Below are 144,179 nucleotides of genomic sequence, written 5' to 3' on the forward strand. Positions count from 1 at the left end.
GTTCTCCATCTAATTGAAGAAAATTTTCTTGAGGGTTTGGCAATCTAATGACACATGTACTATTATTCCCTCGATTAGAGATAAGAAGTTGAAAATAACTTATTACCGACAAACAATGTTAAGTGAATTCTTAACCGGCATGCAATTAATGTGGTAGATAGTGAAAAAAACTTTATAAAATAAGGTTTTGGCTCCATTTCATTTCACCGTGATTTCAAACTTTCAGAGAGCGCGAAGATTCCGAGCTAAGGAATTTCGAGCAAGAAGCAAGAACACTCCAAGAAATCATCCATCCAAGACAAAAAAAGGTATTTAATCATGGCATCCACCTCTGCAATTGAATACATAGCGAACCCTACTATTGTGGAAGTAATTAAAAGACCTAGGCCATATTTCAGTTGGTCCCTGAAATAGCAAAGAAGGATGATACCTTAGGTGCATTTTCTCAAATCCCTAAAGGTTTTGTATATGCTGAAGACCCTAGAATGTATATTCACTGCAATATTGAAGAGTTAGGAGATGACGAAATCAAAACCATGCATAAAACTGAGATATGTGATGATACCGGCAATGTTAAAACTGAACACAAGGTTATTGAAACCTTAGGATTCATAGAAATCCTTAGCATTCCTAAATTTCCTAAGGATGTGATTAGGATAGTGTTAAGCAGAGTTCATGGAGAATTTTTCTAGTTAGATGCAATTCATAAGATCACCAAGGAAGCGGTAAAGGCTATCACAGGGTTACCGGCCACCGGTAGAAGACTAGACAAAAACAAGAAAGTTTCAAATGATTTAGTCATAGACCTAATAGGTGCAACATTTGATAAAAGATCTCTAAGGGTTAACGATGTAAAGGTTACAAATGTGAGATTCTTAAGTATGATATTAGGTTACAAAGCCACTCTTGCCAATAGAATTAACTCAATTTCAAGTTTATGCATTAAGAGTGCTTATGATATGGTAATAGACAATGCAAAAATTGACATCTGTGAATGGTTAAAGGATGAACTGATAGACAACCTTGGAAAGATAAAGAAGGATAAGAAAGGAACTTTCAGATTTGGAAATCTGTTAGTATGTCTAATGCTTCATATAACAAAACAAGTTCCTGGTATAGGATATAAAGAAATAGGATATGACATACCGGTAGGAAAGCAACTGACAGAACTGCTCAATACCATGGGTGAGAACAAGGAAAACAACATTCATGACTTTTTCCAAGCACTAAAGACAAAAATGAAGAAAAGGACAAGGTTATCTCATAAAATTGTAGATAAATACAAAGATGATATATGCTTTGTTATTAAAAAGGATGAAATATGGATGGAAGCAATCATCCCAAGGACAATCTGGTTAACACAAATGGGCTATGAGACAGATGACCACATAGTTGAAACTTATGCCAAAGCACTTCTGGAAGCCCCCAATGAACCTAAGGAGGAAGTATTTGGTAGTGTTGAAACAATAGAAAAACAAATATAGTCCAAGAAAAGAGTGAAGAAGGTAGAGGCATTTGTGAGAAAAGGATCCAGACAAGCAAAAGATATTAAGGAAGATGTATTAAAGAAAACCGGCATAACTGAAGATGAGTTAGCAGCCCCACAACCTGAAGCTCATCTATCACCGGTAGGTACTTCTTCGGAAGGAGACATGCCAGCAAACTTTAAAAGAGTTGTTAGGAAAAGAGATCCATAACTGGCAACCACTCCTTCACCTAGAAGGACAAGGTAGAAGCAACAAGCTATGAGATCTCCAATCAAAAAGGTCACACCTAAAAAGAAGCTGACTCCTAAGAAAAAGAAAAAGACAAAAACCAACTTGGCACCTCTAGACATTTTGCTAAATGAGATCACAGAGGAAGGAAAACTGAAAAACATAGGGAAAATTGATGACACCTTATCTGCTGATGAGAAAGGGCAAGTTGAGGAGAGTGTAATACTGCATATGGACATGTTCAAAAAGTTTTTGATGGAAGTCATAAATGAAATTTCTAATGATTTATACAAAAGACTTGAGGCCAGAAGGCAAGGAGTAATTGAATTAGACAAGAAAATAAAAATAGAAAAACTACTTGTTGTATATCTGGTAAACTCCCCAAAGGAAATTGATGATTTGATAGCTCAAGCAAACCGAACAGTTTTCTCCACTGCACACCGGCATATTTCACTAATGGCAGGAAGAGTTACAGAAGTTTCAGAGGAAATAGAAGATGGTTGGGACATATTTTTGGTTGAAAAAGAAAAACAAGAAGAATATAGGAATCCCAAGCCTATTAAGGTATATCAGAAGGATAAGGACAAAGGGAAAGGCAAAATTGGTGGACCTCCAAGCATAAAGGTTAAAGACAACCTACCTCCACCTATAAAAATTACAACCCCTGAAAACCAACCAGCAGCTAAAAGCATGGATGTAGAGGATAGCAATCCAAATCATGAAGTCCTATAAACTGTAAATGTTGATACCCAAAAGATCAACATAACAGTTGATAAAGATACAACTGAAAAATCAGATATGGCTAAAGAGCCTTTGGTAACAGGAGATACAGAGCAACCGGCAGAGGATACAAGGAAAAAGATGGAATCTGAGGCACAAACAGAGAAACCGACAGAGCTAAAGGCTCCGGAACAGGCTCACAAGGAAACAATGCCACCAGTAAGCAATGAAGTAGGAAAACCAGTGCTAAAGGAAATGCAGACATAAACTGACCTGCCAAAGGTCAATACAAGCATGGTCACTTCCACCAGTACTTAGTTTGTTGGGTCATCATCAAAGTCAACAAATGTGACTGAGGTATTACTTGAATCCATTAAGAAAATAACTGACTACAGTTCACAAGCTTACAAAGCAATAGATTCAATACCAATTTTGAAGTTAATTGCTCCTGATTGTAATATAGATAATAAAGATTCTTTAGGACAGTTGGATAGATTATGTAAATACATTTCTGGAAATATTGAGAAAATAAAGGAAGAACCTGTAAAGGACATGGTAGAAAAGGAGAAACAAAAATTATTTGAAGAAGAAATAAAGAAGTGTAATAGAGACTTTGACACACTTCTACCGGAACTATGTAGTTTGTTAAAAGAGTATAAAAACCTGTATAAAGACACATGCAAAACAAACTTCCTGACTGTAGATATTGACAAGAAAATAAGCAAGACACAGGAAGAGATAAACAAGCTTGCAGACAATTTTGTCAACTCACCAGACTCACTATCTATTTTTGAAGATAAGTTAGCAAATTTTGAGGAAGAATTGCTTAAATAGGAAAGAGAGAAAGAGACAATAATAAACAAGGCAAAACACTTGAGATCTAAACTGAGTCCAAGATTGGACTATCTAGCATCTCTATGGAAGGAAATCTCAGAGGCATTAGCACACGGAAGTAAAACACTGGCAGAACAATTGCAGCATCTCACCAGTACTGTGAAGAGGACTGAAACAACAATAAAAGATAGCAAAAAGTTTATGGATAGTATAAACTTAATTTTGGGTGATATTTTTAAAATAATAACTACCCAGCTACAAGGTTGAGGATATGGACAGGTATAACTACAAACTCTGCTAACATCTTGACAACCTTTGTCATTGATGCCAAAGGGGGAGTAGTAGGATGAGAAAGTTCAAAAATAGGAATCATATGCTCAGGGGGAGCCCTTCATATTTTTGGTAAACATATTTTTGGTAAATTTCTTTTGGACTACACATTTTGGACACTTTTTGAAATTTCTCATGAGTGTTGCCATCAATGCCAAAGGGGGAGATTGTTGGCATATGGACACTCCAATGAGACATTGTGTGTGATTGAAGGTTTTTTCATTGATGGCAACCTTGCAATCCTATGGCACTGACAAGACATCATACCGGCAAAGCATTACACAAGCAAGATAGAGCACCAGCATCAACAAGATCACTCTACACCGGCACTAGCACAGAAGAAAAGTTGTATACCGGCATAGAGGCCGACAGGATTTTTGATATGTAATATTTTGATTATTATTGTAAGCCGACTTAGCAAATTGTAAAATGACTCTTGTATATAAAAGAGATCATTGTAGACATTTAGAAGAGAGAGGAAGCAAGCATAAAGAAAATTATTAGGCAGACCTAATGTGCGAATTATAGGTCAAGGGTATATGTAAAGAACAGAGTTAGAATCGGTACTGAATCTGGCATTGGAGATGCTATTGTAAAGCAGTACAAGTCTTTGGATTAGTATAATCCTCATTGTAAGTCAGTGTGACTTCTCATTGAGTAGTGAGCTCTAGGCAGTTGGCCTTCCTGCATGTGCAGGCCCCTATTGTAAGTAATATTCTCTTGTTGGTCAGTAAGTGAATATTGTGGGTAACAAATCCCACCGAGGTTTTTCCCACACCGGGTTTCCTCATTAAACATCTTGTGTTATGGTGTTCTTTTCATGTGGATGTTTCTGATTCTATTTATTGCATTAATTCGTGCATACCGATGTACTGCTATTTTATGTTTTGCATGTTTTAACTTAAGAAATACTACTCACCGGTTAGATACTGATTCACCCCCCCTCTCAATATCTTTGGAAATCCTAACAAGGACACTATATGACTTGTAAGGAAGTTAAATAGATAAAAAACTTCCTACACTAATCTTGAGAGGAGGGTAATACAAAAAAATTTAATAGTTACAGAAAATAGAAATAGATATAATAACATTCAAACCATAACACACTAATTTGTACATGGGGAAAACCCTTTCGGGAGAAAAAACTCATAATCTAAAAGACACCCAATATATTATTCGAAAATAAAAAATAGATTACAATATACTTGCAAAGCAAGCTATTCGCAGGAGTACCACTAATTAGAGATTCAGATGGAACTCAATAGTTATAAGACTCTTACACACAACCTCGATCTCACACACCTCATACATAGGAGATACAATGCAAGAAACCGTCAAATGGTATTACAAAACCATGGGCTAAAACCTCCCAATAAGGTGTAGCCGACCTTATCACATTTCTAGATTCCCTATGATGTGTCCCTCCCTTTTTACAACTCATTTATGTGTCTGATGTATTTTATATTTCCTATTTCAAGAGTACAAACTTCTGGAGGCCATAACTTGAGAACTGTGTGTCCTATTGACGAACCGTTTGAAGTGTCAGAAAGATCATGAAGTGTTGTATTACCTCATAAATGACTATGCCATTTACACCCACTTTTCAAGGCATTTTGAGGCCTCTAAAGTCCTCAAAATCAAATGTAAACCTTTCATTGGACCCCTCCAAAACTGAAAATTTAATATCTTCAAAACTAGTTGTGATCTTGATACGTAACTTTACCGGAATGCTCAAATAAAAAATTACTATAAATAGTAACCTTATGTAAATGCAAGGTTGAGACACCATTTACCCAACAATGACCCCTCATGACACAATATTACCCCTTCTAACATCCTAGTACACAACATGACCCCTTAGGACACCATATGAACCCTTAACATAATATGATGGATCCTAATGAGTCATATGGTATCCTGAGGGGTCATATCATGTTCTAACATATATGTGGCCCCTTTGGACCCAATATGACCCATAACGACATGATATGATCCCTTCGGACACCATATGATCCCTTAGAACACCATATGATCCCTTTTGACATCCTAGTAAATGACATGACCCCTTAGGACACCATATTGCCCTTTAGGACAATATGAACCCTTATAACAACATATGACCCCTTTTAACATCCTAGTACATGACATGACCCATTAGGATCTTAGGACAATATGATGGCCTAATGGGTCATATGGTGTTCTAAGGGGTCATATGGTGTTCTAACACATGTGTGGCCCCTTAGGACCCCATATAACCACTAACGACACCATATGACCCGTTACGACACTATATTACCCCTGAGAACACAATATGACCCCTTAGGATAGTACATGACCCATTAGGAAACCATATGAGCCCTTAGGACCCCTTAGGACAATACAATGTCCTAATGAGTCATATGGTGTGGGTCATATGATGCTCTAGCACATGTGTCACCCCTTAGGACCCCATATGACCCCTAACAACACCATATGACCTCTTAGGATACCATGTGACCGCTCAGGACACCATATGACCCCTTTTAAGATCCTAATACATGACATGACTCATTAGGACACCATATGACTCCTTAGGACAATATAATGGATTCTAATGGGTCATATGGTGTCCTAAGGAGATATATGGTGTTCTAACACATGTGTGGCCCCTTAGGACCCCATATGACCCCCAACAACACCATATGACCCCTTAGGAAACCATATGACCCCTTAGAAAACCATATGAATCCTTTTAATATCCTAGTATACAACGTGACTCCTTAGGAGACCATATGACCACTTAGGACAAATATGGTGTCCTAAGGGGTCATATGTCCTAGTACTCTCTCTCTCTCTCTCTCTCTCTCTCTCTCTCTCTCTCTCTCTCTCTCTCTCTCTCTCCCCTTAAGTCTTTTTAGGACCTCTCTCCCATTGTCCACTATTATTTTTTTTAATACTCTCTTTATCTCTCCTATGGTGTCCTAATGGTTCATATGGTGTTATAACACATGTGTGGCCCATTAGGAACCCATATGACTCCTAACGACATCATATGACCCTTTAGGATACCATATGACCCCTCACAACATGATATGACCCCTTTTAACATCCTAGTACATGACATGACTCCTTATCACACCATATTAACCCTTTTGACATCTTAGTACATGACACGACCCCTTAGGACACAGTATGACCCCTTAGGACAATATGATGTCCTTATGGGTTATATGGTGTCCAAAGGGGTCAAATGGTATTCTAACACTTGTGTCACCCCTTACGACCCCATATGACCCCTAACAATACCATATAACCCCTTAGGACACCATATGGCCAATCAAGACACCATACGACCTCTTTTAAAATCCTAGTACACAACATGACTACTTAGGACACCATATGATCCCTTAGTACAATATGATGGATCCTAATGGGTCATATGGTGTCCTAAGGGGTCATATGGTGCTCTAACATATGTGGGGCCCCTTAGGACCCCATATGAATCCTAATGACACCATAAGAGCCCTTAGGACACTATATGACCCCTTAGGACACCATATGACCCATTTAAACATCCTAGTACATTAAATGACCCCTTAGAAAACTATATGACCCATTTTAACATCCTAGTACATGACATAACCCCTTAGGACACCATTGATGGGGTTCACCTAGTTTGCTAACACTTCACCTAGTTGGTGTTGCTCAATTCCACCAACTCTCCAAGCCTAGTTGCACTCTAGACCTCAAAGTCCTTCTCAATCTCTTCTAGGTCTTTCTTTTTATCCATTTAAAGGTGTTTTCTTCAAGTGTTTTAGCTAGGAACCCTACCAATTCACAATGCTTTCCATGTGTTCATTATGGTTGTCTTGGCTTCAACTTGTCAAATTGACCTCCTACTATTTTGAGTTGATGTAGAGATGTGGAGGTGACTTCTAACATGTTTTGAATAGTCTTTGGGTCCATTTGAGGTTTGCAACCATTTCCCTTCTTACCGATTTCACCATTTTGCCTAGAAAAGGGCTACAAGGAATTAGCCCTATTAGGCCTCCAAAATCCGGGTTTCTAGGGCTTGAGAGAAAATGGTCCAAAAGACCCCATAGAAAGTTTGAATTTTATTCAAATAATCACCTAACGTCAAGTGATTTTTGTAGTTTTGGTTCCTTATCCCACCGTGCAATGCCCTAACCCAAAAATGAGGGTTTTTAAGGGTTTCTAGTCCTTCTAACTGGCAGTGATTGGTCTAGTTTGTGTTTGGGAAACAAATGGCCTTGTCAAGGATTCTCCTTACATAGGAAACTATGTATGGACACCTTTCACCCCTCCAAAAGGTTATTTTGTGATCTTGAATTCATCCCTGCACTTTACACTCAAAATTCACCCTGTCTCCACTAGCTGGGTTGCTCCTGGACTCGCCTAGAACAAGGTGACAGTCATATTAAAATCCATCTTTGTCACTTGTCCCTACATATATACACTATAAAAGTTGTTGCCTTCCATGTCCCAGCAGGTCATGATGGTAGCATAGAGGGAATTCATGGGGAAACCATTTTATACTAAACTGCTATATACAAGCAAAAACTGGCTATTTGCAAACCAAACAAGAAAACACCAATACAACTTATCTACAAAGATTGAAATGAAACCAAATACTCTATAAAACACCAAGGAAACTCAATCCATTTTTGGATCAATGGATTCAATCCATTTGTATTCACAAAATGAGCAAATAAAGCCAAAATGGTGTCAAACAGTCCGAAAATGAGTAGTTTCAGATTGTTGAACTTAAAAAACAAAAACTTTAACCTTGGTAGCCATGCAAGAGAGGGTTCTTATATTATTCCCCACATGTGGAGTCCCTATCTCCATCGCTAATCAATTTAGGACAAAATTTGTCATGACAACTTTTTGCAACTTTGCACTTTTTGCATTTTTGGCCTTCTCAACATATGCGACCTATTCTAAGTCATCACTCATGAAGTTTCAAGCATTTATAAGAAAAAATTAACCCTCCCTAATTCTTATACCAATTTTTGACACTTTTGACTAGGGTAAGTGCAAGGTAATGGGTCACAAATTGGCAGAAGTCCACGCGTTGGAAAATGCACTCTTAGAAATAGGGGCCCATTTTCAAAAAATGGGGACCCGTATTTGCTTTAGGCCCCCGAGGCAAAAATTAATGGGGGCCCGAAGTGACACTAAATGGGCCCTCATTTTGTTCACAAATAGGGGCCCGTTTGAAAATGAAACGGGCTCCCGTTTTTAAAAAACTGGCCCCCATTTTTAAATCTAATTTTACCCATTTTTTTGGGTGCTTTTTGTCATTTTTGGATAGTATTGGTAATTTAGGAACAGGCCCCTGTTTTGGAAATCGGCCCCCGTTTTCAAAACGTGGGCCTGTTTTGTGGAAGTTGGTTCCACAACCTACCACTTGCCTTGAGATTAGGTCCGAGATAGGCCTGGGATGGCCACACCTGAGACATGGACTAGCAAATTCAAATCTCCATGAATGAAAGCACAAATATGAACTTCTGAAATAGTTTACGTGCCTCTAATTAGAGAATTTTTATATGAAATTAAAACCCATTTCAGATTATACTGTTTAGATTCTAAATATGTAGATTTATTAAAAACTTGATTATTTTAACTATTTTTCATTTAATTTATACTAAACCAGGTCCATAAACTTGAAATATTAACTAATTTTGTTAATTTAATAACTTTTTTATTTTAATTAATTTTTTTTAAAAAATTATATGTCATCAATATACACAAAGTTATTTTCTATTTAAAAATAAAATAAAAAAATGTTAAGTTTACCTCAAATTATGTGGGCCGTACACGTCAAATTTTTAAAAAGATAATTATGGTCATTAAAAAATTAATTAAAAAAAAATATTTTGAAAAAAATACAAAAAAATATGCTCATCAATCTTTAGTGTTTTACAAACCATTTCCCAAAATAGTTTGAGAAAATAATTTTAATTGTGTCAAAAAGTGTGGGTCGTACACATCCATGGTATGGTCCTGAAACAGGCATTTTTAAAACATAGTTTTTAGAAATCCATTCAAAAAGTTATTTTTTATTATGTGGGTATTAAAATAAATTAGATATTTGGAAAGTGAACTCAGAGGGCTATCTTTTATATTATTGACTTTTTCTAAGATTCAATCTCCAAGTGTTTCAAAATTTAAGCTCAAATGAGACAAAACCTGAAAAATCAGGGAAAACACTTCCACTTTTTGGCCAAAAAGTCGACTCATCTTCTTGCACTGACCCACCATCAAGAAGGTCAACTACCTACTAAAACCACTAATTATGCACAAAATGCAAACCTAGGAAGAACTAACTCAATCTAGGCCTACATTTTACTCATCTTACTCACTCTTGGACCCTCCTAGAGTCCTTATTCACTACCTAACTTGGCTAGGGTCAGTAAAAGCCAAAATTGAGAAAAAACTAATAACCTAAGTCCTAGGTGCTCCTGCACCATTCTCCCAAACAAAATAAAATCATGTCACCTCCTTGGGAATCAGATTTTGATCAATGCCTAGCTTCTTAAACTCTATCTCAAGTACCTATGTAGCTTCAACATCATCGATACCCTGCCATTTGAGTAGGTGTTCCCAATAGGTTTGATGCCTTGTCTTCTTGGCGATCCTTGAACTCGACACCTTCTCGGACTTTGGATTTGGTTTGGATGGTAGTTGAAGGTTTTTCACATCATCTGATACCTCTGAGTGACTACAATATGAACCTTGAATTGTTCCCTTGTAGGCAACTAAGTCTCCTATGTTGAAAACTAGTGACAAATCCTATGTCACTAGGTAGGTCCACCTTGTATGCATTTTCTCCATACTTGGCTAGAATGGTACATGGACCCAACCTTCTCATTTGCAACTTGTTAGGCACTCCTTGTTGTAGCCTTTGTTTGTTTAGGTGCACCATGACAAGGTCTCCCACTAGAAATTGGAGGTTCTTCCTTCTTTCATCAACTTTTTGTTTGATTTTTCTTCTGTTCTCCATCAAGGCTTGCTTGACCAATTCATGTACCTCCTTCATTGACTTAGAAAAGTCTTCTGCATATCCACTTCTTGTTGCTGCACTACCTAAGTCTCGCAACTCCAAAATTCCTCTTGGGTGCACACCATAGACCACTTAAAAAGGGCTCTTGCCAGTAGTCTTATTTATGGTGTCATTGTATGCATATTCAGCTTATGAAAGTACTTGATCCTATGTCTGACCACACTCTTTGGTAAGGCACCTGAATAAGTTCCCTAAGATCCTATTCACCACTTTGGTCTGCCCATCTGTTTGAGGATGGTAGGCTGATCCAAAAGATAGGTTGGTGCCAAGATTTTGCCAAAGTTTCTTCCAAAACCGACTCATGAACTTTGAGTCCCTATCTAAAACAATGCTCATGGGTAAACCATGTATCCTTACTACTTCTTTGAAGAACAAATGAGCTATTTGGCATGCATCATGAGTAGTCTTGCAAGGCACAAAGTGGGCCATCTTACTAAATCTATCCACAATGACATAAATGTTGTCAAATCCTTGCTTTGTCCTTGGTAAACCTACTACAAAGTCCATACTAATGCACTCCCAAGGTCTATTTGGTATGGGAAGAGGTTGGTATAAATCGGCATTTGAAGAAGTACCTTTGGCCTTTTGGAAAACTATGAAAGTCTCCACATACTTTTTCACATCCTGATTCATCCTTGGCCAATAGTAGTACCTCTGAACCAACTCTTGAGTCTTATCTACTCCAAAATGTCCACTAAGGCTGCCATTATGCTTCTCTTGTATGAGGTTTTCTCTCATTGAGCCTCTAGGCACACAAAGTTGCCCACCTCTAAACAATAGTCCATTTTGCAAAGTAAGATCAGAATACTCACTATGGAAGTGATTTTGATACTCCTTACACACAAACCTAAGGTAAACCAGCTCCTGCTTAACAAATTCACACTTATCCAAGTTTATGGTTAGCTCTTCATCATACAATCTTTGTAGTACATCTTGCAAATGATTAATATGATCTGCCCTATCCTTACTGAAAATGAGAATATCATCTAGATATACCACCACAAATTTACCTATGAAGTCCTTCATCACCTCATTCATGAGTCTCATGAAAGTGCTTGGAGCATTGGATAATCCAAATGGCATTACAAGCCACTCATAAAGACCCTCTATAGTCTTGAATGTAGTTTTCCACTCATCACCCTCCTTAATCCTAATTTGGTGATATCCACTTTTAAGGTCAAATTTTGTAAAGTACTTGGCTTCTCCTAAATAATCCATTAGGTCTTCTATTCTAGTAATTGGAAACCTATATCTAATGGTGATCCTATTTATAGCTCTAGAATTAGTACACAATCTCCAAGTACCACCTTTGTTTGGGGCTAACATGATAGGGACAACACAAGGGCTAATGTTTTTTCTAATTAGGCCTTGGTCTAAGAGCTCTTGGATTTTCTTAGAAATCTCAACATTTTGTTGGGAAGTCATTTTATAAGCTGCCTTTTTAGGTAAGGATGCTCTGGGAATGAAGTCTATTTGATGGCTTATGGTTCTTTTTGGAGGTAAGGTGGCTGGTTGTCCATCACTCACTATTCCTTTAAACTTCTTCAACAAATCTTGCACCTCTATTGGCAAATCTGGCTGTTCTTTCTTGTCTTCCTCTTTACACTTCATTACTATCATAAACCCTATACCTTCACCTTCCTCAAGTGTCTTCAAGAACTGTTTCTCTCACCAAAAGAATATTTGGACCTGCTGCCCTCTTTTCACCTTCCTCAAGGATAGACTGAATCTTGAATGTGACTCCATCTTTCTTGAATGAGTATGCATTCTTGGCTACATCATGAATAGCTTGTCTATAAAATTGCCATGGTCTTCCCAATAGAAGATGGAATGCATCCATGGGTAGGACATCACATAACACCTTGTCCTTATACCTCCCAATGGTAAAATCCACCCATGCTTGCTCATTAACTAGGACATGTTGGCCTTTGTTCAACCAAGTGACTCTATAAGGGTTGTTGTGAGGTATCCTTTGCAATTTGAGTTTACTCACTACCTCTTCTGACACAATGTTGTCTGTTGACCCTAAATCAATGATCACTTTGCAAACTTTGTCCATAATCTTGCATTTGATCCTAAATAAGGACCTTCTTTGGCTTGGCTCTTCTCTGAATAGATATTTGATCAAAGTTCTCCTTATCATCAAGTTGTCACCTACCTCTGACTCTAAGGCAACCTCTAAAGTCTTGTTTCTTGAAGACTCTTCTTGAAGATAGTTCACTCTTCTTTCACCACCATGTGATGATGATCCCTTCTCTGGACACCTATATGTTGGATGACCAAGTTGGTTTCAATGGTAACACTTCATTTTTGCAAAGTATGAGGAACCTCTACCTTGGCCACTAGATCTTCCTCTATTGAATCCTCCTCTATTGGTCCCACTCTCTTTCTGCTTAGTGAGTTTAGACTCACCTTATGTCCTTTGTTTAGAACTTCTTCCTCCAAAGCCTCCCCTATGGCCTCTATTGTCTTTTCCTCTACCTCTACCCCTATTGCTGCTTGAGTCATGTCTTCTTTTCAGTTTTTCCTCCACCTTAAGGGCAAGTTGATAGGTTTGATGGACTATTTTTGGGCTCATTAGACTGACTTCTTCTTAGATGTTTCACCATAGACCATTTAGGTACCTAGCAACTTTGAGACTCTCTTCTTCTGCTGCATGAGATCTAAGGCTAAGTTTGTGAAACTCCTCCATATAACTACTGACATCAAGGTATTTTTGTCTTAAGTTTTGTCTTTTTCTATGGATTTTCACTTCATAGTCATCGGGGAGATAGACTTCTTTGATTTTGACTCACATCCCTTTCCAAGAAGAGATGGGTTCTTTTCCCATTTTCTTCCTCTCATCTTGCACAAATATCCACTATGTGAGAGCATCTCCTCTCATCCTTGACTTGGCTACCTTGACTCTTTGGGCTTCAATTATGCCTTCACATTCGAAATGGTTCTTCACGCCTTCTATCCATTCTAGGACCACTTCTGCCTCCATATTTCTAGAGAACAATGGCAATCCTTCTAGTGATTTACCACTTAAGGCCTTCAATGCCTTCAGGAAAGGTTCTTGGTCTAGGACAGGGTCAGGTTCAAGTAATTTTTCAATATTTGACACTTCTTTGCCCTTCCCTTTTGCTCCTTCAACCTTTACCAACACTTCATCTGCCTTGGTTTCAATCTCACCAAGCTTACTCTCCAATTCTAGCAACTTCTCCTTCAGGAATCTATTTTCTTCCTCCTGATCATCCTCTTTCTTTGCCAACTCTACATTTGTCACCATGTTCTTTTCTCCTACATATTCCATTGAGGACATCTACTCACCTAGCCCAAATCTTATAGGCTCTGATACCAATTTGATGGGGTTCACCTAGTTTGCTAACACTTCACCTAGTTGGTGTTGCTCAATTCCACCAACTCTCCAGGCCTAGTTGGACTCCAGACCTCCAAGTCCTTCTCAATGTCTTCTAGGTCTTGCTTCTTATCCATTTCAAGGTGTTTTCTTGAAGTGTTTTAGCTAGGAATGCTACCAACTGTTAATGCTTCCCATGTGCTCATTATGGCTGTCTTGGCTTCAACTTGTCAAATTGACCTCCTACTATTGTGAGTTGATGCAGAGGTGTGGAGGTGGCTTCTAACATGTTTTGAATAGTCTTTGGGTCTATTTAAGGTTTTCAACCATTTCCCTTCTTACTGATTACACCAGTTTACCTAAAAAAAGGGCTACAAGGAATTAGCCCTATTAGGCCTCCAAAATCCGGTTTTCTAGGGCTTGAGAGAAAATGGTCCAAAAGAACCCATAGAAAGTTTGGATTTTCTTCAAAGACTCACCTAACCTCAAGCAATTTTTGTGTTTTTGGTTCCTTATCCCACCGGACAATGCCCTAACCCAAAAATGAGGGTTTTTAAGGGTTTCTAGGCCTTCTAACTGGTAGTGTTTGGGAAACAAATGACATTGTCAAGGCTTCTCCTTGCACAGTAAACTCGGTATGGACACCTTGGACCCCTCCAAAAGGTTATTTTGTGATCTTGCATTCACCCCTGCACTTTACACTCCAAATTCACCTTGTCTCCTCTAGCCGGGTTGCTCCTAGACTCGCCTAGAACAAGGTGACAGACATATTAAACTACATCTCTAGAACTTGTCCCTGCATATATATATTATAAAAGTGGTTTTCTTCCATTTCCCAACAAGGTGTGATGGTAGCACGGAGGGAATTCATGGGGAAACCATTTTACACTAAACTACTATATACAAGCCAAATCTGGTTGTTTGCAAACCAAAACAAGAAAACACCAATACAACTTATCTGCAAAACTTGAAATGAAACCAAATACTCTATAACACACCAAGGAAACTCAATCCATTTATAGATCAATGGATTCAATCCATTTGTATTCACAAAATGAGCAAATAAAGCCAAAATGTTGTCAAATAGTCCGAAAATGAGTAGTTTTAGATTGTTGAACTTACAAAAATAAGACTCTAACCTTGGTAACCATGCAAGAGAGGGTTCTTATAGTATTCCCCACATGTGGAGTCATTCTATGGCATTGGGCAATCCCTATCTCCATCACTAATCAATTTAGGACAAAAGTTGTCATGAGAACTTTTTGCAACTTTGCACTTTTTGCATTTTTGGCCTTCTCAACCTATGAGACCTATTCTAAGTCATCACTAATGACTTTTCAAGCTTTTCTAAGACTAATTTAACCCTCCCTAATGCTTATACCAAGTTTTGACATTTTTGACCATCAAGAAGGTCAACTACCTACTCAAACCACTACTTATGCACAAAATGCAAACCTAGGAAGAACTAACTCAATCTAGGCCTACATTTTACTCATCTTACTCACTTTTGGACCCTCCTGGAGTCCTTATTTACTACCTGACTTGGATAGGGTCAGTACAAGCCAAAATTGAAAAAAAACTAATAGCCTAAGTCCTAGGTGCTTCGGCACCAACCATATGACCCTTGAGGACACAATATGACCCCTTAGGATAATATGATGTCTTAAGGGGTCATATGGTGTCCAAAGAGGTCATATGGTGTTATAACTATATGCGAGAAAAGCGGGTCGATAGAACTCAATATGTGAAAAATGGATCTCTATGGAGCCTTACTCACACACCCACAGGACTTCTTGGTGCAAGCTATAGAGTCATGAAGCATGGCTCAACTTCCCAAGGTTGTTTCCATGGTTCTCTATCTTGCACGGTCCCTCAAACCAATGTTTTTTCTCTCAAATCACTAAGCAATATGGTTTAAGGATAGAAAATGCAAGAATGAGGGATGCTTTTGCTGACTTTTAATATGAGATGCATACTAAGCTATGCATGATGATACAAATGCAATAAACTAGCTATAAGATGAAAAGGTTAGCAAACAAGACTATCCTAGCATACTATTTAGTTCATGATTTTAGCTAAATGATAAGGAACATACTCTTAAATTGCATATTTAGATTAATTCCTATTTAAAAAGAGGCTAAATGATGAGCATATAAAATATGAAAGCTTGAATGGATTTGAGTATAACTGAGATGCTAAAGTCTTGGATCTCTCCAAAATGGACGAATGAGAGCTCTATTTATAGTAAAAACAGGGCAACGGATGGCCAGGATTGAAAGAGATAATCAAGGGCCAAGTTTGAAAGTTGGGAATCCATGTTTGCAATTGGTACCAATGAAATGGTGACAATTGTCAACATAAGGTTGGTTGAGAGGAGGTGTAAGAAGCATTAAATTCTTGAGAAGACCTCATGGTTACCTTAAGGGTTAAGGGTTAAAGTTAGGTTAAGGTTATCCATTGGATGAAGCTTTTACCCAAAGGATAAACTCTTGTGCAAAGGTTTATGGATAACCATGGTCAAAGCAATAAATGCTTGATGAGACCCTTGGGTTAGATGGAGGTTGAGTTTATGGAAATTCTTTAACCATGTAAGAGGGTTTGAGTTAACCATTAATGGTTATGAATACTTTAGGGATAACTTTGTAAGAGTCCTTCCAAATTTGGGGGCATTCAACAAGTTAGCTTGTTGAATGAATAAAGACTTTAATTCATTTTGAAGACTTTACTCCAAATTTGAGAAGTGACCTCCTCAAATTTAGGGGAAAGGGATAATGGATGGGTTTGGGTTAATTAATTACGATTAGAAGAATCTAGAAGAGGTTAGAAAGAGGGTTATGTATGCAAGTGGGAGGTGTAGGATTTTGCAAGTGGGTGAGGGAAAATAGGTTTTAATTGAATTTAATTCAATTTGGTTGCAATTAAATAAATTAGATTTATTTAATTTAGGATAACTATTTTAATTAAATTTGAATTTAATTAAAAAGTGGACAGGGGCTTTAATTGAATAAAATGAATTATCCTATTAAATGGTATAGTGAATTTAATTGAGCAATTTACTTAATTAAATAGAGGAATGTGGGTAATTTAATTAAATTAGATTTAATTAAACAGAGAAATGAACATAAAATATTCATTTAGGAATATGGTCATTTTTATATGTCTACATTTTGCTTCTCTTTGAAGTGACGTGTGTGCACATGTTATTTCAAAGAAAATGATGTCGTTGCGATTTTACGATCGATGTTGTTTTTATGATTTTTATGATTTTTATGTCATGCCCCAGATTTGATGTGTGATGCCCCAGATTCAATAAATGATGGTGATAATGCCCCATCAGGAGATGAATCAATATTTTGAAAAATTTGATTTCATTTGATGATTTGTGTTTGCGGCACAAGATTTTGGCTAGGTGAAACTTTGAAATTGATTCATCTCCTGATAATTGACATTTTTTAGGGTAGGAGGGAGACCGCGAGCAAATTACGTGCTCATTGCCTTAACCGTAATTTCATTTTTCTCCTATAAAAGGGGAAAAGTGCTTTGATTTGTTTCATTTGTGCTTTGTTGACTTTTGAGAAAGAGATTTTGGAGAGAAGTCAAAATGTCTAGTCTTTATTCTACGCATCATTTTGAGTACGTTCGGAGGCATCGGAGGCCTACTGCGTATGGTCCATCAGTAGGTCAATGCTTTTGACCCATTTTTTAATTTTCATTTGATCATTTTTAGTCCATTTTTTATTTTTGAAATTCGGTTTTAACGTTTAGCACATAGGAGTCCTAGGTTAGCGCATACAAAAAATTAGGTAGCGCATAGGGTAGCTTTTTAGGGTAGCGTTCAAAAATAAATAGGGTAGCGCATATAAATTTTAGGCTAGCACATGGTCTCAGATTAGCGCATGATGAAAATAGGGTAGCGCGTCAGGATAAAAGGGTAGTGCATAGGTTAGACCTAGCGCATAGGGTACGCAGGGGGTTGCATGGGTAGGGGGATTTAACGTGTAGGTGAGACCTAGTGCATAGGGTCAAATAGGTAGCGCTAGCATGGGATAGGTTAGCGCATAAGTTAGTTTTAGCGCCTAGGGTAGGTTGGGTGGCGCATGGAGGAAAAAGAATAGCGCATAGAGCTAGTCTAGTGCATAAGGGAGACACAATAGCATGTGGAGAAAATAGCGTAGCGCATGGGTACATTTTAGTGCACAACCAAGTTTTTGTAGCACATGGGCCGGGTTTTGCAAGAGTTAGTAATTTTTGAATGTGAAAAATTACATAGGAAGAAGGTTAGTTTTGCCTAGGGGATGGATTTTTTTCACTTGCTCGATCTTTTGATCATTTTTTTTTTTTTAAATGTGTCCAATATGAGTGTTGATATAACTTGATTTAAGTTGTGATTTGTTTCAAGTTATTGATGTAGATATGAATGTGTTGTTTTGATCAAACCATGATTTGTTTTTGCACTGTGTTTCAAGTTCATTGTGTGGAGCCTGATTTGTGTTACAAGCTGATATGGGTTGGAAACTTGAGTTGTTTTACAAGCTGATATGGGTTGGAAACTTGAGTTCTTTTACAAGTTTTGATATGGGTGGGAAAATTGAGTTGTTTTACAAGTTTATGTGATGTGGAGACTTGAGTTGTTTTACAAGTTGATATGGAATGATATGATGTTGAACTTGATTTAGATGAGCAAATTGTTTCATGTTTTTTATGTGAATTTGATTTTGATATCTTTGTTTTGATGTGGAAACTAATATTGAACTCATTTTGTTTTTTGATAGGAGCGATTAGGAGTGGTACAGTCATGGGGCACTGATTCCACAGTTGGCATAGACTGACCTAGATGTGATTGATAGATGCGGGTTATTATCCTTGCTAGACATGCCACGGTTCACTATGAACTGGGGTCTACTGACAACGCTTGTTGAGAGGTGGCATAGTGACACAAACACCTGTCACTTTGCTACAGGTGAGATGATAGTCACTCTAGAGGACTGTTATAGGATCTTACGAATTCTAGTAGCAAGTGCTTTATTTCCCTATGAGCAGACAGAGGAGGGTGGTACTAAGGCACTGCGACACATTTTTCATGATGAGACGGTATGTGGGTATGAGATCCCGTGGCAGGAGTTCCTGGATTTAGATTATGCCCCCCTCCTGTCAGTACTAGCAGGGTTTATCGATGGATTCCTTTGTCCTGATCGTAGGTCAAAGGGATTTCCTATGGGTTGGGGATTGGTTCTGGAGGAGATGGTGACCCAAGGCTATAGGTTCACTTGGGGATTAGCCATGTTAGCCCACTTGTATAGGGACCTGCATGAGGTGGTGTATCTGGGTTACGATAGTTTGTCGGCTGGCATGACACTTTTATAGGTATGGTGCTGGGAGCACATTCTGGTAGCAAGACCACTGGTAGATAGAGATAGGCCTGCTAGGTGGGCATATACTTATGGTTATAGGGGTCTAGTTGTCTAGCGTAAACTGGGCAAACTAGAGCATTGGAGGAAGGTCTTGGATGACATAGATATGGTCGTCTGGCGACCGTATACAGATTGCGAGGTCTAGGCAGAGGATGGGCTGGAGATGCTGTTTGTATTTATGAGCCTGTTTTTGATAGGGTGAACGCTCTTTGTGATAGAGAGATTCTAGGTGGGTAGGGTACTGAGCCAGTATGGTCGGCAGCAGGGTATACCATAGGGGACCTACTTGTATGCATGGCATAGACAGGATGTACCTGATTAGGATCCCACTATTGATAGTGGGGTAGCTATAGAGGAGTTCTTAAGCTTAGCAGCTCAGATATGGGACTATGCTCCCGAGGTACTTGACACAGGGATGACCCATGAGTTTGTGGGTTTGTTCGTAGCACGTTCTATTGCCAGGATATTAGATCCTAAGGAGATGCGGCCAGCCTTTGACGATGATAAGGAGGATGTTGGGGGAGATGGCGATGATGGGGATGATGGAGGCAGAGATGGACGACGGGGGAGAGGATATCAGGGGACAAGAGGAGACAGGGGTAGGGATGAGAGAGGTCGAGTGGAGAGAGCAGTTCAGTGAGCTATGATGGACAGGGGGAGAGGAGGGCTGGCTATTGGAGCAAGGGAGGAGGGGAGAGTGGGAGAGGTGATGGAAGCGGTGGGAGGGACAGATGAGTGGAGGTGGCCAACACAAAGGAGGAGGACTGATGAGTTTCCTCCACCAGCACCTAGGACAAGTAGAGGGATAGAGGGTACCCCTTCACAGGTGCCCCTACGGGTCTGAGTCCTGACGCATGTGGAGGATCTACAGATTAGGACCCTACAGTTGATAGTTCAGCAGCTATAGGCATAGGTATTAGCATAGCAGCGTCTGATCACTCAGCTGATGCTAGAGCGAGACACGGAGATGCAGTAGCGCGGTCGGGCGGAGGAGCTGGTAGTGAGCATTCAGAGAGTGGTAGGAGGAGGCCCGATGAGAGATATCATGAGGGAGTTGTCCTTGAGAGTGAGGGTGGTGGAGTATTATAGATGCCATTATGAGGATGCCGTGCCCAGGGAGTGTAGAGTACAGAGCTTTATGCAGGTGAGATCGAGTCGATCTTGAGATACGGGGACACAGTCAGAGAGCAGAGGCATGACAAGGCCTTCGAGATAGGATCCTCCTGGAGATCTAGGAGCTGGGACATCAGCTGCGAGACCATCCCCCTCAGGAGATAGTCATACCTGAGAGACGATGCCTCTATTGTATTTTTAGATCATTGTTTTGCTTGTACTGGGCACAAACATGACAGATTTTGTACATTTTGATCATTTTTGAGATATATATATATATATATATATGGCACCATTGTCTTTGATCATGTGATGTGTTATATGGATGCAAGTTCTATGTGCTCTTTCTTTACTTTATGATGTATGCTTTGATATGCTGTGAGATGTATCTTGAAAATGAGATGTATGATAATGATAATGATGTGAGATCTATCTTGAAAATGAGATGTATGATAATGATAATGATGTGAGATGTATCTTGAAAATGAGATGTATGATTTGATAACGATGTGAGATGTATCTTGAAAATGAGATGTATGATAATGATAATGACGTGAGATGTATCTTGAAAATGAGATGTATGATGATGATAATGATGTGAGATGTATCTTGAAAATGAGATGTATGATATGATAATGATGTGAGGTGTATCTTGAAAATGAGATGTATGATGTGATAATGATGTGAGATGTATCTTGAAAATGAGATGTATGATAATGATAATGATGTGAGATGTATCCTGAAAATGAGATGTATGATGTGATATGCAAAATGATATGCAGCTACTTTTAAAATGATATGCACCCATGTTAAAATGATATGCAACTATGTTAAAATGATATGCAATTATGTTAAAATGATATGCAATTATGTTTTTGAAGCATCCTCATTCTGCATTTGTCATCCTAATATAACCATATGTTATTTGCTTTCGAGATAAGTATCATCATTGAGCATTGATTTGTTTGGGATATGTTGAAAATTTATACAAGCATAATGGTATAACTGAACCATAATGACCTGAGAAAAATTTACATGATGTTTAATTTTGCAAGATAGCACAAGCGTCAAGGTATAATTGAACCAGGATGACCAGAGTGCAGATTCCGTATAGACAGACAAGATTAAACCATTTGTATGCATAAAGTGGCATCATGTCTTCAATGATACTTGATGTATCACGTCTCGAGACAAGTATTTACACAGTACAAATGATCCCTTCCCAGACAGAAGACTAAGAAAATATTGGAGTTTCTCCATGATCTCTTGCTATGAAGTATTCAGTGAGAAAATGCAGAGAATCCAATAATTTAAAAAGTTTAAATGCAAAAATAGTCAAGATTTTATGCGATAATGCAACATTTAATACTTCAGAAAATCATCCATCTTTGGTATTTCTGTGATTCTTTGTTTTGTTTTGCGATGAAGTGTAGTTTTGGTCATTGGATGTGATGTTTCTGAGTTTTGTAAATAGTTTTGATGTCTTGAATATGTTGCAAGTTTTGACGATTTATTGCCCCTGGCTGAGTGCACCTTGTGATGTGGATACGTATAGTGATTTCTAAGCCATGGTGGAATGCAGTAAGAGGATATATGGATAGACCAGGATAGTGACTATGCTAAGTATGTCCTAAATGGATATTTGCTAAGTGTCAGGCGATGGCCGATAGTACTTTACTGCAAGTTTATAGATGTAGATGGAGGAGTTGTTCTTTCACAATAGCGCCTGTTACCAAGTTTTCACCAGTTGTTTTATTGTACCTTTTTATTTGCTTTTTCTGGATTTTTTTTTTTTTTTGCTTGTTTTTGCTTTTTCCATGCATTAGACTACTCAAGTGTAGTATTTCTTCAAATGAATGCTGTTAGTTGGTTCTTCGAGCACATCTCCTTTTGAGGTTGTGAGTTGATAGGCACCTAATCCATAGACTGATATGATGACATAGGGACCCAACCAGTTAGGTTCAAACTTCCCTTTCTTTTCTTGATCTTGTTGATTTCTTAGATTTTCTTTGAGGACTAGGTCACCAATCTTGAAATTGTGAGGGATGACCTTGTAATTGTAGCTTCTACACATGCATTGCTGATATGCTTTTAGATGAGTGTAAGCATGCTGACGTCTTTCATCTAATAGTTCCAGTTCTTGTAGTCGGCTAACCCAATACTCTTCATCTAGAATTAGGCCTTTTAGAGATACTCTGAGAGACAAAATTTATACCTCCAGTGGTAAAATAGCTTCTAATCCATAGACCAATGAGAAAGGTGTGGCTCCTATAGGTGTACAGATGCTAGTTCTATATGCCCAAAGTGCTAGATTGAGTTGGATATACCAATCTTTGCCTGCATCATTTACTATTTTCTTGAGAATCTTTAGTATTGTTTTGTTGGATGCTTCTGCTTGACCATTCCCTTAGGGGTAGTATGGTGTAGAGAACCGATGTTGTATTTTGAATTGTTCACATAGTTCTCAGACATCTTGGTTTTTGAATGGTCATCCATTATCGGTGATGATGGAATTTGGAATACCATATCTGTAGATCAGATAGTTTAGGATAAAGGATGCAATTTGCTTTCTAGTTATTATGGTCATGGGGACTGCTTCTATCCACTTTGTAAAGTATTATGTTGCAGTTATAATGAACTTGTGTCCATTTGAAGATGAAGGATGAATTTTTCCAACCAAGTCTAACCCCCATTGACAAAAGGGCCAGGATGTTGTAAATGGCTGCAGTTCCTGTGCTGGTGCATGTATTAGATTGCCATGGATTTGGCATTTAGGACACTTCTTGGCGAAGTGGTAAGAATCTTTCTCCATTGTAGGCCAGTAGTATCCCATCCTTAGAAGCTTTTTGGCAAGAGTAGTCCCACTTGAATGTGTTCCAAAAATACCTTCGTGAAGCTCGTGTAAAGCATAATCAAATTCATTTTGATCAAGGCAACGAAGAAGAGTACCACCTAGACCTCGATGGTACAAAGTATCAGTAGTAAGGGTATACCTAGAGTGGCTTGTTGGATAAAATTATGTTTTTGGTTACGAGATTGGTCAATGGGTAAGATGTTGTTCTTTAGATAATCATATATCAGTCCATATAAAGGAGAATCCGAACCAATTAAGGCATAGACGACATGGGATTCAGAGTGGTCATAGGCTAGGGAGAATAGTTGCTCGACTAGGAACTCGTAACGACTCTGTTGTTCTGGAATTTGTAGTAATGAAGTGATAGTAGCCATGGCATCAACTGCTTTGTTGTTCAAGCTTGGTATCTGCTTGAAGGTGATGTGTACAAAATATTGTTTGAAGTCATCCACCATTCATTTGTAGGGTAGTAGCTTGTCATCCTTTGTTTGATAGTCGTTGTTGATTTGATTGATGACTAGTTGTGAATATCCATAGACCATTAACTCTGTGATTTTCCATTCTACTGCCATTTTGATGCCTATAACCAATGCCTCATATTCACCCACATTATTTGTGCATGGGAACACAAGCTGATATGATCTTTGTATAGTTTGTCCTTCAGGAGTGATGAATAGAATGCTAGCACCTGAACCATGTTGAGTGTAGGATCCATCAAAGTATAGAGTCCATTATGTGGTAGAAATAGCAAGAACGTCCCTATCCGAAAATTCAATCTTCATAGTTTGTTTTCCTGGTAGCAATGCTTCAGCTAGTTGATCTATAATTGCTTGTCCCTTGATGGCCCTTCATTTTCTGTATTGGATGTCAAATTCACTGAGAATCATGACCCATTTAGCCAATCATCCAGTAAGAGTTGCCTTGCTGAGTAGATATTTGAGAGGATCAATTTTTGCTACTAGCTTAATTGTGTGTGCTAGCATATAATGTCGAAACTTTTGAGATGTGAAGACCACTGTTAGACAAGACTTCTCAATGGATGTATAGTTGAGTTCATAGCCATTCAATGTCCTGCTGATGTAGTATATGGCTCGTTCCTTTCCTTGTTGATCTTCTTGTGACAATAGTGCCCCCAGTGATATATCTATTGTTGAGATATATGAAAAAAGGGGCTTTCCTGTGACTAGTGGTACTAGAACTGGTGGATTCATCAGATACTGTTTGATTTGATAAAAAGATTCTACACACTTGGCCTCCCATCTGAAAGGTACATTCTTATGGAGCAAATGATTGAATGGTAGACTTTTATTAGCTAGTTGAGGAATGAATCGCCTAATTGATTAGAGTCATCCTTGTAGAGATCTAAGTTGACTGATATTCTTTGGTGGTGGCATTTCCATAATGGCTTGTACCTTTGCTGGATCCACTTCAATACCTTTAGCTGAGACAATGTAGCCCAATAACTTTCCTGATGTGACCCCAAAGACACACTTCTTAGGGTTGAGCTGAACTTGGAATTTCTCCAATCAATCAAAGATCTATGTTAGGATGCTGAGATGTTCTGCTCTGGTGAATGATTTAGCTAGAAGATCATCCACATAGTCTTCCATGAATGTGTGCATCATGTCATGAAAGATTGTTGTCATTGCTCTTTGATAAGTAGCCCCTACATTCTTTAAGCCAAAAGGCATAACATTCCAACAGTACATTCCCCAAGGACAGGTGAACGCTATTTTATCTTGATCTTCTAGGGCTATTTTTATCTGCTTATAGCCTGAAAAACCATCCATTAGTGAAAGCATTGCATGGCCTGCTGTGAGGTCTACAATTATGTTGATACTGGGTAGAGGAAAGTCATCTTTTGGGCAAGCTTTGTTGACATCTCTGAAATCAGTGCAGATTCTGATACTGCCATCTAGTTTTGATACTGGCACTATGTTGGAGATCCATTCTGCATAGTCGATTGGTCGGATGAATCCGACATCTAATAAGTTCTTTAGTTTAGCTTTGACCATGAGTGCCACCTGTGGATTCATCTTTCATAGCTTTTGTTTGACTAGCTTAACTCCTGGAGAGATGGACAAGTGATGCATGATTAAGTGTGGATCAACTCTGGGAATATCGGCATATGACCAAGAAAAGTTAATTTTCTTTTCTTTAAAAAACTGATAAATGTCAATCTTTCCTCCTCTATTATAGATTCTGCAAGGTGTATGTTTTTTATTGCTTCTATGGTACCAATGTTGATTGATTGAGTGGGCTCAATCAATATGGGTGATCGCTCATGAAAGTGTTCTGGAAGAGAATCAAGTCTCCCATATTTAGGTGCCTTGAAAAGGTTTTCACCCTCAAATCCGTCTTTTATTTTTACTTTTTTTTAATCTAGAGCTGCCATTGAGTAGTTTTCAACATCAGATCTTTTATTTGGTTCATTTTTGCAACTCAGAGACTTGGCACTCCTTGGTTTGTAGACATCATTACTTTGTTCACTGGTAGAGCCTGTTTCTAGGTTAACGATACATAGGTGATGGATAATAGATTCATCGTCTGGGAAAATTGGTATATCATGTATTTCGGGTTCGTCCCAATCAATGAGGTTAGGAAAGACAAGCGGTAAGGAATCATTTAGTGGATCAAGTTCTGCTACTGTAAGTGTCAAGATAGAGGTTTCATTGTGATTGGTTTTGGTAGAGAAGCCAAGGATTTCATTGAGGTCTTCGATGGTATTATCTTCCATATAGACTTGTTCATAATGTTTTTGTTCACTTTCTTTAGCGTCATAGATATTCTACAGTCCAAATTCAAGAGGTCTATCTTCTGGGTTATGCTCTTCCTAAGAAAGGGATATGGCACTAGTATTGTTAGTGATATCTACAGTAGAATTTGAGTAGGTACCCCATTCATACTCATTGGAATCAGTTTCTGAGGCATCATCCCAGATTCTATCAGTGTTGTAAATATGTATGTTGTATGGTGAAAATAGATCTTTGATGATGGATACCATTTTGATAGTCTTTGTTGATTCGGTGTCGGATCCTGCTTCTACCTTTTGTATTTGTTCATAGACTATGCCTCCTTGGGGAGGAACAATGGTATCAAGAGATGATATTATCAGTTCTTAAGATATTGGTGTTTGAATATGAGCTACTGCTATAGATATGGCCTTCTTGTGGCTAAGAAGCTTTTCCTGATGTAACTTCTATTCTTGACGTTCATGTGCCTTGCGAATTGTTTCTGCTGACTCAAATAGTGCTTCCTACCAGGATTCTTCTTTGTACTTCTTCTTTACTTTACATTGAGGTTTTGGAGTTATGCGTGGTGTCTTTCTTAATAGGAAAATGAGTTTACAACCCAATCCTATTTTGTCTCTACTGGGCTGTGAAGGAAGATCTATGGGTTTAGTGACTCCTTCTTTACATTTTCCAATAGGTCCTTTACCGTCATATCCCATTTGCTGCATGATTAAGTAGCCCTTTCCATATAGGTGTGTTGGTAGAACTATGTCCAGAGCAGCTACTCTATTATCTTCTTTCTCATCTTTGTATAACCAGCTAAGAATGTCCTTATCTTCTAATTCATGTGCTAGAGTGCCCAATTGGAGGAAGGTACCATCAAATTTGGTGATGGGTTGAGTTACTAGATGCGTTGATGTAGTAGGCAATCCATGAGATCTAGGTGATGTTGGTAATTTGGCCAAACACATGGGTTCCAAAGAGTACTCTCCCATACCTTGTTCTTTGATTTGCATTTTTTGTTTGAAATCTCCTGGTAATGATTCAGGCTTTGCTGTCTATAGATCTAATATTGAGGATCTCTATTTTTCCCTATTATGGGGAACCAAACTATCTTGGGCTGCCCCCATTGCATTACAATGTTGAAATGGATTGTGATCAGCAGATAGGGAGATCTCTTGCCCATTATAGGGAAATTTGACACACTGGTGATACATAGAAGGAACTGCTTGCATTTCATGTATCCAGGGTCAACCTAATAAAAAATTGTAGGTGAGGTCTATGTCTAAGACCTAACACATAGCATCTTTTTGTACTAGTCCAACTTGAATGGGTATCATCACGGTTCCTTTAGATGACCTTTCCTCATCATCATATGCCTTTATGGTAATCTTTTTACGAGGATCAATAGACTCTTCTGAGAAGCCTAATGCATGGATAAGCTTTAAAGTACATATATTAAGTCTAGCTCCTCCATCTATTAAGACTCTTTTTACTCAATGTTTATAAATGATGACTTCAATATGGAGAGGAGTTTTATGCAGATGACTCAAGGAAGTATTATCATGCTCTGAGAAGGTGAGATTATGAGGCCCTGTCATATGGGCGACCATGGCTTGAAATTTGTCTACATCCAGATCTTGAGGTACATTTGTTTCCAAGAGCGCTTGTTCCAATATGTTTTTGTTTTTGGGTGACAGTTTCAGCAATTCTAGTATAGATATCTGAGCCGGAGTTTTGCGTAGTTGGCTAACCAAATCATATTAGATCTTTGGTGTAGTGGTTGTAGGCGTGGTATGTCCTTTCAAGACATATTTTTGAGTTTTGGTTGTGACATTAACAGATTCATGATCATGTTGGTCTTGAATGGTGATGACATTTACCTGATGGTCTTCAGCTGATATGTGATTGATGGTGTTATTGTAGATGTGGTTGATACGAGCTCCACATGTATCATTCAAGGTTGAAGCTCCATCTTTGTTATAATTTGGAAGAGGATTTTTAAAGGCTCTGTGGTCACCATTTGTTTTGAGACCATCTACTGTTAAGTCACCTCGATCAATCATGTCTTGAACAATGTTTTTCAATCTCATGCAATCGTTTGTCCGATGACCCTTGTTATGATGAAAATCATAATAGTGTGAATCATTCCACCAAGGTGGTTTGATTTGGAGTTCATAGTTGTTGATTGCAGGCAAAGAGAGACTCTTGTTTGCCAGAAGCTCTTTGAGTGCTGATTCTAGTGATTGCCACAATGGTGTGAAGACACGCTTTTGGAAATTGTTAGTGATGTCGCGCAAATTGTTATTAGGTCCTTGATTCATGGTTTTGTTCTGAGTATCATTGGTGTTATTTGTGTTGGGTTGTCCTTGATTGGTGTTTGGTGCATATGTGTTATCATTTGGATTAGCACCTTTAGGATTTTTCATAGCCTAAGGATTTCCAAATAATGTGAGCACTGGTTGCTTAGATTTTGGATCATGTGATTCATTGTTTCCTTTGTTTTTGTTTCGAGTCCAGAATCGAGACTTGTCCAAGTTGCTGTTGTTTTGGTTATTGTAGTTTGATGAATTTTTTCCTTCTTTGAAGAATTTGAGCGTTCCCTTTTTGACACATGCTTCCTCTACTTGAATGCCATTTTCAATCAATTTAGCAAAAGATGGTATGCATTGGAGTTTGAACTTGTAACTCATCTCACCATTCAATTTGTCAATGAAGATTTCCATTTTCTCCTTTTCAGGAATATCTCGAGGATATCGTGATACCATACGTTGCCAGTGTTGAAGGAATATCATGAATGTTTCGTTGTTCTTTTGTTTGGTGTTGCAGATGTCTAGCATGGTTATAGCATGTTGAATGTTGTAAAAGTATTGTGTTATGAACTTCTTAACCAATTCATCAAACGATCTGACAGGTGGTGTAATTTTGGATAACCATTCCATTGTTTGCCCTCCCAAGCTTCTTGGGAATAACCTCATTAGATAGGTGTCATCATGAGAAAACTCAAGACTCATGGTATAGAATTCTTCGACATGATCACGGGGATCGCTTTTCCCATCGTACTTGTCAAATTTAGGTACGTCTGAGTTTGGAGGAAAAGGGATCATGTGCAATCTTCTGTCAAAAGGATAAGGATAAATCTTGTTTAATGAGTACCGCACTATTGTCCCTTGGTGCATGTCTTGCATTTGTCTTTGTAACATTTGCATTTGTTGAGTAAGGGCAACCAAAGGCACATTGTTTTGCTGAGGGAAAGGTTCTTCCCTTGTGTTGATCCTGGGTTGAAATGGTGTATGGAATGGTATGTTTTGCTTGGGAATGTATTGTCTTGGTGTATGTTTCTCCAACATGTTTTGATCTGGGATGTTTTATCTTGGAGTATGTTGTTCTAGTACGTTTTGATCAGGGATATCTTGTTCAGGGTCACGTGCTTCCCTTTCTTGTTGTCGTTCTTGATATTTGTAATGTTGAGGTCATGTTCTAAACACATCTATGTCAAGGTTTTTAGGGAGTTTTACTCCTTTACTTGTGAGCATGAGCAAATATTTTTCTTTGTCATTTTCCATGAGCCTTTCTACAAGCTTTTGGAATGAAGCGCTTTCCTGACATTCTTGAAGAAGCTCTTCATAAATTTCAATATCTTCTAGGTGTGGACCTTCAAAAGGATTTGACAACCATCAATTCATACTGGACTCTGCTTGTGCCTCGCTTTGTTGGTTTTGTTGAGAGCGAGTAACAGGCATTTTAGTAGAAACTTTCAATGACGAAGGGGACAAAATCCTCTTCGATATGTTGCTCGGGGGTTGGTGGTTCAAGTCAGGCTATGTTATAAGTGATACACTTGTCAGGAAAGAATGTCGGATTGATCCTTCCTCCATAGTTTATGATTTGCTTAAAAGCAGATTTTTGACAATATGCCCTAGTCTTTAAAGGCTCTTTGTCAAATTCGTTGGATTTGTTTTGGATATAACATTTGACGTGATGAAGGAATACTCGATGAGATTTGAAGAGTTGACAATTGATGTATAAAAACTTGTTTCTCTTGATGAATTTGGAAAAACTAGGTTGTTGTTTCTTCAACGTGATGTTACAATAAAGATTCTTTCTTCTCAGAATATGGGGATTAGTCATGCATAAGTGATCAATGGTTTCCTTCGATTTGTTTTGGATTTAGTTGATCTTGTTTTGAAAATTCAAGTTTTACTCTATCAAAGTGAAGGTTTAGATGCCCCTTCATGACAAAGCGTGTCAAATGATATGGATAAAAGTCTCTCAATATGGAAACTTGATTTGACAACCTGAAATTTTTAAACAAGTGTTTTTGAGATGAAATCCATGAGATGGTAAAGGATTCTTTTGATAATTGTGATGAGGTTTCTGGATTTTGATAGGATAGATATGTTTTATCATGTGATCAGTTTTGGATTTTTACAACATTTGTTTTGACACAAACTTTGCTCAAGAAATAGCTCTTAAAGCTTTGTTTTCGCTACTCTGCTATGATGAAAAATGATGCTAATGAAAAGGGGCTTCTGAAGATGTTTTCAAAATTTTCAAAATTCCTCACTATTTTGCCTCCTGTCTTTTTGTTTTTGGTCATGCGCTAAAACAGAGACAAGATGCGCTGATAAATTTACTTCACGTGCTAAAAGAATGACCACACGTGCTAGGCTTCCCCTAGCCACGTGCTAAAGTTTTGACTGTTAAAATTTTGTTTTTTGTCTATTTTGAAAGGCTATGCGCTAGTATGAGTCTGTGACACACTAACTGTTAAACCCTACGCGCTAAAGTTTGGCTTTCATGCACTAAGTTGATGCTTCAACACGCTAGGCTATTTTCTTGATGCGCTAATTGTTTAACACTGTTTTGGAATTTGGATAAAACACTATTGTTTTGATCAGACACGCTAACTTGAAGCTTGGATGTGCTAACAGAAATACCCTACGCGCTAAGCAGCTGTTCACACGTGCTAATTTGCCCTGATTTTTCCTTTGGTTGGTTTTTTTGTAATTTTCAGATTTGATTGTGAGTTTTTCAGCTTTGATGGATGATTTTCTGAATTAGTAAATGCAAGCACAACACAAAGAGGACAACCATTTTTGCCTAATCTAACAAAAAGTGTATGTTCTACAAGGATGTATTCAAATCCCCAATGTTTTAATAGGTTTGGATACTAATTATACACACCAAGAAGACTCTTTATTCAAAGGTCATAAATAACATCATAGCCCACTAGTGTCGATACTCCGTCAGCTCAAATAGCCGTGTCACCCCCTAGAGGGTGCCCTTTTTTTCGCCTTTTGCCAGAAATTAACCCAAAGTGAATTGCTTCACAATTGAGTAGTTATCTTGGGAGATATATGGTGAGTAATCTTGGGGGCAGATTCTTCCCCACCCTTGCACTATGATGTTATAAATGTTTGGTTACTGACTCAGCTCAAGGTTTCTATTTCTATGGTTCGTAATCAGGCTTCTTGTTCGGCCGTCAGTGATAAACTCCCTCAGGAGGCTTCCCAACCTTTAGAACAAAGGCTTTATGTATCTCAAGGATACTGGGGGAAGGCTAATCACTGTGCGCAACCATTGAAAAGAACTTTCGTCACTTTCCACTTTTGATTATAGTGGGTTGGAACACTTGGCGTCAAAGTCATTCCCCACTTAGGTCGTTCCCTTCACACCAGCCATAAATGGCTTTAAGAGTTGATTCCAACTCCTCAGGAAGGTAGGCCTGCTAAAGGATATATTGCTTGAAGTAAAGAAAGCTTTTAAGAGTGGTCTAGATTTTTGATCACCTAGTTAAGGGGAGAGCATATTCCTTCCACTTTTGAGACAAGGCAAACAATTTTTCTTTTTAGCCTTTCAAGATAAATGATTTGCTAACCTCTATTGGGAGATGTTGCTCCAAGAAAGCATGGTGTTAATTTTATTTCCCCAAATCATTGATTATTTAATCAAGGAAATAATCGAGTCAACAAAGAAAAAGGTTCGATTTGGTCAACAAAAGAAAAAATGGTAAACAAAAGCGGAATAACTTCCCTCTTTGATTGCAACAAAATTTTTGAAAATGAATCCTTTTATACACCAAAGGATGTTGAGGTTCTTTTTATAGCTATTTTTGCAAAAAAGGAATGTTTGTCTGGTTCTTTTAAAGCCCAAAAATAGATTTTCTCCTATGAAAGTAAGAAATGTTCTATTTAGTGATTCTTTTTATAGCCCAAAGGAAACAAGTGAGTTCAATTTTTAAGAATAGAAGAAGTTTAAAATTTTAAACTAACTAAACTAAGTTAGTGAAAATCCTAACTATCTTAATATTTTTAAAATTTAAGCTCCCATCTACAACAGATTTGTTAGAATCCTACAAGAAACCAAGTTGAAAATGTTAGATGGTTGGTAGACTTAGATTTTAAAACTTTGATTTCTGTCTGTTTTCGATATGCTACAAAACAAACTGTACGCACTACAAAATATCCGTGATGCGCTAAAAGAAAGTGGTGATGCACTACACTATTTTCGGGATGCGCTACTCTGTGTTTTGGAAGCGCTATTCTATTTTTCTCCCGTGCCGAGACCTACAGGAAAAGTTTAGTATTCTGATGCGCTAATACATAGACTTTACATGCTAGATGATGGACCCAATGCGCTAAACAGTGAACTGGATGCACAAGGCTGTTGACCAGATGCGCTAGGGAATGATTCCCATGCGCTGATTCTCATTTTTCGTAGACCTGCAAAAGTGGCTATATTTCAAAACCAATTTGATATATGGGGTAATGCCCCATGGTGGGTGCTAGAAATGTATGCGGGAAAAGCGAGTCGATAGAACTCAATATGTGAAAAATAGAGCTCTATGGAGCCTTGCTCACACACCCATAGGACTTCTTGGTGCAAGCTATAGAGTCATGAAGCATGGCTCAGCTTCCCAAGGTTGGTTCCATGGTTCTCTATCTTGCACGGTCCCTCAAACCAATGTTTTTTCTCTCAGATCACTAAGCAAAATGGTTTAGGGATAGGAAATGCAAGAACGAGGGATGCTTTTGTTGATTTTTAATATGAGATGCATCCTAAGCTATGCATGATGATATAAATGCAATAAACTAGCTATAAGATGACAAGGTTAGCAAACAAGACTATCCTAGCATACTATGTTAGTTCATGATTACAGCTAAATGATAAGGAACATACTCTTAAATTGCATATTTAGATTAATTCCTATTTAAAAAGAGGCTAAATGATGAGCATATAAAATATGAAAGCTTGAATGGATTTGAGTATAACTGAGATGCTAAAGTCTTGGATCTCTCCAAAATGGAGGAATGAGAGCTCTATTTATAGCAAAAACAGGAAAATGGATGGCCAGGATTGAAAGAGATAATCAAGGGCCAAGTTTGAAAGTTGGGAATCCATGTTTGCAATTGGCACCAATGAAATGGTGACAATTGTCAACATAAGGTTGGTTGAGAGGAGGTGTAAGAAGCATTAAATTCTTGAGAAGACCTCATGGTTACCCTAGGGGTTAAGGGTTAAGGTTAGGTTAAGGTTATCCATTGGATAAAGCTTTTACCCAAAGGATAAACTCTTGTGCAAAGGTTTAAGGATAACCATGGTCAAAGCAATAAATGCTTGATGAGACCCTTGGGTTAGATGAAGGTTGAGTTTATGGAAATTCTTTAACCATATAAGAGGGTTTGAGTTAACCATTAATGGTTACGAAGACTTTGGGGATAACTTTGTAAGAGTCCTTCCAAATTTGGGGGCATTCAACAAGTTAGCTTGTTGAATGAATAAAGACTTTAATGCATTTTGAAGACTTTACTCCAAATTTGAGAAGTGACCTCCTCAAATTTAGGGGAAAGGGATAATGGATGGGTTTGGGTTAATTAATTAGAATGAGAAGAATCTAGAAGAGGTTAGAAAGAGTGTTATGTATGCAAGTGGGAGGTGTAGGATTTTGCAAGTGGGTGAGGGAAAATAGGTTTTAATTGAATTTAATTCAATTTGGTTGCAATTAAATAAATTAGATTTATTTAATTCAGGATAACTATTTTAATTAAATTTGAATTTAATTAAAAAGTGGATAGGGGCTTCAATTGAATAAAATGAGTTATCCTATTAAATGGTATAGTGAATTTAATTGAGCAATTTACTTAATTAAATAAAGGAATGCGAGTAATTTAATTAAATTGGATTTAATTAAACAGAGAAATGAACATAAAATATTTATTTAAGAATATGGTCATTTTTATATGTCTACAATAATACATGTGTAACCCCTTAGGACTCTATATAACTCATAATGACACCATATGACCCCTTAGGACCCCATATGACCCCTAAAAAAATAATATGACCCTTTTGGACACCATATGAGCCCTTAGGACACCATATGACCCCTTTTAACAACCTAGTACATGAAATGACCGCTCAGGACACCATATGATCCCTTAGTACAATGTGATGGATCCTAATGGTCATATGGTGTCTTAAGGGGACATATGGTCTTCTAACACATGTGTGGCCCCTTAGAAGCCCATATGACCCCTAACGACACCAGAGGAACCCTTAGGACACCATATGACCCCTTTAACATCGTAGTGCACGACATGAGCCCTTAGGACACCATATGACCTTTTAAGACACCATATGACCCCTTAGAACAACATGATGTCTTAAGAAGTCATATGGTCTCCAAAAGGTTCATATACCGTTCTAACACATGTGTAGCCCCTTCGAACCCCATATGACTGCTAATAACACAATATGACCCCTTAAGACCCCATAGACCTATAACTACACCATATGACCCTTTTAGACACCATATGACCTCTTTTAACATCCTAGTACATGATATGACCCCTTAGGACACCATATAACCTCTTAGGACAATATGATGTCCTAAGGGGTCATATGGTGTCATGGGGGTCATATGGTGTTCTAGCACATGTGTGGCCCCTTAGTTACCCTTATGACCCCTAACGATACCAGATGACCCCTAAGGACACCATACAACTTCTCTAAACACCATATGACCCCTTTTAATATCCTAGTACACGATATGACCCTTAGGACACCGTATGAATCCTTAGGACAATATGATGTCGTAATGGGCCATATCATGTCCTAAGGGGTCATATGGTGTTCTAACACATGTGTGGCCCCTTAGGACCCCATATGACCCCTAACGACACCATATGACCCCTTATGATATCATATGATGTTTTAATAGGTCATATGGTGTCCTAAGTGATCATATGGTTTTCTAACACATGTGTGGCCCCTTATGACCCCATATGACCCCTAACAACACCATATGACCCCTTACAACACCATATGACTCATTGGTTCACCATATAAACCCTTAGGACATTATGATGTCCTAAGGGATCATATGGTGTTCTAATGGATCATATGGTGTTCTAATACATGTGTGGATCCTTAGGATCTTATATGACCCCTAACTATACCATATGACCCATTAGGACACCATACGACCCCTTTGGGCAATATGATGTCCTAAGGGATCATATGGTGTTCTAACAAATGTGTGGTCTCTTAGGACCCCATATGACCCTTAACGAACCCATATGACCCCTGAAGGCACCATATGACCCATAACGACATCATATTACCCCTTAGGACACTATATGACACTCAAGACACCATATCACCCATTAGGACATCATATGGTATCCTAAGGGTTCATATAGTGTCTTGAAGGGTCATATAGTGTCGTTAAGGGTCATATGGGGTCCTAAGGGGCCACACATGTTTTAGAACACCATATGACCCCTTAGGAAGTCATATGGTGTCCTTGGGGCTCATATGGTGTCTCAAGATGTCATGTCATGTACTAGGATGTTAAAAGAGGTCATATGGTATTTTGAGGGGTCATATAGTGTTGTTTGGTGTCATATGGTGTCCTAAGGGGTCATATGGTGTTGTTAGGGGTCATATGGGATCTTAAAGGGTCATATGGTGTCATTAGGGCTCAAATGGGGTCCTAAGGGGTCATATGGTGTCATTAGGGGTAATATGGGGTCGTAAGGGGCCACACTTGTGTTAGAACACCATATGAACCCTTAGGATGTCATATGGTGTCCTAAGAGGTCATATGTTATCCTAAGGGGTCATTTTGTGTACTAGGATGTTAAAAGGGGTCATATGGTGTCATTAGGGGTCATATGGTGTCCTAATGGGTGATATGGTGCCCCGGGGGCTCATATAGTGTCCTAAGCGGTCATATGGTGTCGTTAAGGATCATATGGTGTCTTGAGCAGTCATATGGGGTATTAAGGAGCCACACATGTGTTATAAAACCATATGAACCATTAAGAAATCATATTGTCTTAAGGGGTCATATGGTATCCTTAGGGGTCATGATGTGTGCTTGGATGTTAAAAGGGGTCATATGGTGTCCTAAGGGGTCATATAGTGTCCCAAGGGGTCATATGGTGTCCTGAGGGGTCATATATAGTCCTAAGGTGTCATATGGTGTCTTAAGGGGCCACACATGTGTTAAAACATTATATGACTCCTTAGGACATCATATTGTCCTAAGGGTTGATAGGGTCTTTTAAGGTGTCATATGGTGTCCTATGGGTCCATGTCATGTACTAGGATGTTAAAAGAGGTCATATGGTGTCTTGAGGAGTCATATGGTGTCCTAAGGGGTCATATAGTATTGTTAGGGGTCAAATGGGGTCCTAAAGGGCCACACATGTGTTAGAACACCATATGACCCCTTTAGACACCATATGACCCTGTAGGACTTCATATTATCCTAAATGGTTATATGGTGTCCTAAGGGTTCATATGGTGTCTTAAGGGGTCATGTCATGCACTAGGATGTTAAAATGGGTCATATGGTGTCCCAAGGGGCCATATAGTTACCTAAGGGGTCATATGGTGTTCTTAGGGGTCATATAGTGTCTTAAGGGGTCATTTTGTCATTATGACTCATATGGTGTCGTTAGGGGTGAAATGGGGTCCTAAGGGGGACATGTGTTAGAACACCATATGACCTCTTAGGACACCATATGACCCATTAGGACATCATATGGTCCTAAGGGGTTATATGGTGTCCTAAGGGGTCATGTGGGGTCCTAAGGGGCCACACATGTGTTAGAACACCATATGAACCCCTAGGGTGTCATATGGTGTCCTTAGGGCTCATATTGTGTCCTAAGGGGTCATGTCGTACATACTAGGATGTTAAAAAGGGTCATATGGTGTCCTGAGGGGTCATATAGGATCCTAAGGGGCCACACGTGTTATAACACCATATGACCTCTTAAGACACCATATGATCCCTTAAGACATCATATTGTCCTAAGGGGTCATATGTTGAACATTGAGAGGGGAGGATGAATCAGGGTTATGCAATTTAAAAACTTATTAATCTGATTCTTAAACCATCACATGCATAAGAAAGAAATTAAAGTGCAAAAACATAAAGCAATCAACAACACAACCATAACACCAATATTTTTACGTGGAAACCTGGAAAGGTAAAAACCATGGTGGGATTTGAAATCACAATATTATTATACTATGGCCAGAACTATGATATGCACTTGCATTTAGGCACACTACATAGAGCTCACTACTCAATTACATAAGAGGGCAACAACCTTGGAGGACTCATTATCCTACAAATGAGATACAAGAGTAATTATAGTGTCTAAAATGGAATATAGCATCTACAAATGCCAATGATCAGTTCCGGTCAAGCACAATCTGACTCTCAAATGCTACTCTACCTTTCTGCCATGTTTTGTTGCACAGTCACCTACCGGAGCACCAATTATGCATTCTGATGCTCATTTGCATACCACACCTCGAAATTCACATATATCTTGCATAAAATGATCATCTAGGTCGACATTATATATCCAAACAACCTAATAAGATCTCAAATAGGTCGGCTCCACAAAAACCGCATAACGCACAACATGAAAAGTGTAACCTTAAGTCAGTTCAAACCACACAAAAATCCATATGCAAACCCAAACATAATGATAACGAGATTCATACAAGTCAGCTCAATCTCCTCAAACATGAAACCAATCACCGAAATCAACCCAACAATTTTGCACCACACGTTACACAAGAATATCTCTATGCTAATTGAATTACTAGATACCGGATCTTTAATCATGCTCAATAATCAACACCGGATATCAGGATCATAATATAAGATACCTTGAACCTCAAATCATCTGCATTTATCACCGTAACAAAAATTACATCACCAAAATCAATATGTGCACAATGATCTCATATTCCACCCGTTATTGTGTTTCACCTTCCAAACTTATGCCTTATGAACACTATGACTTTTGGTGAATCAAATCTACGTACACCGAATGTGATTTCCAAAATGGGTTGCCATCAATGACAACTCTTAAGCATCTCTCATGCATCGATGTTCACCGGAACATTGTCTCTTGCCAACAATCTCCCCCTTTGGCATTGATGGCAACATTGTGAAAAATGAACTCTACACTCAAGACAGCAAACCTTGAAAATTTCAAACTCTCCAAGAATCTACAAGCTCCTCTTGACAATTTACACCATTTTTCACTATTCTCTCTCCCCCTTTGACAACAATATGAAAGATAGGAATCTGCCAAAATCTGTATACAAGGATATGTACATTTACTCACAAAAATTTGAAAATATCTGAAAAAATTAGTACTAATATAACAAACTAAAATATATGTTATAGTGGATAATGAAGGAGCCACAAAACTTCGCGGGCCGGTAGATTTTGACTTCAAGATACTGAAAAAGGAAACAAACAATTTTGATCAAGCAAATAAGCTTGGACAAGGAGGGTTTGGTGAAGCATTCAAGGTATATTATCACTTTATCACTTATTTCCTTCCCTCAATAGGCATGTGTCTCAATTTGTGCAAATGATGTGTTCCTTTTTGTAGGGTACGTTGAAAAATGACAACATTGTGGCAATAAAGAAGCTGATATTAGGATGCTCTGTCCGTGCAATTACTGAGTTCGAAAGCAAAGTGAAACTCATTTCAAATATTCATCACAAAAATCTTGTGTGTTTGCTTGGATGTTGCAGACAAGGACGAGAAAGGCTCTTGGTTTATGAGTACATGCCCAACGGCAGCCTCGACAAAATATTATTTGCTTTTCTACTCCTTAACTTTCTTCTTTTTCTTCTTTCATCTATTACAAAAAACATGATATATTTTGAAACTCTAGTGAATTGTTCTACATGCATGAGAACATTAAAAACCTTTCAGTTGGAAGGAAAGGTTCAACATTATCCTGGGTACTGCACGTGGTCTGGCCTATCTCCGTGGAATTCCATGTCTGTATCATCCATCATGATATTAAATCAAGCAATATATTACTTGATTACAACTTTGAGGCAAAAATAGCAGATTTTGGGTTGGCAAGACTTCTCCCACATGATAAAAGCCATATTAGCACAAAATTTGCAAGAACCTTGTGAGAAAACCCCTCCTTACTCCATTTCTTTTCTTATCAAAATTTCAACAAATACAGTAACATCGTTTTTATTTTATTTTCCTTTGCAGAGGATACATGGCTCTTGAATATGCTGGCCATGGACAATTAACAGAGAAAGCTGACACCTACAGCTTTAGTGTGGTGGTTCTTGAAATTATGAGTGGCAGAAAAAGCATAGACTTGAATCAACCACCTGATAAGAAATATCTACTTGAATGGGTATTTAACAGTTCTAGTAGTATTATTTTCATCCTTTTATCTCATAATTCTATCTCTTAAAAAGCTTGATCATTTTCAGAAAAAACATATCGCGGGTTTGGAGCCTACTCAAAGAAAACAAGGTTTTAGAGATTGTGGAAAGAAAAGGGAAGATAGAAGGGTATAATGAAGAAGAGGTGGTGAGGGTGATAAACCTTGCGCTTATGTGCATACAAGGTTCTTCCACTCATAGGCCATCAATGTTTGAGATTGTGACAATGCTCTTAAGTAAAGTTGAGATTCATTTTTAGAAACCTCTGCAGCCAGCATTCGTAGATGTGGGATACGAAGTCCATGGAGAAAGTTCTCCTCCATCATCTCAATCAAATGCTACGGTTACAAAATCCCTTAGTGCTCATTAGTAGAGGTTATTTCTCTTGATGATGGCCACATGGATTCTAATCATGTATACAATATTAGTGGTTATTTGTCCTCTTGATTGACAAATGAATTCCAATCAGGTTGAAGATCAAATATCTGTATCTATTTGATATTTTTCAAGTAGTAAGTTTGATGAGTAAATGGTAAAGTAGTTTGGTTATAAAGTTTGTGTTTTGTTATTTGGCTTGAAAAAAAAAATTGTATGAATTGACAATGATAGTTAGAGTGTAATATATTTTCTCAAGAAATATATTTATCATGTTTCTAGGAATTATAATTATCATGTTCAGTCATTTAAGCATATTGTAATACAACATATATTTTCAAAAGAATTATTATAATGTGTAATGGTGAAAATTAAGGTTTCCATCATTAGATGTAGTAAAACGATCAATTTTACTTCGGGACCATTACATCAGGGAAAGATAGGAATTTGATAGATTTAAATCTAGTAGATCTAGATTCTAATCAAATTCCAGTGGTGTGTTGAATGTGCTCTTCTTTCACTTAAGTTGAATCTAATTGTTAAAGATGTTGAAATTAGGGTGAATGTGCTAAAATAGAAGGTAAATATGTGGAAACAGTGAGATATAGTCATCGGATCAAGCCACAAACCTAGATCTGAGGAATGTAAGTGTATATGGACCTGTTCTCTGAAAGAGCTCCTAAAATGTCAAGACCGGAGCGCCGATCGCTCTGGTCCTCCACAATTTTCGCATTCCAATGGGGGATCTATTTGTCACTATAAATAAAGTTGATTCTAGAGATCACAACTCCATACCTAAACCTGTAAACACTGGAGAAGGGAAATAGGTTGGGAATAGAGTTTTTCCTAAGTCAACCCCCAATTTAGGAATTAACCTTGAATGAAATATTGCAAATACTAAAATAAACAATGGAAAGATATACCTCATATTTGCAATAACTAATAATGATGCTTTGCTTTTTGAATGTAATCACATACATTGTATGAAATGGCATGAACATGACAAAACCCTAATCACACACACATGCTTGCATATTAATGATGTAATGTTTCTCCACAATGATTGAATGAAGAATATGCAACCTTGAAGACCTCAAAAAATGCTTGATGATGAATGCTTGATTTCTTTAAATGAATTTGTTAGGATTGAAATGAATTGATTAATGTCTTTATATATGAGATTCAGGGTCAATTTACCAATTAGGCCAACCTCCAATGGTCATATTGACCCACCGACTTAATTTTCCCCTGGAGAGATAGGACCCAACCTTCTCTTAAAAAATGGGTTTCAATGAGGGGGACCATGGCGCTAGGCACTCTAGTATAGGACCAGGGTGCTAGTGCCCTGGTCCTCCTCAATGAAGGACTAGAATTTGGGCCCAAGGAGGGAACCCTCTAGGGAATCATTTGGTGGGTGTATTAGGCGCAAAAGTGAAGTTAAGGCACTGAATGGACCCAAATAGATGATGAGGGGGAGGTGCTAAAAGTATGGGCACAAAAATGAGGTGGAAATTGGCCCAGTGACAATTTACAATGCTACAAAATGAGAATTAGTACTATTAGAATACATTGATACACAAAAGAATGTTGTTGATTCATTGACAAAGCTATGAGTGTTATTACAAATTTTCATGGTCTATTAAATATTAATGGGGATGGTTGTTCTAAACAATTGTTAGTTTAGGATTAAAGGTCCTTACACAAAGTATTCAACAAGTGGAAGAATGCTAGTACTTTTTTGTGTAATTTGTATGTTTCATAGTCCTTAGGAATCTTCATATTTTAAATACTCTGCATGTTGTATAATTTTTGAGTTTTTACTTGTGTAATTATGGGATAATATATGATGTTCCTTATGTTTATCTCTTAAATGATTCATGCTATGTTTAAAACTACATTTTATGTGAGCTTAGAAATATTCATACATGATTAAGGGTGAAGTATAATTTTTTTAATATATTAGAGAATGATTAAATTTTATGAAATAAAGAAACTATTTTGTGCTAGGATAGGTATGATCAGGTATGCTTTGGTTTATGCATAAGTGGTGTTGGTGTGGCTTCTAGAAGGGATTCAAGATGTTGATGATGATTTTGTTCCTGCCTCGACTGATTGGTGTCATTGCTTTGGTGTGTGTGGATCTAATTTAGGTTTGGTGCTATCTAGGTTATGGATTGGTTTCATAAAACGTGTCGATGGATCCTTATGATGCACTTCTAGGATTTTTTATTGATTGGATGATATTTTTTTGGCCTTAGGCTGACAAGTTTTATGATTTTATTTCAGGATTATGTAATCGATCTATTGAATTATCATTTGGGTGACCAACCTAATTATTTAGGTCCCTGGGTTTGTATAAATATATGTAAGATCTCATTGTAGAATATATGCAAGGAGCGAATAATTTTATAATCATTTGAGAAGAGGTTCTGGTCAATCATAGGTGATCGAGTTGGATTTATGCAAGAGGTTTTAGGCCTCCGATATTGAGCTTAACCAAAACTGTAATCTGACATGTTTGATGCTATCATAGGCAGTTCTTCTTTCTGGATTGTTGTCCAAATATTTTGAGGTGGTTAACCTCTTTTGTAGTCAGTGAGACTCCATTGTGATGAGCAATGCGCTCTAGGAAATGTGCCTTTTTGCATGTGCATGCCCCTTATTGTAATATTTATTCATCTAATCAGTGGATAGATACTGTGGATCTCCAATCCCACCATGTTTTTTCCTCTTCGAGGTTTTCCACATATAAATCTGTGGTGTTATGGTGTTTATCTTTGTGGTTGCATTATTGTTTATTGTTATATGCTTTTATGTTTACCGGTTGTTGATTTGTTGTATTAATAATGTTAAATTTATCCATATCGGTAGAGCACTTATTCACCCTTGTTAGACACAATGCACCACTGAGAGGGGGTGAATCAGTGGTTCTCAAACTTTTCATGTTAACTATCCTTATGAAAGTATATCGATTAATAGATCTAGTTGAATGAAGACTTACTGGTTAGTGAGGAGACTAAACACAAATGCATTCACACAAAGGGACATCTCATAATACTAGTATGTACAAGGAAAACCTAAGATGGGAAAAACCTCGGTGAGCAATGTTGTTGGAATCTACTACTCCAATCCAGCCTCACAATGAATCTTTGTTACAATATTTAGGGCACAAACCCAAGGAGCACCAACCCCTAACTGATTTATGGGCTACAACCCAAAGGAGCTACAACCCCTTGCATCGAGCTACAAATCAATGATCATATTGATAGCTTCAAATACATAATTAGTCATACTGTTATAAGCGAATCTTGTAACTGTATGCAGGAAAAGCGGTTCAATGAAACTTAATATGTAAAAATATTCAAAGGACTTGTCTACACACCCATGGGACTCTTGGTGCAAGTTATGGAGTCATGAGAAATGACTCAACTTCCCAAGGTGGGTTCCATGGTTCTCTATCTCACAAGTTCCCCCAAGCCAATGCCTTTGCTCTAAGATCACTGAACAAAGTGACTTAGGGATGATGAATGCAAGAACAACTGATACGTGGTGACTGATCAGCAAAGTACTGTACACTCAACAAGTATTGTTGATGAAAACTGACATTGTAATAAAAACCTAAAAAGGCTGACTTTCTTTGTTGCCCTTAAAACACATGTTATAAGCAGTTGGGATGCTCAAGGAATTGTAAGGATGATGTACTATTTTTGCTGGATAATAAGAAAGATTGGACGGCTGTGTATGGTGGACGTAACCCATTTTGGGTGAACCACGTTAAAGCTCTGTGTTATCTATGTCCTGTTTTATTTCTTTATCTTTTGTATTTAAATCTGCATATAATTGTTAGTTCATATTTGCTTTTGATCTTCTTGGAACCCTAACAAGAACGAGGGATGCTTTATATTAATGTTAACATGAATGCATCCTATTTATGCATGATTCTATAAAATGAGTTAAACTAGATTATAAGATGACAAGATTAGTAACAATACTATCCTAACATGTTATACTAGTTATATGATTTAAGATAATGATAATAGAAATGCTCTAAAATACTTAATAGATTAATTCCTATTACAAAGAGAGGCTACATGCATGCTAAAATTGAGTATAAGTGTGATGCTAAAAACTTGGATGATCCAAGTGGATGAATGAGAGCTCTATTTTTAGGGAAAATAGAGCAATGGATTGTTAGGATTGAAGGATCTAATCAAGGGTCAAGATTGAAAGTTATCAATCCATGTTTACGATTTCCATCATTGAAATGGTGACAATTGTCAACATAAGACTGCTTGAGAGGAGAGGTAAGAAGAATTAAATGCTTGAGAAGACCTCATGGTTACCTTAGAAGGTAAGGGTTATGGTTAGGTTAGGGTTATCCAATGGATAAAGATTTTACCCAAGGGGTAAACTCTTGTGCAAAGGTTAAAGGGATAACCATGGCCAAAGCAATGAATGCTTGATGAGACCCTTGGGCTAGAAGAGGGTTGAGTTAGGCAAAAAGTCTCTAACCATGCCACTAAGGGTTAGTTAACCATTAATGGTTTGAAGACTTTGGGGACAAATTTGTAAGAGTCCTTCCAAATTTGGGGGTATTCAACAAGTTAGCTTGTTGAAGGCATAAAGGCTTTAATGCCTTTGGAAGACTTTACTCCAAATTTGAGAAGTGACCTCCTCAAATTTAGGGAAAGGGGATAATTGATGGGTTTAGGCTAATTGATTAGGATTAGATGGGTTCTAGAAGAATTTAGGAAGAGGGTTAGGATGTAAGTGGGAGATGTAGGAAAATGCAAGTGGATGAGGGATAATAGGATTTAATTAAAATAAATTGCTTTATTTCAATTTGGTTGCAAGTTGGGGATTTAAATAAATTAGATTTATTTAATTGGGGTGAACTATTTAATTTAAATGTAAATTTAATTAAAAAGTAGAGAGAAGGGATTTAATTAAATAAAATGATTTATTCAATTAAATGATATAAATAACTTAAGTGAATTTAAATAAATAAATTGAATACTTTATTTAATTAAATAGAAGAATGTGGATGATTTAATTAAATTAGATTTAACTAAATAGAGGAATGAGAATAAAATGAACACTAAATATTCATTTAGGAATATTGTCATTTTTATATGTCTACATTTTGCCCCTCTTTGAAGTGATGTGTGTGCACATGTTGATTCAAAGAAAAATGATGTGTCGTCATGATTTAGTTATAATGAGTGTCATGTCATGTCGAGATGTTCATGTCATGCCCCAGATTTGATAAATGATGTTGATAATGCCTCCTCAGGAGATGAATAAAAAATTTGAAAATTTGATTTGATTTGATAAATTTCATTGCATTTTAAAATTTTGTCTATGTTGAATGCGATAAGTTGATTCATCTCCCGATAATGATGTTTGCTAGGGTTAGAAATGAGACCATGAGAAATTTACATGTTCGTCCACGCAACCCTAATTTTCATTTACCCTATAAAAAGGTAAATGTGATTTATTTTGTCTGATTTGTGCTTGTTGATTTTGGAGAAAGTGACACTTGGAGAAAAAGACAACATGTCAATTTTGTTTGCTTTTCATCAATTCGAGTGTGTTCGGAGGAATCGGAGGCTTGCCACATATGGACCACCAATAAGTCATTCTTTTTGACCCCTTTTTTATTTTTGTTTTATTATTTTTAGTCATGTTTTTCTTTTTTTGCATGTGGATTTAACAGTTTAGTGCGTCGGGTAAAAACCGTAGTGCATACGATAAGAAGTTTAGTGCGTGGGGTTTTATGAACTAGCATAGCATCTAGGTAGGTTAGGATAGTGTAGGGGTGGGTTAGGGTAGCACATTGACATAGTTTAGCACATCGAGGGCATAGGGTAGCACATAGGGGAAAAAGGGTAGCACGTAGGAAAGACCTAGTGTATAGGGTTTGCAGGGGCTTGCATGGGTAGTGTATGATAGCTCATAGGTATGACCTAGCGCGTAGGGTTAGGTTCATAGCACAGTGCCAAATTAGGATAGCGCATAGCCTAGAAGTAGTGCAGAGGGTATTTTAGGTGGTGCTTTGATAGATTAGGTTAGCACATAGGTGCAGGCTAGCGCTTAGGGTTAATTTGTAATGCATGGAGAAGGTTGGATAGGTAAAAGAGTTTAGCGAGGAGGTAGAAAAATAGGATTTGATGAGATGAAGTGTTGGTATTTTGGTATGGTTTTGTCATTGATGTCAACACCTACTAAAACACTAGCACTCTACAGATCTAACATCATTCACCGGTAACCAAGTAACTATTGCACAGTTACTGGTATATGGTTCACCGATAGGATAAAATATTCACCGACACTTGGAATGATATGGAAGACACTTGGTAATGTCAAAGAAATCATGTGGACACTTTGTTTTGAAGAATTAATCATTGGTATAATCATATTTGCATATTTTCTTTTACCGGCAAATAGGCCTAGGGTTACCTAGGGTTACACTGGCAACTTTATCTTTTCCAGATCAGCATGGCATGCTATGGAGATAAGCTGTCATTTTTAATCGGTTATTGCATCAGATATTATATTGTTCATAAAATGTTTTTATTGTAATATCTTGTAGAGCCGACCTACTAAAATTGGTCTTAGGTTATGGTATAAATGTAATATCTTATTTGTAAGATCGAATGTAGAATGCGAAAAAGAATTAAGTGAAGGTATATGCAAGATTAAGTAGAGCTATACATGAAGACATCATTTGAAGGTGAAGCTAGGTTTTTGTGGAAGCATATCAGCATTACATTAGTACTGAATCCAACATATGAAGATGCTACTTTGTGCAGTACATTCTTATTGGATTTAACCATCCAACTGTAGTCAGTGTGACTCCCATTTTGTGATTGAGCAGTGAGCTCTAGGTTGATGGCCTTTCTACATGTGTAGACCCCATTTATGTACACTTATTATATGTAGTAGTATCATCTAATTGTGGGTAAGGTTTCCCACCGTGGTTTTTCCCCTTACAGGGTTTCCATGTACAAATATTGGTATTATGTGTTGTGGATGATTTTATGTTTATGTTTCATGCATTAATCTTTACTGGTATAGCAATTAACTGTTAACACTGTCTACCGACATACTTAACTGGTTTATCGGTATTAAGCATTTAGTTGGTTAAGTTGTTTTTGGTTTGAATTTGTTTGACAACTGATTCCCCCCCCCCCTTGGGACCTAACAATTGGTATCAGAGCTTAGTCCTCTTTTGCAAAAGTTTAACAACTTGAGGAAATCCAATGACTACTAATTATTTCAGGAAGGACAGTCCTAAACTTGATAGAACCAACTATGGGATATGGAAGATCAGAATGGAGACACATCTAAATTGCATTAGTAAAGACATCTGGGAAGTTACAAAGAATGGTTATACTGCTCTTGCAGCTAGACAGACTGCTCCAACTACCTTAGCTAAAGATGAGGAGAATGATTACAAAGCAAGAGAAGCACTTTTGAGCGCATTATCAGATCAACAAATCATGGGATTATTAGATAGGTCTACTGCTAAAGCTATTTGGGATCATTTGGAAACACTGAATGAAGGAGATTCCATAGTCAATATTGCAAAACTTGAAAGCTTCTGAGTCAGGTATGAACATCTGAAAATGGAAGAAGATGAAAGGATTTCTGCTTTTATGGAAAGAGTAAATGAAATTGTTCTGGGTATTAAATGTTGTGGAGGAACCTTGAGTGAAGATGAAATTGTTTCAAAAATTTTAAGAGGTTTGCCACCGGCATATAAAATGAAGGTTACTGCTATAAATGAGTTGAGAACAATGCCTAATACATCAGTAACTAGGGACACATTGATTGGAAAACTTTCAGTTTTTGAAATTGAGGAACTTGGTCCTGTTGCTACTATAAAGATAGATTTGGCCTTTAAAGCATCAACATCATCTACTCCATCATTTGACAAATCAGATTGGAAAGCCTTTTATGCAAGAGAACTTTAAGAAACTAGGAAGGAGAATGAAGAACTTGAAGAATTTGAAGCACTATTTGCAAGGAAAATGCCTAAAGGTCCTGTTGGAAGTAAGTATGAAGGTAAAGCACCCTTTAAATGTTTTAACTACAATAAGATTGGTCATATGGCTTCGAGATGCCCTGATAGACATGCTAGAGTAAGAGAAGAAGCTAGAAGAACATACAAGCCTAATCCTGAATATCAGACATACAAATTTAAGAAGAACAAAGACAAATCTTGTTACATTGTTGATGAAGGTGTGATTGATGATTCTGATGAGGATCCAGCAGATAATGGATGGGTTTTTGTTGCTATAATAGAAGATCAACCGACACCTATTGCTCAACCGGTAGAACAAGCCCTAGCAGCTAAAGTTGAAGTAAAGGATGAATGGATCATTGAATCAAGATCCTCACATCATATGACATGAGACAAAGGTAAATTCTTGAACTTTCAAGAATACAATGGAGGTTTAGTAAGATTTGGAGATGACAAAGCCTGTTCAATCAAAGGTAAGGGTACAATATCTCTTGATGGTAAGGTTAACACTGACAATGTCTATTATGTTGAAGGATTAAAGCATAATCTTTTAAGTGTTGGTCAATTAGTTGAGAAAGGAATTCAGTTACAATTTAAGAATGGAAAATGCAAAATCATGAATAGAACTGGTTTAGAAATTGCAACCAATAATCAGACTAGAGGTAATATCTTTCATTTGAATAACAGTGAAAAGGCATGCTTGATTGCACATAAAGATGAAAGTTGGTTATAGCATAAGAGACTCTGTCATGTAAAATTTGATTGCATGGTGAAGATCAATACTTCTAAGGCAGTTAGAGATCTACCTAAAATTGTGAAACTTCAGAATACAATATGTAAGGAATGTCAATTTGGAAAACAAGTTAGAGCTAGTTTCAAAAGTATTCCAGAAAAATCCAATAATGCTCTTGATTTGATTCACACTGATTTATGTGGTCCAGCTAGAACTAAAAGCTTACAAGGTGATAGATATTTCATGCTAATTATTGATGATTATTCTAGAATGTGTTGGGTTACTTTTCTCAGAGAAAAATTAGAAGCACTTGGAAAGTTCAAATTATTCAAAGCAATGGTTGAAAATGAAACTGGTAAGAAAATCAAATGTTTAAGATTAGATCAAGGAGGTGAATTCACATCTAAGGACTTTAATACATTCTGTGAAGTGAATGGAATTAGAAGATAGTTATCAGCACCTCAGACACCATAGCAGAATGGAGTTGTTGAAAGGAAAAACATAACTATCTTGGATGTAGCAAGAAGTATGTTATCTGAAGAAAATCTACCATATGTATATTGGAGAGAAGCAATTAGCACAACCATCTATACATTCAACAAAGTTCACATCAAAGGTGAAACTGGTAAGACCCCTCATGAACTATGGTTTGGTAATACTCCTACTCTTAAGTATTTCAGAATTTTTGGAAGTGAATGTTACATTAGAAGAGATGAGTATATTGGCAAATTTGATCCTAGAAGTGATGAAGGAATATTTCTTGGTTATTCATCTAAGAGCAAGGCATATAGATGTTTTAATAAGAGATTGCAGAAAATTGTTGAGAGTACAAATGTAAAGATTGATGAACAATTCAGAGGAACTTCAAGGTATATAGACTCTAAACCAGCAACAGAAATTGTGACAAATGAACCTACACTAAATCCATCAGTACAGAATGAAGATCTAGTTACCCCGGTACCATCAGAGGATTCCACAGTAATTGAAGAACAATAGCAAACTAAGACACCCCGATATGTAAAATTGAATCATTCTGAAGATCAAATAATTGGAAACAAATTTAAAGGAGTTATGACAAGAGGAAGATTGGCAAATGAAGAGGTATGTCTTATTTCTCAATTTGAACCATCATCTGTTAATGAGGCATGTGAAGATAAATTTTGGATTAAAGATATGGAAGAAGAATTAGAACAAATTGAGAAAAATAATACTTGGACATTAGTTCCTTGGCCTAATAATAAAAATGTAATTGGAACCAAATGGGTATTTAGAAACAAACTTAATGAAGTTGGTAAGGTTGTCAAAAATAAAGCAAGACTAGTGTGTAAGGGATATTCTCAGAAAGAAGGAGTTGATTACAATGAAACCTTTGCACCGATAGCTAGAATTGAGGCAGTCAGATTATTCTTGGCTTTTGCAGCTCACAAGAACTACAAAGTTTATCAAATGGATATTAAATGTGCATTCTTGAATGAAGATCCTAAAGAGGAAGTCTATATTGAACAACCTGATGGATTTTCTTTGACAGATGACAATAATATGGTTTTCAGGTTAAGAAAACCTTTGTATGGATTGAAAAAAGCCCCAAGAGCTTGGTATGCAAGATTGGATAAGTATCTTTTAAAGATTGGTTTTACTAAAGGAAATGTAGACAACAATTTATATTACAAAATAACTAATGATGATATCTTGATTATAGAATTATTCATTGATGATATAATCTTTGGAGGAGAAGATGGATTATGTAAAGAATTTTCTATTAAAATGCAACAAGAATTTGAAATGTCTATGATTGGAGAAATAAAATTCTTTTTAGGATTGCAGATTTCACAGATTGACAAAGGTATATTTTTGAGTCAATCCAAGTACTTGAAAGAGTTACTAAATAAATGTGGGATGGAGAACTCTAAACTGGTAAGCACACCTATGACTACAAATGACAAATTATCTCAAAGGGATGAATTTACACCTGTTAATCCAACTAGATACAAATCTATGATAGGAGGTTTACTGTATTTGGCACAAACAAGACCTAATATTATGAATACAGTATGTATTGTTTCTAGATTTCAAAGTAATCCTAGAGAAAATCATGAATCAGCAGTAAAAAGGATTTTTTGGTACTTACAAGGAACTACAAATCTTGGATTATGGTATCCTAGAGATGAAAATTTTGATCTATGTGCATACACAGGTGCAAATTGGGCAGGAGATGTGGATGATAGAAAAAGCACCACCAACGAAGTATTCTTTCTTGGAAAGAGATTAGTTTCTTGGTTAAGTAAGAAACAGAGTTATACATCTTTATCAACAGCAGAATCAAAATATGTTGCAGTAGCAACTAACTGTACATAGGTACTATGGCTTAAGCAAATGTTGAAAGACATAAAGGTAAAATGCAAGAAACCTATTACTATATATTGTGATAACACTGCAGCAATTGATATATCTAAGAATCTGGTATTACATTCTAAAACAAAACATGTTTCTATCAGACTGAATTTTCTAAGGGAAAAAGTTGAAGAAAAGGAGATAAAACTGGTTTATGTGAATACTAAAGAGTAGCTTGCAGATATTTTCACAAAACCTTTGCCTAAGCAAACTTTTGAATATCTTAGAGATCAGCTTGGAGTCATACCATCACCAATAGAGACTTAGGTAGTTGATGATTGTCATCAACTGACAGAATTTAGAAGACAAATCTTTCACTTTGATCTTTGATGAGGAAGCTACTTCTCAGGGGGAGTAGTTGGTATATTGAATTGATTGGTATTTTGTATATGAACTTGGTTTTATCATTATAACTTTGGGATTTGATGTCAAAGGGGGAGAGATATCTATGGAAAAACACATTATTTTTTTTTGGATAGCACATGTTGCTCCCAGGGGGAGAGATTGTTGTTTGAGAGAGACTATTACTCTCTGTAGTATGGTTATGATCTTTTTGAGAGATTGTTGGTTTTTGGTTTTCGGCATTTCTGTTTTGGCACTTTGATGGTTTTTCCATCTTGTGTTGCCATCAATGCCAAAGGGGGAGATTGTTGGTATTTTGGTATGGTTTTGTCCTTGATGTTAACACCTACTAAAACACTAGCACTTTGGAGATCTAGTAGCATTCATTGGCAAGCAAGTGACTATTGCACAGTTACTGGTATATGGTTTACCAGCAGGATAAAATGTTCATCGGCACTTGGAATGATATGGAAGACACTTGGTAATGTTGAAGACATCGTGTGGACACTATGTTTTGAAGAATTAATCATTGGTATAATCATATTTGCATATTTTCTTTTACCGGCAAATAGGTCCAGGGTTACCTAGGGTTACATCGGCAGGTTTATCTTTTCCAGATCAACATGGCACACTATGGAGATGATTTATTATTGTTGTAAATGCATTAAGCTTATATGTTTAATCAGTTATTGCATCGGATATTATATTGTTTGTAAAATGTTTTTATTGTAATATCTTGTAGAGCTGACCTACTAAAATTGGTCTTAGGTTATGGTATCAATGTAAGATCTTATTTGTAAGATTGAATGTGGAATGCAAAAAAGAAATAAGTGAAGGTATATGTGAGATTAAGCAGAGCTATACACGAAGACATCATTTGAAGGTGAAGCTAGGTTTTTGTGGAAGCATATCAGCATTACACCGATACTGAATCCAGCATATGAAGATGCTATTTTGTGTAGTACATTCTTATTGGATTTAACCATCCAACTGTAGTCAGTGTGACTCCCATTTTGTGATTGAGCAGTGAGCTCTAGGTTGTTGGTCTTTCTACATGTGCAAACCCCATTTATGTACACTTACTATCTACAGTAGTATCATCTGATTGTGGGTAAAGTTTCCCACCATGGTTTTTCCCCTTACAGGGTTTCTACATACAAATATTGGTGTTATGTGTTGTGGATGACTTTATGTTTATGTTTCATGCATTAATCTTTACTGGTATAGCAATTAACTGTTAACACTATCTACTGGCATACTTAACTAGTTTACCGGTATTAAGCATTTAGTTGGTTAAGTTGTTTTTGGTTTGAATTTATTTGACAACTAATTCACCCCCCTGCCCCCCCCCCTCCCCCCCGCTCTCAATTGTCTCCGAGACCTAACATGAAGAAAGAGGGGTAGGTGTTTGACAATTTTTTTGGGATGGGTATGAATGTCAGTCTGCGTGTCTACTGTCATTATTTTGATATTGTCTCCAATGTGAGTTTCAACATGGTTTTTTTGATAGATACTTGATTTGATTTGCAATGTTTCAATTTGATGTTGATCTGATGTTGATTTGATATGATATGGATTTTGATATGGATGTGTGATATGAACTTGATTTGATATGCATTATTTCAAGTTGATATAAATGTGAGACTTGAGTTGTTTTTCAAGTTTATATGGTTGTGGAACTTGAGTTGTTTTACAAGTTGATATGATTGTGAAACTTGAGTTGTGTTACAAGTTGATATGATTGTGGAACTTGAATTGATTTACAAGTTGATATGATTATGGAACTTGGGTTGTTTTACAATTTGATATGATTGTGGATATGGATTTGATATGATGTGGAACTTGATTAGATTTTCAATGTTTCAAGTTGATATGAAGTTGATTTTGATATGAATTGATATGATGAGAAAACTTATTTTGGACATGTTTTATTTATGATAGGAGTGACTTGGGGTTGTTTAGTCACGAGAGCGATTTCCGAGACCATGGTTGTTGATACCACAATTGACACAAGTAGATAGGGATATCATTGAGAGGTGTGGCCTATCCTCTTTGTTAGACATGTCCCGGTATATCATTAATCGGGGTTTGTTGATAGCTCTGGTCAAGAGGTGGCATAGTGACACCAACACCTTCCATTTGGTGACAGGTGAGTTCACAGTGACACCTGACAATTATTACTAGATTCTACGGATTCCCATGGTAGGTGCACTTTTACCATATGAGTAGACCAAGGAGGGTGGGATAGAGGCTCTTCGCCAGATATTACAAGATGATATGGTTTGTGGATATGAAATCCCTTGGCAAGAGTTCATTGATTTGGATTATGCCCCTCTACCATCAGTGCTAATAAGATTCATAGGTGTTACCTTATTTCCCGATCGTAGGTCGAAGGGACTGGTAGTAGGATGGGGGTTGGTCTTGAAGGACATGGTGACATAGGGTCGCCGATTCGCATGGGGGTCTGCTATGTTGGCCCACTTATACAGGGATCTGCATCAGGTGGTTTACTTGGGATACAACAGTCTATCAACTAGAATTATATTTCTATAGATATGGGCATGGGAGAATATTCCCACACCCAGGCCACTTGCAGATAGAGATAGGCCTATTGGGTGTGCTTATGCCTATGGATACCGAGGGATAGTTGTCCAGCATAAGCTGGGCAAACTAGAGGATTGGAGGAAAGTGCTAGATGATATTGATATGGTCATCTGGTGATCGTATATGGATTGCGAGGTATGGGCAGAGGATGGGATGGAGATGCACTATGTCTACATGTCCCGATTTCTGATAGGGTGGATGCCCTTTGTGATTGAGAGATTCCTACACAACTGAATGTTGCGGGAGCATGGGCGACAGTAGGGGGTTCCATAGGGAGCATGTTTGTATGCTCGACGAAGGCAGGATGTACATGAGTCGGGACCTACTATTGATAGCACAGTGAGGGTTGAGGAGTTCTTCCACCTAGCTGACCAGATATGGGACTATGCCTATGGGATAGTGGATTCAGGGATGACCGATGAGTTTGCCACACTATTTTCAGTGCATGTTGTGGTTAGGATATCAGATCTAGTGGAGATGATTCCCATTTTTGATGATGATGAGGATGAGTAGCCCGAGAGGCTAGGGAGACAGGGAGAGGATGGAGAGGAGTTGGATGAGGGAGGTGGGGATGGTGGAGGTGATTAAGGTGGAGATGGTGGAGGAGGTGGCCAAGGTTGGTGAGGGGATAGAGGGAGAGGAGATTGGGGGAGGAGAGGAGATAGGGGTGGATATCGAGGGAGGAGAGGAGATAGGGGTGGTGATGGTGGTGACAGAGGGATTTGGATGGAGAGAGGAGTGTGGTGAGCTGTGGTGGATAGAAGGAGGGGAGGTTTAGCTATTGGAGCTAGGGGTGAGGAGTGGGTATGATAGGTGATAGCGGTGGTGGGAGGGACTAACAAGTTTAGATGGCTATCCCAGAGGAGGAGGTCAGATGTTTTACCCCCACCAGCACCGAGGACAGGGGGAGGGATAGGGGGTACCACTTCAAAGGTACCCATCCAAATGTGGATTTTGACTCACCGAGAGGATGCATAGATTAGGTCTCTATAGTTATCCATGCAGCATCTACAGACACAATTACTAGTGCAGCAATGGTATATTACATAGCCGATCACTGAGTAGGATACAATTTTGGAGCGGTTGGGTCAAGCCGAGGCTTGAGCAGAGACTTTGGAGAGATCGGTGGTAGGTGGCTCAATAAGAGACACCTTGAGAGAGTTGGTTTTGAGAGCCAAGGAGGTAGAGCACTATCAGAGGCATTATGAGGATGCGGTGCCTAGGGAGCACCGAGTTCCGAGTTTCTCAACTTTGAGATCAAGTTGATCTAGGCAGACTGGGTCGAGGACAAAGAGTAGAGACATGACAGGGCCTGCTCTGTAGGATCCCCCTAGGGATCATGGTGCTGGGACATCTTTTGTGAGACCGTCACCCTCAGGAGATAGTCATACCTGAGATGTTGTCTCCATTGTATTTTGATTATTTTGTTGTATTTGTCACAAACATGACATATTTTGTACTTGATCATTTTTGTGATATATATATGACACCATTTTCCTTAATCCTCATGTGATGTGTTATGGATGATGCTTTCTATATGATTTTAATGTTTCTATGATGATGATGCAATGCTTAGATGTATGTGATTTGATATGTGATGAATATGATGTGTTAATGCATGATGTTGTGAGATGTATCTTGAAAATGAGATGTATGATATGATATGCTGTGAGATGTATCTTGAAAATGAGATGTATGATATGATATGCTATGAGATGTATCTTGAAAATGAGATGTATGATATGATATGTTGTGAGATGTATCTTGAAAATGAGATGTATGATATATGATATGCTATGAGATGTATCTTGAAAATGAGATGTATGATATGATATGTTGTGAGATGTATCTTAAAAATGAGATGGATGATATGATATGCAACTAATTGTAAAATGATATGCAACTAATTTGAGCATCCTCATTCATCGTTTGTCATCCTTGTATAGTCACATGTTTTGCTCTATTTGTAGTTATCATCATTGAGCATTGATTTGTTGGGATATGTTGAAAATTTATACAAGTATAATGGTATAATTGAACCATAATGACCTGAGAAAAATTTACATGATTTTTTATTTTGCAAGATAGCACAAGAGTCAAGGTATAATTGAACCAGGATGACCTGAGTGTGGGTTGCATATAAACAGACAAGATTAAACCATTTGTATGTGCAAAGTGGAATCATGTCTTCAGTGATATGCTTTGAATCACATCTCAAGACAAGAATTTGCACAGTACAAGTGATCACCTCATAGACAGAAAACTAAAAAATATTGGAGTCCCCATGACTTTCTCTAGCTTGATGCATCACTTGAGAAAATATAGAGGATCCAATAGTTAAAAAAAAATTCAAGGGCAAAATTAGTCAAAACTTCATGCAAGATGCCAACATTTGATACTTCAAAAAATCAACCATCATGCATTGTGAATCCTTTTAAGTGATCAATATTTGTTTTTGTGATTGTTGATTTGTTTCTTGGATAGGACGCTCTGAGTTTGCTACAAGTTTTGATTGAAGATGAAATTTTGATCAATGTTTCCCCTAGCTAAGTTTTCCTCTTAATGTGGATATATACAGTGATTACCAATCCATGGTGGGATACAATGAAAGGATATGTGGATAGGTAAGGACAGTGACTATGCTAAGTATGTCCTGAATAATGCAATAATATGTCAGGTGATGGCCGATAATGGGTGACTGTGGATATAAAGGCTTGTTAGTAAAGATAGATAGAGGAGTTGTCCTCTCACAATAGCGCCTGTTGCCAAGTTTTCACCAGTTGTTTTTATTGTACCTTTTTATTTTCTTTTTCTTGAATTTTGATAGATATTTTTTATTTTTTCTGACTTGTCTGTACATTAGACTGCTCAAGTGTAGTATTTCTTTAAATGGATGTTGTTAGTTGGTTTGTCGAGCACATCTCCTTCTGAAGTTGTTAGCTAATAAGCACCTGATCCATAGGCTGATATGATGACATAGGGACCTAACCAATTAGGTTCAAATTTCCCTTTCTTTTCCTGACCCTGTTGATTTATGGGATTTTCTTTGAGGACTAGGTCACCAATTTTAAAAATCTTAGGGATGACTTTGTGATTGTAGCTTCGATGCATGCGTTGCTGATATGCTTTGAGGTGATTGTAGGCATGTTGTTGCTTTTCATCTAGAAGTTCTAGCTCTTGCAGTCGGTTTACTTGATACTCTTCATCTGGAATGAGGCCTTTCAAAGATACTCTGAGAGATGGAATCTCTACCTCTAGGGGTAAAATTGCCTCTGATCCATACACCAAGGAATATGGTGTAGCTCCTGTAGGTGTGCGGATGGTAGTTCTATATGCCCAAAGTGCTGGATTGAGTTGCATGTGCCAATATTTTACTACATCATTCACTATTTTATTGAGGATTTTCAATATGGTTTTGTTGGATGCTTTGGCCTTACCATTCCCCTGTGGGTAGTAAGGTGTAGAGAAATGATGTTGGATCTTGAATCTATCACATAGTTCTCACACATCTTGGTTATTGAAAGGTCATCCATTATCTATGATGATGGATTTTGGGATGTCATATCTGCAGATAAGATAATTAAGAATAAAAGAGGCAATTTGCTTCCTAGTCACTATCTTCAATCCATTTGGTAAAATATTATGTTGTAGTTATAATGAACTTGTGTCCATTTGAAGATGAAGGGTGAATTTTGTCGACTAATTCTAGTCCCCACTACCAAAAGGGCCAGGATGTTGTGAATGGCTGCAGTTTCTGTGCTGGTGCATGTATAAGATTGCCATGGATTTGGCATTTAGGACACTTCTTTGCAAAATGGTAAGAATCTTTTTCCATTGTTGGCCAGTAATATCCCATTCTTAGAAGATTTTTAGCAAGAGTAGGACCACTTGAATGTGTGCCACAGATACCTTCGTGAAGCTCTTGTAAAGCAGAGTCAGATTCATTATGATCAAGGCAACAAAGAAGAGTACCATCTAGACCTTGACAGTACAAAGTATCAACAATGAGAATATAACGGGCAGCTTGCCAGATAAAGTTGCATTTTTGGTTTTGAGATAGGTCAATGGGTAGGGTATTGTTTCTAAGATAGTCATATATTGGTCTGTATAATAGAGAATTAGAACTAGTCAAGGCATAGATAACATGGGATTCAGAATGGTCATAGGCTGGGGAGAATAGTTGCTCTACCAAAAACTCATAATGACTTTGTTGCTATGGAATTTGTAGTAGTGAAGCGATAGTAGCCATTGCAATGGCTTCTCTATTGTCCAGCCTTGGTATTTGATCGAAGGTGATGTGTACAAAATATTGTTTGATTTCATCTACCATTCATTTGTATGGTAGAATCTTGTCGTCCTTTGTCTGATAGTCATTGTTGATCTGATTGATTACTAGTTGTGAATCTCCGTAGACTTATAAATCTATGATTCTCCTTTCCATGGCCATCTTGATGCCTGCAAATAGTGCCTCATATTCAACAATGTTATTTGTGCATGGAAACATTAGTCTATATGATCTTGGTATGGTGTGTCCGTCAGGAGTGATGAACAGAATGTCAGCACCTAAGCCATGTTGAGTATAGGATCCATCAAAGTATAGGGTCCATTGTTTGGTGGACATAGCAAGAACATCCCTATCCAAAAATTTGATCTCCATTGGTTTTTTTTCCAGGTAGTGGTGCTTCAGCTAGTTGATCTACAATTACTTGTCCTTTGATGGCTCGTTGCTCTATGTAGTGGATATCAAATTCATTGAGAATCATGACCCATTTAGCCAATCTTCCTGCAAGAGCTACTTTGTTGAGTAAATATTTTAGAGGATCAATTTTTGCTACTAGCTTGATTGTGTGACCTAGCATGTAGTGCTGAAACTTTTGAGAAGCAAATACCAATGTTAGACAAGTGTTCTCAATGAATGTATAGTTGAGTTCATATCTGTTTAATGTCCTGTTGATGTAATAGATAGCTCATTCCTTGCCTTGTTGATCTTCTTGTGCTAATAATGCCCCCAGTGATATATATGTTGTTGATATGTAGAGAATAAGTGGTTTCCCTACTCTAGGTGGTACTAGACCTGGTGGGTTCATTAAGTATTGCTTGATTTGATAGAATTATTCTACACATTTGGCTTCCTATCTGAATGCTACATTTTTATGTAGGAAATGGTTGAATGGTAGAATTTTATCTGCTAGTTGAGCAATGAATCGCCCGATTGACTGGAGTCATCCTTGTACAGATATGAGTTGGCTAATGTTCTTTGGTGGTGTCATCTCCATGCTGGCTTGTACCTTTGCTGGATCGACTTCAATGACCTTTTCTGAGACTATGTAGCCTAGTAACTTGCCTGATGTAACCCGGAAGACACACTTCTTAGGGTTGAGCCTAACCTAAAATTTTTCCAATCTATCAAAAATCTTTTCTAAGATGCTTAGATGTTCTACTTAGGTAAATGATTTAGCTAGTAAATCATCCATATAGTCCTCCATGAAGGTATGCATCTTGTCGTGAAAGATTGTTGTCATTGCTCATTGATAAGTTTCCCATGCATTCTTTAAGCCAACTAGCATGACATTCCAATATTATGTTCCCCAAGGATAGGTAAATGCTATTTTATCTTGATCCGCAGGAGCTATCTTGATTTGATTATAGCCAGAAAAACCATCCATTAGTGATAACATTGCATGGCCTACTATGAGGTCTACAATTATGTCGATACTGGGCAAAGGAAAGTCATCATTTGGATAGGCTTTGTCAACATCTCTAAAATCAGTACATATTCAAATATTGCCATCTGGTTTGGAAACTAGCACGATGTTGGAAATCCATTCAGCATAGTCGATAGGTCTAATAAATCTGACATTAATAGTTTCTTTAGCTCAGCTTTGACCATGAGTGCTACATGTGGATTCATCATCCTCAATTTTTTCTTGACTAGCTTAGCTCTTGGAACAATAGAAAAGTGATGCATGATTAGATGTGGATCAATCTCAGACATATTAGCATATGACCAACCAAAATTGCTTTGCTTTTCTTTGAAAAATTGGACAAACTCTAATCTTTCTTCCTCTGTCAAAGATTCTGCAAGGTGTATGTTCTTGGTTGCTTCTGTTGTACCAATATTGATTGATTGAGTGGGCTCAATCAATATGGGTGATCGCTCTTGATAATGTTCAAGAAGAGTGTTAAGTCTCCCATCCTTAGGTGCCTTAAAAAGGTTTTCACCCATGGATGCATCCTTTATTTTTACTTATTTTGTGATCTACTACTGCCATTGACTGGTTTTCAGTAGTAGATCCTTTATTTCATTCATTTTTGCAACTGAGAGACTTGGCACTCCCCTGATTGTAGAGGTCATTACTTTGTTCAATGGTCTATTTTTGGGTTGACAGTACACAAGTAATGGATAATGGATTCATCATTTGGGAAAATTGGTATGTCATGATTTTCAGGTTCATCCCAGTTTATGAGTTTAGGAAAGATAAGTGGTAAAGAGTCATTGGGTGGATCAAGTTTAGCTGTTGTAAGTGTCAGGAAGGAGTTATCATCATGGTTGGCAAAGATTTTAAATAAGTTAATGATTTTGTCGAGGTCTTCGATGGTATCATCTTCTGTGTAGACTTGCTCGTAATATTGCTACTCATTTTCCTTGGCATCATAGACATTTTGTGGACCAAATTCAAGTAGTCCAGGTTGTGTGCCTTGTTCTTCTTGAGAAATGGGTGTATGACTATCATTCACAGCAATATCTTCAGTAACATTAGAATAGCTGCCCCATTCATATTCATTTGAATCAGTCTCAGAGGCATTATCCCAAATTCTTGTAGTGTTGTGGACTGGTATGTTGTAGGGTGAAAACATGTCCTTGATGATTGATATGAGTGATAGTTTTCTCTAATTCTGTGTCAGATCCTGCTTCCACTCTTTACATTTTCTCATAGACTGTCTCTCCTTGAGGAGCGATGATGTTATCAGGATGTGATTCTTCTTTGTTGGACACTGGTTCTTGAACATTATGTACTTCTGCAATAGGTCCTTCCTTCTTTTGATTGATGGGCTTCTATTGATGTTGCTTTCTTTCTTGATATTCACGTTCTTTGCATATTTTATCTACTGATTCAAATAGTGCCTCCTGCCATGAGTCCTCCTTGTATTTCTTCTTTTCCTTCCATTGAGGTTTTTGGTATTTGTTGGGTGTCTTCCTTGGTGGTAGAGTGTGGTCATAGCCCAATCCTATTTTGTTTTTACAGAATTATGAAGGAGGATCTAATGGTTCTGTGATGCCTTCCTGACGTTTGTTGATAGGTCCTTTGCCATTGTATCTCATTTGTTGCATTATCAAGTAGCCTTTTCCATACAGGTGTGTTGGTATAGCTATTTCCATAGTAGCCACTTTATCTTTGTCCTCATCCTTGTATAGCCAACTAAGGATGTCCTTTTCCTCTGATTCATGTGCTAGAGTGCCTAGTTGGATAAATGTGCCATCAAACTTGGTGATGGGTTGCTTTGCTTGATGTGTTGATGCTATAGGTAATCCATGAGATTTAGTAGATGTTGGTAAGTTGTCTAAGCACAAAGGTTCCAAAGAGTATTCTCCCATGCCTTGCTCTTTGGTTTTCATTTTCTGCTTGAAATCCATAGATAGTAATTTAGACTTTTCTTGTTGAATATCTGGTGCTAAAGAACTTTGTTTTTCTCTATTATGTGGAACCAAGCTGTCTTGGGCTGCCCCTATAGAATTACAATATTGAAAAGGGTTATGATCTGCTGATATAGAAATCTCTTGTCCATTGTAGGGGAACTTAACACACTAGTGATAAGTAGAAGGTACTGCTTGCATTTCATGTATCCAAGGTCGACCCAATAAGATATTATATGTGAGGTCTATGTCTAAAACTTAGCACATAGTGTCCTTTGATAGTGATCTTTTTGCATGGATCAATAGATTGCTTAGATAAGCCTAATGCACAGATAAGTTTCAAGGTACAAATATTGAGTCCAGCTCCTCCATCTATTAATACTCTTTTGACTTGATGCTTGTAGACCAAGACTTCAATGTGGAGTGGAGTATTGTGAGGATGGCTTAACAAGATATTATCATGCTCAGAAAAGGTAAGGTTATGAGGCCCTATCATGTGAGCCACCATGGCTTGGAATTTTTCAGCATCCAAATCTTGAGGTACATTTGTTTCCAATAGGGCTTCTTCCAAGATGTCTTTGTGTTTTGGCAAAAGTTTCAGTAGCTCCACTATAGATATTTGAGTAGGAGTTTCCTACAGTTGACTGACTAGATCATATTGAATTTTGGGTATGGTGTTTGTTGTTGACGTATGTCCCTTCAAGACATATTTTTGAGCTTTGGTGGTTACATTGACTGATTCATGTTCACACTTTTCCTTGATTCTAATGACATTTACTTGATTGTCCTTAGCTGATATATGATTGATGGTGTTATTATATATGTGATTGATATGAGCTCCACGTGTATCATTTGAGGTTGAAGCTCCATCCTTGTTGTAAATTGGAAGAGGATTCTTAAAGGCTCCATGGTCACCATTTTTCTTGAGACCATCGACTGTTAAATTGCCTCTATCAATCATGTCTTGAACAATGTTTTTTAGTCTCATGCAATCATTTGTTTGATGACATTTGTTTCTATGAAAATCACAAAAGTGTGAGTCATTCCACCAGGGTGGTTTGATTCGTGGTTCAAAATTGTTGATTGCTAGTAAGGAGATAATTTTGTTTGCCAGGAGTTCTCTAAATGCTGACTCCAATGATTTCCCTAATGGTGTGTAGACGCGTTTTGGAAAGTTGTTGGTGTTACCTCACGAGTTTGTATTAGGTCCTTAATTGGTGTTATTGTCTTGGGTATTGTTGGTGGTGTTTGTGTTGAGATGATCTTGATTGGTAGCTGGTGCATAAGTGTTAGTACCTTGGTTAGCACCTTTTGAATTTTTTGTAGTTTGAGGATTTCCTGATAAAGCCAACACTGGTTGCTTGGATTTTGCATCATTTGATTCGTTTCCTCCTTCATTCCTAGTGTTTTTGTTTTTGGTCCAGAATTTGGATTTGTCTAAGTTGTTATTTTGGTTGTTGTAGTTGGATGAATTTGTTCCTTCTTTGAAGAATTGCAATGTTCCCTTCTTGACACATGCTTCCTCTACTTGGATGCCATTTTCAATCAATTTGGAAAAATATGGTATGCATTGAAGTTTGAGTATGTGACTCATCTCACTATTCAAGTTGTCGATGAAAATTTCCATCTTTTCCTTTTCGGGCACATCTCGAGGATATCTCGAAACCATATGTTGCCAATGTTGAAGGGAAACCATGAATGTTTCATTGTTTTTCTTCTTGGTGTTACAGACATCTAGCATAGTGATAGCATGTTGAATGTTGTAGGAATATTGAGTTATGAATTTGTTGACTAACTCATCAAAGGATCTGACAGGAGGTGTGATTTTGGATAACCATTCCATTGTTTGTCCTCCCAAGCTTCTTGGGAATAACCTCATCAAATAGGTGTCATCATGGGCAAATTCAAGACTCATGGTACAAAATTCCCAAACATGATCTTGAGGATAGCTTTTCCCACCATATTTGTCAAATTTGGGAATATCTGAGTTTGGGGGAAAAGGTACCATGTTTATCCATTTGTCAAAAGGATAAAGACAAATTTCATTCAAGGAATACCGTACTATTGTCCCTTGTTGCATGTCTTGCATTTTTCTTTGCAACATTTGCATTTGTTGAGTGAGAGCAATCAAAGGTGCATTTGTTTGCCTAGGGAAGAGTTCTTCCCTCACATTGTTTCTAAGCTAGAATGGCATGTGCAGGGGTATGTTTTGTTCAGGGATGTTTTGCTCGGGTAAATTTTGTTCTGGTAGATTTTGCTCAGGTATATTTTTTTCAGGGTCATGTGCTTCCTCCTCGCTTTGTCGTTCTTGATAATCATAATGTCAATATCTTGTTCTAAATATGTCGGTATCAAAGTCTTCGGGGAGTTTAACTCCTTTGCTTGTGAGCATGAGTAGGTGTTTTTTTTTATCATTTTTCATGAGTTTTTCCACAAGTTTTTGAAATGAAGCACTTTCTTGACACTCTTGGAGGATTTCCTCATAAATTTTGGTGTCTTCTAGATTTGGACATTCGAAAGGGTTTGATAATCTTTGATCCATTGTAGACTCTAGTTGTGTTTCGCTTTATTTGTTTCGTTGAGAGCGAGTAACAATGACCATCTAGTGGAAACTTTATGTAACAAAGGGAATAAACTCCTCTTCAATGTTTTTCTCAGGGGTTGGTGGTTCAAAACAAGGTATATCATAAGTGATGCACACTTCCGGGAATAAAGCCAGATTGATCTTTCCTCCTTGATTTAGGCATTGATTGAATGTTGATTTTTGATAGAATGCTCTACTCCTTAATGGTTCCTTGTCAAATTTATTTGTTTTGTCTTGAAGATACAAGTTCATATGATGGAAGAATGTTTGATGAGATTTGAAGAGTTAGCAATTGATGTATAAAAATTTATTCCGTTTGGCAAGTTTCAGAGAACTAGGTTGTTGTTTCCTCAACTTAGTGTTATGATAAATACTCTTTCTTCTCAGAATATGAGGATTAGTCATGCACAAGTTATCAATGGTTTCCTTTGCTTTGTTTTGGATTTGGTTATCTTGTTTGGAAACTTAAGTTTTACTTTACCAAATGAAGGTTTAGATGCCCCCTCATGATAAAGTGTGTCAAATGATATGCAATAAGAGATTTCCCGATATGGAAACTCGATTTGACAACTTGGAGTTTAAAAGAAGTATGTTTTTGGATAAAAATCCATTTGATTGAAGGACCTTTTGATACGTGTGATGATGCTTCCTGATTTTGATAGAAGAGATGTGTTTTACCTTGCGACTAGTTTTCAGATTTTGACAACTTTGTTTTACGGAGAACTTGCCTTGGGAATAGTTTTGATACTTCATTTTTTATTTTTTGTTTGAGGAAGTTCAAGTTGAGGAAAGAAGGCTTCCTAAACTATTTTTAGATTTTTCAAAAATAGCTTTTGTTTTGCCCCCTGTTTTCCTAGTTTATGCTATGCGCTAAGACAGAGACTCAATGCGCTATTGAATTTCATCAACACACTAGAGAATGGACTCCACGCTCTAAGCCGCCCTTTGTGACGCACTAACTGGATGGTTTGAATTTGTTTTGGTCTGAAAGGTTATGCGCTAATATGGTTTGCTAATGCGCTATCTTAAGGTCTCAACGCACTAATTCTCAATCTCTAAGCACTATGCTATTGCTTCAACGTGCCAAAATGTTTCTAGAAAGCGCTAAGTTTAAACTACTAATGTTGGATTCGATGATGCACTAAAGTTTAAAATGAATGCGCTAAAGTGGAGCTCAAGTGCGCTAAAGGATGATTTTGAAGCACTAAGAAGTTTCTATTACGCACTCGACTGCCCTAATAGTTTGATTTGGTGGTTTTCTGCAATTTTTGAACTTTGTTTTTAATGATGATAGATGATTTTGTGAAGTAATAAATGAAAGCACAACACCAAAAAGGTAACCATTTCTCTTAGTCCAAATAATGAGTGTATGTTCCGTGAGGATGTGTTAAAATCCCCAATGTTTTAACAGGTTTCAGATACAACAAAATACAATTTAGTCAGACTCTTTACTCAAGGGTCATAAGTAATACCATAGCCCACTAGTCTTGATACTCCATCAGCTCAAACGGCCTTTTCACCCATAGGGGGCACCCATTTTTTTGCCTTTTGCTAGAAATTAACCCAAAGTGAATTGCTTCACAATTGAGTAGTTATCTTGGGAGATATATGGTGAGCGATCTTGGGGGCGGATTCTTCCCTACCCTTGCACTATGATATTACAAATGTTTGGATACTGACTTGGCTCAAAGTTTTTAATGCTAAAGTTCGTAATCAGGCTTCCCGTTCGGCCGTTAGTGATAAACTCCCTTAGGAATCTTCCCAACCTTTAGAACAAAAGCTTTACGTATCGTAAAGATACTGGGGGAAGGCTAATCGCTGCGCGTAACCATTGAAAAGGACTTTTGTCACTTTCCACTTTTGATTATAGTGGGTTGGAACACTTGACATCAAAGTTGTTCCCCATTTAGGTCGTTCCCCTCACACAGGCCAAAGAATGGCTTTAAGAGTTGTTCAACTCCTCGGGAGGGCAGGTTTGCTAAAGGATTTAATGCAATAAACACTGAAAGTGTAAGAGCGGTCTAGCTTTTTGATCACCCAGTTAAGGGGAGAGCATATTCTTTCCACTTTCGAATCAAAGCACACAAGTGTTTGTTTTAACTCTTTATTGCAATGATTTGGTAAAATCTATATGAAGATATTGCTCCACAAAAACATGGTGTTTATTTTATCCCATCAAATCAGTGATTATCTAATCTAGTAAAGGAACCTGGTCAACAAAGCAAAACCTTGATTTTGTGTCAACAAAATAAAACTGGTAAAAGGGGGAAGAACTTCCCTCTTTAACTTGAATAAAATAGGACAAGTGTGATTCTTTTACTTTGCAAAAATTGAAGTTGATCCTTTTATGCACCAAAGGGTGGTGAGGTTCTTTTTAAAGCTTTTTCTTGCAAAAATAGAAAGATTGTCTTATTCTTTTTAATAACCCAAAAGGAAAGTTTTTCTCCTATGAAAGCAAGAAAGATTTTTGATTGTGGTTCTTTTTATGTACCCAAATGAGATGTGAGTTAAATTTTATCCTTTAAACAAGAATTAAAAGACTTCAAACTTTTAACTAACTTAGCTAGGTTAGTAAAAAAAATTCAAACTATTTTAAATCCTAACTTAAGAAATAAAAATGGGCTCCCAAAACCTGCAAGAAACTATCAGAAATCCTGCAAAAAGAACAAGTAAAGTAGTTAGCAAAAACACTAGCTTTGTCGACTTCTACAAGTCTAAATCTAATTTTGGTTACAAATTAATTTTTGTTCTCTGTCTGTGATGCACTGCTGAAAATACTATATGCACTACAAAAAACCTGTGATGTGGTATCAAAAGAACTTGAAGCACTAAACGGTTAGCCCGATGCACTGTTCTGTTAAGTTTCTGCGCCGAGATCTATAGGAAAAAAATTTAAAATCCTATGCGCTAAGGGATGGTTTCTATGCACTAGGAAATGACTCCCACATGTTGAAAAGTGTACAAGATGCACTAGAATATTAACCAGATGTGCTAAGGGATGTTCCCCATGCACTAATCCTCCTTTCCTGCATACCTGCAAAGATGGCTAGATTCAAAAACTAATTTGATTTATGGGGTTATGCCCCACGGTGGACACCACAAATGTATGCGAGAAAAGTGGTTCAATGAAACTTAATATGTGAAAATATTCAAAGGACATGTCCACATACCCATGGGACTCTTGGTGCAAGTTATGGAGTCATGAGGAATGACTCAACTTTCCAAGGTGGATTCCATGGTTCTCTATCTCACAAGCTCCCTCAAGCCAATGCCTTTGCTCTTAGATCACTGAGCAAAGTGACTTACGGATGACGGATGCAAGAATGAGAGATGCTTTAGATTAATGTTAACATGAATGCATCCTATTTATACATGATTCTATCAAATGAGTTAAACTAAATTATAAGATGACAAGATTAGTAACAATACTATCCTAACATGTTATACTAGTTATATGATTTAAGCTAATGATAATAGAAATTCTCTAAAATGCTTATTAGATTAATTCCTATTACAAAGAGAGGCTAGATGCATGCTAAAATTGAGTATAAGTGTGATGCTAAAAACTTGGATGATCCAAATGAAGGAATGAGAGCTCTATTTATAGAGAAAATAGGGAAATGGATGGTGAGGATTGAAGTATCTAATCAAGGGTCAGGATTGAAAGTTATCAATCTATGTTTACAATTTCCATCAATGAAATGGTGACAATTGTCAACATAAGACTCCTTGAGAGGAGAGGTAAGAAGCATTAAATGCTTGAGAAGACCTCATGGTTACCTTAGAAGGTAAGGGTTAAGGTTAGGTTAGGGTTATCCAATGGATAAAGCTTTTACCCAAGGGGTAAACTCTTGTGCAAAGGTTAAAGGGATAACCATGGTCAAAGAAATCAATGTTTGATGAGACCCCTGGGTTAGAAGAGGGTTGAGTTAGGCAAAAAGTCTCTAACCATGCCACTAAGGGTTAGTTAACCATTAATGGTTTGAAGACTTTGGGGACAAATTTGTAAGAGTCCTTCCAAATTTGGGGGTATTCAACAAGTTAGCTTGTTGAAGGCATAAAGGCTTTAATGCCTTTGGAAGACTTTACTCCAAATTTGAGAAGTGACCTCCTCAAATTTAGGGAAAGGGGATATTTGATGGGTTTAGGCTAATTGATTAGGATTAGATAGGTTATAGAAGAATTTAGGAAGAGGGTTAGGATGTAAGTGGATGAGGGATAATAGGATTTAATTAAAATAAATTTCTTTATTTCAACTTGGTTGCAAGTTGGGGATTTAAATAAATTAGATTTATTTAATTGGGGTGAACTATTTAATTTAAATGTAAATTTAATTAAAAAGTAGAGAGAAGAGATTTAATTAAATAAAATGATTTATTCAATTAAATGATATAAAAGACTTAAGTGAATTTAAATAAATAAATTGAATAATTTATTTAATTAAATAGAAGAATGTGGATGATTTAATTAAATTAGATTTAACTAAATAGAGGAATGAGAATAAAATGAACATTAAATATTCATTTAGGAATATGGTCATTTTTATACGTCTACAATAACCATTTCATATACCTCACTCTATCGATGAGACACCTTCTTTGTTGCATTGGTTCACTCTTCTGCTACTCTCGTATGTTGTTGTATTGCTGGTAAACTCTACCGGTTCACCTCTAATATTCTTTTTCTTTGCTAGATCTTCTCCTTGCTAGTCTTCTCTTTAGTCCTCTCAACTGTCTTCTTGTTGGTACAAGCACATACTAGTTATCTCCTCTGATACAATCTAGCTGATATACTAGTTGCTCAAACCATACCGGTTAAACCTTTTGTTAAACCCTATCACTAGTTTACCTATACTCACTCAGTCACTGTTACCTTCAACTATTTTTCTTCTGATTGATCTAACTCTCTCATGCAACATTCAATCACTTCGCAACAACTCTATCTTCTTCCATTCAATAACACTATACAATATATTTGGCTCGCATACATATAGCCAGGTTTTCCTACCAAGAATCAATTAAAACTTGAGGTAATTAGGGTTTCCTCATTAACCTCAAGGAAAACCAAATTCAATCAGATCTTATCCGACCTGATCACACAGACAACTATTTGCATATCACCACCATTGTCATGCCTTCTTGATCACACCTTCTATCTTTGGGAATTTGCTTTTTACTCTGTCAGTTGATTTCTTGGTCAATCATCAAGATTGGTCTTGCAGTTTCCTTCATCTACCTCGATCTCCTCAATCACTCTGAGCTGGCTCTATGTTGTCCTCCAAACCTTGAGCTGCAAACATCTACAATGACTGTGCAACTCATCCCATGATTTGTGGTTGTTTCATTAATTTTGACTAACTAGTCCAACAACCATGTCGATGGAAACTTCATGACCTCTGTATGCTTTCCACCTTAGCTCCACATGGCACCTTCATTGATTGGCTACCAACTTGCATCTTTGTGTCAGTTCAGACAAGATCACCGATCAAACACACAACCGGTTCTTCTTTTATGATGGTTCACTAACCTTACCGATATCTCACACTTTGCTAGTTAACCTTTATGTCTTCTCTTTGTTGAACTACTGGTGGTACACCTTAACTGATCGCTAGACATGTCTATCCATAGCATGCTCATTCCCACAAAGTGGGAAGTCTTCTGCATCAACACCTTGTCCATATTATCGGTGGACTTACATACCAGTAAACCACCTTGATGACACCATGTCATCAATATTCAACTATTTTCATCTGAGGCATCTTCATGCCAGTTGCATTCTCTATTTGTAGTTTCTCAGCCTTGCCTTCTTCATCATCAAACCAAACATCATCTCTACCGATTTTTCAAAGTGACAAACTCATCAGTTCTTCACCTATCCCTACAACTTAACATGTCATCTCTGTTGGTCCAGTGCATATCCCCGATCTCATGCACTTGAGGCATTCCATTGATTTGCTGATAGATCCAGTGTGAGCCTTCAAACACCTACCTTCTACTTCTATCTTCTCTCACAGAACTAAGATGCATACTTTTCATAGTAGGAGATAAGCTCCACATACTGGTGGTAGTGGATCCATGCCATCTGTATCCTACAATGCACTCATGCCGATTCCATGTTTGTGCAGCATATCTTCAAACAAGCACATGTGATTTGATGCAGGAATTTTCACTATCAGTCATCTCTTCACATGGTGACTACATCTTCATTCGATGGGAGTCCCATTTTTCTTCATCCATGTAGCATACTGATGATTAGTTTTTCCTTCTCCTCTTGCATTGATGTGATTTAGGTAGCATTCCACCTCTTCATCACAAACAACAACTCAAGAGCCTTACCCATCTTTCTTGTACACTGGTCATAATCTTGTCGGTTGATAGCCACTCACTTGGTTGATTTGTCTTCTCCATGTCAACACATCACTTAATAGTTGAGATGCTCTCCTTACCAATTATGAACTGTATCAGTATCCTATCCATCTCAATCACACAAGTCAACCACTAACTTGTGTACTAGTGACTCTGGTGGTCATTCCTCTGAATGACATTCTCTTCTTTACCTTATCAATGTTCTGCAACACAAGGTGATATCAAAGATATCTTATCTTGTACTCCTGCATGACAGTGTTGCACAAACATCTCTTCTACTAGTAGTCATCCCATACCGATTGACATCAATGACAACACAATGCCAACAATCTCCCCCTTTGGAATTGATCTCAACTCATGTAGTATCCAAAATACTACATAATCTTTCTCCCCCTTTGACAATAATGGCAAGGGGCACTATCAGGATATCATTCCACCTTGTTTTTATTGGGCATTAACATAAATCTTTCTCCTCCTTTAACTTTACTGGATGCATGTGCTCTTTGGATACCACTTGTTATGTCTTCTCAAGGAGCAACACTTGAGATGGAGGACTCAACCATCAACTGACACCAATTGAGTATGCAAATTTGATACCATTTGATAAAATACTCAATTTCAGAAGGATGTGTCAGTGAATACTACTCACCTGCCGATCAAACTGCATCACTTCCCGCTTAATCCCAAATTTCTTTATAATCAAATGTGATTGTACCATGAATACACCTAGCCAAATGACAAGTAGATACCCTTAACCATGAAATTATCCTAGGTATTCCTACTGCAATTTCTAAGATTTGCAGTTTGAGTAGTGAGTACACTTACACTTACAAGTTCAAGCATGTCGGCGCAACTTCAAAAACACTTGAACTCCCCCTGAGTCATACATTTCAAGTCCTCATCTTCAGTCAAGTCCAATACTGGGACTCCAATTTTCACCATATACTGGTTGAGTTGTGCAACTATGATCATCTGATAATCTTTCAGCTTCATTATTTCCACCACAGCCTATGACATGATCCTAGATCTACACAATGCACTAGTACATTTGGAGCTGATTTTCGACGGTCATTTGTCAGATTTACGATGAATTTTCGTCAGAGTGCCGACAAAATCAATTGTCAAAAACTTGGCATTGGATTGGTCGACGATGCCATGCCCGTTGGAAATATGACAATCCAATGGACTCTGTCGACAGTCAAATAAGTCGTCGGAATCAGTAGATTTCGTCGCAAAGCCAACGACAATTTAGAATTTCGCACTGATGGTGATGCTGTTTATCTGACACTTGTGTTGTCGGTCTATTCGGAGACATTGACGATCATCCAACTATGAAGTGCCATCTCATGTACAACATCCTTGTTGGATGTTTGTGTGGTTTGAGTTAGAAGTGCGACAACTCCAGAACATTTCACTGATGAGAACATTGTATGTTTGCTATTTACATCGTCGGTCAAAAGCTTGGTATTCATCATAATTCTGATGATGATAATTTTTATCAAAAAAAAATTATTATTATCCAGTCATTGATATGTACAGCGAATGATATTCTATCCCCACCACCTACCAGTAGGGGCATAGGTTTGAGGCTAATATGAGGGGCATGGTTTCAAGCTAATATGATCAGGTGCACCATGGTTGAGATGGTCCAACTCCCTAGTCTCACTCTATGACTAAGCTTATGCCATATCTAAATCAAAGACATCTCAAATACATCATCGGTGGAAAGCTACAAAATGCCATTTTCATACATAAGCAAGACATGTACAATTAGGCACAATCACCAAGAGAATGGTAAAAAGTGTGTTTGAGATCATTGTCCTAATTGTGGTGTGGTCATGAAGGGATCACCGTAAATTTGTCAACCTCTTCATGACCACACCATAATTAGGACAATGATCTCAAATACACTTTGTTCTCTTGGTGATTGTGCCCAATTGTGTATGGCTTGCTTATGTATGAAATGGCATTTTACAGCTTTCCACCGATGATGTATTTGAGATGTCTTTGATTTAGATATGGCATGAGCTTAGTCGTAGAGTGAGACTAGGGATTTGGACCATCTCAACCATGGTGCGCCTACATATGTATATAGTTTTGTGTATTTATTAAAGATTTTCATTTAATTTTGAGCATTTTGGTTAGCAAATCATGGGTGCACTTTACATTCTTGTTGTTATCCAATTCACTTACTTTAACTTTCTTTCTTTCTTTAGATTTGGGGTCTAGAGCTCCTCCCTAAGCAAAGATTGTTGGTTTTGTCTCCCTTGCTTTGGTTGGAGAGTTTCTTGCTATCTCTGGTAGTTAGACCATAGAGTTTAGCTTTTGTTAGATTCATTAAGCTTTTTATTTTTTGTGTAGTGTCTTTCTTGATATGCTTGATTAGGATAGTGTTTAATCTTTAATTTGCTAACCTTAATGACTAACATTTGTTTCATGTGCTTCTCTTTGTGTGTGTAGCAATCGAATAGGTTTTTCTAACTATCCTTCTTTTTGTAGAGCATCATATACATATAAATATTATGTATATATCTATATATCTACATATACATATATGACCAAATCCTATATATCATTTGGTTTGATTTTATTATTGTTTGTTTTCACATATGATATTATTATAATACCTAATGTTATATCCCTATTTACAATTACAATTTGCAAGTAAATATTTTATTCGAATCTACAATATGAAACACAGAGTTTTACTAGAAGAACAAAAGTAACCTTATCTCCTTTAGATAATATCACAAGCAACTGCCTGTAGAAAAATGTAGTAATCTGCAATGGTTCGAATCCACTTCCAGGATTCACTAAAATGCTTCATTTCAGTTTTTTACCTTATTGTTTACAGGTGGAAAGCCTGAGGTTTAATGTTGAAATTGGTTGCTCTAATACCATATGTAATATTCCATTAATTCTATACTTAAAGAAAATAAATTGTGATCTATATTAAGATAACAAATTGAGCATTTCAAAATAAAACATAACTACTTCAGTTGAAGGAGAAAACTAACTAAATGTTCTTCAACATAATAAGTATCCAACTAATTTATCTAAAAGGAAGGTAATCTTTTAATGATAAAAAAAATTGAACAAATATTATTAAGCTAATCAATATGAGAAAGGAATTCAAATAGCAAGTTTCATTTTTGAGGGAAGAGATAAAGGTTTAGAGGTTACAATTCATTTAACTTTTCAACTGAAAATTTTTTGTATCAAGCCTCGACATAGTTTGGAATAGGGATAACATCATCAAGGGCTTCTCCATTCAATCATAGACTTTCCAGTCTCCCATGCCCCTTCCAATTGGAAGAGACCCAACCCTTCATGAGGGTGCATTATAAGGATTGGGTCTCTTTTACATCTGGCCATCTGATCTTGGTGTTCAAAACCTACACGCAACTAGTCAGTCACACACTATAGGTAACCCCTAACTACTATGACCATCTGACTAGTAGGTGTATCTAGTTCATGTGATCTAACAATCACTTAGATAAAGCATCACCATCTTGGCCAAGGTTTTAACATTGCAAGCACCAATGCATTGTTAGTGTTCACCTCCCTTGCTCGACTTGTACATCCAATTCTTGAGCTCAACAAACTCACTAGTTACCAACCATCTAAACAAGCCATCTGCTTAATGTGTACTAACAATAATGGTTATTAACGACCATCATATGATAAATATCATACACTTGAGCCAACTAACTCACTGGTTTACTAACCAACTATCTAGTGAACTGCTTAATGTCTACTAAGAATAATGGTCATAAATGACCATCATAAGATAATTAACATACACTTGAGTCAGTTGATTCATTGGTTATACAACTTCTAGGTTTAGCTGATCCAATTCATTACATAGCAGTCTCATGTCTACTAACATTAACAGTTTACAAGGACCTTCATGGGATTGTGACATAACCTAACTAGCCAACTGCTACAAATCCCCTATCTCTAACAAGCTTCAACTGTCATCATGGAATTAAACCTAATACAACATTGGTTCCCTTATTACGGTATCAATGAAAATAATGATTTCTTCCAAAGATAGATGGCTTCTATGATTTAATCTCTCAAATCAAGATATTTTACTTAATTCGGATTTGATGCTCAACAGGTTCCACAAGCTACACCTTCAATTTATGTCCTAGCACATCACCACAAGGAGGAAGGTTTATAAGAAAAGGGCTGCATGCAACAGTCAAAGGGTTACTTCAAAGTTTGAATGAGAGGTTTGCCTCTTCGATGAAGGAGTTTCATAAAAATATGAAGAGAATCCATAAGGACATTTACAAAGCACCTCATGCCAACACCATGCAAACCACATGCAGAGTTTAGGTGTGATATAAGTTAGCATCAAATCTTCTGGAGAGAAATTGTCATAGTCATAACAGTAGATATACACATTTGGAGGTAGGGTTTTCAGAACCCTATTTTAGATTTTTTAGTATCTTATTGTTTAAATCATGCATTAGATATGCCTACAATACTAATGATTCAAGCAAAAGTCTGGTTAAAGGAGAAATCTAATTATCTATAAAAAATAATATAGTTCCAGCTTTGTGCTATGACAACATCTATAAGTTTGTCAATGCTTTCTTTCTCACCATAAGGGTTCCACATATTATTTAAAAGGGTTGATTGTCTTGCTAGATTTTCTTTTTCCTTGAAGTGAGCAAATCCATAGGTCTCTTTTGTTCCCTAGGATAGCTTAGAAAGCATAGTCATGCAAAAGTCATTTAGTGAAATAATCAAGAGTTTTTAATCCCAAAATAAATCTCAATCATAAATAGAAAAGGTGCAATAGTAGGATTGACACAAACCAGATAAAGATCAAGTACGGGAAGCAGTGAGTCAAATTCAAAAGACAAAGACATCATATGATCATTGTGTAGTGATCTAAAATTCAAATTATAGAAAGGTATTGTGAATATAAGATAGAAACCATCCTAGGAGCCTCCAATATATCAAAAGTTGAGAAAGTAGCAAGCTTACTATACAAAGACAATGATCACTATAAAGTTGCAGTCAAGTTCAAAGCACTGATTTATGGTAACAAAGGGTTTCATATGGGGATAGAGCAGTCTCATGAAATATCATGACAGTCATAATCATAAACTAAAGAGTAGTCAAATCTTCAAGATAGATTGGTGATAGGGCAATCATTCATTAATTATTTTGGACATTTCAAGCTATATTTTCCTAATAGATGGTCAAGTATAGAACAACAACACTCAGAAAATATAGTCTAGAGAGATTGCAGTCTACAATAAAGCCAGTAGGCAATCATACCTAATACCAAATAAAATGACAGTAATCAAGTCTACTGAGTGAAAAAGAGTAGGGTATAAGTTTCTAAAAGGTCTTTTCAAACCTTAACAACAAATAACACGTTATTGTTGCAGAATTGTCAAAACTTGACAAGAACAACACCTTATAACCTCAAGAGGTGTAGCAGTCATAGGGCAACTCATGTCAAATGTGCAACTCAATACAATAAATAATCTTGGTTTGTATCCCTATAGCATCATAATGCAATCCTTGACCAAGTATGCATACAAGAAACATCTAGTTCTATTAAGGCACAAGCATCAAAGTCAGAGGTTATGACAACTAGTCAAAAACATCAAGTACAAAAAGGTTAGTCTCAGTCACTAGAACATAATTTGCAACATGCATTAGGAGTTGTCCTCCTTACCAATAGTGCAACATTAAAAAGGTATTATCAAAGCTACAACCAAAATTCAAAGAGGAAGCTTACAAAAAAAGGACAAAGCTAGGTACAGTCATAAGTCAAGGCAAATACATAGTTGAAACTCAGTCCAAAATAGTGAAGAAGTGCAACAAATGACATGAGAATTCTAAAGAAGTATTATAGCTATCATGAGTCAAGGATTAATGAAGATATTTTTTCCATCCATGATACAATCTCAAGCACACTTTTTACCGTTCTCTTGGTGATTGTGCCCAATTGTGTATGTCTTGCTTATGTATGAAAATGGCATTTTGCAGCTTTCCACCGACAATGTATTTGAGATGTCTTTGATTTAGATATGGCATGAGCTTAGTCGTAGAGTGAGACTAGGGAGTTGGACCATCTCAACCATGGTGCGCCTACATATGTATATAGTTTTGTGTATTCATTAAAGATTTTCATTTAATTTTAATCAACTAAAGAAAAATATTCATGACTTACAAGTAATAAAAAAACTTACAAGGATGAGGCATATTCATTACTTACAAGTAATAAAAAAACTTACAAGGATGAGACATATTCATAACTTTTGCAGTCCTACCTTGGATATCAACACTAGAAGCAAATCATATTGTTCATGTATAGACAAGACAATATGGGATTTCATTATACCCAACAACTTGTGGTGTTTTTGTTCGTGTTGGCTCTATTGGACCATGCAATTAAGATTCAATATACATTATTCAATAAGATTAACTATGCAACATAATGAAATATTGAAAAGTGTGTTATCTTGTTGAGCTTTTCTTGGTTTCGAGAATAGTTTAATATTCTCTACTTAACAGGGCCAACCACGTGAAGGTGGAAGCTCATTTGGCCCATCCTCCCCCCCTTAACATCACTCTAAATTCCCTGTTAACATCTTATAACATTCATTCATTCATTCTTTCTACCATTAATAAAATATAGAATTCATTCATTAATAACACATAACGTTCATTAACACATAACATTGACTAACATTAATTAACATGCAACATTCATCAATATTAATTAAAACATATCATCCATAACCATTAATTAGCACATAATTACATCCACTAACACATAAAAATCAGTTATTATCAAATAAGTTAGATTACAATCATTTCTTTCTTTGTTTTTTATTTGAAGATATGAAAAGATTAAGTGGAACATCGATTTCTTCATCATTTCCCCCCTTTGCAGATGTTCTGCCAACTGTTCGTGATCCCGATGTATGCCTAGTCCTATACTGAGAATGAGGACACTGAAGCAAACGGGGGTGCTCTGCAATAACAAAGAAATGGATTAAATTCAAAAAAAAATATTATTATTGTTAAAGTATTTCATTAATTTAGAGAACATAATTGTTGTGCTCTTTACCTGATGGGGCCACATCATTTTGTGTAGCCTCAGCCTCAAAATGTTGAACACCCTCTAGATCATCTAGAGTTGAAATAGTAAAGGTTACATCAATGTTGAACACCAATTGCAATTATATGTGTTTAAATCAATAACAATGGTCCTCTTTACCTGACAACCACCTACAAGGTATTGAGGACGCAAAAAAATATATTACATAACAAGTTAAACAAATCACACATATAATATCTATACAATGAACTAAACAAATATCACTACTTACCTCATGTATTTTCCAAGATCATATATGACTTGCTTGACATTATTGTCGAAGTCGTCTAGGAGAGATAGAGGTAGAACGTATTGCAACAATTATAAAATTATCTTTTCATGTTTTTGTAACATAATGAAAAGTACATGTACGCACAGTACTTAAATACATACTAAAAACACAATCATGTGTTTTCATCCCTGGCCCAAATTCACTTTTCTTTGATATGAGATTGTTTATGTTTGCAACAAATCCTGTGGGAAATCAAATTTTTTGTATGAATTCTTTTATAGCATTTCTTTGCTGGTCCGTTAATAACCAAGGAAGCTCACTTATATTAATCTGGTCTCCATGGCTATTTGATTGAATGACATTTATCATTTCATGATTGGAATCCTAAATGTCACTACATATTTTGACAATTTTTTCTTTGTTACACCTTCCATCCAATATTTTCCATACTGTCTCTATTATATTCTTTCCAATATGCATACTATCAAACAAATGAACAATTTGTAATTGCTCGTAGTAGGGAAACCTACTAAATTGTCAAGGATAACTTTTTAGTCCCTTAGGAAGGTGGTCATTTATGCCTTCACGACCTTCATGATCATCAATCACATCATCAGTAAACAAAAAAAAGTAGAAAAGATGTTTTATGACAAACCGATAGATGGAATGGCATTACCTTGATGATTAATTCTATTATATTCCAACTTCCACAGGTGAGGTGTTATTCTTTGTGGCTTTGATGTATTCTCTTCTTTCCCATTGAAAAGATGTTTTTCAGTATTTTGATACTTATGATTTTTGTGGAGAAAGTGCCTATACTCATCAAACACCTACTTTCCTAAACTTTTTGAATGACAAGATTTCATCTTTAGACCACAAACAAGACATGCAAATTTTCATTTTGTTTAAAAACCTACAAGATAATATATAATTAGATTAAATATGATAATTTTTTGAATTATAATGTTCATGCACAACTTAAATACTATAACATACCACAAAAATGTGTTAGCCCTGGGGCATCGTGTATTGTCCATAGAAGCATCACATGGAATTGAAATTGTCTTTGTCCTATTGGTCTAGAGGTGTCATACATAGTGACACCATTCCATAACTCCAGCAACTCGTCGATAAGAGGCTCGATATATACATTCATATCTTTAACTTGGTACTTACCTAATTGAATGAACAAAAACATTACATAATTATTATGACCATTTTACTGCAATATTTATAATTAAATTTAGACGACTATACTTAAATGATAAAATACCTGAAACAATCATTGCCAACATTATGTGCTCCCTCTTTATTGAAATCCATGGAGGAATGTTATTGTTGATAACAAAAACAAGCCACACTAAGTAAACAAATCTCATCTCTCCAAATGGATTGACACCATCCGCTGCCAGTGAAAGCCTAAGATTACGAGGTTCTTCTTTAAAGTGTGGCCACTTTTCCTCTATGTCCATAAATGCTGAACCATCCACAGGCATTCGAATGATGTCATCTTGACTTCTATTGTGTGCATGGTAATCCATAAATTGTGTCAAGTTAGTGCACTTGAATAATCGTTGCATATGTGGAATAATGGGAATATAGCGAAGAACCTTGCGAGCAACTCTTTTTGTGATTTGATCTATTCGATATCTACTGATATGACATTCAAGGCATTCAGTTCAAAATTCATGTTGTTTGTGATATATAATATGATCATTGGGACAAGCATCTATTTCTTGATACTCCATTCCAATATCTTTCATAACGACAGATAATTCTCGATATGAGTGAGGTAGAATATTTGATGGTGGTAACAAAAACTCACCTATCAATCTACAACAAAAAAATATAATTTTTTATAATAAATAATATTAATGGTATAGCATGATTCATAGTTTATTATGACATATATGACATACCTTAACATATGTGATATTGTTATGTTGGATAAACCATTCATAACCTTCAAGTTCACCAACAACAATACAAAGGAGAGAAGAGTTGCCTCCAAGCCTTCATAAAGGGCCTCAGATGCCTTCTCAAGTAGAGGGACATCATGAGAAACATCAAGGTCATCTTCATCATCATGATCAGTTGCACGAGTACTAAATGAGTCATGGATCAATGTATTTGTACCATCATCTTCAATTGTGTTTTCTGGCTCATGATCGTCATCTTCCATGGGATCATTATCTTCACCTTCAATATTCACACCTCCATGTTCGTTCACTTTAAAAACCATATTCTCAGGGTTGTGGTGGTCCATACCATGTGCTCTGGGGTGCTCGACCTATATAAAATTGATAAACATAAATAAACTGTGATCATGATCTCATCATCATGTGATTTATTATGTATATAAATTGTTAAAACGATATAATGAAAAACTTACCAATGGATGATAATCATGTCCACCTTCAATGTGACCATGCAGCCTACAATGTTTCTTCACTATTTTGATTAGAAGTCTTCTAGTCTTTAACCCCTTGCAAATTTTTCATGGACAATAACATTTTCCATGACCTTTTCTTTTCAAGTTAGACCACAATCTAGCAATTGTCTCCTTATTTTGCTGTTCGTTGATATTGTCTAACATGGTCTTTCCTCACTTGCAAGAAAATAGAAATTATCATCATTGAACAAAGAATCTTATTGAATTTAGATTTCTAGTTTGCTTATGGTACATCACACAACATGGAAAACAAGAAATATTCAATAAATAATAGGATTCATTGATCTAGTATTATCACAATCTGCACTTGGCCTTCAATATTTTCTCCTCCTAACACTATTTATCCATTACTTGTCAAGTACAAAACTCTAAAACCCATGGCTATTAAAATACATAAGACAAAATTGTAGCATCTTATAATCATCTATTATAAAACCAAAGCACTTGGGAGTGATTCTTTTGTTTTTCACAGTCCAGGAAAATGGTGTTTACTGGAGCCTTGAATAACTAACTAGAAAGATTTTTAATTCCTTTTCTTTTTCCTTCTGATTTTTTCACTGTCACTTCCATCCTTCGAGTTAGATGCCCTCGCCCTTTTCTTTCTTCTTGTTTTTTCATACTCATTGTCATGCTTTGAATTGTCTTTAGAAAAATATGGGAAGAGGAAGTAGTATCTTCATGTATCAGACATATATAAGCAAGACAATGCCATGGAAGAGCATCTGTGCCAAGTAAGTGGGCAAAAAACTTTACAACAATATGCAGTTTATTTGTTTCCAATCTGTGTATCATATAATATTGTTGTACAAAACACTTATCAAAAAATTCCTCATAAATTTTATTGATCGTACAAAATATTTTCCCAAGAAGACCATAAAAATGAAGATATGTTCTCTCTTGACCAAGTTCAAGCTTGATCTTTAGTAGCTTATGACCAGCTTCCTCAAAATCAACACTTGACAAAAACATCTGCAAACCTAGGGGATGCCATTTGGGATTTCATATAAGACCTACAAAATAGACCCCTCCCACAGATGAGATTCTCTTCAAACAACTCTAGAATGATGTTCTTGATGTTAGATGCATTTACCTTGTTTACTAACCCATTGATACTCTTCTGAAGGGCATCCCATGTCATACGTTGGTATTCCACAGTACTCTTGTCTTCCACATCTTTCATCATTTGAGCTAGCTTGAATGGGGGAATGTAAACACCCCCACTTATTCCAACACCCTTCTCAGCTCCTCTTACAACACCTTCGCCATTCCCATTCTGAGATGGAGCAAACACAACACCAAAATTTTTCACTTTGACTGCCTCTCTGTCCCTCTTGTTTCTAGAAGCCCCTTTACCACTTAATTCATTCTTATTTCTGTACATAATCCCATCAGGAAGCATGAGTTTTTGCATATAAGCTCGCCCAAATATTTTACAGTTATTTTTCATCAAGATTCCCTCAGGAGTTGGCAGATCCTACTTCCATACTTTAATTTTGTTTTCTCAAAGGACAATCTTAAAAATCCATGCATTGCAAACAACTTTTTACACCTTTGTTGGTTGTGGTGGCATCACAGAGAGTTTACATCAATAAATGAAGAACATGCCAATGCTTTCAATGCAGTAGTAGAAGTCTATCTCTTATTCAGTATCTCTAGTGAAACCTCCATGATCTTTTGTTGGAGTAGAATTTGTTATATTCTAGAAAGGGTCTTGTCCTTTGTTGATGAGATATTCATCTACCTCAAGAAATAACTGTTGTTTTTTCCAACAAGAAGTGGAACTAAATGAAGATCTAGCACCATGAAATGAATCCTCAAAAGGATTACTATAGTTAGTTTTGGTAGATAATGATATGGGTAAAATACTAATGTGGCTTTATGAAACATTATGTACTAGCTTAGCATGCTCTAACAACTTTGGTGCGACATGCTACATCCAATTAAGTCTCCATTGGTATCTCTATTGTGTTTATGGATTGGGATTCAATGTACTTTTTTTATACATAGATTTTACTTTCAACTGAGGAGGTTTGTATGTACTTACTTGTCTTTCGATTGTATCCCTATTTCAAGAATTTCTTCTATCAACAAATCATTTTTTGTAAGTTGTACAAGTGGAAGCTTGGACATGCCTTCCATGCTAGCCTTGTTGATACGTTCAACACCATCTTGTGCAACAAATATTTAGAACTCCACTATTCCATTGAAGAGTGAGTAGTAGGGACAATCTAGGACACTTACAAAGGTTTTGCAAGAGAGATAAATAGACCTAAATATTATGGCTTAATAATGATCAATAGGTAAACAGATAAGAAACTCTCAATATCAAAATGACTTTCTCAATTGTCTTTACTAGAAATGGATAGATCTACTAATAAAGGCTTTATGATTGTATGTCAACTTTAGAGTCAATCCAAGAAGAGCTAGAACTAATATGCAATATCTAGATTTATGATCTCTATAATATAACAATCCCATAATTATGTTTCCATGCATCTATACCACAACACAAACATCATGCTAGTGTTCAGCCATAGCAATTGATATCCTAATTATAGAATGTGAAATATGCACATGAATATGATTAAAGATTAAGAAAAACAAAGAAAGATGCTTATTGCAAACATAAATGACTAATGGACAAGAATTGAATTCATTGTAGATAGTTTTGAATATCAAATTCACTTATTTGTGTGCATTTATTAACTCATGTACTTGTGGCCAACCCTTTATCTCTTTCATAAATTAAACATTTATTAATAAAATTAAATAGCTAAGTAATTATGTTTTAGTTGAAACTGAAAATAAAATATTTTTATTTCAGGATAGCTCACACTATTCCCTATCATATTTTAGACTCTCAGTTTTGTTAGTAGTGGCTTGATGTCTTTGGAGCTGATCATTGCATTTCTTTAGTTACGTTTGCCAGCGTACTCCCAGCCTGTGCCAAAATGGGAGCTTTGGAACAAGGTATGGATATTCATCAAAGCATAAAAGATAGAGGAATTTTGTTAGATGTAGTTGCAACTACTTTGTTAGCATGTATGCAAAATGTGGAAGCATAGACAAGGCATGGGAACTGTTTGACGGATTGCCTCAAAGAAATGTGGTTTCCTGGAATGCAATGATTGTCAAATATGCACAAAATGGATTTGTTGAGAAGGATTTAGAAACTTTCAAGCAAATACAATCGGTAGGTGTAAAGCCAAATTCCATGACCATTGCTACTATCCTCTCTACCTATGCCAAAATGGGAGATTTGGAATAGGGTATGGACATTCATTGAAGCATAAAGGACAGAGGAATTTTTTTCGATGTTGTAGTTGCAACTACCCTGGTAGACATGTATGCAAAATGTGGAAGCATAGACAAGGCACGTGAACTATTTGATAGAATGCCTAAAAGAAATGTTGTCTCATGGACTGCAACGATTGCTGGATATGCACAAAATGGATTTGTCAAAAAGGCTTTAGACACTTTCAAGCAAATGAAATTGGAAGGCATAAAGCCAAATTCCACAATCTTTGCCAGCATCCTCCCTACTTGTACAAAAATGGGAGCTTTGAAATAGGGTATGGACATCCATCAAAGCATAATGGATAGAGGAATTTTGTTAGGTGTTGTACTTGCAAATGGCCTACTTGACATGAATGCAAAATGTGGAAACATGGACAAGGCTCGTGAATTGTTTGATACGATACCACAAAGAGATGTGATCTCATGTGAACAATCAATACACGCATATACGGGAGGAAGGGATTGCTACTACAAAATTGAACGCTCACTCCTCAATCATAGTTCTATAGTTTTATGAGATTAAAATAGGGCAATTAACCACCACATGTATATTTTTTGCAACATGAAATTAAAAACTAGGCAATTTGAATCTACCTCCTGCATGGGTTTGCAAGCAATGCCACAAATGCCTTTGATGTGGGTTTGATATTCTTGGGGGTTGAAGTCACCATGAACACCTACGAGGGATTGCAATGCACAAATGAATTCCCCTCTTTTTTTTTTAAGTAATGGGCATTGTCATCAAAATTACGATGAACTCGGGCACTGTTTTGAAAATAAAAAAATTCTCATTGCTAATGCCTTCTTCGTCGAAACCAAATGGGAAATTACTGTTGGAATTATGACGAATGTGGGCATTTTTTCAAAAAAAATCAAATTTGGCCACAATATACCTTCTCCGTCAGAAACCTTAGTTGGAAATCTAGTCCAAATGTATTAGTGATGCTAGACAATGTTATCATCATGCCAAGAATCAAACCGGATAGCCCAAAAATATGCATGCCTGCATGATCAACAACTGGGCCAACATATGTCATTTAGGTCTTTTCCAATGCCACCTAAGACATAAACACCTCATTACATGCTGCCAGGGCTAATGCAATGATCTCCAACCTCATTGTCTTACATAACCTGCAAGTATCTGTTAGCATTCATAACAGTAACATCCTCACTAAAAGAGCAACCTCCTGTAACTCCTAATATTTTGTGTCACTTGGCATTTGATTCCAATTGTTAACCTCCATTCATTGACACATGTAGTAGTGATCCAACTCTAATATGTAGGTGTGTATCCAAGGAAGCCACTACACACACTTATCTTCTTGTTTCTATCCTTCATACTGGCAATGACTTGTTCTTCCATGTGCTCTTCTTTACTAAGGGGATGAATGATCTGGTCAATATACTACTCCCCCTAAGATCTTTTACCTCCTTGAGACCTTAGGATATATCACCTGTGCATTGAATACACAATGCCAGTCCATGGCCTTCTTACTTCATGTTTTCTTGGTCTCACTTTTCTTCTCCTTTTCAGTTAGGGGAGTAGGTTTCTTGTTCTCCTACTAATTGATCCCTACACTTTCGGATTTTGCACCATGATTGGAACTAGTGTTGTAGTAACACCCAATATCCATGCCAATCTCATGATTTGGGAACCTTCTACTATATCGATTTTCTCTTCTTCTTCTGATCATGCCATTGTGTCTGGTTACCAGTTTTCTTGAATTCCTTGATTATGCAGGAACATTTCTCCTTTTGTTCCAAGCAAGTCTACGTTGCTCATATCCCCTATAACTACTCTTGCAATAAGCATGATTATTCCACCGGTTTCCATAGAAATTCATATTCTTCTTCCTGCATTCATAACTTCTATAACCTAATCCATTACAGTTATAACACACAATATTTACATTTTTAAGAACAATAAATTGATTCTTCCTAGCATAACCGGGAGAGGAGATATGCATGCTTTTACCCCTAGATGCATTATGCTCATATGCATGATTTTTATGAGATTTTATATTATTCCTTCTAGATCCCTTTCAACATTCTTCTGCCCTATGGCCATAACCATTACATGCAAAGAAATAACTAGTAAAGGATGGCATATGACTTAGAAATTTATTTTGCCATGCATGGGGAGATCTTACCGCTCTAGCATCTCCATTTCTCCTTCTTTGAGGATGGATCCTGGGTTGTCCATTCTTTGCATTTCCTCCATCTGATCTCTTCTTCTCCCACACTTTCTTTGTCCTGTGGGCAGTAGCACTTCCTCGTCTTCTACTAGTAGGAGATCTTCTTTGTTGTCTTCTTATTTTTCTACTTTTGGTGAGGCTATCTTCTCCCATCTTCCCTTTACCTTTGGGATCTGTATTATTCCTCCTTCTTGCAACACCAATCTTCATTCTTGTTTGCAAGCTTTCACTGGTGGTCTTTAGGTCAACCTTCTTCCGAGGAGAATTTCTAACTATGAAGGTTTGTCCCTTGTTTTCTTCATTTGAGGAGACAAACAAAATGTCATTGCGAGGGACATTCTTACTGGTGGATCATTCACCAGCACCACTTCCTAAACCTTCAATGTTCTTGGCATGCTTTTGCTTCTTCAACATTTTGTCCAAGGAATCACTGCTGCCATCAAACCGGATTCTTACCTTGAGCTGATCCTAATACTTCTCAAGGTCATTTCAGTGAACCTCCATTTCTCCAACTAGTTGCAGATATTCTTTATCTCTAACTTCTAGCTAAGATGCTAGATCATTACACCGGCACTCCTTTGTGCCTTCTTCTTGAGTCTTCAACTTTGAGATGCTTTTCTCATATTCTTCAAGGCATTTTGTTAATCAGTTCTACTCTACAATAGCAACATTCTTGAATAGCTTGTGTTCCTTTCTTACTCTACTAAGTTCTTCAAGTGCATTTACAAGCTCTCCTTCAAAGATTAACTTATGCTTCTTCTTCTTCTTCACTATCAAATAGATCTTGTTGGCTACATCTATCCGCCTTATCTCCTTCTTCTTCATCTTCTTCATTATCACTGCCAAAAACATCATACCAATGGGATCTATCTTCATTCACCTCTTTTTATGTGCGACTCTCAATATCTATCTCATGGACCATGAAGAGATGAGTCTCCTCATCACTATTGCTACTGCAACAATCTGATCTTCCTCTATCATCTGCACATGTATCTATTGCAATGTTCTTCTCACTCTCACAAACTAATTCAGTGGTGCAAGGTTCATTTCCATATAGCTTCTTCAGTCTATCCCATAGACTCTTTGCCCATTTGCATTTATCCACTTGTGAAGAAACACCACCTATGAGCCCACTAAATATAGCCTTCATGGCTTCTTCATTTCACATGCATCTTATTTCTTCTTCAGAGCCTGTGGGAGGATAGACATTCCTAGGGAGACCATTGACAATCGCCATCCATACATCAAACCCTGAAAAAGACATGTAGACTTCCATTCTACAACTCCAAATAGAATAGTTTGAACCATCAAAAACTGGAGCTGAGATTGACACTAAACAGACCATTGTCTTCTTAATCCAAAATTTGCCCAAGCGAGAGAAACCTTGATAAATAGGGAACCTAGGCTTTGATACCAATTGCTAGACACTATGCACCATTGAGAGGGGGGTGAATCAGTGGTTCTCAAACTTTTCCCTTTAACTATCCTTATGAAAGTATATCGCTTAACAAATCTAGCTAAATGCAGACTTCCTAGTTAGTGAGGAGACTAAACACAAATGCATTCACACAAAGGGACATCTCATAATACCAATATGTATGAGGAAAACCCAAGATGGGAAAATCCTCAGTGAGAAATGTTGTTGGAGTCTACTACTCCAATCCAACCTCACAATGACTCTTTGTTATAATGTTTAGGGCCCCAACCCAAGGAGCACCAGCCCAAGGAGCACCAACCCCTAGCTGATTTATGGGATACAATCCAAAGGAGCTACAACCTCCTGCACCATGCTACAACTCAGTGATCACAATGATAACTTCAAATAAAAAATTAGTCATACTATTACAAGTGAATCTTGTAACCATTTCATATACCTCACTCTGTCGATGAGACACCTTGTTTGTTGCATTGGTTCACTCTTCTACTGCTCTCATCTATTGTTGTATTGTGGGTAAACTCTACCAGTTCACAGCTACTCTTCTTCTACTCTTCTCTTCAATCCTCTCAACTATCTTCTTGTCGATACAAGCACCTACTGGTTATCTCCGCTGATGCAATCTAGTTGATATACTGGTTAAACCTTCTATTAAACCCTATCAATGGTTTAACCTACACTCACTCAGTCACTATTATCTTTAGCTATTTTTATTCTGAGTGATCTAGCTCTCTCATGCAACACTCAATCACTTCACAACAACTCTATCTTCTTCCATTGAACAACACTATACAATATCTTTGGCTTGGATACATATAGCCAGGTTTTCCCGCCAGGAACCAATTCAAACTTTAGGTGGTTGGGGTTTCCTCATCAACCTCAAGGTGAACCAAATCCAATTAGATCTTATCTGATTTGATCAAATAGACACCTATTTGTATATCACTACCATTGTTGTGCCTTCTTGATCACACCTTCTATCTTTGGCAATCTATTCTTTACTCTGTCAGTTGATTTCTTGGTCAATCACCAAGATTGGTCCTATGGTTTCCTTCATTTTCCTCGATCTCCTCAATCACTCTAAGCTAGCTCTATGTTGTCCTCCAGACCTCGACCCGCAAACCTCTACAATGGCTCTGCAACTCAACCCATGATTTGTGGCTTTCCATCTCAGCTCCACATGGCACCTTTGTCGACTGACTGCTAGCTTGGAACTTACTGTTGGTTTAGACAGGATCACTAACCAAACACACAACCAGTTCTTCTTTTCTATCAGTTCACTAACCCTACTGATATCTCACACTTTACCAGTTAACCTTTATGTATGCTCTTTACTAAACTGTCAGTGGTACACCTTAACCAGTCGCTAGACATGTCTATCCATAGCATGATTATTCCCACAAAGTGTGAATTCTTCTACATCTCCACCTTGTCCATATTACTGATGGACTTAAATACCGATAAACCACCTTGATGACACCATGTCATCAATCTTCAGTTGTTTTCATCTGAGGCAATTTCATGCTAGTTGCATTCTCTATCTGCACTTTCTCTACCTTTCCTTCTTCATCATCAAACCAGACATCATCTCTATTAATTTCTCAAAGTGATAAACTCATCAATTCTTCAGCTATCCCTGCAACTTAACATGCCATCTCTGTCAGTCTAGTGCATATCCCTAATCTCATGCACTTGAGGCATTCTAGGGAATCACCTATAGATCTGGTGTGAGCCTATAAAATACCTACCTTCTACTTTTGTCTTATCTCACAAAACTCATATGCATACTTTTCATAGTAAGAGATAAGCTCTACATAATGGTAGTCATGGATTCATGCCATCTGCATCCTGCAATGCACTCATGTGGCTTCCTTGTTTGTGTAACATATCTTCAAACAAGCACATGTGATCTGATGTGGGCATTTTCACTGTCAGTCAATTCTTCACATGGTGACTGCATCTTCATCCAGTGGGAGTCCCATTGTTTTGCATCCCCGTAGCATATCAATGACCAGTTCATCCTTCTCCTCTAGTGTTGATGTGATTTAGGTAGCATTCCACCTCTTCATCACAAATAATAGCTCAAGCACCTTGTCCATCCTTCTTGTACATTGGTCATAAGCTTGCCGGTTGAGAGCCACTCACTTGGTTTATTTGTCTTCTCCATGCCAACACATCACTTAACAGTTGACATGCTCTCCTTACCAATGATAGACTATATCGGTAGCCTGTCCATCTCAATCACACAAGTCAACCACTAACTTGTGTACCGATGACTCTAGTGGTCATTCCTTTGAATGGCATTCTCTTATTTACCTTACCAGTGTTCTGCAACACAAGGTGATGTCAAAGATATCTCATCATGTAATCCTACATGACAGTGTTGCACAAACATCTCTTCTATTGGTAGTCATCCCATACCAGTTAACATCAATGACAACACAATGCCAACAACCCCCCCCTCTCAGTGTTCTTGGATTCCAAGAGTTGGTATCAAATATTTGTTCCTCAAAGTAAGTCTAATAGCTTGAGGAAGATCCTGAATCCAGAATCCATGGAGATGTGTTTGAGGCAACAACTTGAAGTTACTCTTCAATAGTTTGAAGATTAAAATTTTAAGAACATAAAGCTAGAAGATGAATTCGGATCTGCAAAATAATTCATTATCACTCTACAATAAAAGATATCTAATGCTCAAGGTAAAAGGATGAGACTTTTGCAAAATCAGGATGATGAAGAGAAGGATGCCCTTAAGGAACAATGTTAGAATCTAACTTAGGAGAATGGTGTGATGAATAATGAAATGCAAGCCCTAACTATGAGGACGTGCAAGGAGATTGAAGACCAGAAGAAGAATGAAGAAAATATTGCTATATCTCTGAAAGATAGATATGAGGAATACATTAGGTTGGTGCATGAGAATGATGTGTTGAGAACTGAATTGGTGGAATCACAGAACATTGAGCAAGATTTGGAAAGAATGGTGATTCTCCTAAGAGGAGATCTAGATGCTACAAATGAATACAAAGATAAGTTCAAGGTTAGTTCTACTAAACTCGATGAGCTATTGAAAGATCAAAGGCGCAAGGGAGACACTAGAGGTCTTGGATTTTAGCATGGAGAAAGCTCTGGTACTACAAATTAGGATGACACATCCGATATCTAGAATAATCAGAAGGCCAACTAGAATTAGAGGTCACCGGTAAGGCAACTCGATGCTCACAAATTAAATGGTAGATGTTTTGTTTGTAAAAAATTTGGTCATATGACAAGGCATTGTAGAAATAGATAAAATCAGGATAAAAGTGCAGTTCCCGGTTAATGTTCAAATTGTGAAATGTATGGTCAAAAGATAGAAGATTGTACAATGAATGTGAAATGTCATGCATGTGGAAAGTTTGGACATATGGCTAATCAATGCTGGTCAAGGAATGGTCAAGGTTATAGTAAGGCAATTTAGAAGAATAATATCACTTGTTATGCATGCAATAAAGTAGGTCATATTGCTAAATTTTGCAAAAGTAAGAAGCTACCGACAGGAAGTGATAAATCTGATGAAAAAGGAAAGAAGAAGGTTGATGACTTTCGAAAGGATTATGAAAATAAGTGGGTTATGAAGTCTGAGGCTCAACTGGCAGAATCAATTGCCCCAGACATTCATTTGGCTGAAGGATATACCCCAGTTACTCAACTGACAGAGCATAATGTTGCTGCACCGGCAGGAAACTCATCCAGTAACTAAGGCATTCACTTTAGGGGGAAGCAAATTGATGACAGATCTTGCATTGCTCCTGGTAGTGGTCTGAAAGCTTGTTTCAGATATTAAGAGAAGTTAGTTTGAAGGTTAAATGATGAAGATTTGTTGGATCTTGGATCTAGTTTGGTTTACTGGTGAGTCACTTTATGAGTTATGGCTTGGTCATCTTTGTTAGTGAATTGGAAGTTTGATCCTAGATGTGATGAAGGGATATTTCTTTGTTATTCTAATACAATCAAAGCATATAGATGTTATAATAAAAGACTGTAGAGAATTGTGAATATTTTTAATCGAAACTTATAAGTGAGAACCGGAAGTGGAGATGATCATAATTGAACTGGTAGCACCTATACCGGAATAGAATGTTGAACCTATTACCCCGATAGTATCATAAAATTCAATAGTGACTAAAGATCAGTGTAGAGGAATAGAAAGTTAAAAGACTCCTAAGGATGTAAGGTTGAATCATTCAAAAGATCAAATAATTGGACAAGAAGAAGGTTGGCAGTTGATGAGGTATGTTTAAATTCTCAAGTTGAATCGACATCAGTGGATGAAGCTTGTAAGGATGAATGCTGATTGTAAACTATGGAAGATGAATTGGATCAATTAGAAAAGGACAATATATGAACTTGGATATTTTTGGAACTAGGCTTGATTGGTTTACAAGGGATATTCTCAGAAGGAAGGAATTGATTATGTTGAATCCTTGCTTCGGTAGCTAGGATTTTTTAGATATTTTCAAGGATTCTCTAGTATGGTTTTTGGTTTATGGGGACTTTACACTATGAGCATATTCAGATGTGGATTGGGATAGAGATATAGGTAACCAGAGAGGCTCATCTGGTGAAGCTTTCCTTCTTGGAAAGAAACTTGTTTCATGGATCAGCAAGATGTAGTCATGTACTTCTTTATTTATTGTTGAAGCTAAGTATGTTGCTACTGCTACTAACAGTACACAAGTTCTATGGATGAAGCAAATTTTGAGGGATATAAGGGTAGATTGCAATGAATTAGTAGTTATTCATTGCGATAACTCTACTTCTATTGGCATATATCAAATAGTCTAGTATTTCATTCTAAGACAAAGCACATTTCTATCAAGTATAATTTTCTGATGGAGAAGGAAATGAAGTAAGATTGGTTTGAGGAATCATTGGAGTACTTCAAAGACAGATTGGGAGTTTTTGCCCCTCTGGTAGAGACTTGAGTGATGCTGATTGGCATCAATCCGGTATGCATTTAAAGAGGTTATATTCATTTTAGATTGATGAGTTGGTTCTACTACTCTAGGGGAGTAGTTAGCTCTATGGTTCGAAGGCTTAATGTCCTTCACAAACTTTCTCTTTTTTTCTGAAATCTTTCACAAAGTGCCAAACTTCTTTCCCCATGAAATACCAACATACTTGGTAGAATTTAGCTGGTAGACCATCATGGCGTGGGGATTTATCCGGTTTTAGTTGAAATATAGTAGCTCAAACTTACTCCAAGGTAAACAAAGAATTCAACATATGATTTTCTTCATCCCTAATGAACTGAGGAATACATGATAGGATCAAACCATCCCAATGGAAATGCTCATCATTTTGTGTAGATAAAAGTGATTTAAAAATCTGACCATCTCTTCCTCTATGTTCTCTCTATTGTTCATGACCGATCCTTCTACTAACAGGATGCTATCCACATGGTTCTCAGCTCTACACGATCTTATAGAGGCATGGAAAACTTTGACATTGGCAGCCGCGACTCTCAACCAAGTTTCTCTTACTTTGGAAAGCAATTCTACATGCCTTTCTTTTAATTCCTTTTCCATAATGTAGTTATTTGCAAACATGCCAAATTTAATTACTTTCTCATTCAAGTTCTCTAGTTTTGACACGACTTTCTCTTTCTTGAAAAAAATATTATTGAAACATTCTTTATTTCATTTTCCTTTCTTGTCATTTATGTAAGTTATTATTTTAGTGAAACAAAATTTGATAGTGCTAATGTGGAAGGCCCATTCTTTGAACCACCGAGTATCAAGATTGCTAATAGGATTTTAATCACTATAGCACATTGACTCAAAGTTAAAGTAACTTTTTGTTTCTTTTTCACTTAGTTGCATATCCAAAAGAATGGGGAAGTGGTTTGAAGTAAATATGGGAATAATATTTGACTTACATCTATATTTATCCCCCATCTACTGAGGCCAATAAATAATATGTCTAAGCATTTGTAAATATTAGTGAAGCCTTTCCTATGATTACTCGATGTTAAGATACCATTTTTGGAAATGTATTCGATTGTCGAGATGTTATCAATGAAGTCTTTAAATTCTAATATTACCTTGCTCACTTCCTTCAATCTTCTACTCTATTCACTGAGATCCAAGATAGTGTTGAAATATCCACCCAAGATCATTTTTTTGTTAGTAATATTATCAATCTTAGTCTAATAACCATATTTCCATCTTCTCCTCTCCTCTGATTAGATCATATATACTAAATATGGGAAACTCCACATCTCTCATTCTACTCCTTACCATGCATAGCATACAATTACAATGTGAATTGATTAAATTGAGGTCCACATTGTTTTCAGACCATAGAATCCCTATACCACCATAAGAACCATGTGCGCCATAAAAGAAACTAGACTGCTTCTTTGTAGCTTTTGAAAAACAGAGTAAACATGGATAACACACAAAAAATAGAGAAAACAAGGCAATGTTTTAATACACACAATAAATTTTTATTCATTTTGTAGACACCTAAAATTGTCCTAGCCTAATTAAATAAATATTTTTATTTATTTAATTAATTCACAAATTATCTTCTAGCCTTTCACTATTTAAATAAATATTTTTATTTATTTAAATTACGTTTTCCTTAAATTAAATAAATATTTGATTTAAATTTAATTTGTCTGGCCTCTTCTTTTAATTAAATAGATCTTCATTTATTTAATTAATTCATTATCTTTTTCCTCCATGACACTTGTCATTCATCTCTTGATTTTATCTTAACCACCTTAATATTTTACCATTTTGTTACCTACCCATTAATCCTAGCCGACCATTTATCCCTCCACCTCTTAATCATATCCCTTCATTGCTAAGGTGTTCTCTATATAAGAGGATCCTTTCATCCTTGTCAATCCCCTAACTAGCCAATTTATCAATCAATTCTTGTGCAACTCTTAATAGTGATCACTCAAGTGTCCACACAATGACAATCCATTCTTTGTTGAGCTCATATGCACAATAAAAAATATGAGGGAAACCATATCAAACAAGATTGATGGAGAGGAAATGATGGAGATCAAACCCTACTAAGCATGGGAATGGTATCATCTTTCTATTTTGTTGCAATTTGCATGTTTTAGGTTTTTAATTGGTGTATGGTGGATTTTAATTATAAAACTAGGGCTCTTATGTGGTTGGATCTTTGTTGGTGTTACAATATTTTATCATCCTTGTAGACACCTAAAACTGGCACAACTAATTAAATGGATTTTATTCATTTAATCATCATTAAATTGCCGATTAATTAAATTAAGATTTAATTAATATCCCTATTCTTCTAGTTGACCTTTTTAATTAAATTGATATTTAATTAATAACCCTTCTTCTATCTAAACCATTTAATTAAATTTACATTTAATTAAATACCCCCTCTAGCCATTTTAATTAATTACACATTTAATTGAAAATATCAATTTATTCCCTTTCTCATTTTAATTAAATCTACATTTAATTAAAATCTCCTTTGCATCTAAAATAGAAAAATAATAAATTTAATCCCCCCCACTTGCAAAATCCTACAAATGCAAGTTGCGTCCTCTTTTGGCTAAATTAAATCTTTTTAATTTACTAAAATTCTTATTTTCCCTCACCCACTTGCCAAATCCTACATTTCCCACTTGCACTCCTAATTTCTTCTAGAATCCCTCTAATCCTCCATTAATTAGCCTAATTCTCCTCATCATGTCCAATCCCTAAATTTGGGGAGTCACTTCCCCAAATTTGGAGAAAGTATTCAAAATGCATTTAAGACCTCCTTTCAACAAGGTAACTTGTTGAATACCCCCAAATTTGTAAGGCTCTTACAAATTTGTCCCCTAGACCACTAGTGGTTTTCCTCTTGGAGAAATTCGGCCTCCAAATTCTTCAAAATACATTTAATGCCTCTTACAAGAGAGCACCCCTAACCCATGATGGTTGTCCACTTGACCATCTTTTATCCTTACATAAGAGTTTACCTCTTGGACAATAGCCTTCTTCCTTGAATAAAAGCATTATCCAATGATGCCACCCCTTGAAGCCTTCCCTAATTATCAATTAGCATATAATTCTTATTAGCATCTCTCAAGCCATCTCAAGATGACATTTGTCAACTTGGGATTTGATTGAATCCCTCAAATGGATTGATAACTTTCAATCCTAGCCCTTATTGAGATTACTCAATCTCAACCATCCATTTCTCTATTTTCTCTATAAATAGAGCCCATTTACTCAATCTAAGGATCCATCCATTTCTATTGCATCCAATCTATAGTCTAACTGTGTTGTGTAGGTTATCAAGGAGCTCAATCCTTATCACCAAGCATTTAAGCCATCTTAGTTGCATTATAGCTTAGTTATTTTAATACATGTTTAGAATATATTTCTAGCTTAATTCATCTCATTTTTATAGCATTCTCATATCTCATCCTCATATTAGCCTAATTATTTCACTTAATCTTTCAATTTGGAACTCATTTTATATCTGCATCATGCATCTTCATCCATCATCTCATCTTAGCTAGGATCTTAGTTGTATGCATTTTGGTCCTAGAATCATCATTCATAAGTCAGTCTCTAGGTTGTTATCTTGAGGATCAATTTCTCTTCCAAGTGAGGGCCACCTTTAATCTTAGAGATCTTTAGAGATAGAGGAGCATGGGATGGGCTTAACAATCTTGAGATTTCTTGGAGTAATAATTAGATTAGTTTGCATTTTCAATCTCTTGATTTCACTAATGTAATGTCTCATGTGTGTGTGTGATTTGTGTTTTCTTGTAGGTTCAGGCATCCCCCACATTTTAACCACACATTAATTGGTGCCCACTGTGGGGCAAGACCCGTAAAATCCAAGTTTTCTGATAATTTTTCTGCAGGATCACATAAGTTCATACAAGAGTTCTTGTTTTGTCGTACGGGAACCTACCATTTGTCATATGGGTCTGTGAAGAAACTCATACGGGTTTATGGTGAAGACAAAGAGTTGTTTTCTATTTTATTCTATCCTTTATATCTTTTTTAAGCTTGTACAAGCTAGTATTTGAACTTGCACAAGTAAACTATTTTCTTGTATGAGTAAACTATTTTGTCATATGGGAGCATGAGAATTGTCGTACGAGTTTCAACTTTAATATAGGAGATTTGTAACCGAGATTTGAGAATAGGCTTGCAGAAGCCCACCATATGATTTTTTATTTTTCTAACTGGTGTTTTCTTGTAGGTCTAACAGTTTGATGTAGGATTGAAGAAGTTAAAGTAGGATTTGTATTTAATTTTTCTAAATGTATATGGTGAAAAGTGGAAACAATAATATTGAAAGGCTAAATGAATTCAACCACAAAACCCTAGCCGAGCAACAACAAAGATCCACCATAACATATGAAGATTACCTAAGACAATGCAAATCAAATGAAATCACAAATATTATACCATCACATGTCCAATAGGGTTTGGATCTCCATTCTTCCTATCTCCATTGATCATGCTTGATATATTTTCTCTCAGATTTTATATGTGCACAAGAGCTCAACAAAGAATGAAAATATGGTTGCAAGTAGGCTTGATCACATATGCAAGTTTGAAAGTGTAATGTAGTCGAGAAGTCAATTGATCAGGGTTGATAATGAAGGAAGCATCTCCTTATATAGAAGACACTATTTGAAATGGAGGGATAAGATTGAGAGGTGTAAAAGATAAATGGTCAGCTAGGATTAGAGGGTAGGTAGAGAAAATAAGAAAATAATGAGAGGGTAGGTAGTGTAGGAATTAAGAGATGAATGACATGTGTCATAGGTAGAAACGGCTAATGAATTAATTAAATAAATAAAGATTCATTTAATTAATAGAGGAAGTGGGATCAATTAAATACATAAAAGTATTTATTTAATTTAGGAAAAGATAATTTAAATAAATAAAAGTATTTATTTAAATGAGAAATAAGGCTAGAAGAGGATAAATGAATTAATTAAATAAAAAAAGATTTATTTAATTAACAAAAGAATTAGGCTAAAATAATTAAATAAATAAAGATATTTATTTAATTAGACTGGACAATTTTAGGTGTCTACATTTTGCCCCTCTTTGAGACAATGTAGCTTGTTACGTTGTTTCAAAGAAGATAAGATGAACTGATACAAAGTTGCTCGAAGAGAGGAATGATATGCCCCCTCGAGAGATTGGATGAAAATGTCTGGAAAGATCACATAAAATCTCTCGATAAGAAAGAAAGGGTAGAATGGACTGACCGGATAGGATAGAGTGACAGAGTCATGGGATAAAGAAGATTGACTCAGGATACTAGGGCTAGGGCTAGGGTAGTCTATAAGATAGACCATGAGGGGAAATCATCCTCATTGTCATCCACACATCCAAGAGATCATAGTGTAGAGAGAGAATAGAGAAACAGTAGCAGTCAACATCGATAGCATTGGTGCATAGATTCGATCGCGTTCACCGATTTCAGAGGCCAGCAGATGCAAGAGAGTTGGTGAGCACTACAAAACCTTCTTTTACTTTGTCACAATAAATGTTGTTATAAATGTATGATAGGTAGAGCATTAAATGCATTTTAGAATATGTCAAACAAGGGGGGTAAAAATGCTAAGGCATGTCTGCATCATGAATGCACATTTATGTCTTTAGGGTCGAATCGATAGTTCTGCGATGAACATACACTATTGATTGGATAAGCTGTTGAGAGGAGACACTCAAGCAGGTCCTCTAGGGAAGACTAGAATAGCAAATAGGGCTAGGATTGACAACTCTATGATAGAACATACGTTGCCAATCAGGAAACTACTCAAGAGGATACACTCAAGCAGAGGCCCTAGGATAGAATAGATCAAGGCACTTTGTGATGAATAGGGAGTACCAAGACATAGTACTTTGTGATGAACAGGGAGTACTAAAAAGAGAAGCACTTTGCGATGAATAGGGAGTGCAAATATGAGCAGCACTTTGTGATGAACAGGGAGTGAAACAACATGTAGTACTTTGTGATGAACAAGGAGTACCACTAGGATAAATAGCAACACTTTGTGATGAACAATGAGTGTCACTAGGATAGAGTGCCATATGATAGATATAAGCACTAGGATAAAAAGGAGCATTTTGTGATGAACAGGGAATGCCACTTTGAATGACATAGTTGATTTGCTTGACTGCAGGAGTATCTACCTATGCTGGAGTCACGAGGGAGATTCCCTTTGACTCAGAGCCTGTGAGCAGAGTTGATAGTTGATGAGAGAGCAGCAGTTCAGGCTTTGGGCTTGTGACATATTCTGTATGTGCCTAAGTTTCAAGCAAACATGGGATTGCTGACTGCATTGGTTGAGAGATGGAACTCAGAGACTTGTAGTTTCCATTTGTCGATGGGTGAGATGATAGTCACCTTAGAGGATGTTTATATGATACTGAGGATACTAATCAATGGGGAGTTAGTTCCCTATGATCGAGACAGAGATAGGGATGCATTGAGATGAGTGTTTCAGGATCTAGGACAGGAGATGAGGGCTGCACACGTGGCTTGGGATACCATGACACAAACTGGATTGGCACTACCAGCAATATTGGCAGGAGTGATTAGTGGGTTCCTATGTTCGGACAGGGCGACACGAGGATTGGCTGTGGGCTGGGGGGGTACACTGGAGACACTGGTGACACAACATACCAGATTTGCCTAGGGATTGTGTCTGCTGGCACATTTGTATTATGAGCTTCATCAGTTTGTATACCATGGATCAGTAGGATTGGGCTGCAAAGTGACATTGTTGCAGGTATGGGCTTATGAGCATCTGCTAGTTACTCGACCAATTAATTTCAGAGGCAGGGGCCATGGGCACAGTTTTGTGCATTTATATGATATGATTACATCTCAACCATGGATTGGGAGATTAGAGTACTGGCATCGGGTCATCAATGAGATTGACATTATGGTATGGAGACCATACCCAAAGTGTGAGGAGTGGGAGGATGATGCAGTGGAGTTGTCATATACATTCAAGAGTAGGTATCTAATTGGGTGGATGCCCTATGTGCTAGAGAGGCAGTTGGTGGACAGGGTGGGCAGACAGTTCGATAGGATTCAATGGATGTCATGGGATTCCGGGCTGTATGCTCGGACAATGAGGGATCAGGGACACTTCGGGCCATTATTTTCATATGATCAGGCAGTGATGCAGCTGTTAGAGATGATTCCCTTGCCTTGGGATATGTGGATGGAGATAGAGGATGCAGGGATGAATGTAGAGTATATTGCATATTGGGCTAAGCATCCATTTCAATGATTGATAGACCTAGGGGAGAAGATAGATGGAGATGGTGGAGGTAGAGGCCAATGGAGGAGGTGGGGTGTGATAAGAGAGAGGAGAGTGGATCCACAAAGAGAGGGTGGAGAGGAGAGATAGGCTCGCATGGTGAGAGGCAAAGGTGGATTTCCATTATAGATGCCAGCAGCACAAGGTCCCAGACAAGTACAGGGACAGGGATAGGGATGGGAGCAGCCATAGGTACTGGGGCAGCCATAGGATCAACCACAGGGTGAGGGGGGAGAGGAGGAGGATGAGCTAGTGGAGTTGAGGGAGATCTTCCAGGGACAAGTAGATGAGATCTAGGATCTCGAGTGGGAGAGGGATAGGCTCAGGAGATAGCTAAGGGACATGGAGTAGGAGAGGGATCAGGCTATGGAGCATTATATAGAGGTTGAGATAGCACTGAGGGTAGGGAGGTAGGCGGCAAAGGAAATAGGAGCTAGATACACCTATGTTCTGTGATCCAGGGAGGAGATAGGCTACTAGAGAGACCTATACTATGGAGCAGTGCCACTAGATCAGTGGGATAGGAGCTTCCATAGACCATCACAGACAATGATGACCACTAGAGGGAGGGACAAGGGACAAGCATCGAGTGGTGGGGTCATGGGTCCTCCACCACCACCAGATAGAGTGGACAGGAGAGACAATCCTGGGGTGGGTCCTTCTAGGGCTCAGACTCCATCAAGGCCAGGTAGCTCTGAGGGAGGGAGTTCATCATAGCCTTAGAGGGCTCCCTATGTATCAGTTTTGTACCATTTTGTATGATGACACCTTCGAGTGATTGTAGCCATATGCATTTTGACATTATTGTTTCATGACACTTATGATTATATATATGTGACATGATTGATCTTTGTGGAAGCTATATGCATGTGTACCTATGTGATGAGATGTTTCATGATGTATGTTTATGATATGGATGAAAATATGTACATGATGCAATGCAATATTTTTGTTCTTTTATATTTTTAATATGTTATGTCAATATAAATGTGAATGTTTGAAATGCAGATGAATATGATGAGAATGTAGAATGTGGTAACATGTTTTGTGTGTAGGATGTGATGTAATTGTGATATCTATATGTATGTATGATATCCTAACATGTGGTAATGCAAGCGCAACTACATGAAATGCAAATTTTTTTGGTGTGTCATTATACTTAGTCATGTGATATCAAGCTACATAGACTCCAGAAGGATGATGGAAGTCAATCAAGAAAGGGGGATGGAAGATAGAAGATATGAAAGTGAAAGAGCTTCTTGCACATTATCATCATTGATATTTATTATGGCAAATAGGTTATGACAATCTAGATATATGTTCAACCTAGAAAGTCATTGTACCTGTTTGCACGAAGATAAGATGGTTGCAAACAAGGAATGCCCCAGTTCACACTAGACTCACAGTGTCCTCATATACCTAGACAAGTCATAGCATTACTAAGAGACAATCCACAGACAACAAATCAAAAATAGGTGACGATACCCCATCCTCGCCTTTCTAGTCAAAGACATCTTGGAGATAAAATCTCTAGTTAGAGACATCCTGAAAAAGCTAAAAGACATGTCACCAAAAAAATAAAATCAAAAGAAAATCAAGACTCGACACCAACATCCATTGTAGTCCTCAAGTTTAGTGTCTCTTGTCACTTGTATAAGTCTTATTTGATTGTGGTCACAATATTTACTTTCACAAAAGGATAGATAGCACTGAACCATAATGTTGTCTGAGTCTATTGAAAGATTTAATTTGTTGAAGCCCATTGTTGCTGTTGTGTCTCATCTGAAACTGATTGAATCCATGCAACTGATACTTTATTGCAAAGAAGACAAAACTTTGTTGCGGATTGGTGATGAAAGTGCTTCTTTATTGCAGATTGTGCACGGATAGACTGAAGAAAAGTGGAGGAAATTGTACTCCTCTAAAACATTTGATGCTCTTAGTTCCACACCCATCACTAGATGTAGGATTTTCCTTAGCCATAGATAGGAGCTGATTTATAATGAATGGAAAGGGGTGTAAAGGACAGATTATTATGAATGGCTAACCAATCTTAGGTATATCAATGACAAGCCATGATGGGAATGGGTAAGTTTATTGTAGACGAATAGGTTGTGAGTGTTTTGAAAAGTGAAAGATGAGATTGAATCCTGAAGGAGGGAGGAGCAATGTCTCTATGCATGGTGTTGGTGACCCAATTTTCACCATGGTACTTGCCCAGGGCACCACCGAAGTGGTTTTCACCATTGGATGAAATGTTTTTAATTTTTTCAAATATATATATATATATATATATATATTGTTTTGTGTCACAAGGCGCTTGTTTGCTAGGTTTTCACCATGTAACTATTTTTTATGTTTATGATTTTTTTGTATTTTTGATTTTTTAGTTTTTTTTGTATTTTGATTTTTTAGGTTTTTTTTTTTTGTATTTTTGAATTGGGATACTCTAAAGAGCTATGTGTAAAACCTGCAAAGGTGCATGCTATTGATAGGATCCTCTAAAGGTTCACCCTTTGTGGTTGAGAGTTGATATGCACTAGATCCATATGTTGTTGTGATGATGTAAGGACCAAGCCAATTTGGTTCGAACTTGCCTTTCTTCTCTCTATCTTGCTGATTTTTAGGATTTTCTCTGAGAACTAAGTCACCTATCTCAAATGTATGAGGCTTTACCTTATGATTGTAGCTACATTGCTTCTTGATTGAATTATGTGTAGCCCAAGTGACTATCTTCCTTGATGAAGGAACTGAGATAGAATTACTAGTGTGTGGACTACGTAGGCCCATATGCGTGTCACCTAATGAAGTTCGAGCATCCCCGACAACAAAGTTCCTCAAGGAAGATCCATTAAAGGTCCATGATGTATCACTAGAAGGGAAATGATGTGTGGAACAAGTGCATGAGTTATGAAGGCTTATAATTGTGAAAGAAGTGAAAGTAGGATGGCATGATGGAGACTTAGGATCAACAAGTGTTCTTTTTGACTTAAAATTTTAGAACTTTTGCCCCCAGTTATTTTGATATTAGGGGAGATCATCACTTTCTCTTTTTCTTTCATAGGATTTTATCCTTGACTTTGATTTTTGCAGAGTCCAATCGCTTTTGATTTTTATTTGGACTAAAGGAAATTTCTTTATTTTTGACTTTTAGATTTTTCTTTTCAAAGCTTTATTTTTGATCCCCAATTTGTAAGGGATTTTTTGATTCTTGTTGATCGAAGTCTGGAAGCGGAATGAAAATGGAATGAGTGGATGAAAGGGTAAGGCTATAAGAGTTATCAAGAGGGCTGGTGATACACTCAATAGATTCTTCGCTGGAACCACTCTTAGGACTATTGATATCAAGAGATGCTTGCACCACTAGATGAAATTTGCATTCAGACTTAGTAGCCACAACACTAGATGCTTCGTACCCAATTCCTTGGCATTGAAAATTGTTTATAGATTGTTCTTGTTGACAAAATGTGTTAGGAGATAGTGGGAGTTGATCAACATGAAAGATATACTCACCACATCCCATGTCTTTAAACTTGAACTTTTCTTTGATCTCTGCTTGTTTTGATGTAGAAACTTTCAAGGATTCTGGATCCACATATGTTGAAGATGGAGTAGCCTCTCAATTGACTGGTATTGTTATTTTTGATCTAGGTCACAAATTATTGCAATATATGAATGGATTTGGGTTAGCTTTGATAGTCACTTGAACTCCATTATGTGGAAACTTGATACATCGATGATATGTAGATGGGACAACTCTCATTTCATGAATCCATGGACATCCCAAGAGTATATTGTATGTGAGATCTAAATCAAGGACTTGAAAAACCACATCCTTTGTAACTAACCCAACTCTGAGAGCTAAGGTGATTGTGCCTTTAGATGAACATTCTTTATCATCATATGCCTTGATGGTAATTTTGTTTGTAGAATTCACAGCTTTGTCTGAATATCACAATTGTATTATTGTGCTCAAAGTACATATATTGAGACCAAATTCTCCATCTATCAGGACTCATTTTATTTGATGTTTGTGTAGGAAGGCTTCAATGTGTAAAGGTGCATTATGTGATCAACTCACTAAGGCATCGTCAGCTTCTGTGAATGTGAGAGAATGTGGGATGGAAAGTTATCCCACCATGGCTTGAAACCGGTCCACGTTTAGATCAGTAGGGATGGAAGTGTCTCTCAAAGTTTTGTCAAGAATGGCTTTATGTGCAGGGGATATGCATAAGAGCTCGAGGATGGAGATAAGTGCGGGTGTCTTCCCTAACTATTCTACAAGGTCATACTCAGATTTAGTTGATGAGGAAGTGATGTTTTTAGCTGGAGCACCTTGCAAGGTAAATTTACCTCAATGAGTTGTAACATTACATTCAGAGGTAGGTTTGGAAGAAGATCCAATGCCTTTTAGGACAATCTTTGGTCTTTGGGCAGAATTCTCAGGTGTTTTGTCCTTTATGATAATGGTAGAGACATAATTGTCCATCAAAATGTGATTGACAATTGAATCATAGTTATAGGATGCTCAGGTATAGTTGGTTTGGTCATCTGTGGCTTTAGTTTTTCCCTTGTCATGTTTTGGGATTGTTTCTTTGAACATTTCATGTTCTTGATTGGATGAGTGTCCTTCAATCTCAATGTCACCTCTATCAATGAGATCTTGTATCATGTTCTTCACTCGATGACAGTTTCCTGTTTTAAGTCCCTTTATTTTATGAAATTCACAATATTCATCATCATTCCACCAATTTGGTTTGACCTTTGGCTCATATGGAGGCAAATCTGAAATTGTTATTATTTTGTTTGCCACTAGCTTCTTGAAAGCTGACTCAAGTGGTTCTCCCAATGGGGTGTACTTCCTTCATGATTTGAAAGTTGTTTGAGTATTCACTTGATTCTTTGTAGAGCTTGATCTCGAAAAAACAATTTTGGGTCATACTGTATTGGCATCAACAACACCATCATTAACTGTGTTCTTGTTTTTATTCCAAAATCTTGGCTTGTCTTTTCCTTTATAGTCCTCTTTGTTTTCTTTGAATATTTTGATGATTCCTTGCTCAATTAGGACCTTCTCTATTGCTAATCCTTTTTCAATGACATCCTTGAAGGTGGACAAACAAGATTTTCTCAAGTCATAACCAATGTCTTTGTTAACATTCTAGGTGAACATCTCTACCATTTGTTTTTGTGGAATTTCACAAGAGCATCTACTGGCTAGATTCCTCCATCTTTGTAAAAATGATGAGAAAGATTCTCCATCCTTTTGCTTGGTGTTGCACAAGGTAGTGACTGATATGTCTATCTCTATGTTGTATGAGAAATGTTGGATAAATGCCTCTGCTAAGTCACCCCATGACTTAATTCCAAGTGGAAGTTGGGAGAACCATTCCATAGCTTGATCACCTAAGCTTTGTGGGAATAATCTCATCAAATATGTCTCTTCTGCTGCTACCTTAATGCAGACTATGAAAAACTATCTTATGTGTGCCTTAGGATCCCTTTTTCCTCTATACTTATCAAACTTAGGTGTCACAAAGTATGTAGGAAATGGAGGCATTGGAATTATTTTGTCAAATGGATAAGGACATATGTCTCTCATTGTGTAAGTTGGATTCAGTGTATTTATGTCCTCCATTTTCTTTTGTAAGTCCTTAACTTGCTATTCCAAATTGTTCTTAGGTGGAGATCGACTTCTTGGACCATACCCCATGCCTAAACCACTAGGTGGAGGAGGAGAATGTTGCATATATGGATGGTATTGATCATACACATGTTCATATGGAGGAGGTCTATAATGATGTTGCGTATATGGACCACTTGGTATAGAGTCATGATGAGGAATGGAATATCTTCTTTGTCCATGTATACCATATTCTATAGGTATGTCATGATTTTGTTCTAGTGTGTTGCCCCCAAATTTGATGCGGGGTTTCCTTGTGTCCAAATTTTGAACATGCGTTTTGATAGCCAATTGCTTTGATGGTTGGTCATTAGCATTGGCATGTGATTGAGTATATTTTTTTGCATAAGACTTCCATAATGGTCTACGAAGGTGAGTATCATATGCTTGACCATGTGTGTATGGGACCTAAGGTTTTTGAAACAAAGATGATGGTGATTCAAGCACCATATGTGGTCCTCTATTACCTCCACTATTAGGCCTGCTTTGATCCATGTTGGGGTGAGGTTGTTGCAAAGGTTGATTTTCTATTATTTGAGACATGTCAAAATCATGAGGAATCTTGGCTCCACTTTTTGCCATCACTTGTAAGAAATATTGTCTATCTCTCCTCATTATTTCCTCAACCAATCGATTAAAACAGGGATCCATAATGGAGTCTTCCACTTCTACTGAATGTACAGAAAAGTTTTTCATATTGTCATTGTGTGTATCATTGTTGTTTGTAGTGTCCATGTTCTCAACATTTGGAATGTTTCTATACGCATCCATGTTAGGTAATGTGGTATGATCAGAATTGAAAAAGACATCATTGTCATACTCATAGGAACTCATGTTTGCGAACACTTGAGCCTCTTTAGCTTCTCTCCTAGATTTTTGGGAATGGGTTTCAACCATGAAGTAGGTATTGACCAAGATGTGGGAGACTAGATGGAAATGGAAAGAGTATGGAAGACCAAGAGTTGGATGAAATGTAAATGAATTCGAGGTTTACTTGCAAGGGAACGAGTTTCAACCATGAACTAGGTATTGACCAAGATGTGGGAGACTAGATGGAAATGGAAAGAGTATGGAAGACCAAGAGTTGCATGAAATGTAAATGAATCTGAGGTTTACTTGCAATGTCCAAAGTGAAAAACCAAGTATGTATGTAGTAGAGTAGGTGTGGCCTCCAAAGAGATGATAGTTTCTCTTGATGAGGTAAGTTGACCTTGACTCTAAGTAAGACCAAATGAGACCCAAAGGTGATAGACCTTGATGAGGGACCACTTAGCAAAATGTTGTTGTATGTAATGTGTTGACAAAGTATGATGAGGACAAGCAAGTGACCTTTCAACTCAAGTTTAGACAAATGTGAATGTAATGCAAGATGTAAAACAATGATGGACTTTGTGAGACCCAGAGGTAGGTTGAATGCTAGATGAAAATCTAGAGAAATAACTTAGGAAGCTCAAGAATTCTGAAACTGATTGCTTCTATTTGTTGGACTGTAGAAGTTTTTCAATTCTAAACACAGATGTGCCTGTATACTTCACAGACGTGATTTCCTAACATAGATGTGGTTCTATCAGACATAGACGCATTTATGTCCTTCACAGACGTGATTAGATGACACAGATGCTATTCTGTCAGATGCAGATGCATTTCTTAAATTTTGTGCAATTTTTCCAATGTGTGAAGTTGCTTGTTGTGACCAAATCTGAATTTTTTACTGTTTTCCATGACAAGAGGACACAATGTTGACGAGGACTCAATATTTGCAAGTATTTAGACTCAAAAATGACTCAAAGAAAAGTGGGTTGTTTGATGTAAAAATGTTTTGCATACATTTGAAGACATAAAAGACACAATGTTTTGATGTTTGGTCTTGAATTGTTGATTGTTCAAAATAAGACAAGCACAATTCTTATGGCTGGTTAGGACAATAGTTGTTGACCCCACATGGGGTTTCCCCCGAGGCTATGCTATTCAAAGAAGATACTTAGATGCTTGACCCCACTGGCTCCACCCTCAACACTCACTTCTTGGGGTAGCCAAGCATCAATCCCCATGAAAACTCCCTGTGGTGAACTTTGTATCTCTACTAAGAACCATATGTGTGTGGGTCGCTCTAGAGGTCTGACCTCCTAACCCAAGAACTAGAAGGCTTTTGGCTTCTAAAATAAAAAGATGCTAGTAAGGGCATCCGCTTGTGTGGCCATACATGCGGCACTTTCAGCTCTATAAATATAGAAGGATCCTAGCCAGTAGAGGTTATGCCCTACAACTGATCAAATAAATTTGAGCAAACGGGTTTATGGGGAGACATAGTGTCGGTATGAACTAATTAGCACACATTAACCATAGTTTTCACCATGAATAAAATTGTTTATAGTGGTTCGGAAGAGGTGGGTTTTCCTTGCTACCACTTGGGTCGTTCTCTCCTCACTAGTAGTCCTAATGACCACACAAGGAGACAGGCCCTCTAAAGATTAAACAAAAAGAACCTATTTCTCAAGACACAAAAGACACTGGTTCCATTTTAGTGCACCAATTGCAGTGTTTGCTAGTGTATGAAAACAAGGCACATAATAAAGATCAAAAAACCTTACCAAGGTCCTGCAACAAAGATTTATTAGTAGTTTGGGTTGTTTCAAATGATCACCCCTTCCTGGAAGCATACAAGTTAGGTAAATTTAGATCCAAAAGACTTTGTGAAATAGGGGCCTTCAACAAAATGATTTTTCTTACAAGACAAGCTGCACCAATTTCGTTAGCTAGATCACAAGATGTTAGCTCAAAATAAACCAGATCTGTAACATTAAATGCAAGACAAAATGGCAAAAAATGAAAACCTTAAATGAGGAAAATAATTTTTTTTTTTTTTGAAAACACAGATGCGATTCTGCAACATAGATGTGTTTTAATACCTCACAAATGCGTTTCTGCAAAAAAAATGTAAAATAGGAAATCCTACAAGACATAGATGCAATTAAAATGATCACAGACATGACTAAATCTCGCATACACGATTAAATTGCTCACAGACGTGCCTACAATGAAAACCTACAATCTAGAAAATGAAAAATAGTGCCAAAAAACACAGACGTGATTCAGAGGTTCACAGACACCATTAGGGAACACAAATGCGATCCTGCAATCTACAAAAAAAGTGAAATAATGTCAAAGACGTAGACGTGATTCTAGATGTCACAGATGAGATAGAATAAAAAACATGATCTAAAAATGCGCAAATGCGAAAATGTCAAAATGTTGTTAGAAATGTCAGATCTGCAACTTCAAAAACATAAAATCTGCAACAAAAGATGTTAAATGCAAAAGGGACAAGAGTCCCACCAGGTGTGCTAAAATGTTTATGATGAAAAGTGGAAACAATAATATTGAAAGGCTAAATGAATTCAACCACAAAACCCTAGCCTAGAAACAACAAAGATCCATGATAACATATGAATATTACCTAAGACAATGCAAATAAAATGAAATCACAAAGATTATACCATCACATGTCCAATAGGTTTTGGATCTCCATTCTTCCTATCTCCATTGATCTTGCTTGATATATTTGCTCTCAGATTTTATATCAAGTAGGCTTGATTGCATATGCAAGTTCAAAAGTGTAATGTAGTTGAGAAGTCAACTGATGAGGGTTGATAATGAAGGAAGCATCTTCTTATATAGAAGACACTATATGAAATGGAGGGATAAGATTGAGAGGTGTAAAAGATAAATGGTCGGCTAGGATTAGAGGGTAGGTAGAGAAAATAAGAAAATAATGAGAGGGTAGGTAGTGTAGGAATTAAGAGATGAATGACATGTGTCATAAGTAGAAAAGGCTAATGAATTAATTAAATAAATAAAGATTCATTTAATTAATAGAGGAAGTGGGATCAATTAAATAAATAAAAGTATTTATTTAATTTAGGAAAGAGGCTAGAAGAGGATAAATGAATTAATTAAATAAATAAAGATTTATTTAGTTAATAGAAGAATTAGGCTAAAATAATTAAATAAATAAAGATATTTATTTAATTAGACTGGACAATTGTAGGTGTCTACACTAACTTTTTCAAAATTGGCTAAAATTAACTCATTTTGTTTTCAAGCTAAAAATAACCTTAGTAAGTTTGAAATGGCAAAAGAATCTCACATTTCAATTTGGGGATTTAAAAAGAATCAAATTTGCAAAGTTAAAAAGAACAAAAACTTCACATTTTCCTTCTTGCAAGTTAGGTTCACACTTGAAATTTTGGGGTTATAAAAAGAACAACAACAATCTTTTTCTTGTAAAGGTTAAAATTCACAATCAATACTTGCTTGCAAGATTAAAAAGAACAATCCACATTTCATTTTGCAAAGCAATTTCTGTCTCAAAGAAACATGCATTATTTTAAGTTGACAAGGACTTCATTTCCTAGATTAAACAAATAAATTGATTTGTGGGAATAAAAAGAACACCATGCTTGTTGGAGAAACATCTCCAAATAGGGCTTGGAAATCACTGCTTTGGAAGGATAAAAAGATCATTTTTTTCCTTGTCTCGAAAGTGGTAGGTATATGCTCTCCCCTTTATTGGGTGACCAAATAACCAAACCACTCTTTTATGCTTTCTTTTACTTCAAGAAAGTAAATCATTTAGAAGGCCTACCCTCTCGAGTTTCCCTTAGGGCACCATTAAGGCCGATGAGAGGGGAACAACCTAAGTGGAAAATGAATTTATCACCAAGTATTCCAACCCACTATAATCAAATGTGGAGGTTGATGAAAGTCCTCTCCAATAGTTTTTCTCAGTGATTAGCCTTCCCTCAGTATCTTTAAGATACGTAAAGCCTTTGTTCTAAAGGTTGGGAATCCTCCTAAGGGATTTTGTCACTAAAGACCGAATGGAAGCCTGATTATAAACTATAGCAATAGATACTTTGAGCCGAGTCTATTGCTAAACATTGGCAATATCATAGTGCAAGGGTGGGGAAGAATCCACCCCCAAGATTACTCACCATATATCTACCAAGATAACTACCCAACTAAGCACCTTTAGAAAGAGGTATCAAATCATCAACTATGTTGAGATAATATTTCGTCCAACACAATTAAGGAGTATTCAATAGAGTGATTAAGAGTTCCATTATCCAACAATCTTATCAGAATCAATACCTAGTTAGGTTCTCAAGTTGTCAAATTAAGTTTCCACATTAGAAAACTTGACTCATATCATCTAACATACTTTGTAGTAGAGGCAAATCAAACTAAACCTCTACTTGACAAGTAAACTTGAGTTTCCAAAATGAAGTATCCAAATCCAGCATCAACATCAACATTGATCATTTTGTATCACCACTCCCAATATTTTGAGAAGAAGAAGTCTTCATCAAAAGACTAAGTTGAAGAAGAGACAACCTAGTTATAAGGCACTTATCTAGAGGAATAAATTTCTCTATATCAACCGTCAACTCTTTACATCACATTGCGCATTATTGCATCATATGCGGTTGTATATCCAAGGAAAATCCAATGAATTTGATAAAGAGCCTTTGAGAAGTAGGGCTTACATTCAGAAAGCAATATTCAACCAACACCTTAATAGTGCAGGAAGGATTAACCTCACTTTGTTTTCAAAGTTTCTCTACAATAGGGATATATTAATGCCTGCTATCACTCAATCTCAGAAAAACAAAAAGAAGGAATCACAACTATAATCAAGTATGAGTCGTAGACTGTGCAATCCTTTTGATGAATATGCAAATATGGGAGAAATAGAGATCACCGATGAACTTCTCCAAGAATGTCAAGAGAACGTGTCTTTCATAAAACTCATAGAAAGACTTATAGAAGAGGATAAGGAAAAATATATACTCATGCTAACTAGCAAAGGAGTCAATATTCCTGAGGATTTTGACACATAAAACTTAAGGAATATAGATGAGATAATTTCAAGAACAAGAGCAAGAAACTATGCTTATCAAGAACAATGGAGAGAAGAAGAGGCACATGATAAAGAAAACATATGCAACCAAGATCACACCCATGAACAAGACAATACTCACGAACAAGACCATGCCTGCAATAAGGACAATCTTCATGAACAAGGGGAATCTCACCATCAGAGGACAAATGCACCCCTAGATGTTCTTACACAACAACTCCAAACACTTCAAAGACAAATGTAGGACATGAAACAAGGGACCACGATACCATATTCATTAGACAATATTTGTTCTTATCCTTTTGATAGGAGATTGAACATGGTGCCTTTTCCCCCAAATTAAGATATACCAAAGTATGACAAATACGATGGTAAGAGTGATCCCTGTGATCACGTTTGGGAATTTTGTACCATGAACTTAGAGTTTGATCACAATGACACATACTTAATGAGGTTATTCCCAAGAAGTTTGGGAGTGCAAACAATGGAGTGGTTATCAAAACTAACACCTCCCATCAGATCATTTGATGAGTTGGTGAACAAGTTCATAACACAATACTCTTATAACATCCAACACACAATTACCATATTCGATGTGTGTAACATGAAACAAAAGAATAATGAAACATTCATTGTGTTTCTACAACGACGGAGGCACTCGGTCTCAAGGTACCCATGAGATGTACTTGAAAAGGAAAAGATGGAAATCTTCATAGACAATCTAAATAGTGAGATGAATTATCAACTCAAACTATAATGTATACAATCTTTTGCAAAATTAATAAAAAATGGTATCCAAGTAGAGGAGGGTAAAAGCACAAAACTATGTCACATTTCAAGCTAACTTATTAGCATAAGTGAATTTAAGTAATTCTAAGTAAAAAATAATTTTATTCAAACATATGGTCTATATAGATTCATTATAGCTGAGTTATATATGGATTACAACTTTTCCAATTGAAAGTGTCTACTAAATGTATATTTTATACTACTTTTGGTCTAATTACAAAAAAAAAATAAACTCGATGTTTCAACAACTCCTACTCTTATAAATAATACTTTTTTTGAAATGTAAAAATACCCTTTTATAGATTTATAAGTGAATTTTCCAAAATATATATATTTTAATTTTTATTGAGAGTAGGTCATTAGCACTAAAATATAAGGTTGATTATCTTCTCAAGGAAAAATACTAAAATTTATTTTAAAAAAATGAAAAAAATATAATGCAGTAGAGAAAAGAATCTATGTCGAGATGACATAATTCTTTTCTAATTTGGATAAATAATTAAGAAAAAAGGTGGTGGGAATTGAAAAGCTTTATATTTCAACACACACAACTTTTCAAATTTATTAAAAATAATCTATTTATAAAAAATAGTAAAATATATATCCATGCACTAAAGTTTCAAGTTATCAATATACAAAAAAAAATCAAGAAAAAAAGGTAAAATTTACAAAATAAGGTGTGGTGGCTTGTGTAACTTCAATTTCAACAATTTTTTAGCAACTCAATTATAGTGTTTATTTTATAAAAAAACTACATTCAAATAATTTTTTAATTTTTTGTTAAAATTATAAACATAAAATAGACATAAGAATATAAATTTTATTAGTTTACATCATTTGAAAATTCAAAACATATGTTTCACTTTCTATTGATTTAATTTTAAAAAAATAATCAGCATTGACTATTTCCTTTATAAAAGTGTGACACAACTTTGTACTTTTACTGAGGAAGCTTCCATTAAGAAAGGAACATTGAAGTTCTTTAAGGAAGGTGTTAATTCATCAAACAATAACAACTTTAACAATCAAAACAATAACAACAATTCAGACAAGTCTAGATTTTGGACAAGGAACAAAAACATTGTTAATGATGGGGAAATTGATGCACACAATGTAAATTCTAAACAACTAGAGTTGACTTTATTAGGCGATCCACCATCCAATAATGATCAAAGAAATGCCAATCAAGGCACTAACACTTATCAATGAAATACAAACCAAGGAGCATCAACATCAAACAACAACGACAATAATCAGGGGAACAACACAAACAAAAGATGAAACACTAATACTTTCCCATATTGACGAATATACACGCCATTAGGAAAAACCTTGGAATCAACTTTTCGAGAGCTATTGGCAAATAAGATCATCACATTGCTAGCCAAAAGCAAATTTGAACCCCAAGTCAAACTACCATGGTGGAATGACTCCATTATTGTGATTATCATCGAAACAAGGGGCATAATACAAATGATTGCATGAGCTTGAATAACATAGTTCAAGACATGATAGATAAGGGTGACTTAATGGTAAATGGTCATAAAATGAATGGTTACCATGAAGCTTTCAAAAATCCTCTTCCCAATTATGACAAGGGAGGAGCATCAATGCCCAACAATACCAAATGAGCTCGTATTAATCACATATACGAAAACACCATCAATCACATCTCAGGATGTGACAATCAAGTGAATTTCATAAAAATCAAAGACAAACAAGAACATGCATCGATAAATGTGACAACAAGAGTGCAAAAATATGTCTTGAAAGGGAAGACATCAACATCAACAACTCTCCCCAAGACTCAATATAACTTGGTCGACTAACTATGGAGAACTCCCGCTCAGATATTTATACTTGAGTTACTCAAACTTTCACCAAAACACAAGGATTTTTTGGAGCAAGCTCTTATCGAAACAACCATTCCAAATAATCTAGATATTAATCGATTCCAAGCCATGGTGGCCCATATGATGGTGCCACACAATATATATTTTTCTAAACATGATGACGTCTCCTTGAATCATCCACATAATACCAAACTACATATCGAGGTCTTAGTCTATAAACATCAGGTAAAAAGAGTATTAATAGATGGAGGAGTTGGTCTCAATATATGTACTCTAAAGCTTATCTATGCACTGGGCATCTCTTATCAGACTATTGATCCCAAAAAGAAAATCACTATCAAAGCTTATTATGATGAAAGAGATCATCCGAAGGAACTGTAATACTACCCATTCAGGTAGGTCCTATACAAAGAGACACCATGTGCCAAGTCTTGGACATAGACTTGACATATGATATACTATTAGATCATCCATGGATCCATGAAATGGAAGTGGCGCCTTCCACATACTGTCATTGTACCAATTTCTCCTACAACAGACATGATATTTTCATATCTGCAGATAATAACCCTTTTCAGTACTGCAATGCTATGGGGGTAGCTCAAGATAGCATGGTTCAACACAACTGGGAGGCCCAAGCTTCCTCGACATCTAACCATCAAGAAGAACTCAAGTCCCTATCCATGAACTTCAAGAAAAAGATGAAAATAAAGGACCAAGGCATGGGGGAGTACTCTTTTGAACCCGTGTGTCTATCTAAATTGCCACTTTCACCAAGGTCTTATGAACAACCTTCCACATCAAGACATCGGGAAACACAACCCATCACTAAGTTTGATGGTAAATTTATCCAAATGGGCACACTAGCTGAAGAGTCAAAAGATAAAGACATCCTTAGCTAGCTATACAAAGATGAAGAAGAAATCAGAGATGCTACCATAGAAGTGGTCGTACCAACATAACCATATGGCAATGGGTTCTGGATCATGCAATGAATGGGATGTACAAAGGAAAAGGACCTGGGTATGGTAAACATAGAACCCACACAATCCTGTTTAAAATTTGCAAAAGACAAAATAGGACTTGGGTATGGTAAACATGTTCCACCTATGCAAAATCAAAAATCATCATCAAAAACCTCAATGGAAGGAAAAGAAAAGATATAATGAAGACTCATAGAAAGAAGCACTGCACCAAGCAACATAAAAGACAAGGAAGGAGCAAAAGCATCAAGAAAACAAAAGATGACAAGAAGAGCTCTCTATTCAAAAAGAGGAAGCTTCTTATAAAAAAGTACATCATGTACAAGAACCTAATCAAACCAAGGTTGAGTCATAACCTAAAGAAATTGCTACTCACAAAAAAGAAATGGTGTATGAAAAAATTCAAAGAGTACAAGAAAGCACCGATCTTGAATCAGAACAAGCTACTAAACTTGTGTCAATTATTAGTGATCTTTTCTCACCATACAACACACCTATCAGATTCAACAAGGTAACTTGGGGTAGTGATTCTGAAACCGATTCCAATGAGTATGAGTGGGATAGTTTTACTAATGCTATTGAAGATATTGAGGTGGATACAATCCATGCATATACACCCCTTTCTTAGGAGGGATAAAGGTCAAGATCTTGACCATTTGAATTAGGACCACAACATATCTATGAGGCTAGTGAGAATGAGCAACAACAATACGAACAAGGCAATATTGAGGAAATTACCATCAAAGACATTAAGAATATCATAGACCTCATCAATATCCCAAACAACTACGATGACGTCTCCATCATGAAACTTACAACAAATAATCTTAACCCACCAAATGACTCCCTGCTGCTCATATATCCCAATCTCATAGACTGGAAAGAACCCTAACATCATGATATACCAATATTCCCAAATGATGAATCCATTGTCCAATACCTATGCTCAGTCAACCTAGAAACATGCTCCACTAGTGAACCACATAATGATATATGCAATCAGGAGGGTGCCAAGTCTCTTAGTTGCAAAAATGAAATAAATAATAGATCTAAAGGTGAAAACTAGTTAATGGCAGTGTTAGATCGCAAAAATGTAAAAATAAAGGATGTATATGAAGGTGAAAACCTTTTTGAGGCAAATAAAGATGGGAGACTTGACACTCTTCCTAAACATTATCAGGAAAGGTCACCAATCTTGATTGAGAAAACTCAATTAATAAATATTGATGCTGAAGCAACAATCAAAACCATACATCTGGTAAAATCACTCACAAAAAAAGAACAACTAGATTTTATCAGATTCTTCAAGGAGAAGCAAATCAATTTTACTTGGTCTTATGTTGACATGCCAAGGGAAGATCCATATCTAATCATTCATCACTTATCCATTGCTCCTAGAGCTAAACCTATCAAACAAAAATTAAGGAAGATGAATCCACATGTGGCATTATTGGTCAAAGTAGAACTAAAGAAGTTATTAGATGTCTAATTCATTCAACCTATAGACTATGTCGAATGGATCTCAAATATTGTACCAGTTTCTAAACTTGACAAAACTATTAGAATATGCACAGACTTTAGGGATGTCAACAAAGCATGTTCAAAGGATGACTTTCCTTTTCCAATCATCCACCATTGTTGATCTAACAACAAGGCATGCATGCTATCTCTCATGAACAGTTTTTTAGGATATAATCAAATCAAAATAGCTCCAGAGAATCAAGATAAAACTGCATTCACCTATCCATGGGGAACATATTGTTGGAACGTCATGCCTTTTGGATAGAAAAATGCTGGTGTAACTTGTCAAAGAGCCATGACAACAATCTTCCATGAAATGGTGCATACTTTCATGGAGGATTATGTGGATGATTTTCTACCTAAATCATTCATTAGAGCAGAACACCTGGGCATACTAGATAAAATATTTCAATGATTGGAGCAATTCAAGGTTAGCTTAAACCCTAAGAAGTGTGTCTTTGGGGTCACATCCAGCAAACTTTTGGGCTACATTATATTTGAAAAGGCAATCGAAGTAGATCCAACAAAGATTTAGGCTATCATGGAGATGCCACATCCTAAAAACATTAGCCAGCTACGATCTCTATAGGGTAGGCTACCATACATCAGATGATTCATAGCTCAGCTAGTAGACAAATGTCTTCCATTCAATCATCTGCTTCATAAGAATATACCTTTTAGATGGGAAGACAAGTGTGTAGAATCATTCCACCAGCTCAAATAATATTTGATGAATCCACTAGTTTTGGTACCACCAATAGCGAGCAAGCCACTCATTCTTTATATATCAATAACAAAAGTATCATTGGGGGCACTGCTAGCAAAAAAAGATCCAGCCAACAAAGAAAGGGATATCTATTACATCAACAGGACTTTGAACAAATATGAACTCAATTATATATTCATCAAAAAGGCTTGCTTAGCAGTGGTGTTTACCTCTCAAAAGTTCTGCCACTATATTTTATCCCACACAATCAAGCTAGTAGCAAAAATCGATCCTCTCAAGTATCTACTTAGCAAGGCAACTCTCATACAAAGATTAGCTAAATAGGTCATGATTATAAGTGAGTTTGATATTCAATCCACAGAATGATGAGCTATCAAAGGATAGGTAATTGCAGATCAACTGGCAGAAGCACCATTCCCAGACCAACAACCACTACAGGTGGAATTTCCAGACATGGATGTACTCACTATCACCCCCAAGAAATGGACCCTATACTTTGATGGATCCTATACACAACATGGATTGGGTGTCAGCATCTTATTCATCACTCTAGAGGGGTAGACAATTCCAAGATCTTATAGACTAATGTTTCCATGCACCAACAACATTGTTGAATATGAAGCCCTGGTAACCAGAATCAAAGTGGTTGTAGAATGGAGAATAACATAATTAAAAGTATATGGGGATTCCCAATTAGTTATAAACCAGATCAACAATGACTATCAGAAAAAAGATGATAAGCTAATGGCTTACAAAATAATGGTGGATGACTTCAAAAAATAATTTGTGCACATCACCTTTGAGTAGATTCCAAGATTGGACAACAAAGTTTTTGATGCAATGGTCACTATTTCCTCACTTCTACAAATTCTAGATAAACAAAATCATTATGAATTCTTGGTGGAGCAATTGTTTACCCTAGCCTATGACAATTCCACATCCCAAGTCATCTATGCCCTAACCAGTTTTGGTTCCCCTTTATATAGGAAGACCTATGACTATCTCAAAAATAATACTCTCCCACTCAACTTACCTCACAACCAAAAATGAAGCTTTTTGTCTAACAAGATGCCCACTATACCTTAACCACTGACACACTTTACTACCGAGGTCTAAATGGTACTCTTTTTTGATGCCTCAATCATAATGAATCTGATTCCACCTTACATGAGCTCCATGAAGGTATTTGTGGTACACATTAAAGTGGTCCTACTCTCACCAAGAAAATTCTGACAATGGGATATTACTGGCCAACAATGGAGAGAGAGTCCTATCAATTTTCTAAGAAATGTCCTAAATGTCAAATTCATGGTAACCTCATACATGCACCAACATAGGAGCTACAACCGTTCACCACATCTTAGCATTTCTGTCAATGGGGACTTGATCTAGTAGGAAAGATTCATCCTTCCTCTTCAAAGGGGCATAAGTTAATTATCACCACCACAGAGTACTTCACCAAGTGGATCGAAGCAGTCCTGATGACCACAGTGACCGGAAAATAGATCTCATCATTTGGAGATATGGCATTCCCAGTTCCATCATCACAGATAACAAACATCATTTCAAGAATAAAGATGTGCGAGAGCTATGTGAATGACTCAAAATCCAACATTGCTTCTCCACATCATACTACCCACAGGGGAATGGCCAAGCATAAGCATCAAACAAAACAATCCTAAATATCCTTAAGAAAATAGTAAATGATGCTGGCAAGGATTGGCATGTACAACTAAATCTGGCACTTTGGGCCTACAAGACTAGTATTCAAACACCTATAGGAGATACATCATATTCACTAGTGTATGTTTAAGAAGCAATTATACCTCTTGAGGTAGAAATCCCATCTCTCCGAGTATCTTTGAAGGGCCTCATACCAGATGAGGAATATCAAGTGAATACGTTGCAAGAACTAGAGCTTCTTGATGAAAAATGACAACGTGCCTATGACCATCTCAAGGCATATCAACAATGAATGTGCAGAATCTATAATCACAAAGTCATCTGTAGGGATTTCAAAACTGGTTATCTTGTCCTAAAGGAATCCCAGAAATCAGCAAGATTGAGAAAAGAAGGGGAAGTTTGAACTTAACTGGTTAGGGCCATTTGTCATCATATTAGCCTATGGACCAGGAGAATACCAGATGTAAACTTTAGAAGGGGATGTTCTTGATGATCCAACCAACAATATTCATATGAAGAAATTCTACACATGATTCATCCAATGCACGGATCAAGAAAAATATAAAAAACTCAAAAAATCAGAAAAATACAAAAAAAATCAAAAAATCAAAAGTACAATAAAAACAAATGGTAAAATTTTGCAACAAGTGCCACTTGTGAGAGAAAAACTCTTCTATCTATTAGTACTTTCATCCTATCTTTGATTCATCTGATCTAAACCAATAGCCATCGTAGAATGCTTATACATCAGAACAAACATGTAGCAAGACAACAAGGATCAGAATAACCAACAAATGACAATGGCAGTGCAATAAGGCTAGATATCATGGAATAAAAATGATTGAAATTAAACAAAAAATATATTTTTAAGATGTTTTACTTGACAAGACTACATTTCCAATAGCATACATGCTTACTTATGATTGTTAATTTTTTCTTAACATATCTTCTGAGTGAGTCAAAGATGTCTCAACAACTAGAGAAGCAAGGAAGGAATGTGATGTTTTATTTGTCTTCTATATGTGAGTGAGTTCTTTTCCCATTCAAATCTATCCTATGAAGCAATCAGATGGCAAATGGCTAAGGATATTTTGGATTTTCATTGGTCAAAGGTTAACTCTTGTTTGTTTATGCAAGCAACACTTAGGTAGTCTTGGTTCAATTATACCTTGATGCTTGGGTCATCTTGCAATATCGAAACCCATGTAAGGTATACTTAGGTCATTATGGTTCAATTATACCATGATTCTTGTATCAACTTTTAACAAATCAAGGCCCGATAATGAAAACAAAGGAAGCATTGGCACTTTGATCACAATAGGTGACAACATTGAAAATGAGAATGCATATTAAGCTTTGCATTAGCTACACATAATTATCATCCTAATCTTGCATTAGGTTTCATATCATTTTAATCTTGTATTAGTATCATTTCATTATCATTATCATCGTCATGTCATTCTAACATCTCATATCATACATCTCACTTTAAGGATACATCTCATCTACACCATGTAGTCATATTCATAATTGCATCCATCACATGCATATCTATCGCAACATCATGAAATATTTCTTAACTTTCATATCTTCATCATGTTGGTATTTTGGCACTAAGTTGTCATTGATGTCAACCGACATGTTGGATATTCACATAAGGGTGAGCATAAAGATTGAAGGCCTACCAATAAAGTACAAACCATTTTGAAGGTTGGCTGCTTGTTTATGATGAAGAGGCAGAATATGAAAGTTGTCACAAACTACTGAGGTGAATTTGTGCTACCGATATAGTGTGACCTACCAGCTAACAGAAGAAGAAATATCTACCAGGAAAGGGATGTACTAGTATGTGTTTTTTGGACCGACTCTGTGTTGGTGGGCCATGTCTTGATCATTGTGATGCCATGTGGAGCTAAGGTGATAAATGTGTTGTGGTTGGTGAAGCCTCATCAACAAAGTTGATGAAATAGATAATCGCCATTAATGAAGAAGCCACAAATCACAAGATTGCATCTGACTGATTGTGGCTTGAGGAAGAAGGAATAAGAGAGGAAGATCAGGGAAGTAGTTGGCGCTTGGATCAATTTATGTGTTGACTAAATCGATGACAGAAGATCTAATTCAAGATAGCCATTTCCAGAAAATGTACATTGGATAATAAAAATCATGTATAAGTGCATCCTTGAAGGACGTGTGATTGATCCAAGATAGGTGGGATTGGATCTCATGAAGATTATGTCAGAAAAAGGAAACCCTCACTGCTCAGGAGTTTGAATTGCATTCTAGCAGGAAATCACGTATAAGAAATGAGAACTCAAAAAAAAATCTGATGATTTTGTGAAGCAGAAGAAGTGAAGAGAGAGTGAGCAAGGAGAAGGATTGCAAGCCATAGAGAGAGTTCTAAGAAAGTTGTAGAGTACATGAGCAAGCATACCAGTGAGAGGATTCTACCGGAAAAAATATATACTTGTAGTTGGGCCTAAGCGGCAAGGTATGGCAAAGCAAGCAGCATCCAAGGGTGACAAAGTGTGCTGAGAGACTGGGTGAGAGAGGGACAGAGAGAGAGATAATAGAGGGTAAAAAATAGAGACAACAATCTCAGAACTGATAGTGTGAGACTCAATGGAAGGGATACAACTCTCAACCTGTTAGGATTCCCAAAGATACTAAGAGGGGGGGTGAATCAGTATCTAACCGATTTATGAATTTACTTGATGTAAAACATGTAAAGCATATCAATACTGTATACCGATAAACCAAAAATAATGCAGTAAACAAAGATAACAACAACCACATGAAAATCACACCATAACACAGTAGTTTAACGAGGAAACCCAGTGTGGGAAAAACCTTAGTGGGATTTGTGACCCACAATATTCGCTTACTGGCTAATAAGTGAATATTACTCTTACAATAGGAAGGCCAAGTGCCTAGAGCTCACTGCTCAATTACAAAATAAGAAGTCACACTGACTTACAAAATGGATTATACAAATCCAATGTCTTTTACTGCTTCAAATTAGCATCTAGTATTCTAGATCTAGTACCGGTTTTAGCTTTGCTTCATACATAAACCCTTAACCTATAATTCGCATATTAGGTCTACCTTATTTTGCCTATCACATTCTTCTTACAAAATGTTCTACAATGATCTCATACATATATGAGTCATAGTACAACTCACCATGTCGGCTTACAATGATTTTACAATTAATTACAAAATACATTACAAACAAAATTCTTGTGGGCCAGGGTGCCAATATCCTTCCTTTGTCTACCGGTGTTCTGTGTGTCGGTGTAGAGACTATCGTTGTTGGTTCTAGTATATTGTCTTGCTAGTATCATATAATTGCAAGGTTGCCATCAATGAAAAAACCTTCAATCACGTATAATTTCTCATTGGAGTGTGCATTTGCCAACAATCTCCCCCTTTGGCATTGATGGCAACACTCATGAGAAAAATCCAAAAAGTGTCATCCAAAAATGAGACTGCCAGAATCGTCTTACCAAAAAAGTATGAGCTCCCCCTGAGCTGATGAGCCATTTGCTGATCATTTTTCTCATAGCCTCTACTCCCCCTTTGACATCAATGACAAAGGTTGTCATTCATTGTCAGTGGAGTCCTGCCTGGTTTCTTGTAACTGGTGGGTTACACTCTGAAAAATATCTATCAGAATTAAATTTATGTCATTGCCGAATGTTTTACTATCTTTTATAGCCTCATGGGTTCTCTGCACTGTACCAGTGAGTATGTGCATTTTCTCTTCCGGTGTCTTTAGTCTAAGAACCAAAGCCTCAGATATTTCTTTTCTCAAAGAAATAAGATACTCTAATCTTGGACCAAGTCTGCATTTTAAGTCCTTTGCTTTGTCCTTTATTCTTTGTTTTTCATTTTCCAGTTTCCTGATTTTCTCTTCCTACTCTGCAATTTTCTTCTCTAATTTCCAAAATGAATCTGATGTTCCAATTAGATTGTTAGCAATATTGTTAATCTTATCCCGTGTCTTTCTAATTTATTTGTCAATATCTTCTATTAATACATCTGTTTTGCATGTATCCCTATACAATTTCTTGAAGTCAAAAATGATTTCATTGAGTTCTGGTAAAAGAGTATCCATCTCCTCTTTGTTCTTATTCACAATTTCCATAAAGAATTTCTCTTTTTCTTTTATCATCCTTTCCTTAAAATTATCCTCATTTATTTGATCAACAGTGATTAAGTTACCGGTGATGAATTTAGACAATGTGTCTAATTGTTCTAAAGAATCTTTATTCTCTATTTTACACTTGGGTGCAATCATCTTCAAAATTGGTATGGTGTCATCAATAGCCTTATATGCTAGTGCATTACAATCTGTTATTTTCTTAATTGAATCTAGCAATACCTCTGACACATGTGTTGGTCTGAACATGGAGGTTCTGAATGTCTATCCAACTGTCTTCACAATTTGTAATCCACTGGTGGTGATAATAGCATTGCTTTCCTCATTCACTGGAGAATCAGTTTGTGTCTGCATTTCAGCTACCAAAGGTTTAGGTCTTTCAGTTGTAGCTGGTGGCATTGTCTTTGAATATACTTGTGAATGAACCTATTGTTCTACCTATTTCTTTGTACTCTCTACTGATGGTTTCTCTGATGGTGCCTCTGATGATTTTTCAGTGGTATCCACTGCCTGTTTATCTGTTTGTGACTCTGTATTTTCTACCCATTTCTCTATGCTTGCTCCTGAAATGTCTACAGTCAGTATCTCAACAGATTTTTCATTGTTATCAGTTGTTGGTTGCTTAATAGATATATTATGTACACCAGTGCTATCAGCATTTCCTGTATCTGTTGTCTATTCAGTTTGTTGCTCACTCCCAATTTCAATGTCTCCAACTGTATCTTCAATATTTGTCTCAAATGTTATGTCTTCTACCGGTGGCTCAGTTTCCACATCTCTTTTCTCACTTGTTTCCTTATCAACCACAATGTTAACTTCCTGTGTGTCAATATTCATTGTGTACAACACCTTAGAATCAGGATTTGTGTCCTCATGTGTTGTCTTCATACTCTCTATTGTCGGTTGATTTCAAGTAGTGTCTACCAGTGGAGTATCTAAAGGCAGTGGGGGTAAGTTGTTTATTATCTTTATACTAGGAGGTCCACCAACCTCGCATTTTCCTTTGTCCCTATCCTTTTGATATACCTTGAAGGTTTTAGGTTTTTGATAGTCTTCCTGCTTTTCTTTTTCTACCAGGAATATATCCCATGCATTTGTTGTTTCCTCTGCTATTTGATTCACTCTTCCTGCCATCAGTGCTACATGTCGGTGAGTAGTTGAAAATACTGACCGATTAGCCTCAAAGATCAATTGATCTATCTCATCAGGTGAGTTAACAGGATGTACAACAAGTAGTTTTTCAATTTTTATTTTCTTATCTATCTCAATAATAGCTACTCTTCTAGCTTCTAGTTAGTTATATAGATCTATCAGTATTTCATCAACAACTTGCATCAAGAATTTCTTGAAAATATATAAGTGTAGTATTACACTATTCTCTACTCTTTCTTTGTCATCAGCGGATAGTGTGTTATACAGTTTGCTCATATTCTTCAACTTGCCATCCTCAGTAATTTCATTTAGTAATTTATCAATAGGAGCTATAGATTGTTTTGACTTCTTAGGAGTCAACTTCTTTTTCTTTGGAGTTAATTTCTTTATTGGGGGCCTTACTGCCTATTGCTTCTGCCTTTTTGGTGTAGGAGAAGGTGTTGGTGAAGGTTTTCTTTTCCTTTCAACTCTCTTGAATACTACAGGTATGTCACTTTCTAAGGAAGTTCCAATAGGTGAAAGGTGTGTTTCCGGTTGGATTGCTTCCAATTCACTTTCAGTTATACCAATTTGCTTTAGCACATCTTCTGTAATAGCTTTTGCCTATCAAGTTCCTTTTCTAACAGTTGCCTCGACCCTTTTAACTCTTTTCTTTGATTGAATTTGACTTTCTATAGTTTCAACATTACCAAATACTTCTTCTTCAAGTTCTTCAGGAGCTTCTAGGAGGGATTTTGCATAGGTTTCTATTATGTTGTCATCAGTCTCATACCCCATTTCAGTGACCCAGATGGTTCTAGGAACAACTGCCTCCATCCAAATTTCATCTTTCTTTATTACAAAACAGATTTCCTTTTGGCACTTATCCACAATAGCTTGTGATAACCTCACTCTTGTTTTCATTTGAGCTTTCAATGCCGAAAAATACTCATTTAAGTTCTTTTCCCTGTTCTCTCTCATGTTGTTTAGCAATTTTGATAGTTGTTTTCCTACTAGTATATCATATCCAAAATCTTTGGTGCCAATATCAGGTACTTGTTTGGTTATATATAGCATTAGACAAACAAGTAGGTTTCAAAATCTAAAAGTTCCTTTCTTTTCCCTTTTGATCTTTGGTAGATTTTCTATTACTTCATCTTTAAGCCATTCACATATGTCTATCCTTGCATTATCATTTATCATATCATAGGCACTTTTAATACATAAGCTAGAGACTGAGTTTAACCTATTTGCATGTGTAGTTTTGTAGCCTAAGATCATACTGATAAATTTGACATTGATATTCGTTATGTCATTTACCCTCAGTGATCTCTTGTCAAATGTTGCATTGGTTAGGTTTGTCACTAGATCATTTGAGACCTTCTTAGTTTTGTCAGGTCTGTTATCGGTGGAAGGTAACCTTGTGAATAGAGTCCAATCAAAAGAATTCACCATGAACCCTACTTAGCACAATTCTTATGATAGCCTTGGGAAAATCTGGGATACTGAGAATTTTAGTGAAACCTAGGGTTTCTATTATCTTATGTTCAGGTTTGACATTTCTTGATTCATCTCAAATCATAGATTCATACATATTCTTAATTTCCTCATCACCTAGTTCATCAATATGACAATGTATATACATTCTAGGGTCTTCAGCATATACTACCCCTTTAGGTATTTGAGAAAATGCACCTAAGCTATCATCTTTCTTTGCAATTTTGAGAACTAGCTGGAATACGGGTCTACGACATTTAATAACTTCAACAACAGTAGGGTTTGCAATAAATTTAGGAGTAGATGAAGATGCCATAGCTATAAATACCTTAATCTACCTTAGGAATGAAATATTTGATAGATTGCTTCACTTCTTTTCTTGGAATGCCTTTGCTTAAGATTTTCACACTCTCGAAGATTTGAATGCTTGGTGAAATGAAAATGGAGCCAAAACACTTGTTTTATAATGTTATTTTCTTCACCTGCCACATTTAATGCTTGCCGGTTAAGTCACAACTTAACTTATCTGCTGGTAAAGAAGTAATCTCAACTTCTCACCATCAACCAAGAGAATAGTAGCATGTTTCTCATTTAGTTGCTAAATCCTAGAAGGATTTTCCTTCAGTTAGATGAAGAGTCTCCTGCCGGTGGAGTGTTACTTTGTTCTGCCAGTGGAGGAGTATTCCCATCAACATTTTGTTTTTATTTTTTGATCCATTGTTTTAAGAATTCTTGCTTTACCTCTTCAACCTTTTATTTACCTTTCAAACTAGGACCTTTGTTATTTTCCAGTGAGGACTTGCTTCTACAAAATTTTGCAATATGTCCAATGTTGTTACAAGCATAACATGTCATATTATTTTTCTAAATAGCTTTCCCATATCCTATGCCGGTTTGTGTTTTGCATTGATTAGATAAGTGTCCAAATCTCCCACAAACATAACATCTTACATTCATTCTACAACTCTCTGAATTATTACCAACTTTGTTGCATTTAGAACTTTGACCAATGGGTGTATTGGTGTTCTGATAATTTCTAGATCTACATTGATTTGCTCTATGACCATACTTGTTACAGTTAAAGCATTTGCCATTAAATTTATAAGAAATTGGTTGCCTTACTAGTTTTCTATGATCATGTGTGTTTGCAGTACCGAAGCTTTCACCATTAGTGTCACCATTAGGTTTCTAATTCTTCAGCATGTCACCAAGTTCTTTTGAACTTTTCTTGAATTTTTCTTTGTGTAGATTTACAGTAGCCAGTTCTCTTTCCAAGATTCCTTTCTATCTCATAAGTTCATTTTAGTCATTTTGTGTATGCATCAGATCTGTCTTCAACATATCATTTTCATAACTAAGTCTTGTATTTTCATTTGCAGCATCATTCAGTCTTCTAGTCATATCTTCTTCATTTTTCTTCCTATCTTCAATTTCTTTGTAAAATCTCAGTGATATCCTACATCTCATTCTATGTTGTACTGATCTCTTGTCTTAGTTTGTTTACCAGATCATTAAGAGTTTCCTTTTCATCTCCCTCTTTCTGTATCTTCTCACAAAGTTCTCTTCTTTTATTCCTTGCTATAGTGTAATTCTCTTGAAGTGCTTGAATGATATCCTGAGCAGCTTTTAGATCATCTTCAAGTTTGATATTCTTCAATTTTTCTGCATCATAGTCTGAAAGAGTTGTTTCCAATTGTTTCTTCAAGTTGTCCATCTCTACCAGTTTCAAGATCTTCCTCAAGCTATTAGGCTTTTGAAAATAGAAAACCAGGCTCTGATACCAATTGTTAGGATTCCCAAAGATACTGAGAGGGGGGGAGGGGGTGAATCAGTATCTAACAAGTTTGTGAATTTACTTTATTTAAAACATGTAAAGCATATCAATATTGTATACCTGTAAACCAAAAATAATGCAGTAAACAAAGATAACAACAACCACATGAAAAGAACATCATAACATAGTAGTTTAACAAGGAAACTTGGTGTGGGAAAAACCTTGGTGGGATTTGTGACCCACAATATTCGCTTATTGGCCAATAAGTGAATATTACTCTTACAATAGGGGCCTGTACATGTAGGAAGGCCAAGTGCCTAGAGCTCACTACTCAATTACAAAATAAGAAGTCACACTGACTTACAAAATGGATTATACAAATCCAATGTCTTGTACTGCTTCAAATTAGCATATGCTATGCTAGATCTAGTACCGGTTTTAGCTTTGCTTCATACATAAACCCTTAACCTATAATTCACATATTAGGTCTGCCTTATTTCACCTATCACATTCTTCTTACAAAATGTTCTACAATGATCTCATACATATATGAGTCATATTACAACTCGCCATGACTGCTTACAATGATTTTATAATTAATTATAAAATACATTATAAACAAAATTCCTGTCAGCCAAGGTGCCGGTACCCTTCCTTTGTCTGTCGATGTTTTGTGTGTTGGTGTAGAGTCTATCATTGCCGGTGCTGGTATATTGTCTTGCCAGTATCATATGATTGCAAGGTTGCCATCAATGACAAAACCTTCAATCACCTATAATTTCTCATTGGAGTGTGCATTTTCCAACACAACCCATAGAGAGTTATTTGATCAAAGAGTTGCAGAATTCATTTGCAACAAGAAGCCTAAATTGTAATCAAATAGTATTTTAATATACATCACCAAGTTGAAGCTTGGTGTAGGGGTTTGTTCTCCTTGGGTTGGTGCCCAAAATTTTTGTAAGTCAATGTTTTACCTATGAGGCTGGATTGGAGCAATAGTCTCTAGCAGCTTTTCTCACCAAGGTTTTTCCCATATTGTGGTTTCCTCATAAATCTAGTGTTGTGAGTTATTCTTGTGTGAATGATATCTTTTGGCCTTCCTTCTTGTATTACCGGTATGACTGTTTAGTGGTTAATTGTATAACTGATATTCTAAAGTCATATCAGAAAATATAAAACTTATAAACCACTGGTTCACCCCCCTCTCAGTGGTATTTTGTGTTCAACAATTGGTATCAAAGCCTAGGTTCCCGGTTATCTTTAAACCTTGTGTAGATTCTCGACTTTGAACACAATGGAAAGAAGTGAGTCTGCTTCCTCAAAAGCCCCCTTTTTTGATGGATCCAACTATGCCTTCTGGAGTAGAAGAATGGAGACCTATATTTCCTCTCTTGGTTTTGATGTGTGGATGTTGGTCAAGAATGGGTAAGTTGTTCCTAATGCTCCTCCCTCTGATCCAAATGCAAAAAAGGAGTATGAGAATAATGCAAAGGAAAAACATGCTATCTTGAGTGGATTGTCCAATAATGAATTTGTCAAAGTCATGCACTGTAGTTCAATAAAGGAGACATGGGACACATTGCAGAGGTTGTTTGAATGTGATGCAAAAGTCAAAGAAGCCAACTTTTAGACACTAAGGGGCCAACATGAAAGCTTCAAAATGAAAGATGATGAAAAGATTGTAGACTATCTTCATAGATTTGATTAAACTATGAATACTATTAGAGGAATTGGAGAAGAGATTGTAGATATGATTCTTATCAAGAAGATACCTAGATCTCCCACTCACAAATATGATACTAAGGTGTCAGCCATAGAAGAAGCTAAGGATCTAAAGACTTTTACAATGGATGAGTTATTTGGCTCTCTGACAGCCTATGAGATGAGAACAACTGGTGATACTTCCTCAAGGAAAGAAGCAACATTCAACATGACCAAAAATGACAAAGAAGCTACTACTCATAAAGAATCCAGTGAAGACTCTAATGCAGAAGTAGCAGACTTTGTTAAGAAGCTCAAAAGAGGATCTGGCTAGTACAAAGGAAAGATACCACTTAAATGCTTCAACCATGGGAAGGTAGGACACTTCAGTGCAAATTATCCTCACAAAGAAACTGATGGAGATGAGTCAAGAGAGTTGAGAAGATCTACTGGCAAAGATAAAGAAAGAAATGACTATCAGTAGGGAAGGAGAGGCTACCAGAACTAGAACAACCTATATACCATTGTGGATGACACAACAAATGATGAAAATGCATTAGAAGATGATTACCATGAGAATGACATAAAATTCAATCTCTTCATGGCAGTCGATAAATCAAATGAGGAAGAAGAGGATATTGAAGCTGAAGTTGATTTGGAGAGTGAACTTATCAGTGCACTTGAAGAGTTGAGTAAAATAAGAAGAGAAATCAAGAGGGTTAAGCTTGTTGTAGTAGATGAACAAGATCTCTTGAAGAAGTCTTTGGATGAGTCCAGTCAAGTCATATCTAACTTGAAACTGCAGCTAGAAGAAACTAAGAGGATTTCTAACGCTACAACCTCTGACCTAACAAAGAAAGAAAAGAAGCATCAAGAGTTGGAAGCAAAAATAGTAAAGCTCAGAATGGAGCTTGAAGAAATTAAGAAATAAATAAAAATAAGGAGCAAGTATGAAGGCAGCACTGAGGCCTTAGATAAGATGTTGAGCAAACAAAAGTGATCCAAAGACACTGGTGGATTAGGCTTTGAAGAAGGTCAAAGTTCAACCTACAAAGATAAATCCAGAAAAGAAATAATCTTCACCTCTTCAATTAAAGGTGAAGAAAAGAAGATATTCATTGTAGGCAAGGATACTGGCAAAAAGACATGCAGATGTTGTTGGAAATCGCTACTCAAATCAGTACACAATAATGAACCGGAGGCCACACTTCTTGCACCAACATGCAAACCCAAGGAGAAATGCAAAAATTGACCGTGAAGGATTCACCAGACTCAAGAACATGAAGGGAAGACCTCAAATGAGGTAGTTCCATTTAGGACCAAGACAACATAACCAATATGTTTCAAACTTTCATGGTTATTGTTTCCGATGTAACAAATTTGGTCACACAATAGCTGATTGTAGGTTAATCAATAAGCCCTCTATGAGTTATGAAAGTAGAAATCCATTTAAAGAACTCCAGAATGGGAATGTTGTCTGCTATCAGTGCAATGGATATGCTCATAAGAGTTTTGATTGTAGGAAAAATAAACTAGTACCCTACAATAATTTTAAGGACATCCCCACAAATGAAAATATAAAATGCTATAACTGTCAAGAATTTGGACACATAACAAAGTTATGCAAAAACAAGAAGATCAAGAAAATGAAGACAAATCCAGATCAAGAGCTAGTAATTGAACCTGAGCTCAATATAGCAGCTGACAAGAAGAGGGAAATCAAACTAGTTTGGGTTGAGAAAGAAAAGGAAATGGCAGAATCAAGTCTCATAGTACAGACTGACTTGCATGTTGAAAGGAAAAATATATGGGTGGTAGATAGTGGTTGTTCAAACCATATGACTGGTGACAAAAAGAAATTCATTAAACTTGAAGATTGGAATGGTGGATCAGTAAGGTTTGGAGACAATGCCTCCATCAAAATAAAGGGAAAAGGAACTCTAAGCATTGATGGAAAACTGAAGGCACGTGATGTATACTATGTGGAAGGCCTAAAGCATAATCTACTAAGTGTGAGTCAAATGTGTGACAAAGGTTACAAATGCACCTTTGACTCAACTGGTTGCCAGATATAAAGAAAGACAATACCAGTAAAGTTGTGGCAGAAGGAAAGAGAACAGATGGAAATGTTTATAATCTGAAGGAATGCTATGAGTCCCAATGTATGTTAGGACAAGTAAATTTCCATGGAATTAGAAGGCAATACTTTGCTCCTTGGACACCACAACAAAATGGTGTGGTAGAAAGGAAGAACATGACAGTCAAGTAGATGGATAGAACTATGTTAAATGAGGCCAGTCTGTTGGACACATATTGGAAAGAAGTTGTTCATACTATTGCATATACTTTGAACCAGGTACAATTAAGAACAAATAGCAGGATGACACCTTATGAGTTGTGGTATACCCAGAAGCCATCAGTCAAATACTTCAAAGTATTTGAAAGAAAGTGTTTTATCAAGAAAGATATGGATGGGCTAGGAAGTTTTGACTATAGGAGTGATGAAGGAATCTTCCTTGGTTACTCATCTAACAGAAAAGCCTACAAATGCTATAATAAAAGACTAAGAAGAGTCATTGAGAGTGTGCATGTAAAAGTTGATGTAGATATGCACAAAGGATTTCAACCATAGGTTAACCGGTATGATGACTCTGGTGATGAACATGATGAATTAAGTTAGATACTGAACTAGACGTAGCATCCAAGAAGGCCCCCAACTGGCATGTACGGCTGAATCACCTAGAAGAAAATTTTGAGAAATATGAGTGATGGTGTGCAGACTAGAAGAAGACTTGCCCGTAATGATGAGCAAGTCAACCTACACCTCATGATTGAAGTTGGACCCAAAATATTCAATGAGGCCAGTAAAAGACAAGAATGAATGAATGCCATGGAAGAAGAACTATACTAGATTGAGAAGAAACAGATTTGGGAATTAGTCCCTAGACCAGAAGACAAGAACATCATTGGCACAAAGTGGGTCTACCAGAAAAAGATGAATGAAGAAGGTAAGATTGTACGACATAAAGATAGAATAGTGTGCAAAAGATACTCTCAAGTAGAGGGGATTGACTTTGAAGAAACATTTGCATTGGTGGCTAGACTAGAAGCAATTAGAATGTTTCTAGCTTACTCTACCTACAAGGGCTATAAAGTATACCAAATGGATGTAAAATTTGCATTTATAAATGGAAATTTCGAAGAAGAAGTGTACATGGAGCAACCGGAAGGGTTTCTGCTACATGATGATGAGACATTTGTGTGCTGGTTAAAGAAGGCTTTGTATGGTCTAAAGCAATCTCCTAGAGCATGGTACTCAAGATTAGATCAGTATTTGAAGGAGAAGGGATTCAAAAAGGGAAGTGCTGACAACAATTTGTACATAAAGAAAGATGGGAATCACATGATTATTGTGGTTGTGTATGTAGATGACATCATCTTTGGAGGCAACAAGGATACCCTCTACAAAACGTTTGCTAATCAGATGCAGTTAGAATTTGAGATGTCAATGCTTGGTGAATTGACTTACTTTCTTCATTTGTAGATATTACAGCAAGATAAATGAATCTTTATCTCTCAAATCAAGTATACAAACGAGATATTGAAGAAATTCCAACTAGAAGATTGTAAACTAGTAAGTACCCCCATGGTGATCGACAACAAATTAAGAAAGAATGATGAATCACCGGTGGTGGATCAGACTCTATACAGATCCATGATAGGCAGTCTACTATATCTAACTACTTCAAGACTGGATATAGTTCAGGCAATGTGCATGGTGGCTAGATTCCAAGCTCCACCAAAATAGTCCCATATGAATGCTGTCAGCAGAATTTTTAGGTATCTACAAGGAACGCTCAGCTATGGTTTGTAAAATCCTAAACAGGGAGACTTTATTTTGGAAGCATTCATTGATTCTGATTGAGAAAGATGAATTGATTATAGAAAGAGCACAAGCGGTGGTGTATTCTTTCTAGGTGACCGGCTGGTTTCATGGCATAGGAAGAAGCAAGACTTAGTCTCCCTATCTACTACTAAAGCTGAGTACATTGTTGCTGCTACATGTTTCTCTCAGGTGCTTTGGATGAAGTAGACTCTCAAAGATATATAGGTGGACATCACTGATCTTATTCTCATCTAGTGTGACAATTCGAGTGCAATCAATAAAGCAAAGAATCCAGTCATACATTCTAGAACGAAGCACATTGCTATCAAGTATCATTTTCTCAGGGAAAAGGTTGAAGGACAGGAGGTAAGGATGGATTATATTCCTATTGGTGAACAAGTAGCAGACATCTTCACCAAACCATTACTGGTAAGAACTTTTGAGTACCTCCGACCCAAGTTGGGAGTTGTGTCATCTATATAGGTAGGATTTATGTGGCTTGGGGAGAGCTGACAGTGGTCAAAGGTGGAGCTTGGTATGGATCTAAGGGGGAGTGCACAGTACCCTTTGTCATTATGTCAAAGGGGAAGAAATGTATCGGTATGAAGTGAAGAAGTTGACATCAATTGCAAAGGGGGAGATTGTTGGCATTTTGGCACTAAGTTGTCAGTGATATCAACTAGCATGCTAGATATTCACATAAGGGTGAGCATAAAGATTGAAGGCCTACCAGTAAAGTACAAACCAGTTTGAATGTTGGCTACTTATTTATAATGAAGAGGAACAATGTGAAAGTTGTCACAAAACACTGAGGTGAAGTTGTGCTACCGATATAGTGTGCTCTACCAGTTAACAGAAGAAGAAAGCTCTACCAGCAAAGAGATGTATTAGTATGTGTTTTCCGGACTGACTGTGTGTTGGTGGGCCATGTCTTGATCATTATGATACCATGTGGCGCTGAGTTGGCAAATGTGTTGTGGTTGGTGAAGCCTCATCGACAGGATTGATGAAACAGATAATCACCATTAATGAAGAAGCCACAAATCATAGGATTGCATCTGACTAATTGTAGCTTGAGGAAGAAGGAATGATAGAGGAAGATAAGGGAAGTAGTTCTCACCTAGATCAATGCAAAGGAAATCAGATTCAGGAAGTCCTCAAAAAGGAAACTACTGAAATAATTTATGTGTCGACTAAATCGATGATAGAAGATCTAATTTGAGATAGCCATTTCCATAAAATGTGCATTGGATAGTGAAAACTATGTATAAGTGCATCCTTGAAGGACATGTGATCGATCCAAGACAGGTGGGATTGGATCTCATAAATATTGTGTTGGAAAAAGGAAACCCTCGCCACTCAGGAGTTTGAATTATGTTCAAGTGGGAAATCACGTATAAGAAATGAGAACTCAAGACATAATCTAATGATGCTGTGAAGAAGAAGAAGTGAAGAGAGAGTGACCAAGGAGAAGGATTGAGATCCATAGAGAGAGTTCTAAGAAATTTGCACAGTATGTGAGCAAGCATACAGGTGAGACAATTCTGTTGGTAGAGCTATATACTTGCAGTTGGGCCTAACCGGCAAGGTGTGGTAGTGCAGGCAACATCCAAGAGTGACATAGTGTGTTGAGAGAATGGGTGAGAAAGGGGCACATAGAGAGATAATAGAGGGTGAAAAACAGAGACAAAAATCTCACAACTGATAGTGTGAGACTCAGTGTAGAGGATAAAACTCTCAACCAATAGAGAGTCATTTGATCAAAGAGTTGCAAAATTCATTTGCTACAAGAAGCCTAAATTCTAATCAAATAGTATTTCAATATACATTGCCAAGTTGAAGCTTGGTGCAGTGGTTGGTGCCCAAAATATTTGTAAGTCAATGGTTTACCTATGAGGACGGATTGGAGCAATAGTTTCCAACAACTTTTCTCACCGAGGTTTTTCCCATATTGGGTTTTCCTCGTAAATCTGGTGTTGTGAGTTATTTTTGTGTGAATGATCTCTTTTAGTCTTCCTTCTTGTATTACCGATATGACTATTTAGTGGTTAATTGTATAACCGATATTCTAAAGTTAGATCAAAAAATATAAAAGTTAGGAACCATTGATTCACCCCCCTCTCAGTGGTATTCTATGTTCAACACATCATTCTTCCAACTAACATCTATCATGTTTTATACATGATGTATCTTTCCTGAAATCAGACATTTTGATCATGTCTTATACAAGATATATCATTCTTGAAACCAGATGCTTTGATCATCTTTGTCTTATACAGGAGGTGTCATTCTTGAAACCAAACTTGACTTCAATCTTATCAACTCTGATTAATCTTATCAATCTAATCCATATGATCAACCATATCATTATCCCCATATGGGAGCATATCATATCGACAACATGTACAATGCTAGATCGCATTATCCATAGCACACAAAACCACAAAACATGTTAGAAACATCTACATTCATCAAATCCATCCATCACCTACATATCACCTTCTAAACATATAGTATCATTACAAACATCATATAAGCATGTAAATCATAAAAAAAAAACACACACACACACATCACATCATCTGTATCATCATCTGCAAAAATCATATAGATTAAAAGCATATCATATAGCTCATCAAAATTAAAATCCTGCACCAATATCATATCATCATGCACATGTGTGACCACATGTTTATCTAAAGGAAAATCAATTATACAAGTCAAAACCAATCGTTAGTCAGAACAAATAAATGTCCAAAGTCCTTAGATATCATATTACATATTGAAATCAATCAATCCAAGTTCCATATCGAAATCTATGAACCAAGTTCCATATCAAAAATCAATCAATCCAAGTTCCATATAGAAAATCAATCAATCCAATTCCTATATCAAAATCAAGCAACATATCAAAGTTTAATATCATATCAAAAATTGACAATCAGGACCCATATCAAATTAGGACTCATATCAAATTACGACCCATCTCGAATTAGGACTCATATCGACAATAAAGTTTGACCCATATTGAATCAAGACCCATATTGAATCAGGACTCATATCGACAATCAAGTTTGACCCATATCAACCTATTGACCCATATCGACCTTTGGAACATATCAACACTTGAACCACATCGACAATCAGGATTCATACCAACGCAACCTCGATGGACGTGTGCAGCATGTATGCGCTATGCCCACATTAGTCTTCCTCATTTCTTTAATATTCCTTTTAAAATTTATTGGCAGATAAATATCAAAAAATTTAATAATTCAAATTATCCAACTTTCAAAAATCGTCCTGCATCGCACCACTGCCCCAGAAATCATAATTTTCTCAATTTATCTCTCAAGGGGGCATATTGACATCAATTTCATATCAGTCTCATATCGACACTAGCTTCATATTTGGGGCATCATATCTACAATTCTAGCAACAACATCATATCAAAAAATCTTGCCAACAAATTAAACATTTTCTTTGAATCAACATGTGGTCACATGTTAACTCAAAGAGGGGCAAAATGTAGACACCAAAATGTGGTCACAATTAATTAAATGGATTTTATTCATTTAATCATCATTAAATAGCCTATTAATTAAATTAAGATTTAATTAATATCTCTATTCTTCTTATTGACCTTTTTAATTAAATTAAGATTTAATTAATATAGCCTTCTTCTATCTAAGCCATTCACATTTAATTAAATACCCCTCTAGCCATTTTAATTAAATTCACATTTAATAAAAAATATCAATTTTTACCCTTTCCCATTTTAATTAAATCTACATTTAATTAAAATCTCCTATACATATAAAATAAATCAAAATTTATTTGTAAATCCCCCCCCTCACTTGCAAAATCCTACAAATGCAAGTTGCAGCCTCTTTTGGCTAAATTAAATCTTTTTAATTTACTAAAATTCCTATTTTCCCTCACCCACTTGCCAAATCCTATATTTTCCACTTGCCCTCCTAATTTCTTCTAGAATCTCTCTAATCCTCCATTAATTAGCCTAATTCTCCTCATCATGTCCAATCCCTAAATTTGGGGAGTCACTTCCCCAAATTTGGAGAAAGTCTTCAAAATGCATTTAAGACCTTCTCCTTTCAACAAGGTAACTTGTTGAATACCCCCAAATTTGTAAGGCTCTTACAAATTTGTCCCCTAGACCACTAGTGGTTTTCCTCTTGGAGAAAGTTAGCCTCCAAATTCTTCAAAAGACATTTAATGCCTCTTACAAGAGCACACCCCTAACCCATGATGGTTGTCCACTTGACCATCTTTTATCCTTGCAGAAGAGTTTACCTCTTGGACAATATCCTGCTTCCTTGGATAAAATCATTATCCAATGATTTCACCCCTTGAAGCCTTCCCTAATGCTCAATTAGAATCTAATTCTTTCTTAGCATCTCTCAAGCGCTCTCAAGATGACATTTGTCAACTTGGGATTGGATTGAATCCCTCACATGGATTGATAACTTTCAATCCTAGCCCTTGTTGAGATTACTCAATCTTAACCATCCATTTATCTATTTTCTCTATAAATAGAGCCCATTTCTTCAATATAAGGATCCATCCGCTTCTATTTCATCCAATCTATAGTCTAATTGTGTTGTGCAGGTTATTGAGGAGCTCAATCCCCATCACCAAGCATTTAGGCTATCTTAGTTGCATTATAGCTTAGTTATTTTAATACATGTTTAGAATATCTTGCAAGCTTAATTCAGCTCATTTTCATAGCATTCTCATATCTCATCCTCATATTATCCTATTTAGTTCATTAATCTTTCAATTGGGAACTCATTTTATATCTTCATCTTGCATCTCCATCCATCATCTCATCTTAGCTAGGATCTTAGTTGTATGCATTTTGATCCTAGAATCATCATTCATAACTCATTCTCTAGGTTGTCATCTTGAGGATCAAGTGCTTTTCCAAGTGAGGGCCACCATGAATCTTAGAGATATTTAGAGATAGAGGAGCATGGGACAGGCTTAGCAATCTTGAGATTTCTTGGACTAACAATTAGATTAGTTTGCATTTTTAATCTCTTGATTTAACCAATATTATGTCTCATGTGTAAGTGTGATTTGTGTTTTCTTGTAGGTGCACGCATGCCCCACATTTTAACCACACAATCCCAATTTCACTATATACACATTCAATCAAAATTGATTATGTGCATTACAAAATACAATTTATTTAATCAAAGTGGGGTTTGAATGAACCCCCCTAAATAGCTTTGAAAAAGGGGGGTTCAAATGAACCCTCCCAAAATAACTAAAAATTGACAAAAAAAACTATTAAAGGGAGTTCACTCGAAGGAGTGGGATTAGAGAGAAGTGGGGGATTTTCTTGAACCCTAAAGGGTAGTTTGTTCGAACTCCCCTAGTACGAATGAACACCCTTCGAAAAAAAATTCCCACCACCATGTTTTTCTTTTGTGGGTGCAAGTGGGAATCATTATTGTGAATTCACCCTTGTGCTAAATTCATGTTTAGAAAATATTTATGACAATTTATTAAAAATATTTGAAAAATAAAAATAAAAATAAAATTCTATCTATAATCCTTGTTGGTTGTCATCTTCTCTTTACTTTAATTTTTTTTGTTTATTTCTAATGATGCATCACTTTATGATATTAAGGTGTTGTTGAGACAAGTATTAATTGCTTGCCAATGTGTAGATATTCTTGGGTGATGCCTTGACTATGTTTTGCTATGAATGACTATGGTTGTTGGTGATTTTGGACAATTATCTAGGTGATTTCATTAATATTCTATGGCACCTGATTTAAAGCATATTGTATAATCTCATGTTCTTGATATACAAGTAAAGAAAAGGTAGAAAATTCTTAAGTCAAATGCCTTCATACAGGATAGCTATTGTTAATTATATGTTGCTACATTGTGAAGACCTATCAATGAGATTTTGATTTTTGTGTGTAAGATATAATTTATCAAGACTAGTTTTTTAATAGTTGACCATCCCTGTTGAGTAGACTTCTCATGGTTCTTGATGTTCTTAGCATTGTTCTTCAAATGGTTCATGGTAAAGAAAGGAAATTAAATGTTTATTTTATTCTTATTATGATTGCTCAAGATTTTTTATTGTTTTCCCAAACTTTCACATTTGTACCATGGAGATATTGAGCTTTTTGTTATATATTACTATAAAAATAAGTGCAAATACAACTATAAGGTCATCGAATTGAGCCTTTGTTGGGAGTTCATAAGATTAATATTTAAGATGGATTATTGTGAGTGATGATTTATTCCCTATATTTTAGGCTTCTAGTAACCATGAATCAATTAAAATTGAAGATGAAATGTAAACATAAATCTTTTAGAGAGAAGAAAGTGATTCTCAGTAGCCATTCAATTTGACTTGTCTGATTTTAAAAGGTTTTAACTTTTTATAATGATGTATGCAGAATGTCTATGCTATTGGTTATTTTCTTCTATTCCCAATCATACTTGGAAAGATCACTTGAAGTTGCATTATATGTATGTTATTTGTTGCAATATAAATTTACATTAACAATGTTATCTTTGGCAACACTTGAGATGACCTAAGAGCTTAAGAGCTCAATTAGGATTCAAAAGAACACGATAGCTTAAGATCTCAATTAGGATTCAAAATAAAATTCTTTTCAATATGGATATCTCTTGATGTTCTTTACATAGATTTTTTCAAATATAGGTATGCTAGTCCTAACTATGTTGATAGGCCTATTACAATGGAAGGATGGGGATTGAAAGTGTCCACACATAAAATCTACTATTTTCTCAAGGACAAGGATAAGAACAAACATTAATTAAAAATATAATGACATTATAATATAATAATAATAATATAGTCTTAATAGTTCTTTTGTTTTCATAAAATAGTTTAAGAAAAATATAAAAATATATAATAATAGTTTAGTCTTAAAATATTTTTTTGCTTTTCTAAAGAGATTAATAGTAATATGTGTGTATGGTGAAAATGGATAACAATAATAACAAAATTGAAAGGCTAAATGAATCCAACCACTAAACCCTAGCCTAACAATCAACAAAGATCCACCATAACATATGAAGATTACCTAAAACAATGCAAATAACTCAAAATCACAAAGATTATACCATCACATGTCCAATAGGGTTTTGATCTCCATTCTTCCTATCTCCATTGATCTTGCTTGATATATTTGCTCTCAGATTTTTATATGCACAAGAGCTCAACAAAGAACGGAATGTGGTTGCAAGTAGGATCGTAGTGTAGCCAAGTCCTCCAAAATTGTTGATTAGGATGAGTGATTAGGGTTTGATAATGAAGAAGGCATCTCCTTAAATAGAAGACACAATAAGAAATGGAGGGTTAAGATTGAGAGGTGTAAAAAGAGAGGTCGGCTAGGATTAGAGGGTAGGTAAAAGAAATACCAAAATAATGAAAGAGGTAGGTAGTGTATGAATTAAGAGATGAATGACATGTGTCATGTGTAGAAAAAGATAATGAATTAATTAAATAAATAAAGATTTATTTAATTAATAGAAGAAGTAGGACAATTAAATAAATAAAATATTTATTTAATTTAGGAAAGGGATAATTTAAATAAATAAATGTATTTATTTAAATGAGAAATAAGGCTAGAAGAGGATAAATGAATTAATTAAATAAATAAAAATTTATTTAATTAATAGAAGAATTAGGCTTAGATAATTAAATAAATAAAATATTTATTTAATTAGACATGACAATTTTGAGTGTCTACATTTTGCCCTTCTTTGAGACAATGCGGCTTGTCGCGTTGTTTCAAAGAAGATAAGATGAACTGATACAGAGTTGCCCCAAGATGGGAATTATATGCCCCCTCGAGAGATTGGATGAAAATGTCTGAAAAGATTGCAGACAATCTCTCGATAAGAAAGACGGGATAGAATGGACTGATCAGATAAAGTGACAAAGTCACGGGATAAGGAAGACTGACTCGGGAAATGAGAGCTAGGGCAATCTATAAGATAGACCACAGGGGAAAATACATCCTCATTGTCATCTACACCATCACAAGAGCATAGTGCAAAGCGAAAATAAAGCAGCAACAGTCAGCAGCGATGGCTTTTGTTCACAGATTCGACCGTGTTCGCCGATTCTAGAGGCCAACGGAGGCAACAGAGCCAGTGAGTACCACAAAACCTCCTCGTACTTTGATGCATTTATTATTGTCATTAATTCATACTAGGTAATGTAATAAATGCACATTTATGTCAAGAAAATGTGTTTGTGTCCAAAAATGCGAATTTGTGTCTTCCAGGTCAAATCGGCAGTTCTGTGATGAACATACGCTGTCGATTGGATAAGCTGCTGAGAGGATACACTCAAGAAGGTCCTCTAGGGAAGACTAAGATAGATCAAGGCACTTTGTGATGAACAGTGAGTACCAAGATAGAGTACTTTGTGATGAACAGGGAGTACTAAAATATGAGCAGCACTTTGTGATGAACAGGGAGTGCAAATGTGAGTAACACTTTGTGATGAACAGTGAGTGTCACTAGGATAAATAGCTATGTGCATTTAGATAGCGAGTAGCATTTTGTGATAAACAGTGAATGCCACTATGACTGACATGATTTGATTTGCTTGACTGCAGGAGTACTTGCCGATGCTGGAGTCATGGGAGAGATTCCCATCGACTCAGAGGTTGCGACTTGAGTTGACAGCCGAGGACTGAGCTGCGATTGAGGTTATGGGATTGAGATACATTCTGTATGTGCCTGAGTTTCGGGTGAACATGGGATTGCTGACTGCACTGGCTGCGAGATGGCACTCAGAGACTTGTAGTTTGCATTTGCCAATGGGTGAGATGACAGTCACCTTGGAGGATGTATATAGGATTCTACGGATACCGATCGATGGGGAGTTAGTACCCTATGATCGAGACGGAGATAGGGATGCACTGAGATGAGTGTTCTAGGATCCAGGACTAGAGATGAGGGTGGGACATGTGGCATGGGATACCATGACATGGACAGGATTAGCACTACCAATAGTGCTGATAGGAGTTATCAGTGGGTTCCTTTGTCTGGATAGGACGACACGAGGGGTGGTTGCAGGGGACACAGGGGCCAGGAGAGTTGATCTTGGGGTGGGTCCTTCTAGGGCTCAAACTCCGTCGAGGCCAAGCAGCTCCGAGGGAGGGAGTTCATCATAGCCTTAGAGGGCTCCCTATGTATCAGTATTGTACCATTTTTGTATTGTAGACACCTGCGGGTGATTTTGTAGCCATATGATTCTTTTGACATCATTGTATCATGACACTTTTGATTATATATGAGAGATGATCCATTTTTGTGGCAGCTATATGCATGTGTACCTTATGTGATGAAATGTTCTTATGTGATAAATGTTTTATGATATGGATGCTTATATGATGCAATGCAATATATTTTTGTTCTTTTATGTTGTATATGTGATGCATGATGCAAATGTGAATGTATGTAATGCAAATGAATATGATAATGCAAATGATTATTTACATAATGAAAATGTGAGATGTGCTAACATGTGTTGTATACAGGATGTGATGCAATTGTGATATCTATATGTATGTATGAAATGCTTATATGTAATGATGTAGGTGTAACTATATGAAATGCAAATGTTTTTGGTGTGTCATTATACTCAGTCATGTGATAGCAGGCTACACGGACTTGAGAAGGACAATGGAAGTCAATCAAGAAAGGGGGATGGAAGAAAAAAGATATGAATGTGAAAGAGCTTCTTGTGCGTTATCATCATTGAGCTTTATTATGGCAAAATAGGTTATGACAATCGAGGCATTTGTTCGGCCCAGAAAGTCATTGTACCTGTTTGCATGGAGATAAGACAGTCACAAACAAGGAATGCCCCAGTTCATACTAGACTCACAGTGTCCTCATATCCTTGGACAAGTCATAGCATTACTAAAAGACAATCGACAGACAGCAAATGCAAATAGGTGACGATACCCCATCCTCGCCTTTCTAGTCAAAGACATCCTGGAGATAGAATCTCTAGTCGAAGACATCTTGGAAAAGCTAAAAGACATGTCACCAAAAAGATAAAATCAAAAGAAAACCAAGACTCGACACCAACATCCACTGTAGTCCTCAAGTTTAGTTTCTCTTGTCACTTGTTTAAGTCTTATTCGATTGTGGTCACAATGTTCACTTTCACAAAAAGGATAGATAGCACTGAACCATATGTTGTCTGAGTCTGTTGAAAGATTTGATTTTGTTGAAGCTCATTGTTGCTGCTAAGTCTCATTTGAAACTAACTGAATCCATGAAACTGATACTTTATTGCGAAGAAGATGAAACTTTATTGCGGATTGGCGATGCAGATGTTGCTTTATTGCGGATTGTGCACGAATAGACTTGAAGGAAGCTGGAAGAAACTGTACTCCTCGAAACATGTGATGTTCTCAGTTCCACACCCATTACTAGACATAGGATTTGCCTTAGCCACAGATAGGATCTGATTTATTATGGATGGAAAGGGAGTGAAAAGGGAGGGTTATGGATGGCTAACCAATCTTAGGTAGATCAATAACAAGCCATGATGGGAATGGGTAAGTTTATTGTGAACGAATAGGTTGTGAGTGTGTGCAAAGTGAAAGATGAAAGAGAATCCTGAAAGAGGGAGGAGCAAAGTCTCTATGCATGGTGCTGGTGACCCAGTTTTCACCATGGTACTTGCCCAGGGTGCCACCGAAGTGGTTTTCACCGTTGGATGAAATTATTTCTCTTTACTTTTTTTTTTATTTTTCAATTTTTTTGTTGTCACAAGGCGCCTGTTTGCCAGGTTTTCACCAAGTAACGATTTTTTTTGTTTTATAATTTTTTTT

The 144,179-nt window shown here is 36.6% G+C and overlaps 1 pseudogene; it reads left to right on the plus strand.

Moving 5' to 3' along the window:
* Positions 1–20,062: 20,062 nt before the first annotated feature.
* Positions 20,063–91,403, plus strand: LOC131859342 (probable serine/threonine-protein kinase PBL22; annotated as a pseudogene).
* The last annotated feature ends 52,776 nt before the right edge of the window (positions 91,404–144,179 follow it).

This window comes from Cryptomeria japonica, chromosome 10, assembly GCF_030272615.1.
Source record: "Cryptomeria japonica chromosome 10, Sugi_1.0, whole genome shotgun sequence".
Taxonomy (NCBI): Eukaryota; Viridiplantae; Streptophyta; class Pinopsida; order Cupressales; family Cupressaceae; genus Cryptomeria; species Cryptomeria japonica.